The sequence below is a fragment of the Pyxicephalus adspersus genome, chromosome 5, assembly GCF_032062135.1.
Source record: "Pyxicephalus adspersus chromosome 5, UCB_Pads_2.0, whole genome shotgun sequence".
Classification (NCBI taxonomy): Eukaryota; Metazoa; Chordata; class Amphibia; order Anura; family Pyxicephalidae; genus Pyxicephalus; species Pyxicephalus adspersus.
The window spans coordinates 139397118-139541296 of record NC_092862.1 but is presented as its reverse complement, the minus strand read 5'-3'; the positions used below and the strand labels follow the sequence as shown (position 1 = coordinate 139541296).

Below are 144179 nucleotides of genomic sequence, written 5' to 3'. Positions count from 1 at the left end.
CCCCCCCTCTGACCCTGATTTGGAGGGACTGTCCCTCTTCATACCCCCATCTGCCCGATTTGGAGGTTCTGTCCCTCTTCATACCCCCATCTGCCCCTGTTTAGGAGGGACTGTCCCCCTTCATACCTCCCATCTGCCCCTGTTTTGGAGGGACTGTCCCTCTTCATACCCCCATCTACCCCTGATTTGGAGGGACTGTCCCCCTTCATACCTCCCATCTGCCCCTGTTTAGGAGGGACTGTCCCCCTTCATACCTCCCATCTGCCCGTTTTGGAGGTACTGTCCCTCTTCATACCCCCATCTACCCCTGATTTGGAGGTACTGTCCCTCTTCATACTGGATGCAGCTCCATGCTGCTTTCTTCCCCAGTAACAGATCTCAATCAGCTGCACTCTGTTGCTGCATGGTGGCTATATCATTTCTCTTCTGAGCAAAACCCAAGTCACCCAATAAAGAAATAAAATGCACAGGAAAAATAATTTTTTTTTATATTCTCTTCTGCCCTTCCTACCTCACTTTGCTTCCACTGGAAGATGTGTATGAATGGCCATAATTGATCACATGACCAATGAGACATCTGCTCAGAGTGATTGCGGTGCTGTGGCTTTGCCCTGAACATTTTCCTGATTCATCCGGCAGATTATAAAATTAAGATTATCTGGTCTGATGAAACCAAGATTGACCTTTTTAGGCCTCAGTCCTGAAGTTATGTCTGGAGGAAACCAGGCATCGCTCATTACCTGCTTGTACCATCCCAACAGTGAAGCATGGTGGTGGCAGCATTATGCTGTGGGGTGTATTTCAGCAGCGGGGACTAAGAGACTGGTCAGGGTTGAAGGAAAACTGAATGGAGCAAAGTACAGAGATACGTACAATATAAACCCCATCCACAGTGCTCAGGATCTGGACTGGACAAAATTATGCCCAGTGATAACATTGTGTAAAAGTTGCATTTGAAAAATTGATCAGACAATGGCATTTTCACTTTTCTAATTTTCATTTCATTTTCATACATTTTCACTTTTTTAATACTTATGTGTAATGAAAAGGTAATAAATAAAAAGTACATGAAACAAAACGTGCAACCAGGGGCTGTAAGGTTAAAAAGGGTGCAGGTCCTCTATCCTGCCAGCAAGGGGCGGTATAATGCTATACATTTAAGTAGCTGGCCTTGTGTGTTACCTTGCTGTTGATTTAAATCAAGATTTCCCAGCCTGTATATCTCTGAGGACCCCATAAAATAAATTTGAAGTCCCAGGGAACCCCTATATATAAAAAAGGCTCTTAGATTGGTGCCCAGTGGATGCCCCCCTACAGTGGTGGTTAAAAGATCACAGAAACCCTGGTAAGAATGGCTGCACTAAAATATGATAAAATGAGAACTCATAAGCGGTAGGTGTGGGGTTCTTCAATTGTTATCGCAGGTTCATTGCTATTTTTTTTTTATTTTTTAGTGTATTTGGTCCAACTGATTTATATTAGTAAGCTCAGCCATTTGTGCATATTTCAAGGGGTAAGTACTGATTTATCTCTAGCTCACCCTAGGGGTAAGTGCTTACCCAACCCAAACTAACCCAAGGGGTAAGTGCTTACCCAATCCCAGCTAACCCAAATGGTAACTGGTTACCCAACCCTAGCTAACCCTAGGGGTAAGTGCTTACCCAACCCTAGCCAAACCAAATGGTAAGTGGTTATCCAACCCTAGCTAACCCAAGGGGTAAGTTCTTACTCAACCTTAATTAACACAAGGGATAAGTGCCTACCCAACCCCAACTAACCCAAGGGGTACGTTCTTACTCAACCCTAGCTAACCCAAGGGGTAAGTTCTTACTCAACCTTAATTAACACAAGGGATAAGTGCCTACCCAACCCCAACTAACCCAAGGGGTAAATTCTTACTCAACCCTAACTAACCCAAGGGGTAAGTGCTTACTGAACTTCAGATAAACCTAGGGGTAGGTGCTTACTGAACCCTAGCTAACTCTAGGGGTAAATGCTTACTCAATCCTTGTAACCCTAAGGGTAAGTGATCAGTTAACACTAGTTTAACCCTATGGGTAAGTACATATTCAGCCCTAGCTAACTCCGGGAGTGTTACCACAACCATAGCTAAGGTATTGGTAAAGGAGGTAAATTCTTACTGGACCCTTGCTAACCATAGGGGTAGTTGTCTACTTAATTCTAGCTAACCCTAGGGATAAGTGCTTACTCAACCCAAGCTAACCCAAGGGGTAAATGTCTACTCAACCGTAGCTAACCCTTGAGGTAGGTGCTTACCCAACGTTGACCGTAGCTAACCACAGGGGTAAGTTCTCACTGGACCAAAGCTAATCTTACTCAATCTATGTAAGCCAAGGGGTAAGTGCTTACCCAACCCTAGCTAACCATTGGGGTAAGTGGTTACCCAACCCTAGCTAACCATAGGAGTTAGTGCTTACTGAGCCCTTGATAACCTAGCGGTAACCCTTCTGAATAAGTGCCTAATCAATCTATGTAACCCTGGGGATAAGTGCTTGCTTAGCCCTGAGTATTTTGCATGGATGAGTTTTAATGGAGTTCAAACAATTACAAAGCTCCATCATGTCATACATTTGGGGCAACTAAATACCAGATAAGATTATTCCTGTACATTGCTTCTCAGAGAAGTATTGAAGATATTCTACAGTACAAATCTCACGTCTTTATAGCTCCTGTAGTCTTCAGGACAATAATGAAGCAAATAAAGGGTACTGCATGTATTACAGGTGAACTGCAGACCACCTTAATATATATTAAAATATAGGGCTCTATTTAAAATAAACGGATCCTCACATTCTCCTTAATTATTCCTTGGTGGGAATCCTCCTCATCCATGTGTTTCAATGAAAGTATTTGAGGGAATGTGAGATTCCTTCTTTTATAATTCGAGCCTATAGTGTATCCCAGCTCCTCCTATTACATTCAATATTATCTAAAATAAACTAAAAAGTCAATCAGGTATAGAAGCCCCTCCCCTTCCGTCTTTACTGCCACAGCAGTGAAAACTGAACAGGAAGCCCAGAGCCTCCTGGGATTCATACATCACATATCCCATGATGCTTTGCATACCTTTCTGTGCGTGCCCATGTGACTAGAGCAAGCAGAGAGGGGTCACTTTTTGGCATCTTCAGCTGTGTGTGTATTTTGAGCTTCAGCTTTTTAAACACTTTTTATCAGAGAAGTTTAGGTGGATTTATACTAAGAAACTATGAAAGGTGCAGTGCATGCGTGGAGACATAACACCTGGAACGGACGCTGATTATTCATGCAGCGTGGAGATAGAAGTTTGTGGTGTATATGCAGCTTTCAGTGGATTTTACAGACAACACTTTTAATGTGAGATTTAAATAGTAAGGCAGAAAAAAGATGGGGGTACCTGCGATGGAACAGGAACAGGTAAATATAAACTTTTTGAGACGGTTCCATCATAATATGAAATAACAGATTTTATGCACTGATTTGTATACTCAGGAAAGTCTGAAAAAACACCATGGGTTTTTTTTTTTAAAGCAGTGAATCCGACTTCTAGTGGAGAGACTTCCATGTTCATGTGTTTTATGAGTTGATTCTCTGCCAGGGAATATTTCAGTGAATCTCAGAATCAAAGATTTATAAAAAAAACCCCATGTGAATGACGTGTCATCTAGAAAAAAAAAAACATACAAATATAGACGTTTTTAATCTGTGGGTAAATTAGTAACCAGGTCTATATTGTGTGTACTGAGGGAGGTCGTACAAAGTACACGGACTTTATCAGCTACCGTATGAATGGGTGGATTCGAATTAGAATTTTTTTAAATTAGTAACACCAAATTACACAAATCAGGAAAAATATTAAACTCACTGACAGGTGAAATTATAACTGTGATAATCTGGTTACAATGTCACCTGTCAGTGGGTGAATCTATTATGCAGCAAGTGATTAGATTCATTAGATTGTGAGCCCCCTTGAGGGACAGCTAGTCATATGACTATCAACTTTGTACAGCTTTCTACTATGGGAGGAAGGCAAGCTACGGGAGGCAGTGCAACTTAAAGGATTTGCTTGTAAGGTTTTGGTTCTGAATAGACCAAGATGCTCTCAGAGGTCCCGTGGAGTCCAGAGCCTGATAGGTCAGAGCAGTTTAGGCTGCACAAGGGGGCCCTACGCAATTGTTATGGCTGATCAGGGTGTATTAAGGTGTAAGACTGGGTATAGTCATTGGAAAGTATAAAAGACTGCACGATACATGAATGAGTGCTGTACATACAGCTGTTCTGCTCTATGGAGAGGGGATATTGATGGAGCCACACCCCACTCTCCCCTTCACTTTCATTACGAACGTTCCTCATCTGTGGATCCGCGGTCATCAAGTGCTTTACACACACCAGATTCTGGTACAATATCAGCCCTGATGCAATTCTTTTACCTAAGCAAACATTTTTTTTTCTATAGTTTCTAGCAAGTAAGCATTTTAGATTTTTAAATAATAACATACACCAAGGCCCCTAAAGCCATTTTTTTTCCTTTTGTTTTTGCTCTCCAATCACATTTTAAGAGGAACGAAATTCAGCATTTTGTAAGTGAAGGCAGCCATTTTGGTAAAAGCGGGGCTTTGCTTCCTCATGTCAGACCCTCCGGCCAGGAGAACAGAAGCAGCACAGTCATGCCATCACCAAGTCATATGAGACCAGCAGTCAGAGAGATCATCATACACAGATATACAGCTATGAGGCTACAGGACAGGAGTGCCCAGGCACCTTCATCTCCTCCATGTGAAAATGGTGTACTGTTTTAAGGGTATATTTATAAAGCAGTAATCCTGACATTCACTATAGGTGAATCTTCCTTATATATTTATTTTAAATGACAATGATCAATTCACTACCAATAAATGTTTGGTGAAAGTCACATTCACTGCTTTAATATTAAGTCACTTTTCTATAACCCCAACCATCTTCACTTCTTAGCACCGGTGTAGCATTACTTAGGGACCTTTTATATTTCTTTTCAGAATTTCAGGGAACAAATTTTGCTGATGAACTGTTCTGAGTACCTGAAAACTATTAATGCAGACATTGAGGCCTCGGCTCTCAGGTTGTGATCATATACTGTATATACATATATATATAACATACATATGGTTGACAGATGTTGTATGCGCACCCTTCAGTAATGTTACAGCTCTGCCCGAATGCATTCCTGGTATTTCACAAAAGATTCACCCTTTGTATTGAAAAGGTCATCCTGGAGCCACAGTCATGGAACTTTACCAAGGCTGAAATTCAGTCATCAGATGCTCCATGTTCTTCGGGGGGTAGGAGGGGCTCCTTCGGCATGACATGATTGTTTCAGTATTCACTGAATATTAATATTACACGGTATTGATATAGTGCCAACACATTACATAGTGCTGTACAAAGTCCCCAGTCATGTCAACTAGCTGTCCCTCAAAGGGGCTCACAATCTCCTTACCATAGTCATATGTCTTTATAACAGTCTAAGATCAATTTTAAGGGGAAGCCAATTAACCTAACTGCATGTTTATGAATTGTGGGAGGAAACCCACACAAACATGGGGAGAACCTGCAGACTCCATGCAGATATTGTCCTAGCGCTACAAAAGCCAGAGTGCTAACCTTTGAGCCCTGGTGCTGCCCCTACTAAAGACAGAGCTATACCTATAATTCGTAAATAAAAAATAGATTGCAGGCTCCTGTTTACTTGGTAAGATCACAGATTTATACATTTCATATATCATTCATGAAGTCATTTGTGGATGAGCAGAGTCTATCTGCATGTTATTAGAATTAGGCTGCGTACACAACATTTGTAACTGGAAACAATCTTTCATAATGGACAAACAAGTGATATACACACAGTGCCTATTCTGTTCTATGAAGATTGTAGATTGAAGATTCTATGAAGATCTCTATTGACTTGTATAGCAGTCCTTCATGGATCCATCATGACCAATCTCTGAACGATGTTGAGTTAAGATTGACCATTTGCTTCAGGCAATATTCATATGACCTGTGTACAAAGCTTTACCTAGTGATATCTAATGATATGCAGATTGATCTGAAGGTTGCCAATCTTACTAGATCACCCCAGGCCATCCAACTGCTGAAATATCAGTAACCTCTGTTCTAGGAACACCATTTCTTGCATTCTGTACGTGTGCAGGCCAGACTTCTCCAATTCTTTGTTTCCAAACCAGAGAAGTTAGAAAGCAGCAGCACCCTTGACATCCTGTGTAAACTTTATCATAATCTGATCTAAGATTACATGAGGCTTTGCACTGGTTGAGATCTGGGAACCGGCTGATCATAACACAAGCACTGCATTGTGGAAGGAAGGGCAAATATATGTGCTCTCTCCAGAAGAATCAGCTACAGTGAGGGAAAGAGGTATTTGATTCCCTACTGATTTTGTACGTTTGCCCTCTGACAAAGAAATGACCAGTCTATATTCGTAATGGTAGGTTTATTGTAGGTGTGAGAGACAGAATAACAACAAAAGAACCCTCAAAAACCCAGGGTTCAAAAGTCAGAGCTTGATGTGCATTGTAATGAGTGAAATAAGTATTTGATCCCTTCGCAAAAGATGACAATACTTGGTGGCAAACCCTTTGTTGGCTATCACATAGGTCGGACGTTTCTTGTAGTTGGCCACCAGGTTTTCACACATCTCAGGAGGGATTTTGTCCCACTCCTCTTTGCAGATCCTCTCCTAATCAGTAAGGTTTCGAGGCTGATGTTTGGCAACTCGAACCTTCAGCTCCCTCCACAGATTTTCCATTGGATTAAGGTCTGGAGACTGGCTAGGCCACTCCAGGAACTTCATGTGCTTCTTCTTGAGCCACTCCTTTGTTGCCTTGACCGTGTGTTTTGGGTCATTGTCATGCTGGAATACACATCCACGATTCCTTTTAAATGCCCTGGCTGAGGGAAGGACGTGCTCCCCCAAGACTTGATGGTACATAATAATGTGTCCACCTCCATGTTTGCCGATGGGGATGATGTTCTTAGGGTCATAGGCAGTATTCCTCCTCCTCCAAACACAGGGAATTGAGTTGGTGCCAAAGAGCTCAATTTTAGTCCTATTTGACCACAACACTTTCACCCAGTTCTCCTCTGAATCATCAGAAGTTCATTGGCAAACTGCAGACGGGCTTGTACATGTGCTGTCTTGAGCAGGGGGAACTTGCGTGCTCTGAAAGATTTCAGGCCCTCACGGTGCAGTGTGTTACCAATTGTTTTCTTGGTGACTATGATCCCAGCTGCCCTGAGATCATTGACAATTTCCCCTCGTGTAGTTCTGGGCTGCTTTGTCACCATTCTCATGATCATTGCAACTCCAGGAGGGGAGATCTTGCATGGAGCCCCAGACCGAGGGAGATTGAGTTATTTTGTGTTTCTTCCATTTGCGAATTAGCTCGCCAACTGTTGTCACCATCACACCAAGCTGCTTGGCGATAGTCTTGTAGCCCAGTCCAACCTTATGTAGGTCTATAATCTTGTTCCTGACATCCTTGAACAGCTCTTTGGTCTTGGCCATGGTGGCTAGTTTGCAATTTGATTTCTTCTGGGGACAGGTGTCATTTATACAGGCACTGTAACAAGCTTGGATTAGGAGCACTTCCTTACAGAGGGTGCTCCTAATCTCATCTTGTTACCTGCATACAGTGAAGACACCTGGGAGCCTGAAATCTTGCTGGTTGATAAGGGATCAAATACTTGTTTCACTCTGACTTTTGAGTACTGGGTTTTTGAGGGTTCTTTTGTCATTTTGTCTCTCACGCCTACAATAAACCTACCATTACAATTATAGGTTAGTCATTTCTTTGTCAGAGGACAAACGTACAAACTCAGCTGAGGATCAAATACTTCTTTCCCTCATTGTATTTCACATCCCTCTGGAGGGCAAATGGAGCTGCAAAAGGTTGGAAGGGCAAGTGGGACATGTGTGCAGTTGTATAGGCTCATCTTTTATACTAAAATCTCTTACCTTGATTTTACTGCACACTGTGAGCTTTCATGCTCACCATAGGAAGCTGCAGCAACTCAAAACAGTCAGCCTCATTTCTTTGCTGTAGGGCATCAAGTATCATCTATAACCAATTTCTTTCCACCCTGACTGTTCCTGGCTCATCCCTTTCCATTCAGTGGATTCCAGTTATTTGATCATGGAAGCTCAGCATCACATGTGGGTGCTACCACAGGCTTCCGTTTTCAGGAAGCTCCCTGCCAGCCACAATCAGCCTGCAATGCATAAAAGAAGCACAGAAACAAAATGATGGTGTCATTGGGTCTAACTATGTAATGGAAAAAGCAATGTGTTAAATTTCCACAGTTGTCCCTGTGTTTGTGTGGGATTCATCTGGGTACTCCAGTTTCCTTCCACATGCCCCTCTCCATTAAGACCTACCGATACTCGCCTCTCCAGTGATCTGCGCTTCTCCATTTGCTACCTCAGCTGATGCAAAATCCCAGGTGCTTCCAGCCATGGGAGAGAACCCAACTGTCTGGGTCAATCTGCTGGGTGTTGTTGCACAGGGAAAAAAAAGAGGGTAAGAATGCACTGGTATATCATAAAAACATAACCTGTAATTACACAAAGGAATTTTTGTTGAGGACAGAAGACAAACGTTTCCTTATCACAACGCAACCCTTGGCAACACCTTCCGGCATTAGTTATACATTCATATTAATAATCACACAGACAGAGATAGAAAAACAAGGTGAATAGATAAACTTTACTCTGGTAGAATTTAAATAAGGCAATTCAGGAACAAGAAAACACCTCTAGGTAACAGAAATCACATGGAGTCGACCACCACAAGGCCACACCGGGCTGAGCTGTGCTCACATACACTTTGTTCACATTGTATAGAATTCTATGGCATTACTTACAGGGAAATTGCAAGGTATTTCAAAGTGAAGCTTTATTCATAACCCTCTCTACAACATGCACCTTTCCTTTGCTCCCAAACTTTTATTTTGATTGCCTGGAGCTAAAGGAAATAGCCAGTATGAAGGAGCATGTATGGTACTTTTATTTCATGCAGTATTCTCCCTAGACTCTTTTAGCTGGGCGTACCACTCGGCACTTTTCTGTGACCACCCCGCTGTTTATGGGTTGTTAGAATACAGGGGCTGCAACCTGCCTACAATTTCTTACCACCCGGCTTAAAAAAATCTCCTGGTTGAACAGTCATGTGACAGACCTGGGCCAATAAATGTTGGCACAGGAAATTTGTACCTTACACGGGGCTTAGTAAAAGAAAGGATACGTCCGCATGGAGTGTTAAAGTAAACCTGTGCTTTGCCTACTCTAAGCAAACAGCTTCAACTAACTGCTTCCCGATCCAAACTGTCCTCCTCACCGGCAGCTGTAACGCAGGTTATTGTTTCACAACCACGGCCACATACTGCAGTCAACGTCTGGCCCTATGGAAGGGTGACCATTGGAGACGTTGGAGAAACATCTGATTGTCTTGCTAATACAGTGGCTTCAGTACATTCTAATTCACTCATCTGGAGAACTCATGTCAATCAGGAGTTCTACATTTACTGATCAGCATTTTTGTCCCAGATTAGTGACTTTAAGCAGTGTTTCTCAACCAGGGTTCCTCCACATGTTGCTGGGGTTTCTTGAGCAATTTGTTATCAATGATGTTTTGGGTGGGATTCTTCCCAATGGCTACCATGATAATTTACTGTGAGCTTTTGATCTAGTAAACATAGGTGTTCCTGGAGGACCTGAAAATTGTTTCTAGGGTTCCCTTATGTTAAAAAGGTTAAAAAACACCAACACAGTATGGAAGTCAGGGACAGTCAGTCAATGAGTATTTTTAGGGGTAGTTTAACATCAGCTTCAGTATTCTCCCCAGAAATTTATTTAAGTAGGTGTAGGCTTGTGGTGTATATATGGCACATAAAGAATAATTATTCCAGACAAATCTAAAATACTAAAATAAAAAATGCCCACCCTCTATCCTGTCTTAGGCTCGAGTGAGTGGCAAGTTGCCAGCCACAAAGAGCCACTTGAGATTGTTCGATCCCAAGGCAGGTCTGAGCCTTCCTTAGATAAAAATGCCCCTGCATCAGTCAGTAGGAATAATAAAAGAATCCCCCCATACCAGTGCAGTAATGACAGTAATACTGACATCAGTATAGACTGGTAACTTACCTCCATGTCCCATGTAAGACTGGGTACACAGATGCAATAATTGTGGTTCGAAGGGATCTTTCACGATCCTTTCCAACGACAAAAGACTGCATGATTCATTAACAAGTGTTGTACATACAGCGCCGTTCTGCTCTATGGGGAGGGGAGGGGGAGAACCAGGGAGCGGCACCCCACTGTGCTCTCTCCTTTTCACTATGATTATTCCTCGCCGTGGATCCGCCAGGACAGAAGACGAGCACTGGACACATGCCAAATTTTCGTCCCACTAAAGTCACAGCAACAGAGATTCACCAGAGTGCCATAACTCCCTCTTTTATGCAACAGCATTTTAGCTTAAGATTGCCTAACCTTAAGATTGGCTGCCTCCTTGGGCAGGCAGGGGATGGGTTTTGTGTTTTCCTATACCCGGAAGCACTGAGGCAGCAGCAAAGGTAAATATGGGCAGCAGAGGGTGCTTTAGATCAGGCAAGGGTTAAAACAAATCTGTGCAAATAATAACATATATGATGTAGTCTGCCACCAGCATCAACACAAAAGGATTCTATTACCAGTCGATGCTGTAAGCACTCCGTCAGCTTGGTCTGCAATAGAAAGTAAAAATATAAACATTTCCACTGGCAGGATCAACAGGTAATAAACCACTCTGCTTGTTAGTGTTTATTATTATTAGTGACAGACTGCACCATATGTACCATGTTAAATTTCACCCAGAGTTCCACGTCAATGTATTCATTTGTATTATAGCTTCATAAAAAAACAGACAATAGGCAATTTTATATATTACCCATTATGTCAGATGCCTCTCTGAAACCTGATATGTCTTCATATTCAACGATTCATTCAAAAACAATTTCATATCGGAATATTTTGTACAGGTTATGTACAAGAACATGATTGTCACCTAAAAAGTTTCTTTTGTTTAACCACTTCGTATGATCACCAAAATGGATCTCAGAAATGTCCACAACTGGATAAAAAAAAAAGTTCTGGAAGGTGAAGACTAAGGAACGTGTCATGTGGTAAGGCCAATCAGAAAACGACTTGGTTTAGCCAAGTACAGGAAGTTATTGGCATTGGTTGGTCGGGATGCCGGTCTTCCAGGATAAACCTCAGTGCACTTTTACTTCCCCGTAAAGGATTTTTGTCCATTATTCTGTCTTCACTTCCTTTGCGGGTGCTTCTTTCACATTCGGTTCAGGTGGACTCTGAGCGTCGGGGTCGTAGCGGTGTTTGTACCCATAGGGACGGAGATGATGCACCAGATATTCCAGCTGGTACATTGTTGTGGCATCCACATAGTGAAAGGAGACTGCCAAGTCTGAGCAGCAGCCAGGACCCTGAAATGGGAAACAAAGGACTGGTGAGTGCATTATAATTCCATTGACTTACTGAATACATAAACCCAATGCAGCTTGGCTTGATCAGCGAAAGCACTAAACCCACTCGCAGGTGAAGGTAATAATTAATAGTATTCAGTGTTCTCCCCGCCCGCCTTTTAGCCGGGCGCACCACCCACAACTTTTCAGTAACCACCTGGCTGTTTTTGGGTGGCTACAGCTTCTTCCCACCCAGCGTAAAAAAATTTCTGAGTTGAGCACTACAGTGAATAAGAAATCCATGAGCCAGCAGTTGGAAATATTCAGTGTTCTGGACACATTTTGAGTTTTTATACATTTGTTAGTGTGAGAACTGTTTGTATTCTTTTTTATATTCATTTAGCAGCAGCTTTGGGCACTCGATAGGTAATACAGTTGGCACTTCTGCTGGGATGAAATACACCGATCACCCAAAACTACTGGGAACCACTGGGAAAGATGGGAATAGGAAAAAAAAACTTTTTTTTGTACAAATTCTGATCCCAATTAATAAAGTTTGATATGAATAGTTATGAAACGTTGCAACGTGAAAACAAAACAAAAAAGAAACAAGGAGGTGAGACGCTAAAAATGCAAACAGTAAAATAATGCTACCCTGGTGAGGATGAGAAAATGTTCCACATGTGCTACATTTGGTCTTGAGATATTAAATTGCAGATCCTGAGCAGGTTTGCCATGGGAGGCTCTGGACCTATATCTTGTAGTCCACCTCTCCCCAACAAACCATTTAAAAGCAGAAGGGGTTGCATTTCTATCCTCCAACATTTTGTAAGAAGGCCATTCAGCCCAGTGCAAGGGCCCCATCACCAGGACTTCATCCTAATTAATGTCACCCTTGGTTAGGCTCTGCAGGTGGAAGATAGGGGTAAAGTAAATATATTTTCTAACTTTTATTCCTTAAAGAACATTTTTCCCCTTGAATATCTAGTGACTCACAAAGGAACAGAGGCCCTAATCTAATGAGCGGACTAAATTATTTGGATGACAATGCTGCTGCTAAGATTTTAATACAGAATGAACAGAATTGTCACCATTACAGATAATGGAAAAATAACAAATTTACTGGCAGGATCAATCAGTAATAAACTTATGTTACAAAGTGGACCAGTTGAATTTAGCACCAAAGGTTCTAAGCAAGACTGTGACCATTGAACACAAATACTTTCGGCACCAAAGTCCAATATTTTGAGAGTTTTGCTAGGGCCAGCGTTATACAGTATTCCCCCCCAGAAATATTTTTTAAGCTGGGTGGGAAGAAGCCGTAGGCGGGTGGCAGCCCGTATTGTTACCCAAGTTCCAGGTGGTACGCCGAAGTAACAGGGGCTGGGGAGAACACAGGTATAGTGTAAATGCCCCTTTGATCCAGTTTTACCAATATTGTACTTTTCCTACCCCCAGTCTGCAGCCACAGTGATGAAAGAAATCTGCATGGATATGTTAGGTACTTTCTATGCCAGGCGAGGTTCACTTTAATCAAGTGGCACTCTTACAAAGTCCTATAAAGCACAGTGTGTGGGCAGCTTTAGAGGTCCAAGCGAGGAAGGGGTTGTTTGCCAGAAAAAAAAGATTTATACTTTTATTAAAATGGTGATCAAATGAAAATAAATCAACACACTGCCACTTTACTAGGTGATCGCTAGATTTATAAGGGGGGATTATAGTTAATCAGAAAGCATTGGCAACTTTAAAAACAGAGAATGTCATAAACGACAATTGCAGTGCAGTGTGCCCAAGTGACCCATCATTAGGACTACATATGTAAATATTGACTTAAGGTTAGCATTTGTATTGAATCCACAGGGATCTATGGCTTGTACTCTGAATCAATACAGGGTCTATAGTATGGCTAAGAGTCCCTGTTCAGGGAACTGGGTGGGTGTTTATTCTTCTTTGTCCAATATCATTTCCAACTTGCAGCAGAAAACTGATATTGGCACAGTCCTGGTATTCATACCAGTTATGTACAATATGTTACCCTTCCACCTCCTCCATCCAATACAGCTCTGTGTGCAGGAATATATCCAGGCCAAGTTTCACTCTGGCAGTTGCAATGAGTGAATGTGGTGATGAATTACTGAGGTGGGCCCGGGTATATTGTCAGCTGTATCTGCCCTTCATTCTGGATACATAACAGAAGATGTGCAAAGTGCCAAGAAAAGAACCGGCCAGACAGGTTTGCTGCATGTGCCACACGGGAGGCCTCCATTAACCTCTTTATTATTAAACATAATGAGATTTATTATTAATTGCAAGGAGAAAATGTGATCTACATTGGGGCCAAGACGGTAACCTTGAAGCCGGATTCTTTATTGAGCACCTTCTTTGTTTGCAGGTTTTCCCCTTGTTTGCGTGGGTTTCCTCCGGGTACTCCGGTTTCCTCCCACATTCCAAAAACATGCAGTTAGGTCGATTGGCTCCCCCCCATTATTGACCATAGATTGTAATAATTACATATGACCATGGTAGGGACATTAGATTGTGAGCTCTTTTGAGGGACAGTTAGTGATATAACTTTGGACTTTGAACAGCGCTGTGTAATTTGTTTGTACTATATAAATACTTTGTAATAATAATTAGTAATGTGTATTTACACAGAAAAGAAATATGGCACCAAATCCAACAACTCCTAACACTCAGCAGCTTCTGGTCCAGAGAAACGCAAACTACTCTTTCACATAGGAAGATAAAAACCTTCTGTCCTTCTCAGGGCAAAGAAGTTCATTTTCTTTTGCTTTTTATTCTTCTTATTATTAAATAGGATTTATATAGCACCAACATATTACACAGCACTGTACATTAAATAGGTTTTATTATGTATTAGTCTGTACAGTTTATAACTTATAACTAGTTACAGGAAAACCAACCCCACCTCCTTGGCAGTGCCGTTTGGTCCGGTCACTATCGATAGGGGGGTGGTCACAAGCTTTGCTGGGCCATTGGGTGGGCACTTGCAGGTCATTGATGGGTCATGGGTACCTAAGTCACGCATCCTAGGAGGTTCCTGGCTGCACCTTCTGTGCATGCCTGATGTCGGGCATGCGCAGAAAGGGTTATTTCCTTCACTGAGGGAAAAGAGATGCCGATCTTACACATGTGCAGTGAGATCGGTTATCCTTTTTCAGCGGGCCATGTCACCCGATCTCGCATCTGTGCAGTGCCGTAAATCAGAAGGCAGAAGATGGCGAGAAGCTTTCTCCACACCAGGACAAAGAAGAATTCCAGAATGGTGCAGAACCCGATCGAGGAAAAGTCCATCACGATCAAGGGATCTGCGGAATTAACGGTAAGGGTATTTTTTTTATTTTTCAGTTTAGGTGCACTTTAATAACTCAACTGACACATGGTAAGGTTTGGCTGGGAGTGGGCGACAAAATTGTTAAAGCCTGAAATATGCTTGCAAAGCACACAGGGCTATACTGGCAGGATCAACAGAAAAGGGGTTGGGAATGGAATAGGAACAAAACACAAACTAATTAGGGTTTCCTACATTTCACAGATCAGGAAGCTGGCTGACAAGTTGGAAGAGCACAAGCGTGACCTCACTAGCCAATCACAGGCTTCGGTAGTCCATGACCAAGCTGTATTGTTTAAAATACAGTAAAGAAAATTGAGGTCAGATGCGGACACTGCTGTCTGACATGAATCTGGAGTAAAAAGAACTTGCTTAATGATATTTTGGTAGATGACGCTAATCACAGTTGCATATTTTAGCAAAGGAATCCGGTTGTCTTTAGTTTACTTATGTTAATTATTACATTTTTGGCCCAAACTGAACACACCCAATGAATAAATTAGCATTATCATACAATGGAATGCTCAAAGTTGGACCCATTATTCTATGTGCGGCTTTGGATTAAACATAGTTTGGTCGTTAGTACTGTCACAGCCTTGAACCAATGACATTACACCGGCTGGTTCCCATTACAGTTCCTTGTAATAAGTAGGTCTGGCGTTCAAGGCTTTCCCATTGCAGACAGTGGGACAGCACCCAGCAATCTTTATAGTTTCCAACAGATGTGATGATCTCTTGGTACAGGTAGTCCCCAGGTTAAGGACATCCTACATACAGACAACTCCTAGATACAAACATGGCTTCCACAGAGGCTGGAGGGGGCAGTTTGCATGACTTGCAGACGAAATCTTTTGCTAAACACAGCTGAGACTGAGCTCTTTAATGACCAAGACAAACAGCTGTTTCCTTTTGCATATTAAAGCACAGCTTGCTCCAGAAGTTAATGAATGACTAGGCCCCATAAAGTTTTTTTTTCTTTGTTTGTGAATAACTAACAGTGAGGAATTTAGACAGTAACTGACACCGTGCTGCCTAATAATATGTTGAGAGAAACATCTGTCCTAATTGCATTTATTAAAATAATGAACTTGTTCCGACTTGCATACAAATTCAACTTAAGAACAAACTTACAGTCCCTATCTCGTATGTAACCCGGGGATTACCTGTAATGGTGTGTGTAAAGTCCCTGCTGTGATATCACAAAGATTAAGGCTACGTACATACATCAGAATATTCTCCTCCGATAATCGCCTCAGGGCTGATATTGGACGAGAATCTGGCGTGTACTATAGAGCAGAATGGTGCTGTATGTACAGTGCTTGGTAATGCATCGCACAGTCTTTTGTCGTCGGAAAGGATGGTAAAAGACTATTGCACGTGTGTGCTCAGCCTTACATGGGACACGGAGATAAGTTACCAGTCTATACTGATGTCAGTGAGTATTACTGTCATCAGTGCACTGGTATGGGGGGATTCTTTAATTACTCCTACTGACTGATGCAGGGGCATCTTTATCTAAGAAAGGCTCAGACCTGCCTTGGGTTCGAACAATCTCAAGTGGCTCCCTGTACCTGGCACCTTGCCACCCACTTGGTCACTCACACAATAGTGTCTAGAGATCTGACAGTGGGCAGCAGTGAGTGTTATTGCAATGTTCACTGCTGCCCCCATTCATTCTCTATGGGGCTGCTGTAGGTAGAAGCCATCTCCAAAAACCTCTCCCAGGAGGGATCAGTAACACACCGCAACCCCCCATTGCCATCTGAACACTTTAACCTTAAGCGGATCTAAACTCAAAAACAGATACACTTCCAGAAGTGACGCTGGGTGATCCAGCAAACCTGGAATGGATGTTAAAAGTAATTTGCTATTTGTTAGCAAATGTTTTCAATCCTGGACCAGATCCTTTCCAGGTTTGCTGGATCACCTAGCTTCACTGCTAAAAGTGAATCCTCTCTAGCCTTGGAGACCTTTAATAAATCAGGCCCAATATTTCCAGCTTGAGAAACTAGGAAATAATTTTCCTGTGTGGGGTGTCCAGGGGTGCAGAATACTTCTGGACAGTTGCTGTGGTTTATTGTACTATGGGAAGAGCCATAGCAGCTTTTAGGCTATTTGACCCATCTGACCAGGTAAATACTTGTAATAGATGAGGAGTGGAGTCCAGATAGCTTTTCAATACACTGGCCAACAGAAAGAAAAATATATGCTATATCCTTACTTTTAGGTGAGCTTATTGGTTAAAATCACCCCATAGTAATAAGGCCCATTAAATTCTTATTGCTTGGAGACCTCCATGACCTATTTACAGTAAAGTATCAGGAGGGCCACTGTATAAAAGACGCTTTTACAGAGCAGACCAGTGTTCTCCCCAGCACCTTTTAGCTGGGCGCACCACTCGGCATTATTCAGTAACTACCTGGCTGTTTTTGGGTGGTTACTGATAAGTTGGGCCACCATACAGGGGCTGCCACTCACCTACAATTTCTCCCCAACCAGCTTAAAGAAAATTCTATTTTGACTCATGCAGACATTAGGTGTATCCCTGCATAATACACCCTGACTGCACAGGTGTAATATGATTGACTGAACGGCTTTCTTTAGTATTATCTTACAGCCATCTCAAGGAACTATACTCCCCTAATGAAAGTGGTTTGTACGTAAGCAGTGTTTTTTTATTCCCTACATCTAAAATAGGACTGAAGAACAGAAAATCTCTCTTGGTGTTACACTGTACAGTTTCTTGCACAGTTCATTTACTATTCACCAAGCTGAACGATGGACCGGAGCCAACACAGCACTCTGAAAGACAAAGCCTAGCTAGGTGAGCTTGATTTCACATTCCATTGAGATTAGTTCTGGCTACTTGAAGGCGAATTTTAGATACGGAAGACCTGTGTGTAGCAGACAAGCCATAAATAAGCTGCAAATCACTTCAATAAGTCTACAATTAAAGTACAAGCTGGGGCACGTACTGTTAGTTATTCTTCTAAGACATCACAAGATTCTCTGATGAACAATTATTACATTAGAAAACCCAATTGAAGATCTAAATCAACGTTTTTGTTGAGGGAAAACATTATGGGGTTCCCATGAAACAGAACAAAGAAATGAACATACTGAGGAATAGTATCCTGTTGGTATTAGTGCAATCACATTACACTTGCACAGCGTTCTCCCCGGCCAACACTAACCACCCACCTACAACTTCTTCCCACCAAGCAGTGTTCTCCCCAGGCCCTTTTAGCTAGGCGGACCACCCAGCACTTTTCGGCAACCACTAGGCTGTTTTTGGGTGGTTACTGATGAGTTGGGTCAACATTCAGGGGCTTCCACCTGCCTAGAATTTCTTCCCACCCAGCTTACAAAAATTTCTGGGTTGAGCACTGCCACCAAGCTAAAAAAATTTCTGGGAAGAACACTATTGCAGTCTCCATACTACAGCGTCCTGGTTGCTGTTGTTGGCTCCCATAATAAGAAGGCTCTGCATGCATAGCTTTCTCATTAAATGCCTAAATTAAAAGGAGCTGCTTTGCAGAGTGGCAGCAGCCAGGAATCTTTTTAGTTGCAGTGCTAAGTGATGATTTGATGACTGTATAAACAGACTAATTTAGAGTCTACATTGAATTTGCTCCTGTCAGAAATGCTCTCTCTTCATTACAAGGTAATACGAATGCCAAAGCAACTTCAAGAAGCCTAGGAGGTGTCAAACATGGGTCAGATGAACTTCAGAATCATCTCAAACCATTCTGTCATGATAAAACATCCTGCAGAAACAACCTACTATTAGGCTGGGTACAGACGTGCAATAATTGTTGTTGGAAAGGATCTTTCACAATCGTTTCCAACGACAAAAGACTGAACGATGCATAAACGAGCGCTGTGCATACAGCACCGTTCTGCTCTAAGCAGAAGGGAGGGCGGGCTGCACTTTCATTACGATCATTCGTCGTTCATGGATTTGCCAGGACTGACCACGAGCGCTGTACACAAGCCAGATTCTTGTCCGATATCAGCCCCGAGGTGATTATCAAACAAGAATCATCTGACATGTGTACGTAGCCATACCTCCAGGCTACTGTCTCTGCCAGTACACAAATCAGAGCAGTGGAAGAGTGGTGGGATGGAGAAGCTGAAGAAATCATCAACACATTCACAGAGGCACAGAGACATAAAAGAGACTGGATCTGGATTGTAATATTATTATTTTGCATGGTCACTTTCAAATCTTTCATCTTCTTCAGGATATTCGACACTCTGCTTATTAAAGCGGTCCTATCCCCAAAATGTTTACTTTATAAAAGGCAACCGGTGGTCTGCAGATCTAGTCAGGAGAAGAACCCCACTGGGGGGGCGCACCCGCCAGAGCACCAGACCACCTCCCTCGTATGGATCGCTGGCTCAGGGCGGGTTCTGCCAGCATGACGTCACTCTGGGGGAAGTTTCTTCCCCTTTGAGTGACACACGGCTCTCTGCGAATGCAGGGTCTGGAGCCTGTACATTTAGTGGCCCATGAGTTCCAAAAGGTTGGCGACCATTGGGCTAGACAACTCCTATGTAAAGTAAAAGTACAAAAAAAAAAAAAAAATAAAGCTAAAGCGCCTCCCCTTTTGTCTTGATCGCCACATTAATCAAGACTAAATGGGAGCACAGGGCCTCCTGGGATACCTATCTCTGGCCCCTTTTAGCTGGGCGCACCACCCAGCACTTTTCAGTTACTACCTGGCTGTTTTTGACACCCTCCCTACTTCCCACCATTCCATATCGCCCCTGCTATTGTGTGCTACTTTCCCCACCTCCTAGATTGTAAAATCTTCGGGGCTACTCCTTTGTCACCGCCTGTGTCTGTCATTTGAAACCCCTATTTAATGTACAGCACTGCATCATATGTTGGTGCTATATAAATCCTGTTTAACAATAATAATAATATTCTACTAAACTTGAAATTTGACTTATGTGAGAAATAACACCTACCAGGGCTGTGTCTCAGGGTGCTTCCTTCTATTTACAAACATAATCGGCGAGTTAACTGAACAGCAATGTGGGTAAATCTTGAGCACATTGGTTTCTTTGGAGACACGGACACATGTGGTTGTTTCTAGGTAGGTTGTAAAGTACCTCAGATTAATAAAGATAGAAAAGATAAATAATATCAGGGACTGACCTCTATGGCAGGGTAATAATTGTAATTCCAGTACCAAAAAGTCCTTGGCAAGTAGCCCTGGATAAGATGATGTTCTGGAACAAACGGGTGAAAGGTCTCCTTCCCGCTGGTGTCTCTGGAATCTCCTGCTTTGACATGAATGTTCTCCATACATTTCCCAAGTGCCAAATCTTCCACTGATGAGCTGTGAGTACATTTTTCTTCCTTGAAAGCATTAACAAACCTTTTTAAAGCTTCTTTACTGAGCACATACCCAGCCCCGCCGCTCATATATCCCTGTTTCACATAGGGCTTAAACCTCCTTCCAAAGTAAATGGGATCATCTGGTTTATGCTTTGACAAAAGCCAACGCAAGTTGTCCACAACGACATAAGTGTCATCGTCTGCTTTCATGAACCAGTCAGCCTCATCCAGATGGTGGTCATGAACGTACTGGAAGGCCTTGATGGTCTTCCAATAAAGTTGGTCTCTGCCCTCTTTTGTGTCCAGCCCCACCGTGGGGAAGTCTTTATTTTCTTCTGAGCTCATGTACAAGACTTTATTACACCTCTGGGCCCAGGTAGCCTTAACATGTTTGGTCTTCTTGTCCAGGTTTTGAGGTCCAGTCATAACCCAGCACAGGATTCTCACCTTCTTGTATAAGTCTTCAGATATGTGGACATCTTCATCTAAAAATGAATGAGAAGGCATTAAACTACAAAAGGCAAAAAAGTAAAAATAATACTCCCCTAGCTGCTCTCTTTGCTCCTCCAATGATCTACTAATGACTTCCTTACTAATAACCTCATCACACGCACGGCTCTGAGACTTCTAGAGCTGCTCCGAGTCTCTGGAATTAGGCTTGCTCTTACTCTCTGCTCATTTAAAAGAGCCTTAAACCCATCTTTTCAATTTTGCCTACCCGTCTTCTGTCTCCGACCCCCTTACTACTTCCACCACTACATATCTCCACTCACATTGTGTGTTACTTCTTAAGATTGTAAGCTCTTCGGGGCAGGGTCCTCTCCTCCTCCTGTGTCACTGTCTGCATCTGTCGGTCATTTGCAACCCCTAATGTACTGCACTGCGTAATATGTTGGCGCTATATAAATCCTGTTTAATAATATTAATACAGTATATACAAATTTCTCTACAATATCTACACCCTAGACTTTTAAATCTAAAATAATTAAAATTGAATTCACTAAAGCTTAGCAGACCATAGCAGTGGGCTGCATTAGTTTTCACTTTTAGGCTAAGTACAGTTTCTGCCTGTTCAGAATGTTTCCTCTTGCTTATAAAAGAAATCCGGTGTCCTTGTAAATCAGTGTGTACTGAACTTAAAGTTAAAAATAGAGGAAAAGAAATTGAATGCAGCCACATCATCCAAGGGTTGCTAAGGTTCAACAGTGTTCTCCCCAGCCCCATTTAGCTGGGCACACCGCCTGGCAGTTTTCACCCCCCTAGCAGTAATCTCGGGTGTGACTCGGGGTGGATTTTACCTGCAAACAGCGGCAATCCCAAGTCACATTCGGGATAGCTTTAACCTAAAAAAAAAAAAAAAAAAAAAAAAAAACCCAATTACCTTGCTCCGTTGATGTCCCCCGTCGTCCTGCCGATCCCCGCAAGTCCTAGGGACACGTCTCTCTTCTTCGATCTTCAGCTGTGCAAATGCAGCTTTTATATATATATATATATATGCTACTGTACACTTACATTACATGTTTAACTATTTTTTGAACACATTTTTGTGTTTTTTATTTAAAGTTCATTATTAAATGCAGTGTTCTCCCCAGAAATTTTTTCAGCCAGGTGGGGGGAAACTAGCCGAGTGGTAAAAAAAAGTAGGCAGGGCTAGACACAGCAAATTTGGAGTTATTTATGCCATAGGTATCCAGTAACCCCTGCTATTGTGTCAGTGTTCTACCTGCCCGCTATACTTTGTTCCAACTTTCTAATGCCTGGCTTGTTAGAATGTACAAGTTTTTCCATTTGTTTGTATTATGCCCCAACAGTCCAGTGCTGTGTATTTTAGTCCAACTCCCTAGAGTTCCATGTTTTAATAGTGTAATCCCTTGTAGTAGTGTATTATTGTCATCAATGCGGCTTAACAAATTAAGCTTAGTTCATATTAGCAGTAAAAAAAAATGCCCCTCCTGAGTGACTACTTGGCAACTGCTAGGCACCTGGGATTGGTAACAGGCAGTAAATGCTGGGCTCCTGGGATTGGTAACAGGCAGTAACCTGGGATTGGTAACAGGCAGTAAATGCTGGGCTCCTGGGATTGGTAACAGGCAGTAAGTGCTGGACACCTGGGATTGGTAACAGGCGGCAAGTGCTGGGCTTTTCGGGCCTAGCAGTTTTTCAAGCAGCAGTGGTTCCTGGTGAGAGGAAAGTGGGGGGTAAACGCAGCAAATGCAACCTTACTGCCAATGTGAATTCAGCCTACCTTCAGATGTCACCTCCTAGCGCTATAGCTTGGTAACACAAAGAGCATCATGCATGTGACCGCAGATGGGGCAGGACAGCCAGTGCCCTCCTCTCATCACTTTTAGAGTTTTTCATGTTCTAATGATGCCATTGTGATAAAACTTTAGGGAGTGTTATCCACAGATGTCCCCCACATATTTTCAGTTTCCTACACCTCCCTATTCCAGAAAAGTTCCAGCGTTACAAGTGGGCAGTAATGTGTAACAGGGCAGTGCGTTTGCCATAGTAATGAACTTTTAGTGTGGGGGGGGTTATCGAAAAGTGTCCCCCTCGCATCTACATTTTCGGCTTTGTACACTCCACTATTCTAGGGAAATTGGGGTTCAAAGAAAAGAGCCGACAGGGTAACACAGTATGACAGGTATAGATTTGTGAGAGAAGTAAAAATTTAGGGGCCATCCCCATTGCTCCTTTCTATGTAAGTGGCCCCGGGGGTCCCCAATTTGCATTTTTAATTTAGGAGTCCAAGGCGCACTTGCTTTTAACAATGCAAACCCAATGTTGTATTTTTACAAGATTTTATAATTCTGATCCCCATATCATGTAATTTGTAAAAGCTGGGGTGCTGAAATTGTGATTGTTATTGTGCTAACTAAAAGTGTTCCCTATGCACCCTGAAAATTTCAATTCATTATGATATTCAATTTATGGGAAATGAAGGGTTATACACAGAGAGCTGTAAGGCTGAGGAATGTGACATGCAGCATTTACACACACTGCTCTGATGATGTCATTACACACGCCCACTGGGCGGAGACATTGTTTACACGATGTGGGGTTTTTTTTTCCAAAAGACTCGGCACAGCTATGAGAGGGGGAGGGACAGCCTGTGTCCCAATTCCTTCAAAGCTGTGCTCTCCTCACTCCGCCGGGCACCAATCAGCTCTTATCAGCAAAGTGCGCAGAGCGGGCTGGGGAGAACTATGAAATATATTAAATATTTGGGTCGCAATACAAAGCCGCCACCACCCAACTACAGCTTCTTTCCACGCAGCTTAAAAAAACATTTTAATGTTGTTCCTATGTTTGGATACATTTTACTTAGAAATGTTTTTCACTTGTCTGGTTGCGCAGAATTAGAAACACCTTTGCAAGTAAAATAGAAAACATTTAGGTACTTCAATGTTAATCCTGCAGCTGCTCAACCTTCATCGAGCCAGTTAAACTGGACTGGAATGTCACTGCCCAACTTTTATCAACGTCAAGAAAGAAAAGGTATCTGATCCAAACCACAGCACAAATACACACCTTGCTGTACAGAAGGAAGCTTAAAAAAAATAAAAAGCTTAATTTACGTGACAATTTGTGCAATTGATTTGATTACAATCAGCTCTCGAATTAGTCAGCCATTAGAAGCTTTTAATCCGGCATTGGTTGCAGGCTTGGCTATGAATCCAGAGTGCTTCCCCCAGACATTTCTTTAAGCTGGATGGGAAGAAGCTGTAGGCAGATGCTGGTCCCTGTATTGTGATTCAGCTTTCTAGTAACCATACAATAGCAGTAGTGCTGGGTGGTGCGCCCAGCTAAAAGGGCCTGGGGAAAACACTGGAGGCGGGGGTCCCATTGGCTCCCCACAAAAGATGGTGGCACTTGCTTTAGGCATAAGAAAAGGCTATAAGGCAGCACAGTGGCTCAGCGGTTAGCACTCTGGTCTTTGCAGCGCTAGGTCCCAGGTTCAAATCTCACCCAGGACACTATCTGCATGGAGTTTGCAGGTTCTCCCCGTGTGCGTGTGGGCTTCCCCGCACATTCCAAAAACATGCAGTTAGGCTAACTGGCTTCCTCCAAAAATTGACCTTGAGACTATGGTAGGGACATTAGATTGTGAGCCCCTTTGAGGGACAACTCGTCACATGACTATGGACTTTGTACAGCGTTGTGTATTATGTTGGTGCCATATAAATACTGTGTAATAATATTAATTTTGACTGCCCTATATTCAATAGGAATATTTCTAGAAGGACGGTGACACCACGGCAAGCAATTTGGAAGTCACATGAGGCACTTTATATATTTTTATATCTCTCTAAAACATCTGACAATACCACAGCTCATCTCTAAACCAAAAATAGAAGGAAAGGCCGTGTGCACAAAACACAAAGGTAAACCTGACACTGCCATTGTTAGGTGACAGATGTGTCCTGAATAAACAAAGTGCAGCAATACATTGTCAAACATCGAGCACATTCACTTCATGACACAACATTTACACACAGCTGCAGAATTTGATATTCTAGGTCTCTGATGAGCCAATCCACCTACAACTTGGACCAAACCAACAAAAGTGTGACGAGTATAATACAGGACCCCCCGTCTACAATAAAATTCTGACAAGAAAATGAATTCTTTTTTACACACACATATATATATATATATATATATATATATATTATACACATTTATATATACATTTCAATGTTCCCGGATGCAGAGATTTGGGAGGAATTCCACTCCTATGACTGGTGCCCCCGGAACAATTGTCCCTACTGGTATTATTCTGGATTTGCTGGATCACCTAGGTTCTCCCCTGATAGTCTATCTTCTCTCGGGGAGCTTTACCCTCCTGGGCGGTTGATTTCTGTCCAGTTTTATATGTCTAAAAGCGGTACATTGTTTTTTCATGAAAATGTTACATTATAATTTTACATTATAAACAATTTTACAGTATAATAAAAAAGTATATTAAAATTTGAAACACAAATTCATGTCAAAATAATAAATTAAAAAAAAATATATTAATAATCAATTTTTCCAAGTCTCCCCATTCAAGTCTAGTGCTAAATGGCCGAGAAACGGAAAACCCTAGCCAACCTTAAAGCACTAGAGGTGAACGGGGAGCCTTGTCCTCATTTAACCCCTAGTGCCTGGGAATCCCGGACTGTCAGGAGGAGTCCCATGGCTGTGCTAAAGCCCCGTCCTATTTTTATACATATTTTAACCCTTTAAGGGAATGAGTAAAGGGGTTTTATGTACCCCTGTATACATTCCCCAGGGTGGGGTGGTGGAGATCTGGGAGTCTCCTTATTAAAGGGGGCTTTCAGATTCCAAAGTCCTGCTACAAACGCTAATAAGAGCCCCCATTGTGTTCACTGGAAGTTTTCAGAAAAACCTAAAAAACGCTTGTAAAGGGCTTCATTGAGTTCAACTGGGCGTTTTCAAGCATTTTCCCTGTGTTTTAATTTTGTAAACGTTGCAAGCAACGTTTAAGATAAAGCTCATAAACGTGCCTGAAGGAAACGTCCTGGTGTAGATTAGCCTTTTGGAATGCATGGCGACTTCAAACGAGGGCTTTAAAAGCCTCAGGTTAAACACTGGGGAAACAGTCCGTGTAGACTAAGCCTTAGACATATAAATTCAGTGTATTGCATTCAATACAAAATATTTTGTAACGATGGCTGTACGCGCTGACAACACCGCAAACTCCCAGGGAATGTCAGCACACTCGTCGGGGGACAGATCGAGAAAGAAGACGTGGCCAGGGGATGGCAGGAGAAGACGCCGGGGGACCAGGCAAGTGTTTGTTTCAACTTAAGTGCTTTCAGCTTGTGTTTTTTATCCCGAGTCACATTTGGGGTCACCGCTGAGGAGTTTAATAGTCCTGGCCCAATATCTAGGGGTATGGATAAACTTTCAATACATAAAAAGAGGACAGGTATGGTTTATAACATTCTCAGAGTTTGTTCAAAGTTCATTTAAAAAAAGAGTTGTTGCTGACACACACTGCACATTCTTATCGGTAACACATGAAGGAAAATACTACGGACGTATCACCTTGACACCAGGGAAGGGAAAGGTGGAGGTACGCAGCTGGGGATAATAAAAAGTGCCAGTCCTTTGCTGGAATACTCATCAGAGAATTAATGACTGGCTGGCCTTCTTGAGAGGTATTGGTTAACTAGCTGTCATGCTCAAGCAATATTAGTGACTTGTTGTGTGCTTTGCTAGATATTAATGACTAGTTGCTATTCTATTAGTGACTGGACAGCCCTTCTTCTGTGGTAATACTGACTAGCTGTCCCTCCTGTGAGATAATTAATATTATTATTATTATTAACAGGATTTATATAGCGATAGCATGTGGGGGGAGATCAGTGGTCAGTAGGGTGTCAGGAAAGAGATCACTGGTCAAGAAGGAGATTAGTGATCAGTAGGGAGTCAGGAGGAACATTATTGGTCTGCAGGATACTGGGGGGATTAGTGGTAAGTAGGGTGTCAAGGGTAGATAAGAGGTCAGTATAGTATCAGAAAGAGGATCAGTGGTCAGTAGGGTGTCGGGAGGGAGATTGGTGGACAACAGGGTGTCAGGGTGTGAGATCAGTGGTCAGTATGGTGTCAGGAGAGAGGTTGGTGGTCAGTATGGTGTCAGGAGAGAGGTTGGTGGTCAGTATGGTGTCAGTAAGGAGACCAGTGGTCAGTATGGTTGTCAAAGGAAGTTTGGTAGTCAGTATAGTGTCAGGGGAAGCTCAGTGGTCAGTACCACATCAGGAGGGAGATCAGGGGTCAGTACAGTGTCAGGAGAAGGGCGGTGGTCAGTACAGTGTCAGGAGAAGGGCGGTGGTCAGTACGGTGTCAGGGGAAGCTCAGTGGTCAGTACAGTGTCAGGGGAAGCTCAGTGGTCAGTATCAGTTTTCCCCCCCTCAGGGTTACCATGGTGCTGCTGGCTGTCCCGGTTGAAGTCCATGATGTGACCGGGCAGCGGCTCTCCGTCGTGCTGGTGGTCGGCGTGGCCTCCGTGCGGGTCGTTGTGAAGGATGACCGGCGCCGTGTCCTCCCGCTCTTGCAGGACGATGCTGAAGATGACATAACAGAAGATGAAGCCGATGGCCAGGCCGAAGGAAAAGGTGGCCAGGCTGATGACGGACTTGTTGGGAGCCATGACGGCGCTCCAGACTTTCCTGTCACATCGCCGACTGACCGGACAGCTCCGCCGCCTAAACCCCGCCCCTCCCCCCACCAAGGGGTTAACTCTCAGGTATCAAGCCGCTGCCCTGCCATCTACGTCATCACGCCCACATCTGTGTACGTCACGTCAGAGGGGCCGGTCACGTGATGGTGTCATGTTCCCTCAGTGGACTCGGGGACTCCCAGCATGCTTTGCTCTGTTTCTTGGCTCATATAGAAAATGTAAACAATGTAAACATGGTTGGGGAAGCAGAGAAACACTTCAAGGGGCAGCCAGGAGCACTGAAATGATAAAATATTCAATACAAAAGTGAAAATAATATTTTATAGGAAAACATTAACTAATATGGCTGTATTTAATATTATTATTTTTATTAATATTAATAAACAGGATTTATATAGCACCAACATATTACGCAGCACTGCACACTGCATAGGGTCCGGATCCTGCAGGACAGTCCCAGGATTTTTCTTTTACACATGGCGACTGTGTCTTCAAATGTATTAAATAAATGAAGTAAATTAAAATTTGAAAATAGTTCTGCCATTGGACACAATTTCAGGGAGTGCAAATAACATTACCGCCATTGAGAGGGGTTCCTAACATTCACCGTCAATTAGGGGGGCTTTATTTTTGCTCCCTTTCAAACCCAATGTTGGGGGTTATAATTACTTCCACTCACACAAGTAATGGCGGGGGGGGGTAATATTGCTTTCAGTGACCCATTACTGGGGGGTTTGATGTTATCATTTACCCCTCACAGGGGGTTATTTTTTATCATCACTGAACTATTGCTAGGGAATAATATTGCAATGACTGACCCATCGCTGGGGGTAACTATTGCCGACACTGACCCACTGATTGGAATTATTATTGTCATCAATGACCTATTGCTGGTTCATTGCTGGGGAGTTAAAATTGTTATCACTGACACATTTCAGGATATTTTTGCCACCATTGACCCATTACTGGGGGTTATTATTGCAATCATTAACCCATTCAGGGGGTTTAATAATGGTTTCACTGAATAATTTCTGGGGTTTATTTTTGCAAACATAAACTTATTTCTGGGGGCTATTATTGCCATCACTGACCTATCGCTTGGGGTTTTTGTTGCCATCACTGACCCATCGCTGGGGGTTGATATTGCCATTAGTGACCCATCACTGGGGATTACTGGTACCATCACTGACTCATCGCTAGGGATTATTATTGCCGTCGCTGGCCCATCGTCGGGGGTTATTATTGTCATCACTGGCCTATCACTGGGGGTTATTATTGCCGTCACTGGCCAATCGCTGGGGGTTATTGTTGCCGTCACTGGCCCATTGCTGGGGGTTGTTATTGCCATCATTGACCCATCGCTGGGGGTTATTATTGCCGTCACTGGCCCAACGCTGGAGGTTATTATTGTCATCACTGGCCCATCCCTGGGGCTTATTTTTGCCATCACTGACCCATCGCTGGGGGTCATTATTACCATCACTGACCCATCGCTGGGGGTCATTATTGCCATCACTGACCCATTGCTGGGGTATATTTTTATTGCCTCCACTAAGCGATTTCTGGGGGTAATATTGCTGTCATGACATAGTTTCTTTGTGGTATATCTCTGCTCTCACTAAGAGTTCCGGATGCTGCTTGTATTCGACATTTAAAGGTGTTTTGGAGGACATGGGCACTGTGGTTCCTCAAGCTGGTTGCACCTCACTACTATGTTGTGCAGTGTTGTAGGGGGCCACAGAGCCAATGAGTGATATGGGGGCCAATAAATTGACAGTACTTATTGCAGGATTTCATTTATATAAACCTATAACAGAATGCTTTTTTTTAACATATAAAAGCTGTATATAGAAGGCCCTCACTTATGAGAGACTGAATGTCTCTCACCTACTTAAAGGTGGAGAATATTATTCAAGCTTTTATTAAAGCTCTGTGGACCATACATCAACAAATACTTTTTTTTAATAATTCATTTTTTTAATTTGTTTTCCCTTTGGGTCTCTACTCACCTTTTTCAGCCTCTTTGTAGCCATTTTCTGTCCACATTCACTCAAGCAACTAACAATGATTTCTGATAGCATGGTGACAATATTGGCTCATGTGGCCCGGTGACAACACGGAGCACAGTTTGGAGAAGAGAATTAGAGTGTTGTTACCCTATAACAGGATTAGCCTGAACAGCTAGTTTCATGTCAAGAGCACAAAGTAATATTTTAGTGACTGATTTTTGAAAATACACGAATGTGTTCCAAGTTTATAAGCGATAATGTATTACTATTATTATCCAGTATTTATATAGTGTGGACATATTACGCAGTGCTTTACAAATTCCATAGTGATGTCACTAGCATTCCTTCAAAGGGGCTCTATATCTTGTGCCCACCATAGTCATATGTCTTTAATACAGTCTAAGGCAGCGGTCAGCAACTTGGTGGTCCACGGGAAAATTTAGGGGGTCTGTGGCTCTGGTTGGTACACCCCCAGACGGGGTCAGGAAAAGTACCCCGCTAGGGGGACGCACCGGCCAGAGCTGCGGACCATGTCCCCTGTACAGTTCCTAGGCTCAGGGACACCAGGTATTTCTATAGCACCAGCATACCATGCAGCACTTTTTAGCAGTCCATAGTGAAATCATTCACTGCCCTTCAAAGGAGCTAAGGCTTCCCCCTCGCACTCGCCTCATTGGGCCTGATTCATCAATGAAATGCACGTAGCCACGCACCGGGTCAGCAACCTGTATTAGCGCGAGTCGGGCCCGAGTTCTAGTAAACTCGCCTGCCGGTTTCCTGCAAAGATCTCGAATACGCCAATTAAGGCGATTAATTTTCAGCTACGCGATTCAGAAGGAGATGTTAACCTCAATGATGAGTTGATAGCAATTGATTAGCGCACACCTGCGCCCTGTTCTGTGCGCATCTCCAGTCCATTCTACAGGTCAGTTTGAATCTTTAATGCTTGATGTTTTTTTTTTTTTGTAAGTGTTACTTTTTATGTTACATTCTACTCAATCACAGTCTTGCTTCATTTATAGTTACATTTGTTGCACTTCTTGTTACTTTTTCTTTTGGTTGCAACACTGCAAACTAATTTCTATCAAGCTGGATATATACTAAGTGGCACTTTCTAATATGTCATCACACAATAGTATGAGTGTAAAAAAATATGTGAACAAACATTTGTGACCTCATAAAAATTTCGTTCCAGTTTGACTTTAGAGAAATCAAACATTTTAGTAAAGGATTATAGGCAAACATGTTATAATACATGTATTAAGGAACATTTAGTGATTTCACTTGTGTGTGTATGTCAAAATACATTTAAATGTATACAAATACATGCATTTTAATTAGTACTATTTTAACTGGACTGGTTTGTGTGTGTGTGTGTTAGCTTCATCTGTTGCTGCAATGATTTTGTGCCTGGTTTGTAATGCCAGTTTCGGTAGTTTAGCAATTCTTCAGCAATGTTTTATCATTTTTTTCCACAAGTATTGAGTACAAATGTCTGCATGGTTTCCACACCAAACTCCTACTTTACCCCCTTCGTTGCCTTTGTCACATATTGGTATTTAAATGTATTGTGCATATTCCTTTTCTGAATTAATTGTCATGATTTTGTTTCTTTTTTTGTTTGTTTGTTTTAATAGCCTGACATTTGCACTCATGATTTGTTGATTTGCCCCCACACAACTCCTCTGATCACTAGTGGTAGTGTTGCTGTCCAAACTGGTTGTGAATTAGTTGTCCAGCTGAGTTGCATACTCATTCTAACACACCTGATGGTGATGGAAGGAGGTCCAGGTCCAGGTCCAGGTTGCCAAGCACAACATCAAAGCACATTGATTGCCAAGCTCACAAGCAGGGTCAGATGTTGTGTTGTTTACCTTAATGCTCATAAATACTGGAGTGTATGCATTATTTAGGTGTTTACATAAAACAAATAGTACTAGTATATCAAAGTTCCAACGTCAAATCCAACATTTTCTAGCTTTTCCATCCCTTCAGGGTGTTTTTGCAGATTTGAATGGCATTTTAGATCTTGGCCCACTATATATATTTGACTTACTCACCTCAGCTTGGTGTGTATAAATATATATATATATATACATATACATATATATTTATAAGAAGCAAACAAGAACGTGTGTGTGTGCTTGTGACTTTTGTGGGAAAATCGAGTCCGATGGCAAAGCCGAGGCTTCGCCCACGGAAAGTCGCAAGATTTACCCCCAGGCCGCTCCTCCGATCAGGCATCGTAAACGTTTAGATAGGCTCCTATGTAGAGGAGCTGAACTCTGTTAACTCTTGCCCAACAGGAAAGAAATAAGTCTCCATCTAGGAGTCCGGTGTTCCTGGATAGAGAAACTCTATCCAGGAACACCTACTACAGGGCGTCAACAGCAATCAGGGGAGCGGAGCAGCTCCACTCCCTTGATTGCTGTTGCAGTCTTGGACTATGTGTTCCTGGATAGAGTGCCCAGCACTAGAGGTTAAATGGGGAGAAGTCTCCCTATTCAAAACCTCTAGTGCTCTCTGAGTGATTCGTCACTAGGGCAGAACACAAGCAGAGTCAGGGTCACAGGCAATGGGTCAGGCCAGGCAGCATACAATCAATAGGTCAGGAACAGGCAATGGCCAGCAGAAGTAAATGAACCCACTACATAAACCAGCAGCAAGTTAGCTTAGCTTAACACTACAACAGGCACTACCGTAGTATATAGGAGCAGAAAGGCTATAAAGCCCTAGCAGCCAATGGCAGCGCAGAATTTAGCCAGGGACCAATCTGATGGTAAAATCCACTTTAGCTGTTTGTAATATCCTAAGAGTGTGCAGGGGATGCCGAGATAGTACATCTCAGGCTGCACGGCTAAAGGGATGCAGATGATGCTCTTTTTCTTTTTTTCTCTTTGCTGCTGCTGATGTACGATGTAGGTGTACTGAGCCTGCTTTGTAGGGTATAACATCTGAGCCCGCAACTGCTGGAGAGAATTAACTTGTGCAGACCAGTCACAGGATAGGTAAGGTAAAGTTGGTCCTCTTTAGACTTAAATTGAACATTTGCAATCTTTGAGCGTGAGCTTCATAATATATATAACTTTTTCTAGTCAAAATTAAACATAACCATACTTATCAGGTGAGGTTATTTAACGTTTTTAACAAATGTGCATATAGTGAAGATTGCCAATTATGACTATATTCCAATTGTATTTGAGGGCTTCATAGCTATCTAAGCGTTAGGTCTAAATTTTTATTTGCTTAGAAGTCAAACTTTGAAGGCCTTCTTTAGTATACTTTCATAAATCTTTAGTATACTTTCATAACCATTCGTTTGAACATATGCCCATTGGAATGTCCAGCTTTTATTTTTTGTCATTTTATTTAACCACAATCTTTGGAGTTTGAGAAATATGAGAAAATGAGAAAATGACGTTCTTTGGTAGATCTTTAGTTGTGACAAAAAAAATATGCTAATAGATGCATATTTTTTGGGGCATGGAAGGCAAAAAAATATGCTGAGACGCAAAAAAAATTCCTCTAGCACCTGCTAAAAGAGCAAGAGAAAGCGATTGCAACCCAGGATAGCTAACCATAAGCTGCACCAATAACTGCACAGTAATGTACTGCAAGTGGGTGCTTAGGGCATATTCAGACTAGCAGTATTTTTCTTCTGTATTTACCACTCTTGGGCATCTACTTTCAAACAAAGTGCTCAGAATTGGTAACAGGCTGTCACTACTATGCTTTTTCAGTGTAAAAAAAAAAACCTAGCAGAGGAGTTCCCTTTTTTTCCACTTTTTTTTAATTGAAAACATTTGTAAGAACCACCTGTAAATATTTGCACACATTTTAGGCATTTGCAAGTGGCACCATTTCAAGTGTTTGGAGGTGGCAGGGGCAGAAAACTGCCTCTGGACATGGATGTAGCAACCAAAAAATGCACAACAACTCTACCGCCACCTACTATATATCAAAAAAAGGATAATGAATGGACCCATTTGATCCAGTGTTAACCTTGTTTGTGATAAAGATGCTTTAAAACATAAGTGAAAAAAGTCTGAATATGCCCATACTATGAAGTTCAATAACTTTGTCGGTTTTTATTCTGGTCTGGAATTTTTACATTAGGGCAAGTCTAGAATAGAAAGTTAAAGATGATTTGAAAAAGCAAAAGCCTATCTATCTATCTATCTATCTATCTATCTATCTATCTATCTATCTATCTATCTATCTATCTACCTTGAACCTTGAATGGATTCTCCAAAGTAATTTGATATTTGCTAGCAAATGTTTTAAATCCTGGATCAGATCCACTTCAAGTTTTCTGGATCACCCAGCTTCACTGTTGAAAATGTATCCTGTCCAGCCTTGGAATCTTTAATAAATTAGGCATTTTCTCTCACTCTGTCCACAAGTTTTTTTTTTACATATGTAACCACTCTTTGAATGGAAATGCTGTTCAAATACAAGCCCTGTGCTCTGTGTGGACAGATTCGTGTTTGCACGACCATGTTACACGCTGACACAGCCCTAGTGACCCTTGGAGACATAGGCACTCGGTGTGTACAGATTCACACACACAGAATAAGCAGTATACTATATGCCTTAGGCCTTGTGTATATAGATTTTCCTTTGATCAGGCCAAGTGGAAGACAAGTGAATGTACAGAGGGGTCTGTGGTAGCTCTCTGGCTTCAGAAACATACTATTATAGTTTCCAAACTATTGACACTTTATCACTTTTGCATGTTGCATTAGCAGAGGTGTAAAAGTAAAACTTGTTCCACAACTGAAAATTATGAGCAGATGGGATTTTAAATGCACAGGATGTCCCTTCTGTGGTGGGATCTGACCATGCACAGTTTATTGTAGGATGTCAGGAACTCGCATCAATACGACCTGGCTAATCAAGCCGAAGATCTGACACTCAGAAGAAGGCTGAGTGAAAATGATCACACCTACAATGGAGCAAGGACAGGTGAATAAAGAACTTGTTTGGTCATTTTTTTTTATTTAAAAGGTTCAGTTCAGATGTGCGTTGCAATAAAGCAGCACATTAATTTGGAAGAAATGCTATTCTATCAATTAGGGGCTTGGAGAAGGTGGGGGCCCTCTGCAACTACCCCACCGTAATGAGAGAGTAAAGTACATCAGTGTGGTGGTCAATTGGAAGAATTCCTCTTACATTGCTGGCCATTGGGAGGAATGTCACCCTTACAGATAGCCAAAAAGATCAGAAAAAGGAACTCCCAGCAACCTCTGGAGGAACACTGGGTGAGAAACACTAATATAGAATGTATATGTAAACCCAATCACTAAATCTCATTTAATGTTCATGACATTTTAAAAATTATTTTGCAATGTTTCTTTAATTTGGCAGCTTTTACTTTCATAAAATATTACCTAGAGATGCTGTCTTTCAACTGTGTCACTGCATTGTCAACCTGATACAAGGGCTTTTGATTGAGACTAAAAATGGCCTTTTCTTTGACAACTGATACTGTATATACAGTGTACCAAATATATTTATTGTACATCGCTGAACAATATGTTGGTGCTAAATAAATCCCGTTTTTTAACAAAAAAAACTTTTTAAAAAACTTTTATCATACATGTTTGTAAACTGATTATTTTAAATATTTGATATTTCTTTCAGCAAGGATTAATATAAAAAAAGTAAAAAAAAAAGAGAGACCAAACTATATAACTACTACAAGCCAACGTAAGGAAAGAGAAAGCACTAAAAATCCCCAGAGAGCAGCACAGTGCCCAAGAGCCGATTGAGGTCTCAGGGTCACAGCTTGGGCACCAGGGGCAAAGACCTCTGCAGATATTTGATACCTAATGGGGTCAAACTTCAAAAATATAGGTATGGACACATGGGCCTGATTTATTAAAGCTCTCCAAGACTGAAGAAGATAGACTTTCATGGATGAACCTGGGTGACACAGCAAACCTGGAATGGTCTTCTTAAAAATAATTTGCTTTTTGTTGGAAAATGTTTTCAATCCTGGACTTGATCTATTCAAGGATCACCCAAGTTCCCCCATGATAGTCTATCGTTTCCAGTCAAGGAGAGATTTATTAAATCCACTGAGCCATGGAAAGCAATAAGATTGCAGAAGGCACTGGGGTCACCAAAAGCACAGTATCATTGGGGGTCAGCTGTAAGCATGGGGCACAAGCTCCAAAAGATCACAACAACTTGTCCATTCACTGAAAAGTAAGGTTTGAAGTACAGGTACTTGATTAGGTCTGGGCAATGTAACTCCCGCTCATGCACATTGAAGTTACATTCTCTCTGTGTGACTTCTAGGTGCTTCCCTGGATATATAGCAAGGCAATACTGCTACCTCTCTTCCTGCATGGCCATTGCCAACCTCTTATATAGGAGTACTGACAGCCTTACTAGGTTGATTGGCAGCATTTTAGCTCCTTGCACCCCTACTGTTCTGTCAATTGGGGTCTTGGAGAAGGTGGGGGCCCTCTGCAATGGCCCTACCCTAGACGGCCCTGATAATGTGCATACATGTACAGTACACCAGCAACCATAGCCTCAACTTTACAACATTACCACGGCTAAGACTTCCTGGCTTTTTAGCAACCCCCTTCATTTATCCGAATAAAGCAAGCTCTGTGTTTATCATCAAATACATTAGGGTAATTAAAAACTGGAAACTCTTCAAGTTCTACAATAGTACAAAAGGTTTATGGAGAACAAAGAAGAGTTACATGCAGCTATGTAATAACAAATATGCATCAACCTCAAACACATCACAGTGACCTAAATGAGTAAGAAATTATTATTTCTATTAAGTAAATCTTAAAATTGCTGGATAACATTTAGTTTGGTAAAATGATTTATACCATATTTTGCCCTGTTTTTTTACTTTTATAAAATAGTGGATAGGGAGTTTATTTCCTTTTTGCACATCGGTGCTGTTGATTTCCTTCAAATACCTGCAGCTACCTACAGGGCCTGATTTAATAAAGCTCTCCAAGGCTGCAGAGGATACACTTTCATCAGTGAAGCTGGGTGATCCAGCAAACCTGGAATGAATCTGGTCCAGGACTCAAAACATTTGCTAGCAAACGGCAAATGACTTTTAAGAAATCCATTTCAGGTTTGCTGGATCATTCAGCTTCACTGCTAAAAGTGTATTCTATACAGCCTTGGAGAGCTTTAATAAATCAGGCCCACAGTCTATTTGCAGGTCATTTTACTAGACTGACTATCTATGCATATATATGCAATGTGTGCTGCTTCAATGGAAAATTAGTTAAACTCTGCATATGAATGAACTGATGAACACCATATCCCAAATAAATTTATGCATAGCGATAAGAAGTAAAAGAAAGGAACTTTAAAGCTGTCCCATATCAAATTAATTAAACAATTAAAAGTCAAACACCTTTATTTTCACATAATATAGACATATTTTAGAGGTTTATCTGCTTTTTTTATTATGTAACAATAAAGATGTTTATCTTTGAAATTATTTATTGATTATTTGCCAAAAGGTTTTTGAAGGATACTTTAAGGTTCCACACCATTACATTTAATTGTCAAGCATATATTTATTTGGAGTATGGCATTCACCAGGTCATATATACACACAGCCTAATTCAACGGAATTAAAAGCAGCACACATTGCATAAATCTGCTCATCTATTATCTATAGTATTATACATAGATGTTCAGGGGATACTGAAGTGTGTGCATGTGGACAGTAAGTAGCTGAATAGGTTGAAAGCAAACAAACACAGCAAAGTGCAAAATAGTGGAATATTTTATTTATTAAAATTTTATTTAACAAAAACATGGCAATTTATCGTATAGGTCATTTTAACAAACTAAATAATTTTCTAATTGATTGTTATAGCCACTTTTTGCCTCCATAAGGGGTGAATATGACAGAGTGGCATTGGAGCCCTATTGGGAGACAAGGAAAATGCATTGTGGAGTTGGAGAGAGTGCGGAGAAGGGCAACTAAATTAATAAAAGGAATGGAGGAGCTCAGCTATGAGGAGAGATTAGCTGAACTGAATCTATTCCCCCTTGAGAAGAGATGTATAAGGGGGGATATGATCACCCTGTATAAATATAAAAACAGTCCATATAGATAGTCCAATTTTTCACTTTGAGATCATTACAAAGAACAAGGGGGCGCTCTTTGCGTCTGGAGGAAAAGAAGTTTAATCTTCAGGAAAGGAAGGGATTCTTCACTGTAAGGTTCCCTGAATTGGGTCCACCAAGAAGTAATTTTAGCAAGTTCTATAGATGGTTTAAGAAAAAGCTGGATGATTTCTAGAAGCACAGAATATACCTGGGAATTAAAGCTTTAAGGTAAAGATAACAGAGACTGCTGATCCAGGAACATACGATTGCCTCACGGGATCAGGATGGAATATACTTCACTGTTGGAGAAAATTGAACCATGTTTTAAAAGGGTTTTGTTTGCCTTCCTCTGAATCAACTATAGGGTTTTATCTGGCATATGTTTCCATAGTGGTTGAACTTGATGGACTTGGTTTTTTAGCCTAACAACGTAATTATGCATAGTCATTCTATAACTGGAAGTGCCTAAATGAGGGTGCTCTATCTCTTTGTATCTTTATTTTTTATATATATAAAAAACTCTTAAACAATATTTCTAGGACCAAGGTTGTTTACAGACCAATCTAGGTGCCAATATGTACAAACTGTGATTGGCAAGTCGGGGTAGAGTTAAGCCCTGTAAAATGTAATTTAGTGATACAACATACTGTAGAAATAAACAAACACTAACGACCACTGTTGTTTTTCCATCCCCCTTCTAAATAAAACAAAACAAGCTACCCTATAATTACTGAGTGTCAGTACAATGCTATTGATTTATCATGTTTCCTGATATACAGATGAACATCTTTGTATTATTACACATCATTTATATAGCGCCAACATATTCAGCAGAGCTGTACAAAGTCCATAGTCATGTCACTAACAAAGGAACTCACAATCTAATGTCCCTCCATAGTCATATGTCATAATACAGTCTAATGTCAATTTTAACGGAAAGCCAGTTAACCAAACTGCATGTTTTTGGAATGTGGGAGGAAACCAGAGTACCCGGAGGAAACTCCTGCAATTACAGTTAGAACCTACAAACTCCATGCAGATAGTATTCTAGCCCAGATTTGAACCTGGGACCTAGCGCTGCAAAGGCCAGAACACAATAATGAAAATAGGAACTAGTAACAATAGTAACTTATCATTAATACGTATTTTCAGTTATGTTACATTAGTAACTCGAATGAAAACATTGCAGCCACACCAGAAAGAAATAATATCATTCATGAATGTGCACAAGCAGAATAGCCTGAAGATATGTCACACACATAGTTCTCTCACCTAGGCGGCGGCACTAAACACAATGTTCACTGTACAAACATTTGTGGTTTTGTGATCAAACGTTCTAAACAATGGTAATATTGTCTGAACATCCTGTTTCTATGTACGTTGTAATTCTGTCTAAATTTTTCATCTTTTATAAAGCTGTTTGTGGGAGTCAAACACTACAGCTCTGTGAATTTCCAATTATTGGTGAATTATTTTCTTCTACTCTGCTGTGAAATGGACTGAACGCAATAAAGTCTTAAGGCCAAATGCAAATTCATTTACTAAGGTATGGACTAGTTTACACAAACTTATAAATTCAGCCACATTGTCTTTTGTCCTAGTGGTTGGCAGGCAGAGGGGTTTGTTCAGGCCGTAGGTGGAATAGACAAATGACTATTGAATGCTAGCTTCCTAAAATTCAGGATATACTGCAATGTCTGTCACCACCTGCCACACCTTTCCCTAGGGAATGATATATAAGGCTCCTGATTGCTCTGCTTCTTGACCAACATTTGAATTTGAAAATCTATTCCATGTTTGCTGGATCACCCAGCTTTACCGATGAAAGTGTATTCTCTCCAGCTTTGGAGAACTCAGGGCCGTTGTTGTGAACTAGCCCAATGTGGACTGAGATCACCCAGACCACCCATGTACCCATACAACAGTCAATGCATACACAAATGAAATCATCTGCTTGTCAGAGCAATCATTGCTGAATGACTGAATTAAAATCAACCACATGATGAAGGTGCTTTTAGGAAGCAAAAAAATGAATGATCAAACATGATCTGAACACTCTTGAGGCTTCTTTCTTTCTTTCCTTCTTTCGTTTCTCTCTCTCTATTTCCTTCTTTCTTTCTTTTTTCTCTTTCATTCTTTCTTTTCTTTCTTTCCTCTCTTTCCTTCTTTCTTTCTTTTTTCTCTCTCTCTCTTTCCTTCTTTCTTTTCTTTTCTCTCTCTCTTTCCTTCTTTCATTCCTCTCTTTCCTTCTTTCTTTCTTTTTCTCTCTCTCTTTCCTTTATTCTTTCTTTTCTCTCTCTCTCTCTTTCCTTCTTTCATTCCTCTCTTTCCTTCTTTCTTTTCTTTCCTTTCTCTCTCTCTCTCTCTCTCTTTCCTTCTTTTTTTTTTATTTCTTTCCTCTCTTTCCTTTTTTTCTTTTGTTTTATCTTGTTTTGTTAAAATCTTGATTTACTATTTAATATTATCTTGTCCCCGAAAATCTGAAGAGTAATTTGCCAGCTGTGTAAATGACATGATTACTCACACCTCCAAAGAGAACACGTCTCTGAGTGTTCTGCCAAGCCTTCTGGATCACACCCAAAACAATTAGTTCGTTTGTTACGTGGCAACATAGGGACAGTGTGACGGATTGTGAGCAGACGGAAGGATGTACTGTAGTTCTTTGTAAAGCTGACAATATATTGGTCAATATTTTAAAAAAAATTCCTTGGATTTAATGTGTTCTAAGTATAATTTTTTTCACCCAAGTGTTACACATAATTTACAAATTTCACATTGGTTTCATTTGTGTTGCCTTCCTTTTTTTTCTAGTCTGAGTTTAATGCTTTAATTTGAGGTCACCTGGTTGTAATGAGTTCCTTATTCTCATTTCTTGTTGTGTCTCTACCCAGCTCAGTGTAGGATGTATATGGGAGGCGAACTCTCATGGAATTTTGTCATTTTGGCTTAGCTAATCAAGATGGCCAAAGATTTGAAACCCAGAAGAAGACCAGGTATGGATGGCAGGACCTAGGACGGAGCCAGGATGGGTGAGTGTTATTTAAAAAAAATGGGATTTTTAATGTTTGGTTCTGCTTTAAGGCCAATCCAAATTATGCGGCTTTGAAAATGTGACCCATAGATTTGAATGGGCTGCCTATGGCATGTTTGTATATGAACCATTGTCCATACATTATTGTTTCACATTAAAAAGTATGCTAAATGTGGTGCCATGTATTGCAGTGCAGTGCACCCTTATATGAAGGTGTACTGGGTTCCATTCTCTGTGAATGTGTGTTACTAGCATTGCAATGCATGGTAAGGTGTCTGATGCTGCACTGCAAAGATGTAAACCCAAAGGTACAAAATAAAACTTCTTTTTCCTTTCTATAACTATTTACCAAATCATGTGGCAGGCACTTGCAACCGGATTATGTGTGGGAAGAAAATGTCATGTTACTTCCGTGATGGTACACAGGAATATCTACTTAAAATGGAATTTCCACGTCATTTTTACATCAGCTTGCTGTGTACTCACACCCATTCACAGAATTATCTATTGAATACTCCCAGAATGGAGTGACTAATAATATCTGTAACAATATACTGTGCAACAAGTACTTTCCCTGTTGTAGGAAAACTGCTCCATCCATTGTCAATATTTGTACAAGAAATACATTGATGTTAAACCAAAGTAAAAAGATTGCAACATCCAGATCCTGTATCTACAGTCATGTGAAAAAGTAAGAACCCCATGGAAGTTGTTGACTTTTGCAATATAATTTAACAAGCAAACAATTTATCATTATTCCAACGGTGCCAAGGAAAGTTTCCCTTTTCTATTCCTTATTCAACAAAAATATTAAAAGATGTACTGTGAAAAAAGTAAGTACACCCAGAAGTTGCCATTGTTCTGTTTAACAAAAATGTTAACACTTCTTGAAATTTTGTATGAATTAACATTATTATTTGAAATTTCACTGATTCAATTTTTGATCACCCTTCTGTGGAACATTAGTACAGTCGCAAGTTTGTTTCTACATACTCTGCCCATTTTAAACCCCCTCTTTCACAACATTTCATTGGGATTGAAATCATGGTTTGACATAAGCTAGTTCTGGACTGGGCAGCATGGTGACTCAGTGGTTAGGACTCTGGCCCTTGCAGCGCTAGGTCCCAGGTTCAAATCTCGGCCAGGACAATACCTGCATGGAGTTTGCAGGTTCTCCCAATGGCTGCGTGGGTTTCCTCCCACATTCCAAAAACATGCAGTTAGGTTAGTTGGCCTCCTCTCAAAATTCTCTTTAGACGATATTATAGACATATTACTATGGTAAGGACATTAGATTGTAAGCCCTTTGAGGGGCCGCTAGTGATATGACTATAGACTTTACATAGCAATGCAATCTCAGTGCATAACGCTCCAGACAGGGGGCAAGCTATTAAAAGGTTTTTTTTTTTAAAAAAAAGGGTTCAAAAGTACAATTGAAAAAATGGCAGTATGAGTTTTAATATATCATGCATAAATTGATTGTAACAACTATTATAACAATATACTTTGAGATTTCAAACAAAAATACATAGAAACTGGTTTGTAATTGTGTTTTCACTGAAACAGTTGGTTGAATAGCGTTCTAGAGGGTCTGACGCGTTTCACAATATCTTCTTACTCATAGGAGGAACTTATATCCCAGGGACGCCGGCCCCACATGCACAGCAGGGAGGGAGAGTTCCCAGTAATCTCTTCCCTTCCTGGATTAGTCTTCTTAAGAGTCCCATTTTGAGTCTAGCCATTGTGGACTTGAACCTTGCAGCTGATAGAAGTCTATTGCCAGAAGCCCTTTTTTTAATTCAGTCTGAAACCAGGCCCAGGAATTATTTTACCGATGTCCATCGGGGATTATTGACTTGGCCCGCTCCTACAATCAACACAGTTTTAATACCTTCCATTATTTGGATCCAGTACCACCACAATGGCTGCTCCACTGTAAAAGGATCTGATTACATACCAGGATTGCTTATCTTCTCCCCTTTCTTTTTGTCTTTACCCATGGTTGAACTATTGAGCTCTTAGATACATGATCCCCCTATGCCCCTGATGAAGCAGATATTACAAAACGCGTTGGAACCTCTAGGACGCTATTCTCATCATTGTACCAGTGGACACTCAATTACAAACCAATTCCTATGTATTTTATTATGACATTTTTTCAATTGTACTTTTTGAACCAAAAAAACTCCTGTTTCTTGCTGTGCAAAAAGACTAATTTACACATCAGGTTGTTTGTTTGTTTGTTAACTACTATACATTGGAAAACCGACTGGAGACATTTTTTTTAGATTTGGATAAAGTACTCATTGGTTATGACCCCCATTAGGTTTTTGTTGCTGTTTACATCCTTATTAGAGAGATTCATTCTACCTCTTTATGTACTTATTGTTTGGCTGCATTCCACTCCCTGGGGACAAGCAAATTTATTTACGCCTAGCGGGGTGCAAATTGTTGAAAACTTTGAGGTAAACCTATTTGCTTGGATCTCTGCCATAATTTCCATGGGTCTGATTTATTAAAGCTCTCCAAGGCTGGGGATGCGGGGGTGTGAAGATACTCAGGGGTTTACACTTTAAATATGTGTCAGTTCAGCTATTGCTTTTATCTTACCCTGTCAAACCCAATAGCAAATGTATGTGGATCTGACCAAGACACATAAAGGAATTCAGGCTTCCAGATCCATTCTGCCGGAAAATTAGGTCAGGTAATAATACTGGATGAGAAGACCTGCCTTACAGAGTTGAAATTTATCCCAAAGGCATTCAGTGGAGTTGAAGTCAGGGCTCCGTGCAGGACATTGGAGTTCTTCCACACCAAACTCATTCAACCTTGTCGTTTTATAGAGCTGTCTTTATAGACGGGGCCCATTCATGCTGGACAAGAACCTTCCCCAGCCTGTTACCACCAGGGTAGAACTGCCTAAATGCCTTTGTATGCCACTAGTATTAGCAGTACATTTCACGGGATCTACAGTACCTGATCTAATCATTTGGGGGGCTTTCCACATACATTATTATTATACAGTATTAATATAGCACCATCATATTACACAGCGCTGTACAAAGTCAATAGTCGTGTCACTAACTGTCACTTAAAGGAGCTCACAATCTAATGTCCCTACCATAGTCATTTGTCATTAATGTCATCTAAGGACTATTTTTGAGGGGAAGCCATTTAACTTTACCGCATGTTTTTGGGATGTGGGAGGAAACCGGAGTACCCGGAGGAAACCCACATGGACATGGGGAGAACCTGCAAACTCCATGCAGATAGCATTCTGGCCGAGATTCCAACCTGGGACCTAGCGCTGCAAAGGCAAGAGTGCTACCTCTGAGCCACCATGCTGCCATACATATTGCTATATAGGAAGCTGTGATGGTCAGGTGTCCACCAACCTTTGGCTCATGTAGAAGTGGAGCTAATGATACTTTTTGCTAGTTTCTTTAAATTATATCAAGCTTGTAAATATTTGTTTTTTTTTTTCTTCCAAAAACTGCGGCACCCCACGACTGTCACCCTGCTAGCTGCTCAGTCATTCATGCTGCAGCTTTAGTTTCTATAGAATAATCGTCTGCATATTTGATTAACCCTCCTAGCAGTATTCCCGAGTTTGATTCGGGGTGGATTTAATTTGCAAAAAGTGGTAATCCCGAGTCACACTTGGGGTTGCTAAAAACAATAAAAAACCTCACTTACCTTGTTCCTTTGGTGTCTGCCGATGAGAGGCGTCCTGCTCGTCCGTTCAGGTCCTCCTGCAGCATGCTCTTCCTCCGATCTTCTCCTGGCGTTTTCTGGGGTTTCCTGGTGATGTCTGAGCAGCGAGAAATTCAAAAAATTTTGTATTGGGTTCAATACAAAATAACTGTATTAAGTCGAATACATTGAAATCTTTATATTATATATATATAATATATGCTAATGTACAGTTATATTACAGGTTTCTGTATTTTTATGCACCCTTTTTTTAACAGATTTTTGTGTTTTTTTGTATATTAAAAGTTTATTATTACATTAAATGTATTAAATATTGGACATATTTCGGTTATGCCTTAGGCCTACAATATAAAATAAATTTCCATGCAAAAATTGCAACGCTTTTTGCATAGAAATACTGACATTAATAGAATGCTAGGGGGGTTAAGAGGAAGTTTTGTGACTCAAGGAAGACCCTTTATGTGTCTGTGATTTAATTGTATGTGCCTGGCCTGATAATTGTATAAGGCAAAGGGAAAGAGAAGAAAAAGACAGGCTTTTTTTAGGCACTTAGAATCATAAAAATTGTTGAAATGTAATAACTAATTATTAGGGACAAATAGTCTCAACTATACAAAGTTCTCCTGTGCTAGACGTTTCACTAAGACAGTTTGATTAGAGATAATAAATCATGAAGTCTGTGGTCATTTTGTACAAATTTAGGCAGTTATAATGCGGACAGTAGAAAGAACTTGGTCCCGACGCGTTTTCGACCAATAAGGGCTTCCTCAGGGCATTTAGGAGTTCGATATGTTTCATCTGCCGGTTTAGGATTTAAGGGACCAGTGTTATGATAGGGACTAGGTTGAGAGCAGCCAGATAGTTGTATAGGTAAACTTTTCATATGCTGCCTGCAAGCAGAAACAGTCTGCTAGCAATGTTCTGGTAGTATACAGCAGGGTAGTAAGGGTGGCAATGTTGGAGACTAAAAAACCATACGAGTGTGAGTGGAGAACTCAGAATCTCCTTGATCTCCTCCTAGTCCAAAATCTAAGCTATGAAGCTGATATAGTTATGTGTTGGTGTATTTCTCCATGTTGTGATTTCCTCCGGGGAGTAGCCATATGTGGCGTGCTCCTTATCACTATTTAGTACTGCGAGTGATATCTCTTATTCTTCTCTGTGAATAGTACCAGTAGTGATTCAAGCAATTTCTGCATTGCATTTTATTTCTACTTTCTCCTTCCCTCGTCTGCATATTTGACAGATGGTGGCAGTGGGTGTCCCCGCTTAGTGCCCCCCCTATCCAATCTCTATGGGGCTTCTGCCAGGAGAAGCTGTTTGTAGTGTTTTCAGTGTGTAAAATGCCTTAAAACTCTTTTATGTAATGTAAAAATTTTTTTTTTTTGTGCAACACTTAAATAAATTAAAAAGGGTGCAGCATGGCCCCCAATTCTCTAGGCCTGGGTGATCGAGAATGAATAGGAGCACAACGCCTTCCAGATACCTACGTCAGGCATTCCTGAAGGCTCTTGGGTGCTCTTTCTGTGCATGCCTGAGCATCTCAGGCATGCTCAGAAGGAGCCTTTTCGTCCAAACAGAAACATTTGCTGATCTCACGCATGCGTAGTGACATCAAATTTTTTTTTTCATCCTAGGTCACCCGATCTCGCGCCTGGGTTGGGTAATGTAGGATGAAGAACCCGGAAGAAGAACGGAAGATGGCAGTGCCCGGAGTGCTGGCTCCGGGATGACACGGGACCAATGACACGGTTCAGTCCTTCAGATTTTAAAGCTTCTGAACCCTGTAATTTTATGTAGGTGAGATGTACCTTTTTTGAGGAAAGTTGCGGATCCCTTGCTCAGCAGAAATGAAATGCAAACGGGTAAACAGTGTTTTAGGCTTTCGATCTGCTGTAACAATAGTCAGTGAAATGTTGGAGTAATCTTCTACACTTGCTTCTCACCATCTTATTTGTAATTTGTGTTGCGGGACAGTGCAACAACTTTGCAGGTTAAAGGTTCGGCGACAAACATGTCTATTGTTGTACTTCTTATAGTGATTGGTATCTCTATGGTGCATTAATAGAAATTGTTCTAATTTCTTCTTTGACTTGTTTATGTGTGTCTATGGGAAAGCAGTGTTGTCTTCTTAGGGATGGGTGCTCCCGTGGGCTTTGTTGCAGCCAACGTTTAGACATGAAGTGCACCAACACATTCAGCCATCTCGGGGGTCCCAATGAATGACTGAACTCCAGCTTCATTGCTGTCAGGAGTTATAAAACATGTAGGGGCTGCACATTCTCAAAGCAGCTGATGGTAACTCCAGGGCCATACATTATTATTATTATTATTATTATTATTACTATTAAACAGAATTTATATAGCGCCAACATATTACTCAGCACTGTACATTAAATAGGGGTTGCAAATGACAGATGAAAACACAGTGACACAGGAGGAGAGGACCCTGCCCAGAAGAGCTTACAATCTAAGCATAATACACAGACTTGAAGCACATCAAAAGTACTTTTGAAATTTACTTTTTTTCAAAACTAGGCATCCCCAAAAAAAAACAGAACTAAATAGGAAAGGATATGTGGAGGAAAGTTTAATATCGCAGCTGATGTTCCTTCTGCTATAAAATACATTTACTTGCTTGTTCATAACATTCTTCTCAATGTACACTAAGCAGCACATGCCCAGCTCAGTGTACAATGCATGCACATAGATGCTGGAAATGAATGAATTCCCATGAGCATGCACAGGAGATGTAACATTCTGACACGACCAATTCAAGATGGCAGAAGATCCAGAACCAAGAAGAGGACCAGGCAAAGATTGCTTTATCTGTGATGGGGCAAGGACAGGTGAGTGTAATTAAAAAATGACCAGGCAGGTATTATTATAATGGACCTGCCTGCTTGCAATTTTTTAATGAATTGTCTTTGGTGAAAATTTAGTGACTGTACAGCTGCCCTCTGTAATCATTCAGTGATCTGCCCTGCAAAGGTCCATTGCTGTTTCCTATAGAGGAGGACACCGCTTTGCACTTCCGCCACCACCTAGAAAGAACAGGACTGTCTTTTCCTACTGGAGATTACCATTGATTATTTATATTGCAACATTTGGTACAAGTGTGTACATAGCTTCAGGTCACATCCCCTCCTATTGTGCGATACTTCCCCCACCTCTTATATTATAAGCTCGTCAAGGCAGGGTCCTCTCCTTCTCCTGTGTCACTGTCTGTATCTGTCATTTTCAACCCCTTTTTAATGTACAGCGCTGTGTAATATGCTGGTGCTATAAAAAAAAAATCCTGTTTATTATTATTATTATTATTATTATTATTATTAATACTACTAATAATAACAGTAATAATATTATTATTATTATTAATATTAATAATAATAATAATAATAATAATAATAATAATAAAACAAATAATAATAATCTTACATTAACTGACACACAGACAACATGGTATGTTAAATCTTTTTACAAAACTCTATCAGACATATTCTGCAGAATCCTTGCGCAGCTCAGAATTATGTGATGCTTTGTCGCCCCCTTGTGTTTGAAAAGCTCCATGCACTTAGACTTTGAGAGTAGCAATTTCATTAGACCAGACAGTTCAGTTACCTAATTTATTAATAATATTATGTACATATTTAATGTACTATATGTACAATAAATAGGGGTTGCAAATGACAGACGAATACAGACAGTGACACAAGAGGAGGAGAGGACCCTGCCCCGAAGAGCTTACAATCTATGAATTGGGGGAAGTAACACACAATAGGAGGGGAGATAACTTAATTACATTGAAGTGGTATAGTTCAATTTTATTTTATCTCATATATGAAAGCATAGTTTATTGTTTGTGTTCTTCTTTTAAAAAAATCCACACTAAACTAACACTGCAAACATTTCAAGTTTCTAAGCCATCAGTGTGATGTATGGAGTCCATGGCTTCTATAGAATGGGAGATGACATAGGAAAGCAGATTTAGGCATTCAGAGTTCTCTAAGTGTAAAGCTTTCATACAAGTTATTCACATTCCATTACATATCCTAAAAGAGGACTGCTTCCTATTTTAGGAGACATGCAAATCATTTTATGGCAGTCTTGGGAACAGATACAATTTAAACATTTTTCCTATATATTCAATAAATTTATGTTGTTTTTTTCAGTGTTTTTTGGGAGATAAATGTGCATACTGTTAAAGAGACTCATAAAGCAAAAGTAATAGTATTCACCTCTCTATACATAAAGCAATTGTGACCTTAGAAATAGTGACCGGCTGTTCATTGGCTAAACTGGAAAGAAGGTTTCCCCCACCTTGTCTAGAATAATAAGTTTTGCATGTATAGATAGATGCCTTGTTGGTTATACTTTGTTCTAATTTTATTCTACAGAACCAAGCCATCATATAATGCTTTGCTGATATACAAAGGGTAAATCTCCAACATATACACATGATTGCATTACTTGCAAGAAAAACATCAATTCTACATTAAAAGCAGACACAAAATAAATAGATCCAAACTCAAAGGGCTCTATTTCCAAAAATAATCTCCCAGTCATTTCTCTTAAAATTCACTGATGGTGAATCCTATGGTCATTCTTTTCTACAGGTCTCCTATTAAAACAATGACTCGTTCTGCCACCTAGTGGCCAGTTTTTAAAAGTGCACAGCTGTCACAATAAGAAATGAAAAGGAAAGAAAGGAATTTTATGAGTGAACTAAAAAAGGAAAAATGTATAAAGCTCCAAAAATTTAAAATGTGTTATTTTAGAGGGAAGATTTAGTTTGTAATTTTCCCCTGTGCACTTCCTATGTCTTCTAAAGATCTAAAGACCTTAGAGATCATCTAAGGTACTGCTGCTTCTAAATGCGAAATTTGGAATGAGATTTAGGGATCCGTTTATAAAAAAAGAAGCGAATATGACATTCACTGAAACATTCCCTGATAGAGAATCTTTTAGGTGCATGTGTTCTATTGATAGTAATTGATTCTCCACCAGGAAATATCAGATTCACTGCTTTCTAAATTGGTGATGACACTATTGTGTTGCTTACTGTTCTCCTTGCTGGAGAGGAAGCTGTACCTTAAGAGCTGCAGTGCAAGGATCTCCCTGCTCCTGTTTTTTTAAAATGTATATTTTTATTAAAGGTTACAAACATTTACAAGTATACAACAATACAGAATCACATGGGAAAAAAAAGAAAGGAAAAAGAAGAAAAGAGAAGAACAGGCAGAAGTCCAAGATCTCACTAGGGAAACAACTAGTCCAGCAAACTATATTTAAGGTTCAGATGAGCAACTATATAGATCCGGTAGCTGTTGCTTGATCCCATGAGGCCCAAATTCCCTCAAATTTCTCCAGTTTGTTATTGAGCCTAGCAGATAGATGTTCCATCAGCCGAATATCCCCACACGTGTCCTCAATTCCGCAGCAGAGGGCGGAGTGGGTGATTTCCAATGCACCGAGATTGGGGATCTGGCCACTGTAAAGCTACGTACACACTTCCAATTATTATCGTTGGTAAACGAACGACGAACGATCCTGCACGATATCTGCGAACGATCGTATAGCACCGATCCTGTACATACAGATAACGACACGATCGTTCGCAGATATTGTACACACGATAGATGCGATCGTTTGAACGATACAGGAAGTGACGTGCACCACAGGAAGTGAGCGAACGTTCGTTCACCGCGCATGCTCAGACCATGGACGATCAATGAACGACCGTACACACGATAGATGGTCAACGATCGTCGTCCAATCCGATCCGCCGGTCCGGTCGTTCATTTCCAACGACTATCCTCGTTCATCGGCGTCGTTGGTTACTTTTTTTACGAACGATTTTTGCCCAATCGATCGTTCGTCGTTCGTTCGTCGTTCATTTCCAACGATAAAAATTGGAAGTGTGTACGCAGCTTAAGAATATGCGTCAAAAGATCTTTCCTTGGTTTAGAAAGTTCAGTAATGGTGACATTCAGCAAATGGGTCACTGGATCTAAACTAATAGAGGTTTCCAGTATTTTAGTGAGCCAGTCCAGCAAGGCACTATATAACACTTCCATGTGAAATAAATATGGAGTGAAGCCTGTCTGGGGTTTAATACCAATGCGAAAATTTTTTATATACATTTTCCCTATACAACGTGCATACCGAACTCCTCTGAGCTTTACCCCAAATAACCTTCCACAGCTCTGGAGGGAGTTCCCTGCCCAGAATGGTCTCCCATTTAGTCATATAAGCATGCTTGACTAAAGGCATGGCAGGTTTAGTAGTCAATATCTAGTAAATCTCTGAGATCAGCCCTCTGCGAGATGGACCACCTGCGCATTCACGTTCAAACAACGTGGGGAAAAAAAAGATAAAATCTCTAGTAAGAGTTTGGGTGAAATTTCGGATTTGAAAGCAGCTGTATATGGCCGATGAAGGTAGTAAGTTCAAATTTGAATTGTAGATCCGCAAAGAGCAATAACTTCCTGGTAACTGGATTAGAAATATGTCCAAAACAGAAAATCTGTGAATCCCCTGTGAATCCTCCTGTTATAATTTTGCTTGATCTTCCGATGGTTTCTTGAAATCTATTTGCCAAAGTTTTGCGGAATCATCTGCAGTTTGAGGAAATTTTTGCAAGAATGCCAGAGGCATTCTCACTCATCCTTAGTAGACACCTTTCACAAGCTTTTTTGAAAAATGGTATAATAATATACTGTCAATCATCGTTGCCCCACTGTATGAGATGATGGTTTCCAACCAAGATTCACTTACCTTTTACCCAAAATTCTCACATTCTCATGTTGGATTCAATAAAAAAAACAATACCTTGAATCTTGGGTGGAAACATTTATAAATAGTGTATTAAGAGAAAGGGGCTGTTCACTCATCAAAGTGATTTTAACTTTTCAAGGGATAATTCACTTTGCCTAGTGAATGTTCCAAGGAGTTCCAAAATCAAAATCCAAACAATGATTGGATAGGTGAAGTCTGCAGAGCTTCATCTCATTAACTAAGCTAAGTGAAACATCCCATACAAGGGACTAATTCACTTTTTCTATGGGAAGAGCCCATATTCGTTTAGTAAATCAACTCAAGTGAAATAACGAGAGACAGGAGAAATATGTGAATTGCATCCCCCTCAAATAAATCTTATGTTTCGCCCTTTTGATGACCCTTCAATTCCAGAGAAATACGTCTCGGCGTGTTCCCACAGTGTAGGTATGTGATTGAGTCCCAACATTTCCTTTTGTACAGCCGCACCACCCTGAGAGCTTCACTGTTACCGCGTTGCTGCAGGATCATCCATGGGACATTAGGGGATTTTTTTGGATCTATATAATTCCAGTTTTAGTTGTGATGACCACATGTGGTTTCCAATTTCCTTATTTCACTTTATTGTATACAGGTAGTCCCTGGGTTAAGATCATCTGACATAAGGACGACTCCTAGATACGAACAGGAGATTCCCTGCTCGCTTGTGTGCAGAACAGAGGCTTGAAGGGGGGAGGGGGCTGTTTGCATGACTTGCAGAAATCTTTTGCTAAACACAGCTGAGGTTGTTGGTGATCTTAGGAGCTGTGCTGATCTGTAACCTCTTGTAACTTTTCAATGACCCTGACAAACTAATGAATGTCTGGGCTCTATTAAGTTTTTCTTGGCTTGGTTTGTGATTAGCTCACAGTGAGAATTTTATGCAGTAACTGACACCACACTGCCTAACAATATATTGAGACAAACATCTGTCCTAATTGCAGTTATTAAAATAATGTACCTGTTCTGACTTACATACAAATTCAACTTAAGAACAAGCCTACAGTCCCTATCTCATATATAACCCAGGGACTACCTGTACTAAAAAATAGTGAGACCCCTTTAAATTAGAAGTTTCACACATAGGAATGGAAGTAGAATCACAGTGCCCTGTTTGCATTATCCCATTTTTTCTCAACCAGGGTTCCTCCAGAGGTTGCTGGGGGTTCCTGGTGCAATGAGCAGTTTGTACCTCTCAGGTCAGTTTAGGTGACCCGAATGGCCTTTTTGGTTATCTGTAAGGGTGACATTCTTCCCAATGGCCAGCAATGTAAGCTAAACTACGTTTTTTTAAGAGAACCTGTACTGAGGACACCAGGGGCTTTAGCACTTCTCTGGAACAAGCAGCAGCATGGAGTTTTGGTAATCTCCATGTTTGTTCGGGGTCAGTGACAACCAATCAGGGGTAAAAACCTCTAAGCCAATGCTAGGTGGGAGGGAGCTCTAAGCCAATGCTAGGTGCTAAATACTTTAGGAAGGGGATTGTACACACCCCAGAAAATTGCAAACATCTACAGGTCTCCCCGCTTACTAGTGTTGGTGTTGGAATTCGGGTTGTCCCTATATTCAACACGAAAATGGTGGTTCGAATTCGGGCAGACCCGACCCGAAAAACACAGAATTCGACTTTGCGAATTTGTGTTTAAAAATATGTTTAAGTGAACTCCAGATGAACTCTCAATGGAGTTTCTCCATTGAGAGTTCATTTGAGTTCAGTTCCCACAGTCACCCGGTTTTACTTATCATTGATAAGTACAGCCCCGGGAGCGTGGGAACTTGCGGTCACAGCTCATAGGAAGAACAGAGTGCTTTCAATCAGCTGTGACTGCAGATGAACTCTCAATTTAGAAACTGCTTTGAGAGTTCATCTGCAGTTCCACTGTGATCCCGGGGCATTAGAGGTTTTAGGGGGGGTTTTAGGGAGGATTCCCAGGGCTGCAAGGGAATCCTCCTGTTTGCGATCCCCGGGCTCTAGAGGTTAATTAACTTCTAGTGCCCCGGGATCGCAGTGGAACTGCAGATGAACTCTCAATGGAGTTTCTCCATTGAGAGTTCATCTGAGTTCAGTTCCCACGGTCACCAGGCTGTACTTATCATTGATAAGTACAGTAGTAGTAGTATAAGTATCATTGATAAGTACACCCCGGGTAGCGTGGAAATTTGCGGTCACAGCTGATAAGAGGCACACGAGTGCTTTCAATCAGCTGTGACTGCAGATGAACTCTCAATAGAGTTTCTCCATCGAGATTTCATCTGCAGTTTAGTTCCCATGGTCACCGGGCTGATAAGTACAGCCCTGTGACCGTGGGAACTTTGCGGACAGAAAGATTCTTTATCCAAGGACACATACTACATTTACACTAGGGCTGAAAAAGCAATCTGGGTAGCGGAGCTCCCCTGATTGCTTTTGCAGTTCTACAAAAAAAAAATAATCCCCCCCCCCCCCACAAAAGACTTTAATGGTGTTCGAATTTGGCGTCCGATCACCCAAAAAATATCGGGCTATTTGATCAAATAGCTGCCAAATTGAACACAGCTGTTCGACCAACACTACCGCTCACCATTAAGGAAGCCATTAGTGATCCGGCATGCTGAAATGCATACTATTGTATAACAATGCAGAGTGAAGGGGGTCCCTATGCTCGCCCTCCCCATTTTCCATAGAACATATCAGGCTGCTTGGCAATGCCATTTGCAATGATGGACAGGAGATCCCAGTGTTGGGGTATCTAGGACTTAGAAAAAGTCAGGGGCGCTCCACTTATAACTTATGTATTAATTTTAGGTGAATTTTGGTAAAATTTGCAATAGTCCCATCAAATTGTTTGCATTGTTGTAGCAATTTACTGAATTTGAGTCGGTTACATTTAACCCCATTCTTTTTTTCTATTTAAAGAGTTAAACCTCAGAGCAGTAAGCGTAATAAAAGCAAAGCGGATGGACAGACACAAATAAATCATATTTCTGCATTGTATGCCAGGACCAGGCTACTGATGAAACACCAGCTTGAAATTTCATGAGACCAGTTCAGGCTGGCTGCAACTGCAAATTTGTAATCTCTTCTCTGATTGGTTGGTGTGATCAAATGATTTCCATCTGCCCCGCCTACCTTAGTTACTGTTACTAGGGAAGGAAGCTTTGTATGGTCTGCAGACCAATGCTGCTTCCTGATTGGTTGTCTGCACAAAAACAATCCTTGTGTTTTGTCTACATTGTTACTTTGTATTCTTTTGTATTTGTTGGAGCTGGGAGATGGATTTTACATAAAATTACATTGTTTAAATATTATTATGAAAATTTCACTAGTTCTTTTTATAATTCAGTGTAATTCACTTACATTTTATTTTAATACATTACTCTTTATTTTTGAAAATACTTCCCAAGTGCCCTGAATAATAATAATATAAATTATAATAATAAAAAACTGTAACTATGTTTATTAAAAAGTAGCTCTTAACATCCATTCCACTGGATTTGGCTTTCCCTATTGTCATCAGTCTGCTGCAGGTAGGAGGAAGCTTTTCCTCAATCTCTTTTTTTTAAATTATTATTAATATTAGTAAAAAACAGGATTTAAATAGCGCCAACATATTACACAGCGCTGTACATTAATTTGTCACCCTGTCTCTCCTTATCTCTCATATGAGATTTGGGTTTGCTGATACTATAGGTTAGTAGTGAAATCCCTGGTAATTATGGAGTTTGCTAATTGAGATAAAAAGTTGGCTGGTTTAGAAATATGGAACAACCTATAATGCATCACATAGCTTTCAGTATATTTTGCATAGCTGTTTGATGAACTTTTATAATGATCAGATGAATAAATGAGCACTGTACACATAGCTCTGTTCTGTTCTATGTAGAAGGTGTGGGGATGAACGAGCGTCACTGCGCTTTGCTTTCCTCCATAGGAGTGCACAGCAGTCGTCCCTGATTGGTCGTCCATCAATCCACCGCGGTGGATTAATGAATGACATAGGGGGACTGCCATTTTTTCCAAGATGAGCATGACTATTCATCTTGGGTGACTATTATCTGGCGTGTGAATGTGCCTCTCGCATTTTGGTCAGCCAATATTTTAAAATAGGAGAACGGAGCCCTGAGATTGTCGTTAAATGATAGAGAGAGCCATCACTGGCATTGGCACATGTCTGCCAGCTTCCCATGCCTATTGTTTGACAATAGCCAATAGACAATAGCTCTTATGGCCCTACAGATGACCAGAATTAAATTTCAAGATTCACCCTCTGAAAACTTTATTAGGGTTCACTGCAAGCAAGATCCATACAACTGTTCACCATTTCATTCACCGATTGGCTTTAACAAATCAAATGCTGGCTATCTCCATCACACGATCAGATTCTGATTATTATTAATAAACATAATATTATTATTAATAAACATTATATAGCGCCAACATATTATGCAGCGCAGTACATTAAATAGGGGTTGCAAATGACAGACGAATACAGATAGTGACATAGGAGGAGGAGAGGACTCTGCCCCGAAGAGCTTACAATCTAGGAGGATTTTCCAATCATTATATACAATCCTGATATTTTGTATTCTTTCTATTTATCAGGGATCACTGTTTTCTGTATAGGGATGAAATAATCCTGCAGCTGCTCTACATGTCAGCCTTCCACATTTCTATTACTGAGAAGTGAAAGTGTCAGAATAAAAAGCCAATAAGAACTGGAGATTCCTCTGTCCAATCATCAGCTGCATCAGCCACTCAATGGGAGAGATTCTTACAATGTGTATCAGGAATATTTGCATAGCATATCCTGCAGACTTTACTGAGTGCCAGCACCGAGAGCAACGTGCAGCTGCCTGATCACCGCTACAGAATACAGAACTGGTAACCCAAAATGATTTATTGATTTATTGAATTGCTGAGTTCTTCTTTAGCCTTTGTTATGCTTGCCATAGTGTGCTGCTGTCATATAGAAAGGTCTGGGAACAATATGTGACATACTGCAACATGTATCAGTATGGTAACTTTGTAACTGCTGGTACAGGACTATAAAGCCCAGCATGCCCATGGTCTTTTATTGCAGGAATCCCTGCCGCATAAAAGGCTGGTATTTGTAGATCAAATAGCTGGAGATTTACAGGCAGAGAATTATGCAATAATGTGGAAATAACCTGATGATGACGAATCACAAACAGGAAAGCTGATATGGAAGGTGTTGGGTAAAAAATCTGCAAGCATATTGCAAATTTTTTGTTCTCTGCTGGCTTTTTGCAAAATTTGTTGATCAGGATGGAAAAAGGTGAAATATCTTCTTCTGAAGCCATATGAGCCAATTATTTATAAAGTGTGCAGTGTTAGTGATTGGTCTCAATGCTACAATATTATTGAATAATTTGCTTTCAGCATTGCCATTCCAAAGGATTATAAATGGGGTCACTTGGGGTGCAGCTCAATGGGCTGTTACTATAGAAGTGGCTTTATTGGGTACCACCCTGGACTCGCTAGGTTCCTAAGAAGAAATCTCAGCAAGGACATCAGTTGCAAGGAGTTTGTATGATCTTCCTAGGTTTCTATGGGTTGCCTTTGGGCCCCCTTGTATTGGCTTCCACCCGACACATCATTGATCTATGATATATATTATATATATGATATATATTATATCTATATTAATGATATATGGGTGTGCTAGGGAAATTAGATTGTGAGTTCCTTTAAGAGCGAGGGACGTGACAATGGACTCCATATGGCCAGGCCTTTATAAAAAATAGTAAACGCAGACAGGTGTGGGGGGCATGCAATAAAGTATCATCGCAAATAGGGATGGGGGGAGCAATGTAGTAGGGCATACAGATAAAACTTTTCAAAAGGGTATCCCTGATTTTATCATTTTATAGCTGACTCATGAGGTTGAAGAGTCTAAGGCACCATACACATGCTCAGTTATTGATCTTTCATGATTATTTCCAGCAAAAAAAAGAGTGACAGATGAACGAATGAGTGCTGTACACAGACAGCCATTTTGTTCTATGGAGAGGGGAGAGAACAAGCGAGCAGTACCCCACTGCGCTCTCCTCGGTCCACTTCTATTGCGGTCCGTTAGGAGTGATCCATGATTGATGTCAGGTAACCGCTGTACACGTGTCAGATTCTCGACCAAGCCCAACCATTCATATCGGACGAGAATCATCTGACGTGTGTACATAGCCTATGTCAAGACTGCAGATGCTTGCATGATTCCCACCAACACCTGAGCACCTCCATTCTAGTGCTTTGTGTGGGGCTGAATACAAGGACCAGGGTTTCTATTAGAAGATCAATACATAGGACAAGTGGGGTTGGGTGACCCTGAATAGCTTGGGAGCTCCAAAATTAGATTACTCCATTGTCTACATTTGTTGACTAGTCAAGATGAGCACGAGCACCAATAATTGGTGCTTCCATCTGGCTGAGCATCAAGCAAACAGCTTGCCTACCAGCACAGTGATGTTATGATCTCACATTTCTATATTGCAGTTTAGCAATATAGTTTTGTCCCTGACCTCCCCCCACCATTGATTGGATCTACAAGTTGCACATAATTGAGGTCAACATTAGTGTTTGAATTCGGGTTGTCCTTATATTCGTTGGCTGTTCGAATTCGCATAGACCCGACCGGAAAAACACGGGATTCGACGGCGCAAATTCGTGTGTAAAAAAAAAATTAATGTTAAAGTAATTTATTGAATGTGTGTGATTTGTGTAACTAACTTTTATTTTTTTACAGGTTATCCCACAATGTCAGTGTGGGATCCCCGGGCACTAGAGGTTAAATGAGGACAAGTCTCCCCAGTCGTCACCTCTAGTGCTCTGTGTTTGGCTGAGGAAAGGTAAACCCTGATTACAGCTTAAGCATCATCAGGATTTTCCTTTCCCCAGTCAATCACAGAGCACTAGAGGTGAAAGAATGGGGAGACTTATCCCCATTTAGCCTCTAGTGCCGGGGATCTTCTCAATGAATGCGGCCTTGGCCGCATTCTTTGAGAACAGTGTGCGATCCCTGGCACTAGAGGTTAAATGGGGACATTTCTCCCCATTCAAAACCTCCAGTGCTCTCTGGCTGAAGAAGGCTTTTCTCCAGCCAATCAGGGAGCATTATTCCTATTCCTGGATAGAGTTTCTTTATCCAGAAACACAGGACTCCTGTGTTCTTGGATAGAGTAAACTCTATCCAAGAACATATACAACTAGTAAAGAGCCACAAGAGCAATCAGGGGAGCGGAGCTGTCAGCTCCGCTCCCCTGATTGCTCTTGCAGTTCTTCACAGTCCCGAAAAATAACCCAAATTTTCCCACCATTGACTTTAATGGTGTTCGAATTCGACATTCGATCACCCGAACAATATCCCCCTATTCGATCGAATAGCTGCCGAATCGAATAGTGAGATATTCGACCAACACCAGTCAACATTCTGCATTTGCCTCCGGTAAGTACTGTACATTCACACTTTTCAATAACAACACTGTAAAAAGAAATGAGCTCTGATTGGCTCAAAGTGGTGCCATTGCCCTTTCCAGTTTAGTAATTTCAGGAAACTTTCAGATATCTGTATATAAACTTGTTGACCCTCCCACACCAAAACCATGATCATTGCTTCAATCTCTGCAGATATAACATCTTCTGCTCCTCTGGGAATTCTTTCTGCAAGATTTTGGAGTGTGTTTGTGGGAATTTGTGTCCATTCACCCAATTGATCATTTATTTGGTCCGGTACTGATATTGGATGAGATGACCCGGCTTGCAGTGTTTCAGTTCAGCCCAAAGTTGTTCAACTGCTTCTGCTTCAAATGTTTGTCAATGGAGGTTGCAGAGTTTTGTGCTTGACTGAAACACTGGAACACAATCACTTGGAAGGTTATCTACAAGTGTTTGGCCATACATCATACATGTAGTGTCTTTGAATGTCTATATCCCCGGAATAAATTGAGTTATTTTAATATCTGTCTAGAATTCAGTTTAGAATTAACCCAATTATTTCTGTCTGACTGCACGTAGTCTGCTCCATGTTGCAGCCAAGTGTCTGTTTCATGCCAAGTGCTCCCAGACACTGAGTGTAATGGCAATAAAAATTGGCCAGCACCATTCGGGTCATGTCAGGCAAGCTTGTTCATTACCATAACCTTACTAACTGCTAAGATAGTTTGGAGTGCTGGGACTCATATTAAAGCAAAACTAAATGTAAAAAAGAATTGCATTCAGGCAGGTTCATTATAAAATATAACATATTAAAATATCTATAAGTTAAACACCTAAATGCAATTACCTATCCCCGATTAGTCGCAGGTGCAGTCACCCGCTTCTTCTTTTCTTCCTGATTTCCCAATCTTTGGCCATCCTAATTGGTTGGTGTGGCTTTGAACTAGTGCTGGTTGTAAGTTCTTATAGACTCTGACTCAGATTGGAGCTATTCTGACTTTGGATAATAATTCAGATTGTTTGCAATCCTATTCAGATCCTACATTACTGAACTTGTGATTGACAACAGTTGTCATCCTGGCAGCCCGATTGGCTGGGTTTTTCCTGGGCCCTATTACCATTCCCTATAGCATAGCAAATCTTTGTTTTGCAGCCATCTTTAAACGAAACCTCCAGAACCAAGTCTACAATGGCTGCTCTCATATGATATCTATCACAACAGGTTCCTGTTAAACAAAACCCACCAGACAATTTCCTGACCCTGCTGAGGAAGTGAAGGCGCCACATGAATCAATTCTATTCTGCTTTCTATTAAACGGAATTTGTTAATATGTGCAGATGGAGAAACAAGGTGCTGCTAATGTTCTGCAGACAAAGTTATTACAGGATAATCTTTATATTATCTTTTATACAGTATCAGATTGGTGGAATGCCAGAGGACAGTGAGATAAAAGTCAGTTGCCTTCATTTGCCAACAAGGTGAAAAAGCCAGCAAAGTGCCATTGTCTGTGATAGCCAATCAGATTGCAGCTCTTTGAGAAGAATGGAAAATATAACACTGGGTGCTACTGGCATGATGGCAGGAACATTCCAAAAGGCCCTTATGTTCCCCGAGGTCTGCACAGCTGCCAATTGGCAAATATTCCCTGATAAGAAGCAAAGGGCAGATATCCGCCCCTGATAGGTGAGGTGACCTGGACCTGGATGATGTTTAAACAAAGATGGCATCATCCTTCTGGATAGAAAGGTAGATAAAGACATATATGGGTATGCTACAGTTACACAAATACTTGCAAAAAAAAAAAATGATTTATTAAAGCTCCCCAAACCTGGAGAGGATACACTTTCATCAGTGAAGTTGGGTGATCCAGAAAACCTGGAATAGATCTGGTCCAGAATTCTAAACATTTGCTAGCACAAAGTTTTGCCAGGTTTGCTGGATCACCCAGCTTCACTGATGAAAGTGTATCTTCTCCAGCTTTGGAGAGCTTTCATAAATCACAACCATTGACTTTAGAAATAGTCACCACAAAGAGGATGTAGAAAGCACACACAGAAAATGTAGTCACTGAAAAGGCACCGACATTATTAACTATATAGCGCTTATCTACACCTATGTGTTTTATGTCATGCCTGTGCATATACACTGGGTATCCATTGCCGACATATTTGTTGGAAGTTCCAGTATTTAAGGGCTACCATGCATTAGAGGGCATGTTGATGGTAATGGCAGCCTTTTAAAATGCATTGCATGGAAAGGTGTAAAGTGTCCAAAACACGCTACAAAGCCCTGGTCACAAGCAGGCAGATGCTCAAGTCTTGTAGTTTTCATTTACGGAAGAATTATTTTTTAAATATTTACCCCCAGGCCCAATAAAGGCAATGCAGTAAAGCGGTCTTACACCTCCCAGGAACTCACCTTCCCATCATCTGTTCCTTATATGATTAGCAAGTTTTTATACGCATGGATTTACAAAAATTGTGTGCTATAAATATGAATTAACTGCTGCATTTAGGGATCCTGCAGATTCTATGTTTGGTTGCAGTGCTGTAGCCAATGTTCATTTTTATACAATTTTCTATATTCCACAAAAAAAAGAAGTGTTTTTGGGGACTTTTCAAGCACTTCAATTCAACACATTAATTATCCATAAAACCAATATATCACTTTACCATCCATGCATTGTGATGTTATACAATCATCAAAACACCTAATTCTGTCTGCCGCGTTTCGCAGCTACATTTTCTGTTTGATCAGAAGAACTCCTAATGAGAAATCGCTATGAACAATTATAATGATTTAATTAGATTCTTTCGATACATGATCAACAGTGTCCGTTTGCACTTACATGGTACTATGTACATGAACTGGTATTATAATTATTTTATAATTAAGTTATAATATAATTGTTTATAGCTATGATGAAATTTCTCATCAAGAGTTCATGATCAAGCAGAAAATATAGCTGCGAAACGCATCAAAAACAGATGAGTGAATTACCAGGAAACCAAATATAAACTGCTCACATGTTGTTATAGGACACCTGTAAAGATGGCAAAAATATTTCCTCAGGCAGACATAACCTGTTGGCGGTGTCATGCTACACCAGGTACACTGCTCCATATTTTTTGAGAATACCCAGTCCTTACCAAATTTTGGAATTAAGTAGCTGACACGATATTTAAACTCACTGCTGTTAATATCTAGGGAAAACCGGAGCTAGCACTGTTGCACGTGTTGGATTTCACCCAAAAATAATATAAACCTATTTTATATTTTCACCCAAAAACTTTGCAAAGGCATGTACAGGTAGTCCCTGGGTTAAATACAAGATAGGGACTGTAGGTTTGTTCTTAAGTTGAATTTGTATGTAAGACGGAACAGGTACATTATTTTAATAAATGCAATTAGGACAGATGTTTGTCTCATCATATTATTAGGCAGTGTGGTGTCAGTTACTGTATAAAATCCTCACTATGGGATATTTATTAATTTCTGGACAGGCTGTGCTTTGATATGTAAAAAAAAAAAAAAACAACTGCAGAGTTTGTCTTGGTCATTAAAGAGTTACAAGATGTTACAGGTCAGCTCAGCCCTTAGGATCACCTACAACCTCAGCTGTGTTTAGCAAAAGACTACTTCTGCAAGTCATGCAAACCGCCCCCTCCTCCATTAAGCCTCCGTCCTGCACACAAGCAAGCAGGGAAGCCCTGTTCGTATCTAGGAGACGTCCGTATGTCCCTAACTCAGGGACTACCTGTATACCAGTTTACTGGAAAACAGATACCCCATCGACTGTTGGCCAATGGCTATACCATGTGGCAGACATCTATGCTATGGAAGAAATGATGACCGGAGATTGAAACCCATAGAAATTCACACAAACATGGTTTTATTGGATACCGTTTAGTACTACCACAGAATACAATTTGATTCCATTACAATGGGCCACCCCAGCCCATGAGGAACTGGCCACTCAGAGCCACTCAATGAGGACATAGCCCAACTACGAGTGAAATCAATACATAGCCCCGATACTCCATGCCCCCCTCTTTCTCACAAGTCTTACCCCACCAACTTGACTTATTTCATATACCTTCCTACTGCTCCATTCTTCTCTACTCTGTCTTTCCTACTCTACAATTAAACTATTTTTCAAAAATTGAGTTGAGACATTTCACATGGAAACAAAGTGTTCTCAGAATGCTTTTATTATTATTATACCAATGAACATTATGAGAACTTTGTTGCCTGCTGTTAATATTCCTTTTTTTCTGTGCTGTATTTATAATGAAGATATGCCTCATTAAAAATTATTAATTAAAAAAACAAAATAAAAACAGATGGGTGTTTTGATGATTGTATATAAAATCACAATGCACACACATCAAAGTGATATTTTTTCTGTTAATAAAATTTGTTTTTATGGATTTTTATGTTGAATTGAGGTGCTGAAAAAGTCCCAAAAACAATTCTTCCCTTTGTTTGGCTAACCCCCTGCTGACTCCTGGAATGATTCATTCTAACCTTTTACATATATTCACTGCCTCCCACCAGGTAGAATATTTCAGCTGCTGAAGGCACAGTCTGTCCTAAAACACGCTGGACAAATAATTCCTATCTTTCACATGCATGTTATCCCCATGATTCATCCGGTTCCTAAAAGTAAAATGCATTTGTCAGTTATAACCCTCTGTTTTTTTTTTTAATTATAATCTTTATTACATTTTTTAAGCTTTTGTTACAGAAAGACAAAACAAAAAAAAAGTATATGCCAACATACAATATGTTGAGTATTTGAAGTGATGATAAATTTGTGACTTTTCATTTATATCTAGCACTTTGTCAATAAATGTATGCCAAACCTTGTTAGTTCTTTATCTTCTGATCTTTCTGCCTCAAACTTTTCTATATCAAAAACTTTTTTAAGAACAATAATTCCATTCTGCATAGTAGGTATTATTGGTTGAATCCAATCTGTTTTTATTTACTTGTCTAGCCGCCAACAAACATATTGTGATCCAACCTTTATATTGCACTCGTAAATCCGGGGGAAATAGATTGTCTTAGGATCCAAACAGGCATAAGGAAGGATACAATGGGATTCTTTGTAGTATGATTTATAAATTCCAGGATTTTATTCCAGTATTCCAGTATAAATGGACAATTCCATAGACAATGGTATTACTATAGTCAATAGTAGAATCACAAACCCTAAAGACTTTGTAAGCTCGATCCATCAATTTAAATTGGTTTTCTATCCAAATTTCATTGATCACATACTTCCGTACTGAAAGATAACCCTGTAGTATGTGATCAACCAAATCTGGCACTGGAAATTCCTTTTATAACCCTCCTTTTATTATATTGCATGCACAATGTTTCCATACAAGCTGCTTGTAAAATTTGCTTAAAAAAAATTCCATTTAGATATATTTCAAACCACAGATAAAAATGTAATGTATTGTAGCCTTCTAGTATTTAAGCTTCTTCATCTAAGTTGCAATATATTCAATTTTTGCTTATGGGTTATTATTATTACACAGTATGTATATAGCGCCGACATAAAATTCATGAGAATGCCCTATACCAGGGGTGTCAAATTCAAATACACAGGGGGCCAAAATTAAAAACCAAGACCAAATCAGGGGCCAAACTTGAAATTTATTGAAAAAATTGAGGAAGTTTACTACTTCATCCATAACTAACAAAAACAAACCCCTCTACAAACACTTTAGGGGTGAAAAGACTAATTTCTATCTATCTATGCAGACTGTGTGTTGTTCATCCTCTCACTTCGCAAGTTTGTCTGACACTAAATATTACACTAAGCAGTCTCTAATGGATTGAAATAAGCACAATGCCCCTGGTAGTCAGGCACCATGTGATCATTGCCTAGGCTTTGTGTCACATGAAGGGTGTACAAGAATAATGTCTATGTATTGCATGTATTGAAAAGGATGATGGGAGGTGGTAACGTGGGTGGGCCAGATGTAGTTCATTTAGGAATTCATTGGGGGGCCAAAAAAAAGACATTGAGGGCCAGATTTGGCCCGCAGGCCAGAGATTGACACCCCTGCCATATACCATGAGTATATTGGACAACATCCTAATTTCATCAAAAGTAAATTTTTTTTTAAATATTTATGATTTATCTGCAGAAATAACGAATCCAGAATGTGTGGGATTTGGGCTCTTTTTGGCAGTGATGAGTGCCTCTCTGTACAGTGCCTCAGTGCCATGAAAATTGCACACCGAGGACCGGATGCATTCCGTTTTGAAAATGTTAATGGTTTCACCAACTGCTGTTTTGGCTTCCACCGGCTGGCTATCGTAGATCAGCTGTACGGCATGCAGCCTCTGCGAGTGAAGAAGTTTCCTTATCTGTGGTTGTGTTACAATGGGGAAATATACAACTACAAACAGGTATTGGTTTTGTGTGGTTGGGGACATGCTGAGGCTATATTACTATTATTATTATTATTAATAAACAGTATTTGTATAGCTCCTACATATGAACCAGCACTGTACATTAAATAGGGGTTGTAATGACAGACAGATACAGACAGTGACACAGGAGGAGGAGAGGACCCTGCCCCGAAGAGCTTACAATCTAAGAGGTTGGGGAAGTATCACGCAATAGGAGGGGGTCACATACCAATTTCAATAAAGATCCAAACCAAAATGTATATTTTGTTGTGTATGGGCATGAATGTTCAAATCACTGCTGGGGTTATCATGGCTTTCAGAGAGTTTTACCCTTCTGACTATCTATCATATATCTATTTGTCTATTGATCAATTACTTATCGATCATATTGGGGAGAAGAGTATGAAAATTAGAACCTGTTCACATGGAGGGTAAAATTGTGATGTGGTTACTGCTTTCCGGAGCCCCAAATCAACCAGTAAGCATTCTATGGCATTTGCTCCTGATTGTTCAAAGCAGTCAACAAAAGATATTTATCACATGGAAACCCCAATATTAGCATTTGTTTAGCATTGAAAAGGAAATAGAAAGCTTTTGGAAATTGAAGTTCAATTTTTTTTGTCTTCTGAAGCGCTTTAAAACCACCTTTCAATCACTTAAAAAGCGTTTCTTCAATGCTCAACAAGTCTTTGGAAAGTATTCCCCTGTGGTTGATAGTAAAACTGACCGTGAGATGCTTCGAAGCTGGAGCTAAAAAGAATGCAAAAGAATTGTTCATCTGGAATTAGTTGTCAGATTTATCTGAACAATGAGTCTGATTTATTAAAACTCTCCAAGACTGATAGATCATCATAAGAGAATCGGGTGATTCAAAAAACCTAGAATGCATCTGGTCCAGGATTGAAAATATTTGCCAACTGATAGCAAAAGGTTTTTTAAATTACAGGTTTGCTGGTACTCACCAAGGTTCTTCCATGATAGAATATCTTCTCCAGTCTTGGAGAGCTATAATAAATCCGGACCTATGGGCCTGATTTATGAAAGCTCCTCAAACCTTTGCTGGATCACCCAGCTTCACTGATGTAAGTGTGCAGCCTGGGAAAGCTTTAATAAGGGCCATATATGGGTCCTGATTTATGTTAGATAATGCGTTTTACCGTTTTATTTTTGATGATCTCTCTGTGTTGTTCCTTCAGTTGGGGAAGCATCTCGGATTTGAGTACCAGACAATGGTGGACGGAGAGGTAATTCTCCATCTTTACAATAAATTTGGAATTGAGCAAACTGCCGCCTTATTGGATGGAGTCTTTGCCTTCATCCTCCTGGATACAGCCAATAGGAGGGTCTATCTGGGTCGGGACTCCTATGGCGTCAGACCGCTCTTCAAACTTCTCACCGATGACGGCTTTCTGGGAGTTTGCTCTGAAGCCAAGGGTGTGTATAATGAGTGGAATTGCTGGTAACTGAGATGGTGAAGCCTGGCATCAGATCAAAATGGGAAAATAAAAAAAAAATTACTCATGCAATTAATTTATGTCAACTTTTTAGGGTTGGTTTCCCATTGTCAGTCATAATTATTTCATCTCCTGAGAGTCTAACCCCCAGCAAGATATATTAACCAATCCACTGTTACTCCCTACCTCCCAACTGCCGGAGTCATCCCTGAATAAATTCTGGTGTCGGATAGTGTCAGAGCTTTTATGGGTGATGATTTCAATCCCCCATGACGTGTTTGGGCCTAGATATAGGCCACTCAGACCCAGGGCTGTCATCATAAATGTTATGGGCCCCCTTTCCTCATGTCTAAAATTTCCAGCATTGCAAAAGTCAAGGCTGGTACAGAAGTGCCCCTTGTCCCCCACCTCCCACCTGGTGGCAATCTCGCTCAGGCCCACTCATTTTGGGGAAGTCACCAGATTTCTCCATACATAGAAGTGCATGGAGGCAGAAATGGACCACCCATGGGCGTGTGAAACATTAGAATAGACTATAGTTTTTCACTAAATGGGAAAATGACACTTTCTATTTAAAGGGAAAATTTCAATGATCAATTTTATAGGTTGTTCATAAGTTTTAGGTATTTTTTTCCACATTTTTACTATTTTTTTTTACAAATAAACCACTAGACGATCGGGAGTACCAGCCACTGTGTACAACAGCCTTTCTCAAACTTTTTATCCCTAAGGAACCCTTGGAATAATTTCCAGGTCTTAGGGAACCCCCACTACAACCAGTTTATTTGGGGGTTGGTGGGTAAAAAGCATCCTAAATTGGTGGTCAGTGGAAAGATTGCCCCCTACAATGATGGATAGATGAGCACCAAGATAGACAGCTGAAATCATTATTGGATTGTGTATCTGGCTCTACCAAGTGGTGTTGGCTCCAGAACTGTGCACATATCAATAAATTGTTGGTCCATCAGCCACAGTTTGCAGAACCACTAGCAACCTCTTGAGGAACCCTGGGGTTTCACAGAACCCTGGATGACAATGGCTGGCATATCATTTTTACAGCTTGTAGCCCATAGTTTTAAATGGGTACTGAACTCAAAAAATTTTGAATTTCAGGTTAAACAGCAACACTAGGCCTTAATAATGTTTCATCAGATTTCCCCTGATGCATGGTGATAAACCAGGGAAATGATTAATATCAGGAAGATATTTATTATTTACCTTACCATGCACATTTCTGACCAGTTTAATAGAAAATAGCCTAAAAACACAAATGAGATAATAACTTATTTGAACCCATTTGGCCCTTTTTGCACAGCTATAGCTTTATGTATTGCAAAATATCCCAAATCCTAATTGGTGAATGTCACTTTATTCGCACAGAATAAATGTACATGCAGTTTTGCTAAATACATATTCATGCAAATTTAACAACCTTTTTATTCCTTTAAGAGTTTTAACACATTTTTCTCCATACTAGGTCTTATAAACTTGAAGCACTCTATGACCTCCTGTCCACAAGTAGACCCGTTTCTTCCCGGCCACTGTGAAGTCTTTGATTTAAAACCCAATGGGAAGGTTGCTTCGGTTGAGTTGATAAAGTTTCGTAATTTCAAGGATGAACCTCAGCATGCCGCCTATGACACCCTGGGGAAACTACAAGCAGGTGAGAAGGTTGTCTTAATACATAGCTATGCCTTGTCCCTTGTTGCTGGGTCACGTTTTTAGTTTGTACCCTCTATTCAGTAAGATATAGCATGTAATCTCTTTTTGGCAACTTGATACAGTCTTTCACATTCTTTCCAAATGCTCCCCAGGCCTTTTCGAAGAGATTTTGGTTTTTAGTCAACATTTTTTGTATTGTTATTTGCATTATATAAAATAAAGCATACACACATCCAAAAAATTTTATTTCGTTTTGGATAGAGTATAGAGCAACCTTTCCCATTTGGGGCTCCATGGAGCTTTAAGGATTTTCCAATGGTTGCTGGGGGTACCTTGATCAATGAGTTACTTATCCACTCTTCAGTTAAGTAACCTCTGACTATTTGTAAGACTTTACATATACCAAAAATGTAAGGAGAGTTCTTTCATTAAATTTATATACTGTAAACTAAAGATGGTGTAGGCAAACCTTTTGGCTCAGGGGCCACAATGATTTTAAAATTTGACAGACAGACCGGCCCAATATCAGATAGATGGAGAGTATTTGTATGAACTGATATAAATTACAGGTAAAAGCCTAACAGTAACAAAAAATGACATTCAATTTCAGTGAAAACAATGTTGTTTGTTGTTGGTCACCCATTTTTTGCCAAAATTTTGAAGTGCCAGATTAAAGAGTCAAATGGGCCATCTATGACCCGCGGGCTGTAGTTCACCCACACCTGCTATGAATATAGTATTCATTAGCGGGCAATCCCAATGTTAAAAAGTTTGAGAAAGGTTGATAAGAAAGTACAAATACCATTTCTATTCCTATTAAATGAATTCACCTTTTCTCTTTTTGACAAACTTCACAGAGACAGAAAGTGATGGTAAATCTAAAACATACTAGTTGTTATTAGAACAGGATGGAAGGGGAAATCTTTTATTGGGGGTTATGATTCTACAAAGATCCCAATTTGTAGAATTTATTAGCTTCCTGTTGTGATACAGCAGAAAAATCCCCCCAATAAGACCAATAGCATAAGACTTCCAAAGAACTTTTAACCTTTTTCCAAATGGAAATATTGACATGTTCAAACTAAGGGTTTTTGCTAATGGTTTTAAGCAGTTTTACAGCTCAAAACCACTTGCAAACTAAAAATAGTATTGGACTGAATGGTTGCAAATTTTTTCCTATACCCAAAAAGCAGTAGGAGGCGGTGCTTCTGCCAAACACTTATAATCCCATGTGCAAGGATTTTAAATTGTTTCCAGCAGCTTTTACAATTGGTTTCAATACAAAAAAAAGTGGTTTGTGCATTGTGACCTGAAGCTTATTGCCGAGGCATTGCGTACAGAAATAACTGACCCTTCTGATGACAGATACTTACAACATTTACAATCTGCTCCTAAGGGCTCATTGGGTTATCTATCATTGTTCCATATGACCATAATCATTACATTAGAACATTTCTTTCAGGCCTCCCTTCATGGTCAATAAAATGTAATAGAGAAATTTGTTGTCTTTACGTTGTTCCTTTTGCTTGAACCTGATGAGAGTCCTTGTACTTGTATATTTTTCCAAGAGGGATCGACTTTATAGTAATTTAAAAGACTTTTGCTTTCTGCTAAGTCGTTAAAACTTGTTAAAGGAGGATTGGTAAACATATTGAAATCAAGGTCCTAATGAGAAGTAGAACCATCATTGTTGTTTTCCGAACAGCTTAGTACTGGAAAGTTGGCATACTGGTCTGGAAATGTGTGCACAGGTAGTCCCTGGGTTAAGAAAATCTGACATACGGACAACTCTTAGATACGAACAGGGCTTCCCTGCTCCCTTGTGTGCAGGACGAAACTTGAACGGGGGAGGGGCGGTTTGCATGACTTGCAGAAGTAATTTTTGCTAAACACAGCTGAGGTTGTTGGTGATCATAGGGGGGTGAGCTCTTTCTGCAGCCCCTTGTAACTCTTTAATGACCAAGATAAACTCTGCAGCTGTTTCTTTTTTCATATCAAAGCACAACTTGCTCCAGAAGTTAATGAATGTTTAGGCTCCATAAAGTTTTTTTTTTTTTTGCTGCTGGTGATTAAGTCACTGAGGATTTTATACAGTAACTGACACCATAATGCCTAATAATATTTTGAGACAAACATCTGTCCTAATTGTATTTATTAAAATAATGTTCCTGTTCCAACTTACATACAAATTCAACTTAAGAACAAACCTACAGTCCTTATCTCGTATGTAACCCGAGACTACCTGTAGTGGGACCCAACATTATGATAGGTAAAACCTTCAATTCTTTAAATAAGACCTGACCTGTGCCCCAAAAGGCCTGTGGGGTCCATACAGCTATTAGTTTCTGCATTACTGACTTGTTATTCCTTGTGTCCTTTTGGGGAGACAGCCATCATGGCAGAGCCGCGGGCTTGGCTTTTTGTCGGAGCTTTCTCTTTAGAACTGTTGATATGAAATCTGATGAATTAGGAGCTGCAAGGGAGTAGGAGGAAGCACAAATCCCCAAATTGATGAAGCATGGAGATCCTTGCACTGCAGATCTTCAGGTACAGCTTCCTCACCAGCAGCACAGTAGTGACACCACCAATCTGCTACCAATTCTCCTAAAACCAAAATTCAAAGGCTTCAATGCTTTGGATAGCCTCTCTTACTGCAAATATAGAGCTCAGGTCTTAGGCTTTAGACACATGGCTTCCTAGGCTCAGAAAGAACGCTCTATTTTTCAAAAGGATTTAGACAAATATTATTTCAATTGACTATTTCTTTTTACTTAGTTAGTAATCTTTAATAAACTCTGTCCAAATCTTTCCTTAATTGCATCTGTGCCCGTACTATGAACATTAAACTATTTACATATTCTTCACAAGCCATTACAGAGTTTTCAAACAGGGCACAGACCTGTCTAGCTGCTGGCACTTTGAAATAATTCAGTCCCAAAGATGACAACAAAAATGTGTTTTAGTCCATTTCCAGAAGCTTAGACCCACCTGCTGGTAGTATACACTAAAAGCCTAGTAATCTGCCAACATTCTGGTCCAATAGAAGTAATAGGAATTTATTGTGATTCTATATAATAAAAGGAAGGTATATATGGCAGGCCTATCCCTAAAAATTATATAGAGAAGAAATAAACTCCAAAGTAAGTAAAAAAGAGAGTTTTTAGGGCCACAGTATAGTACAAAGTTATCATTTTACTTGCTATTCGTCAATACAAAAGAAGAACATCCAGTGTGACATTACATCATAAGAGCCGTGGATATGGATTATTCTTGCCCATGAGTAAAGCTGATAAGAGTCTTGGGTCCCGACACGTGTCGTATGTATAGGCTTCTTCAGGGGAGTTTGTAAATGGAATACATCATGTAAAACAGTCATATAAGGGATACTATGGAGTGAGGAGGTATTGGGGTTCTCCACAAGTATCCAATTGTAGGAATGTCCACTTGGGATAGTACAGAAAAAACAAAAAAGAAAAGAGCAAACAGGCTTTTTAGGCAAAAAAAGTGAACAAACCTTTACTATAAACTGAAAAAGGTTATAGGAGGAGGAAAATCATTCCAAAAAAGTAGGTAGTTGTGTGAGAATTCCTGTGGTGCAAATCAGGGGGTATTTGTAGTTAACTGGGGAAAATCCCAAGGGATCAATTCGCCCATAAAGAGTCAACTTTAAAGGAGCAAGAGTGTTAAGTTTCCTGTAGTTCACTTAAAGGGGAAAAGCTCCATTGGGCATCCCGGATCTATCCTCAGTAAAGGCAGAGTGGCAGCGTTTACTACAAATACCCTTTTGATTGACATCCATGCATCAAGCAATTTGGATATCTGCCTAAACTTTTCTTGCGTCGGGGATGAAGGCTTCTGAGGGACATATTGAATTTGGGTTTTGTAATGTTTTCAGGAAGCTATCCATAACAATTTTTGCATATCCTAACACCAGCCATAATTTTCCTGCATTGCATAGAGTAACCAAAGACCCAGTAAATTCATTATTGGGTCTATAATAAGGTATGTAATCATGGGATTATTATTAAAAATGTCATTAGTAAGAGGAGGAAAGTAAGAAAAATATTAGCAGAATAAACCAATTAATGATCTTGTTCCTGTACCAGTTGACAAGAGCGCCATCATTGGACAGAGGATGGTGGTTGGTGATCAGTAAACTCAGAAGCCAATAACAAAGTGATACGTAATCATAAGTTGTACAGAAGAGGTTCACTTTAATGATAAATGGTAATAATCTTACAAAACATAAAAATGTTTTATTTTAGGAATGGATCGGGAAACAGTGAAGAGAAACATTTGTCTTCTGTTTGAAAACGCAGTCAGGAAGCGTTTAATGGCGCACCGAAGAATCGGCTGCCTTTTGTCAGGTACATTATTTTTTATATAGAGATAATAAATTTCCCTCTATTTTAGGCTGCTGACTTAGTTTGTATTCTTAGAAAAGTTCATTTGTATGTTGCGGACATTTATCTTGTGAAGTTGGAGTTATCAGGAAAGATTTGACTTCATTTATAATAGTTTCATAATGTATTCAGATTTCTGGTGACTTTAATATTATTAACTTTTTTGCTTCAATAAATGGCCTTCTGGTTTGGGCATAAATATTATGTATTGATTAAAACAGGATAATATTACACATGAAACTCAACAGTGGAAGGAAACTATATTTGCTTCCGAACCATTGAAAACGGCTCTAGAATGATAATGGTGAATTAAATCATCCTTTAGCTTTTCATAGCTCTTCAGTGAGTTCCAGATTTATTGGGATTGATATATTAAAGGCAAATAGCAAACATATACATATAGTTTACATGGCAAAGCTACTTATTTAGGGGATATTTGACTTAGAGAGCCTCTGCAAGGTTGTAGGGGTTACACTTTCATCAGTGAAGCTGGGTGATCCAGCAAACCTGGAATGAATCTGGTCCAGGATTCAAAACATTTGCCAGCAATTTACATTGAAGAAATCCATTCCAGGTTTGCTGGATCACCCAGCTTCACTGATGAAAGTGTATCCCCTACAACCTAAGAGAGCTTTCATAAATCAGGGAATGAAATAAGCTCTTCTGACTTTAACTATTCAATAATGTGCAGGCAAACATCTTCTTTGTATATGATTATGTATTGTTTTAAAAAGTACGTTTTAACATTATCCCAAAAGAAATAGCTCTCTCAGAGTGATAATTGACTTAAGAATTTAGGAAACAACCTAAATTTCCGTAATAAATCAACCCTATTGTCTTCCCTGACTATTTAATGATAGAAAATAGAATAGAATGATGAAAAATTAGAATGACACTTGAAGAGGTAGACATCACCTTTTGTTCCACCGAAGCCTAAAGAAAAGTGAATAGAATATATCAAAGATGTTTTACAAAAAGCACAATGCACATGTGTTAACCCAAATTCATTTGTCTGCATGTTTCTTAGGTGGTCTGGACTCCAGTTTGGTTGCAGCGACTCTGCGTAAACTAATGAAGGAGAATAACCTGCCTTATCCTCTGCAAACCTTTGCTATTGGCATGGAGGACAGCCCAGATTTACAGGCAGCCAGAAAGGTAAAGTTGTATCAGTGTACCCCTATTTGACATGAAAACTCAAAAACTTTGGGTTTAGTGCACCTGTTCCAGGATGGAGAGGAGATGCAGAAAAATTACTGCAGGAAGTGAGTGCAGAAAAGGCATGCAGTGAATATGACAGCGGGCTACGAGGGGGTGCTGAGAAGTTCCTGGCTTTGCCCTCTTCCAGATGACATAGAAAAATGAGTGTGGGGGCATATGACAGCCTAATAGCTTAGTATGTAACTGTGCAAATATCAGGTCTTTGCGATTCTTAAAACTGTTTTTTCTTTTAGTGTCAACCTATGATGGCAGAGGCACAAGCAAGTTTCACGTTGTTGGAGTTACGGGCCATCATGATGTTTTTGTTTCTCCAGGGAAAGGAAGGACACTTCACCCCCAGGTTTTGTGACATCTCAGTGTGAATGTTCTTTGCTGGCCTTCCCTGGAGAAACAAAAACTTCATGACGACCCGTAACTCCAACGACGTGAAACTTGCTTGTCCCTCTGCCATCACAGCTTCCCACTAAAAGAAAAAACAGTTTTAAGAATCGCAAAGACCTGATATTTGCACAGTTACATACTAAGATATTAGGCTGTCATATGCCCCAACACTCATTTTTCTATTTCATCTGGAAGGTGGCTAAGCCAGGAACTTTCCAGCACCCCCTCCTATATGTGCAGGAGATGAGTGCAGAGGGTATAGCAGTGGGCAGTATGTGCAGGAAAGGAGTGGAGAGATTAGAGCAGTGGGTAGTATGTGAAGGAGAGAAGTGCAGAGAGTATGACATTGGTCAGTATGTGCAGGAAAGAAATTGAAGAATATGATTGCTGGCAGTGTGTGCAAAAGAGCAAAGGGCATGACAATGGGCAATGTGTAAGTAGGATACCAGTAAGTGCAGAGAGTAAGGCAGTGGTCAGTATGTGCAGGAGGTGAGAGCAGACAGTATATTGGGGTAGGAATATGCAAAGAAGGAAGGTATGAAAGGGGGAAATACAGGGTGTAGAGGATATAATTGGTGCACGAAAGGATAAGCCAGAGGAAAACATGTGCACAAGAGGAATATGTAGGGTATGCAGTTCCCAAAACTGCTGATGCACTGCTCAGTATCTCCAGTTTTTAGGCTGGGAAGGTGTTTGGAATAACTCCCATCATGAATTGTTCTAATAATTGTGTTTTTTAGCATAAAAAAAATGATACAAACTCTTGACAAAAAAGATGGCTATTCTAATCCCTAATAGAATACATAGCTAGGATAAAACTTGGATTTCTTATTGAAGAATTGAAAGTTGGTGAAGGAAGACAGATCACTGGTCTTGTGGACATGAATGGCAATTATGTTTTATAAATGTACTGACCCTTTTTTTTTTTTAACAAGACAAACAGAATAATTAGCAAGCAAATTGAAATGAATTTCAAATTGCTGCACTGCTTATCACCACAAGGTGGCAGTACTCCCCCAGGCAGTGTAGGCTGGTTACATGCAACATATAGCACAGATGGAACTTTTACAGCAAGTCAAAATCATTGAATTGGATGTCATACATATCATCCCCATATATCTTCAAGAAAAGGTTTTTCTAAACAACTGTATTTTAAATGGACCTTAAGCTTTTCTTAGGAAAATAAAATACCAGTAAACTTTTTGCAAAACACTTACCTTTATCTGCTCTGTAGATACTGAGCTTTTACTTATTTATATATACTTTAAATAAACTTAGTAGAATATATATAGAATATAGAACGCTGGATTATCTAGGTTCCGCAATGATAGTCTATCTTCCCTAGTCTTGGAGAGTTTTAAAATATGGACCATCCTGGTAATTGGGGAAATCTCCTGTCCCTGTCTTCCTACAATTACATAATAATTACATTGTTTAAATAATATTTATAAATGAGTGTATTTAAATTTTAATACATGCCTCTTTCTTTTAGAAAATATCTCCTAAGTGCCTTGATTAATATTAATATTATTAATATTAGAAATAATAATAATAATATTATGAAGAATAAAAACTGTAGCAATTCTAATTAAAAAGCAGCCCTTAGAATCCATTCCAGTGACTTTGCCTTTACCTAATGTCATCAGTCTGCTGCAGGCAGGAGGAAGTTTTTCCTCGATTCCCCTTTATTATTATTAAGAGTATTCATATAGCGCCCACATCGTACGCAGTGTTGTACAAAAATAGGTGTTGCAAATGACAGATAGATACAGACAGTGACACAGGAGGAGGAGAGGACCCTGACCTGAGGAGCTTACAATCACTTCTATTTGTCTCCACCCACTATTTCAGGTAGCCAATCACATAGGAAGCGAGCACCATGAGGTCATGTTTGATGCAGAAGAGGGGATCCAGGCGGTGGAAGAGGTCATCTTCTCTCTGGAAACCTATGACATCACAACAGTACGAGCCTCCGTCGGTAAGATTTGCAGGACTTTGAAATCCTGAAGGTTTGCAGGTTTCCTTCATCCAATTAGATATCCAAAATCAGGCTGCTCTGACCCAGGAGAATGCGAGGAACAATACAACTCCCTGTAATTCCCAGCATTGTCTGACATAACCACATTCATTCTCATATGAGCATTAATGGGCGCAGCACTTTGAATAGGAGAATCCTCAGATTCAATTACTGTGCTGGGGCTACGGTACAATGCGGCTTCATTGGTATATTTAGGAATCAGGGTTTTTTTTTTTTTTTTTACTGTCAGACTATAAATTATTTGCCAAAGAAAAACCAACATGAACATATTTATGGGCTGTTACAAATCATAGAGAGCAACAAAAGAAGTAATATAAATTATAGGCAATTCTTCCGTGCACTTCTGTATATGTACTCACCGGCCACTTTATTAGGAACACCTTGCTAGGACTGGGTTGGACCCCCTTTAATACAAAATGATCATAATTCTTCATGGCTTAGATTGAACAGGGTGCTGGAAACTTTCCCCAGGGATTTTGGTTCATATTGACATGATAACATCGTGTAGTTGCTGCAGATTTGTTGACTGCACATCCAAGATGGAAATTGTACATTCCATGGCATCGCTTGTGGATGGAAATCTGGTGACTGTGAAGGCCATTTGAGTACAGAGGATGCATTTTCATGTTCAAGGAACCAGATGATTTGAGCTTTGTGACAATATGTGTCCCATCAGAAGATAGGGACACTGCAAACATAAAGGGATGGACATGGGCTTAATTTACCCTTACTAGCGGTAACCCCGAGTGTTACTCGGGGTAGAAAAAAGTTGCTAAAAGCAGTAACCCCAAGGCACACTCGGGGTATGTAAACCTATGGGAAGGTAATAGTAAATACAGCGCTTACCCGCGTCGTCCATCACTGTGATCTGCATCTTCTTTCTTCTTCCTCTGGCTTCTGCATCCGATGAGTCACCGGGGGAATTCCCGGTGGCGTTGGTGCGTGTGTACGTTGCCGGCGGGGCGGAAAATTCAAAATCCATTTGTATTACATTCAAGACAAAATAACTGTATTGAATGCAAAACATTGGATTTATATATGTAAAATCAGTACATTGTTTTCAAGAACATTTATTTTACAGCATATATAATATTATGAGTTTAATATGTATTTTTTTTTTAATTTAAAAAAAAATAAAAAAAAAATTTTTTTTTTAAATATATAGATTTTTTAATTTATTCAATGTATTATTTTTACTTGATTTTATATTTCAAACTTTATTATACTCATACTATTTTATTATACTGTAAAATAAATTTTCATGAAAAACAATGTACCGCTTTTAGACATATAAAACCGGAAAGAAATGAACCGCTAGGGAGGGTAATAAAGCTCACCATAGACTATCATGAGTAAACTTAGGCGATCCAACAAAACAGGAATGGATTTTGTCAAGGATGGAAAACATTTTCCAAATATTAGGAATTTATTTTAACAAATTCATTCCAGGTTTGCTGGATCACACAGGTTCTTCCATGACAGTCTTTCTTATCCAGTCCCAGAGAGCTTTAAAAATCCAACCTGTTGTGGACAATGCAAGACAAAAATAAAAACATGCTGTAAAACGCATGCCGCCAATGCCTCTAGTGAAGACTCCTGATCACCTGTGAGGACTTAACCATGCTGCTCCTATTAATCCATTTAAACTTAGCTTTAGGGTGTGAAATTGTGCGATTGGCAGCTCGCAGGTGCAGATCAAACTGCAGCTATGTGCCCAGGAGCGGCAAACCAAACCGCAGGTAACCAGACTTGCATGCAGCTGCAGAAGTGGTGCAGGTTTTCAGACAACAACCCAACTTGATGCTTTTATTATTAATATTTATGTAGCACCAACATATTGCACAGCGCTGTACAAAGTCCATAGTCATGTCACTAGCTGTCATTCAAAGGAGCTCACAGTCTAATGTCCCTACCATAGTCACATGTCTTTAATATGGACTAAGGTCAGTTTGGGAGGAATCCAATTAACCTAATTGCATGTTTTTGGAATATGGGAGAAAACCCACTGGGAGAACCTGCAAACTCCATGCAGATAGTGTAGGGGCCAATATTCAAACCTGGGACTGAGCGCTGCAAAGGCCAGAGTGCTAACCACTGAGCCACCATGCTGCCAGATTTTGGGAACCGTGCCGTGGTCTGTTGCATTACATTTCAAAAAATAGATCCCAACCTCTCCCATTCACTTGAAATATGTGGCGACTGCGGTTGGGTCGGTAGCACTATACTGCAGCTCACCGCTGATCTGAAATGGCCATCAGTATCCTGTACCCAGTGATCAAACTGCAACATTGGGACCAACTGGGAGGTCTAATAGATAGATCTAATAGATATTTGTGAACATAATAATTGTGAAATCTCTAACATCATCAAGTATATGCTGACCCAGGATAATACATAGAGACAGACAGACCCTGAATTTTGCAGAGGAAGGCAATGTTGGAGAAAACTTTATATTCTCTGTATGATCTCTGTAATACCCGAAGCGTTACACTTCCAAATCACTAAGCATACATCTACTTTGTATAAATACATAAATCTGATGCTTACTTCTAATCTAATATTCAAATGATTTCAATAGGTGAATTGGTCATAGAATAGTTATGAAATTACCCAACACAGTACCCTGGTCAGGAAAGGGTTAGCAATGGAAAACCCTATTGTGTATTAATGTCCTGGACAAATCCTTCCACCGATTTCCTTTGTGGCTTCTTGATTAGAATCAATTATAAATCTCTATTATATAACATAATGGAAACTTTTCATTATGAAATAATAAATCATTCATTCATAGACTGGAAGGCGTCCAATCACTTGGGAATGCAGCTTCATCTACTTCATCCTATGTTATGAACCCACAGACATGTGCGGGCAAATCCTGTGCAAGAATTGTGTTCTTGCCAAACTTCATTTATAACCCCCAATTTCTGTAATTTCATCTCTCCGTTTTCCAGAATCAGTTTGCATTAAAGATTTTGTTTATTATGGGTTTTTTACTAAGCTTTTATTGGGCTTTTATTGGGACTCTGCCTTGCACCTAAATCTGCCCTTTTCCCAAATGAACACCATGACCCTAGGGGTTAATATATAACAATTTCAAGTATCTTCAGGCTGGTCTTGTGATGCACACAAGACTAGCCTGAGTCTTCTTCCTTATCGATTTCGGCAATGAGAGATTCTTAGTGATGCAGGGTATCTGAAGGGTAGGTCAATGATGCCCTCCATTCACAGAATGTCCTTATTCTCCCAGGTTGAATGGCGCCCAGTGTCATTTAATCCCGAAGACTGAGGACATCTAATGGAAGAAAGGAATACATGCAGGGGACAGTACCAGTGTGGAGGTTATCATTGCAGCCAGAGCTGCTTTTTTATTTTGTCCTCCCATATGATTATAAAAATAAAATTCAATAAAATACAAAATAAAATAAAATACAAAAATACAATAAAAATAAAAAACTTTAAAAAAGTTCCACAGAACTTCATCTTCTATACTTTATATTTACTAGTTAAAGATCCAATGACAAGTATGCAGTCAGTAAAATGATAAATTTAACCTTCACACTCCTTCTGGGAGGGAGACTTGCTAAATATGTGAGGATAAGGATGACAGCCCGAAACTCTGAACCTTTAAAACATCCTTGCCAGATCCTAGGCTGCTTTTTAGACTAGTAGTGATCTATCACAGTACTGGAGATGTAACTTCAGTTATCAAGCTATTCTCCAATCTCAATTCTCCCCTGAGGAAGCCTAAGGGCGAAACGCGTCGGGACTTGAGACTCCATTGAAATTTATGATGAGAATATACTTGAAACCTGTGAACTGTATATAAGTGATCACATATAAATCTTCTTTTGTGTGACAACCTATTTGATTTGTGTAAAATATAGAAGTATACTATACATCAGGGGTCGGCAAACTTTCATGGCCAATAGGCCATTTCAGGGGTGGGTAGGAGCACATTAGGTCGGACTCTGAGTCCCGACCTAATGGCTCCGCTCACTACCAGGGAACGCCCCCTGAAGTGAAATCCCTCTCCTCCGTATGCATTGCCGAGGAGAGAGATTTACATTCAGGGAGGCTTCCCTATTTACCGCGGCCGCAGAAGTATCAACGCCGGCTGCGGTAAATAGAGGAGCAACAGCAAGGAGGCAGCACTGGAGCTCCATTGGTTCTAGCTCCGGTAGTTCCTAAGACTCCCTGGCAGATCTGGACAGTAACCTGCGGCTCGGGCTCCGGCCGGCATTAGGCCGGATCAGCCAGGGGGCGTTAGGCCAGAACGAACTACCTGCTATACAATATTAAAATAATAACATTTACCTTCTAACTTGCCTCCAAAAGCCTGCCTATCCTTTCACCCTACAAAATTACTGAATAACACAGGCTAGGCTATCTAGAATACCACTAAGGATAAAAGAAATTACCCTAACTTGTTACTCACCCCTTCGCCTACACTGTACATAATGTTGTTTTAACACACATTACACTATGAGAACATGGGAATTACACAACATTGCCATGGGAAATTGTATACAGCCATTGGTTGAGTTCAAATACAAGATGCAAAGCTGCATGAAATGAGCTGCACTAAGATGCAAGGATGAAAAAAGTGAGTTTTTATTCAAAAATAACATTAAAGATTCTATCAAATTTTTTAATATTCATGTTTCTTTTTATAATATATCCTGACAGCGATCCTATATTTTCCAAACAGTTCTGACCTTTTGCATGGATGCAGCAACCCTCAAGGGCTCGAGTATGATTTACACCTGTGCAACATTTAGAATCGCAGAGCCCTGTCAACTCATTCATGTAGAATTCACTGCCCCAAACCACAAGAGTGAATAATAATGCAGGAAATGGGTATTAATGGTGGTGGAATTATGTTCCTTGATGCTCACCTTGTAATACCAACAAATATTGATAGAGAGCGCTGCTGCCCTCTGCCCATTATGAGAAAATGGGGATCGGTCATATAACCGTAACTTCTAACTGTGGTTTGAGGCATTGTAAGATACGTTTTCTGTAGTTGCAAGCCATATTTGAAAAGAGAAGACTATGGTGGCATTATAAATGGCGGGGTTATAGTGGACTGGGTGCTTTATTTTCCTTTGAATTATTTTTTTTAGAAAATTTTGAAACAAGGAACTTACAAATGTGGGCGCTATATTTTAATTGATGTTTGGAGTTCTTAAGTATTGCAAGTATTATGTAACACATATTATCTGTTTTTATTGCAGGAATGTATCTGGTCTCCAAGTATATTCGGAAGAAAACAGACAGCGTGGTTATATTTTCTGGCGAAGGTTCTGACGAGCTCACCCAGGGATACATCTACTTCCACAAGGTTAATACATTTCCTTTTTTCTCAGCTGAATTCTGATTCTTGTGGGAAGATGATGAATGCATTTACGGAATTTCTGTAATTGTTCCCGACCGGAAAACATTGCGACCCAGAGACGGGCCACTAATGTACTTGTGAGGGTCAGTCTCATTCCAAGAGAAAACAAAACCCGGATGGCAAAACCTTAATCAGCCTTGTTTATGTAGAATGTGCATTTTAAGTAGCAGAATCAGCAAAAGACGATTAGATTCAGATATACAATATGAAATTGTAATATCTTAGCTGCAAAATTCAATTACCTCTATACTACATCACAAGGGCCATGCAACAGCTCAGTGATAAAAACTTTACAAGAGAAAAAAGGGAAATACATTTCAGTGGAAATACTGAACAGAAATGAAAAAAATCATTATAGTGATTTATCACTTTCCATTTTGCAAAAATCATTCTTCAAATTTGCTTTTTATGTCAGTGTCTATTGGGTTTCATCTTCCTGATGTTTTTCTTGCTTGGCAATAATTGCAGCTTTTAAAGGTACCCAGTGCTAGGGAAATAAAGAGCTAAGTTCTCATTTCTGTAAATCCTGAACCCATCAGGAATTCTGACTTTACTCTTGTAAAGTTGAAGATGAGCTGAGAGTGATATAACTACATTGCATTATTTTAATTCATATGCAGAATCAATTGGCAGTCTTCTCATACAGCTGCTAGGTCACTGGGCTGGTGGCTTTCCCTTACAGATTTTAGGTTATCTTGAAGTTTAGATGGTGCTCACACTGGGCTAGTGGTCTTCCCTTACAGTTTTTAGGTCATATTGACGTTTAGATGGCATGCACACTGGGTTGGTGGTCTTCCTTTACAAGTTGTAGGCCATCTAGATGTTTAGATGATGCTCACACTCAGCTAGTGGTCTTCCCTTACAGTTTTTAGGTCATACTGACGTTTAGATGGCATGCACACTGGGTTGGTGGTCTTTCTTTACAACTTGTAGGCCATCTAGATGTTTAGATGATGCTCACACTGGGCTAGTGGTCTTCCCTTACAGTTTTTAGGTCATATTGAAGTTTAGATGGCATGCACACTGGGTTGGTGGTCTTCCTTTACAACTTGTAGGCCATCTAGATGTTTAGATGATGCTCACACAAAGCTGGTGGTCTTCCCTTGGTGTTTTTAGGTTGAAGTTTAAGTGGTGCTCACACTGGGCTGGTAGTCTTCCCTTGCAACTTTTAGGCCATCTTATAGTTTAGATGGTGCTGACACTAGGCTGGTGGTCTTCCTATAAAGCTGCCAGGTCTTTTTGAGATTTAGATGAAACTTACACTTGGATGGTGAGCTTCCAGGTCACCATGAAATTTACATGGAGCTCATACTGGGCAGTCTTCAATTACATCTGGTAGGTTTTTCTGCCTTCCTGAAATACAGATGAATTGACAACTGGGCTTGTGGTCATCTCATATACCTAGTAGGTCTTTGTAAAATTTTAAATTGAGTTCACTTTAGGCTGGTGGCTTTTTCATACAACTGGTATGAGTTTGAAATGGAGGTCCATCAGATAAGTTGATCTTTCCAACCAGCTTCTATATAGTTCAGGGATGTAAATAAAACATACACTGGGTGGTCATCTTCCCATATAGCTGGTAGGTTTTCCTGAGATCTAGACAGAACAACAACTGGGTTGGTGCGCTACCCATTTTAACTGCAGGTCATTCTAAGATTTAGATGGATCTCATACTCTTTCAATGAGCTAGTAGGTTACATTGAGATTCAGATGAAGCTCCCAATGGATGATGGTCCTCCCATACAACTGTTTGATGTTCCTCAAATTTAGGTTTCATATTGGGGGGATCTTTACACTGGGTAGTGGTTTTCCATGGAGCTGTCCCCTAAATTTTTATGATGCTCAGATAAGGTTGGTGGTTTTACATGCAGTAGGCTGGGTATTTCAACAAAGTAATGCACAACAATGGTTATCCCATAGGCACCGTCTACAGAAGAGGCAGCAGAGGACAGTGAGCGCTTGTTACGGGAACTCTATTTGTTTGATGTTCTACGTGCTGACCGGACAACAGCTGCACATGGGTTAGTAAGTTGTCATGAAAAGTCATCCAGACTGGCAGAATACAATCAGATCAGTATTGTTATGTAGATCACATAAACATGGCATAAACTATATTTACCTATTGTATTGACTTTTGTTCCATTTGTGACCTCCAGCCTAGAACTCAGAGTGCCTTTCCTGGATCATAGATTTACAGCCTACTATTTGTCTCTGCCTCCTGAACTCCGAAAGCCTAAGGTAACCAAATACTTAAACTCATGTTTTTTATGACAGAATTGTGTCCAGTTGGGACCAGAACCTGATCTTCCATTGGATACTGATAGGCACATTGTCTAAAACTTTTGAAAATGTTTAGAATGTATAAAAGAGATTAAAATACTGAATATATAAATATTATTTTGGTATTAAGATCAACACACAAATACAACAAAACTCCAGGAGATGTCACTCCATGGCTGATGATTCCCACCACCTAGCACATGTGCCAAAGTCCATCACCTAAATTCACCCAAAAACCAAGGGGCAACTACAATTGCCTTTATGAAAGCAAAAATAAAACGAAAATCCACTTTTCTTTGGGGTTGGGCTTTAACTGGATCAAAGTATTTTCTCTTTGTCTTTACAGAATGGAATAGAAAAATACCTTCTTAGAGAAGCCTTCGAGGACTCAAATCTCATTCCTAAAGACATCCTGTGGCGACCAAAAGAAGCCTTCAGTGACGGACTGACATCCATCAAGAAGTCCTGGTTTAATATCCTGCAGGATCACATAGAACATCAGGTACTGCTATCACAATATTCACATGAAGCTGAGCCCTGGAATTAACAAATATTATCTAAATACCAGATATAAAACCCTATAGACATAGTTGATCCAGAGGAAGGCAAAAAAATCCCTGGTAAAATTTGCATCATCAGGGGAAAAAAAAAGTTCCTTTCTGATCCCGTAAGGCAATCAGATGTTCCATGGATCAACAATGTCTGTTATCTTTTTATTAAACCCTTAATCCCCAGTTATATTCTGTGCTTCTAGAAATCATCCAGATTTTTCCTAAAGCAATCTATAGTAGTTGCTGTAACTTCTTCCTGAGGGAGCCGATTCCACATTTTCACAGACCTTACAGTGAAGAATCCCTTCCTTATCCGGAGATTAAACTTCTTTTCCTCTAGACGCAAAGAGCGCCCCCCTGTGCTTTGTAATGATCTTACAGTGAATAATTGGGAAGAGAGTTCTCTATATGGACCATTTATATATTTATACAGGGTGATCATATCCTTATACGTCTCTTCTCAGGGGAGAATAGATTCAGTTCAGCTAATCTCTCCTCATAGCGGAGCTCCTCCATTCCTTTTATTAGTTTAGTTGCCCTTCTCTGCACTCTCTCCAATTCCACAATGTCCTTTTTGTAAACTGGTGCCCAAAACTGGACTGCATATTCCAGATGTGGTGTGACCAATGCTTTGTACAGGGGCAGGATAATGTCTCCATCTCTGCAGTCTATTCCTCTTTTAATACAAGAAAATATTTTGCTAGCTTCAATTAAAACAGAAGTGAACCCTGGGGATTCTCACCTGTCCCTGTTCTGTCATGGGTGCCGCCATCTTCCTTTCCTCATCCTGATCCAGCTTGTGGGAGCTCATTCGGTCCTGACGACCAGGAGCCAGGATTGCTGACTATCCCTAGCAAAAAACAGCTCAACTAATTTTGACAAATGGACTGGTAAGAATACAAATTTCAGAAGGGCCTGTCCCTGTCTGCAATAAACACCTACATGATGCCAAATGTTTAAAGTGGAACTTTAGTCCTACTTTAATAAATCTGGACAATCAAGGCACTAATATCTGCCCTAAAATCTGATTGCTTTTACAAAAGTGGCAAAGACCGCTTTCCACGTAACAAAACCCAGCTCTGACCACAAGGAGGAGACGTTGCACTGATTTTTGTGCCGCGTTAGTAGGTCAGACTCGGCAGTAAATAAACTTTCTGCCATTATGGAAGTTACAGTAATTTGCAGCCTGAACATCACGGATACAATGACTCAGAGCTGCGTGTCTGTCACTGTAAGATGTCCAGAAAATAAGCCCTTAAATTTGTTTTTTTTTCAGAAAAGGTCGCCTGGTGGTGTCCTTGCAGATGATTGTGATACATTACACAAAGAGATGACAATTTCACATTTTGTCATTTTATCCACTCTGCTCCATCAGTTCATCATTATCATGCAGAGTCCTGCCTAGATATGTAAGGAAGTTTATGTTTCATGCTTAGGTCATCATCAAGAAAAATGTCTCTGCTGGAACAATCCGTCCAGCATGTGGGATTCACCAACCCTGGCTGAACAACAAGTCACAGCATGCCAGTTACAGCCTACACATATATACTTGTCCACTTTGATAAATCAATTTCAATTGGATCTGGAGGCAAATATGGTAAAGCATTCTTCATTATGTGTTTGTTAAAGCCCAACTGAACCTAAAATCAGCTAAATACAATCCAGATGTATGGAAATGTATCGAAAACAAGGTTCTTAATTATTAAGTAGCAATCTGTAGAGAACATATTTGTTACAATGAGCCTGATTTATTAGCTCTCAAGGCTGGAGAGGATACACTTTCATCAGTGAAGCTGGGTCATGCAGCAAACCTGGAATGAATTTCTCAAAAGTCATTTGCTATTTGTTAACTTATGTTTTCAATCCTGGACCAGATCCATTTCTGGTTTGCTGGATCACCCAAATTCACTGATGATAGTGTATCTTCTCCAGCCTTGGAGAGCTTTAATAAATCAGGGTCAATGTATCTCCCAATGGAGACAGCGAGGTGACCAACAGACACAGGAACTATTGCTGTGTCCTAACATAGTCATCACTATGAATTGTTATAGTGATCACCGGATCAGGAGCCAGGTAACAAGGCAATGTTAGGACAGCTTCATCTTGGGTACATGCACACACTTTTGCTCCCAGCCTTACAGAGGCATTAAAAATTAATGATGGGTCAGAAATTCCTATATCCTAATTCAGTGTTTCCCAACTTTTTTTTTAACCTGAAGGAACCCTTAAAATAATTTTCAGGGAACCCCTACTATAATTACAATATCCACAGCTCACAGTACAATACTGACAGGGTCAGTGGGAAGAATTCCTCTTACATTGCTGGCCATTGGGAAGAATGTCACCCAAAAAATATTGTTGGTGTCACTTAGTCTGACCTGAGAGGTACTAATTCCTCATTGCTCAAGGAACCTCTGGAGGAACCCTGGTTTATTAACATTGTCCTAACGCATTGGCCGTTTCATTAGTTGTTTCATGGCCGCGATATCTTGCACTGATTTTCCACTTTATTTCTCTGTTCTGCAGCTGAGTTTAAGGCTAAGAGATTCCCAGATGGCTCCTGGCAGCTAGCACCTTATAGCAGATACACACAGTATTTATATAGCGCCAACATATTACGCAGCACTGTACAAAGTCCATAGTCATGTCACTAGCTGTCCTTCAAAGCTCACAATCTAATGTCCCTACCATAGTCATATGTCATTAATACAGTCTAAGGTCAATTTTAGGGGGAAGCCAATTAACCAAACTGCAAGTGTCCTGGCTAAGATTCAAACCTGGGACCCAGCGCTGCAAAGGCCAGAGTGCCCACCTCCGAGGTGCTGTGCTGCCCTACACTTTATAAGCCATACATCAACCCCAACCGCTATGTCAGTTCCTAATTATTCAGGGCTTTAATAGCAGGGAGAACTCAACAGCTCACTGCTGCCCCCAATCATACCCTAAGTAGCATTGCAACTGCACAGCTCGGGGTATGAAGAAGCAGAAACCACACTGCAACCTCCCTGCCCAACTAAATGTATCCCAACACGTTAGAGTGGGGCAAATTAGCAATCTTTGGGCAATTTTGATGGCACCCTCTGCTGGTGGTTCACTTCTATGCCCAGGTCTATAAAGCTTTGTGCACTGCAATCTTATAATTTGACAAACCATTATTAAATCTTCAGCCTTTCAACACAACTTTTATTTTCACAAATCTCCAGGGGAAACAGTGAATACCCAATTCTATTAAAAATCAATTAGGTTGTCTGAAAGTTAGAATTTATTTTAAACAGATTGAAAGTTTAAATGTAAAAATTGAAGTTATGTTTTAGTATGATAAATGATATTGTGTGTCGTTTATCATTACAAAGGAAAGATTAAAATAATAATTAGTAGAAATGTCTGAAATCTTTCTTTGTTATTCCACAATGCTCTATCTAGTAGAAATCAGGCTGACAGTGGGAGGGGCTGCGCTGTGAGCCAATCAGGCTTTGGCATTGCAATATATTGTCAGTCTAACACTGCAGTGCAGAGGGTGTATATATATATATATATATATATATATATATATATACATAAAAAAAAATATATATATATATATATATATTTAATTGCAGCATAAGAGCATATGTGCGGGGTCATGGCGGGCAGAAAGGGGCCTAATACAGTGTAAATGAGCTTTATGAGAATCTCTAAAGTGTTGAGAATTCACTTTATGGGTTTTATGTTGATCATTTACCCCATCCATGAATAGAATGGGGTAAATGATCACTACATTTAAAAAAGGTGTAAGCTATATTTTAAAAGTGGGGATCAGGGTCTTCATTGTGGCTGTGGCTTTAGAAATCCTCCCCATCTTATCTAAAAAGTTTGTTTGCAATTGTGTTATGTTTTTTGGTCTTTAGAAAAATTCAATACCTATAGAAATCTCCATGGGGGTCTGACACTCCCTGCTGAATCAGACACAGAACTATCCAATCAGTAGGGAGAATACACCTTGTTAAGTGCAGCGTTATACGACTAGTTTTGCAGGGAGGGTATCAGATCTCTGCAGAGAGACCACAGTTTCCACATACAAAGTAAGGGAGCCTTTTCTAAAGCAGTTAGCAGATTTATTACGACAGTGGGAGCTTTAAAGATATATATATATTTAAATAGCTTGGGGGTATATTTATAATTTATTTGCCTGTTGACTTTTCATTGGCCGCATTTTTTTCATTGATACAGCATTTACTATTGTGACTGCTCTTCTTGAGATTGACCACTAGGTGGCAGAATTAGTTCCCATATTATTATGCATTGAAGAGAGCACTGCAGGGGGATCCAAATGGCACTAAACAAAAAAGCGGCCAGATTGACGGGGGCAGAATTTATAAATTCTGCTTTGCATATCTTTTGTGATGCTCAAAGAATGTATTTAGCTAATTTAAACTAAAAGTTCATTTGAGATTAATGGCCAACACAAAGGGCTGCTTATTTGTTCTTGGAGAAAGAACAAAGCCCCAGGTGGGCATTACCTGTGTGTTAATATTAAAGTCAGGAGGTAGGCAGTGGCATAGATCATCCTGAGGTTCTAAATGTTGCTGTCACGCTCCCATTCTGCATAGCACAGCAGATGATCATAATATAACTCCAATTCCCTTCTTCCAAAGAACATTTAATTCCCCTGTTTTTATTCATCTAAATCTTTCACTGACCACATCATTTATAAATCATTTCACAAATGTATGTTCCACTTTAAGCATTCTAGCCATATTTCTTCTGGAAGCCAATTAATTCTCCTCTTGGCCAGGTTGTTCCCGTAGGATTGGCCCATCATGATTACCGTGCGAGCATTCTGGGGAAAACGAGGTCATTCTCATTGTTTGCTGAATTCTTTATCTACAGGTCGATGACATTATGCTGGAAAAGGCTTCTGAAATTTATTCCTTTAATCCACCCAAGACAAAAGAAGGCTACTTCTACCGGCAGATCTTCGAGAAGTATTACCCGGGGCGTGGCAACTGGCTGACCCATTACTGGATGCCCCGTTGGATTCACGCCACCGACCCCTCCGCCCGCACTCTCACGCATTACAAGTCGGCTATCAATGCCTAAACTCTATTCTTCTTCCGAGATAAAGAAATAATTAGTTTGACTCCCTTCACCGAACATTTGTGTTTTAGAGTACGGCGAGCGCCAACGATGGCATGCAGACCGGTGGAATAAAAGATGGACCTAAGGCCCTTGTTTGTATTCAATCCCATTTTATTCTGACTTTCAATAAATTGATGTTTACCACCAACCACCTGATTGACAGATTCTGGTATCGCAGACAATTTTGCAGCTTCTGTCTAGAGGTTTCCTGAATATAAACTGTTCAGCTTTTTGTAAAATTGTGGCGGATTATTCTTATCTTTAACAAATAAAATAAAAAAAAAATAAAATACAATGAGGTTGACTTACTAAAGGAATTTAGGCTGTTTACATAGCAAAGTGAATCATCACTGATTCGTTGTTGACATTATACTCAATTATAAACAGTGTGAATCAACTTTTACTCACGATACATTTTTCCAATTGAGGTAGACACTAGGGATGAGCGAGTGAATTCGGCCGTTCTCGCTTACTGAAATTGTAAGTGAGAATGGCTGCTGTAAGTTTGCTGATCGAGCTCATATTAAAAAAAAAAAAAAAAAAAAAAACAAAAAAGATTGAGAGCTGTGCTGATCAATGAATGCAGCCGTGGCTGCATTCATTGATCAGCTCATTGTGCGATCCCCGGCACTAGAAGTTAAATGGGGACAAGTCTCCCCATTCAAAACCTCTAGTGCTCTCTGATTTCCTGAGGACTTTTGAATGGGGAGACTTGTCCCCATTTAACCTCTAGTGCCGCGGATCGCACACAGGATTCCCAGGGCTGCATGAACGTGAAACGCATCGGGTGAGACCTTAATTACACTATTTGACAAAACTATGGCTGAAATGGCATAGACATTTTATACTCAATGCGTTGTGTAAATATATTTTAGTGGATAAAATAAAGTATTTTAAGTAACGTTAGAATTCCCCTTGCCTTAAAAAGCCACTGTTTTTCTTTCCTTCTGTGTATCAATTGCCCACATTTATGGATGTTTTACCCCTTTTCATGTTGGGAGAATCCGGCAGCTTTATCTTTGTAACAGTTCTTATGTCTGCTAAGTGTCTATTATGTCTGCTAAGTAGTGGCATGACTGAGTTTTTTTTGGGGTAAGAACATGTTCTGTTATTTAGTTTGGGGGATGGAGGGGGTAGGGATATTACAGCCCACCGTTTTAGGGAACTGGCACACCAAGATGCTATCTCAGTATGCACAGAATTACTCTTCAGCTAAGAAAATTGCTACTTGCCTACGGAATGGATCTTTGCCTCTGAAAATGCCCCTTTCCTGGGACTACTACAACAGATAATAGCTTTTTGTCTTAAAGAAAGGCCCCTTGCCCCATGTAATGGCCATTTGTCTCATAGAATGGCTCCTCGACATACAGAATTGTGCCTTCATTAAAAAAATGGGCCTTTGCCACTTGGAATGGACTTTTATTGCATTAAAGAGCTTTTGCTTTAAAAAGGCCTCTTGCCCCATGTAATGGCCCATTACCTCACAGTAAGCCACTTGGCTCCAAGAATGGAACGCTCCTTCCTAACAAAATATCTCCTTGCAGAATGGCACTTTTTCTTAACCAAATGACCCCTTGACATACAGAGTGGTTAATTGACATAACAAATGGTTCTTGCCCCAAAAAATTGACCCATGCTTCACAGAATGGACCATATAGAATGGCCATTAGCCTTAAGAAAGGCCCCATATAATGGCCCATTTCTTACCAGTAGGCCACTTGGGTCTCAGAACTCTATTCTTTTATATACAATGTTTCCTTGACCTATAAAATTGTTCCTTGCCCCATACCTCACAGTAAACCCCTTGCCTTTCAGAATGTCCTGTACACCCCTAGATTAACCCTTTTCCTAACACACTGGGACAAAAGATATAATAAAGCTCTCCACGACTGGAGAACATCGACTATCATGGGTAAATCTGGGTAACCCAGCAAACCTAAAATGGATTTCTTAAAATCATTTGATTTGCCAAATGTTTCTTCCATGATAATCTATCTTCACCCATTTTAGAGAGCTTTAATAAACCGGGGCCATTGTCTGAACCCTGGGGTTTTTATCTACATTCTAAAAGCACAATTTACTGCTTGCTTCAGTCAGGAAATCATTTGGAAAAGAAAATGTATCATCCCATTATCTTGTCACATGTCAGCCATTTAGACCTTGAGGTGAAATATTCCCTTGTGGGATTTCTCCATTTACCTTGAATATATCACTGCAAACTAATGAGTATATTCCTGATTTCCTGTGACGCTTGCACTGTGCTTTCAATAACACATTACCTGCTTAGAAATATAGCCATTTTCTCATATGAGTGTATCTAGACGTCCATGTGGTACGGTGACCCCAGAAACGTTGATGCATGGCTCTATTAATGATGGATATAAATTTGCTAAATACGCAGATAGCATTTGCAGTCTTGAAGAGGAGATCCAACATTTCCGAGCAATGAGAGGGATAAAAATATTGCTGATGACCTAATACATTCGTCATCCTGATATCTCATGCCGGGGTTACTTGTTATTGAACGTATGCCTCCAACATGGAGTACCTGAGGCAGAAACCATCAATAAATATTACATATAATATATCAGATTTCCAAATCCAGATGTTCAGTACACTGGCCCACTGCAGAGAGAAACACATGAAACGTGAATATGAATATTTGCTCTACTTCACCATTCCTCAGGGGTGGTCCTACTAGAAGAAGAATCCTTGGCACCAATGAAATGTAGTGTTACTCTATGACTGTACTGAAGCAAGAATGAAGAAAGAAGAAGTCAGCAACTACAGCCTCCATCGTACTTAATGAGTTATTAACACATCAACAATGAGGGATAGGTTAGAAGTCTACGATGTTAAGCGATACTGTTTTTGCAAGTTAAATCCTTCGCTTGGAACTAACATACTAAAGAAAAAATGGTCAACCAAAGAAGCTGGACCTCTTTTTAGCTTGTCCAAATTTGGGATCTCAACGTGCCCTCACTTAGTTTCACGCATGATTGTCCCCACAGGTATTTAAAGAAGGGCATAGGAGGGATTTAATTAAACTAAACTAATTAAACCCATATTTTAGGAACAGGAGGAAGGAATACAATATTAAAGTATAAAACACATGATTTATTTTTATTTTGACTTTTGCAATGCTTTAACAATTACTACAGCTTAACAAATAATAATTTTACACCTTATCGGTATCTTTGTTTGTATCAGTCATTTGCAACCCCTATTTAATGTACAGTGCTGTGTAATATGTTGGCGCTATATTATTATTGTTTATTAATAATAATAATAATAATAATAGTAATAATAATAATATTATATTATCAGAGAACTCTGGAAGTTCTTCCTGCAGTTGGCGGAGCTCTGAACCAGGGAACACATTTGCATTGTTGCCGCAGCAATTTGAAAAACCAAGCCAATAATCCACAGCAGATCCATGCTAGAGACCCTCATCAGTCCCTCTGTCTCTTGTGAGAGGGTTTGTAAAGTTTCCATCTCAGACTGAAGTGCACTTTTAATTACTCTCAGAGTACTTGAAATTCCACTCCTCTGCCTGCAACTTTATAATACCCGGAAAGGACGCAATACAAAGAAAGTGGATTAAATCATCTGATGGAATGAGGGAGAATAAGAAGATTCATTTATCGGAGATTGAATAGAAACCTTTTCAGGTTTACAGGAACAAAGTGACACGGTAACAAAGACACCTGACAGCGGGGCCCAATCTGCTCTTAATGATTGCTACTTATCTAACGTGGGGGCAATTTACCATCAAATTGTACTATGCGTGCTCAGTTAATGATGCGAGTGACAGGTCGGAGGATTCAATGGGAATCTCAATGGTGCGTTGAGAAGTAGCTGGTTAAGTAATATAGATCTGTGGCTAACAAAGATATTTATATAAGATATAAGTTGTACATTTAGATTGTTAGCTCTTGGGGGTATTTAGGCTTTGAAAATTTCAGTTTATTTAATATGATACTTTAATTTACTTTACAAGTCTGCATGAAATAATCCAGACAGAGGAACTGTATTTACTTCCTAATAGATTGTATGAATGATTCCCGTACAGTTCAGGAACAACAACAGATAACAGCAAAACACAGGTGTGGCTTTATTTGTTAAACATTTTATAAAAGATCCTCAGGGGTGTGGCCTAGTGTTGCAGGTGTGGTGTGGGAACATGAGTCATTGCTTTAATCTGTACAAAGGTCTTATAAGAAGATGACACGTAAACACAAAGCAGATGCAGAGGAAAAGGAAGAGCAGAGTGCCAGGACCAGATTTACCTTCTGTGCCTCTTTTGTGGAATTTAGGATGAATTGCTCCACAGCGGCAGAGGGTGTTTTAATGCTAATTTACTGCTTGCTATGACTATGCAAATATCGGTATGTCCATAACGTTACAATCGTTTTGCTTTAATTGCCCTTTTTCTATTGGCTCTCAGTTTTACTTTCCCCTTGTGGTATGATTATGGCAATACATGTAGATTTCATCCCTGCACATACAAGAAAATTGATCTTCCAAAAATGCAATCAGCTCCTAAGTTCAGTTGTGGGCTGACACACAGTTTTATTGCTGTGCCTTTGGGGCCCCCGTAATATTTTTCTAGGGCCCCATTTTTCTGCAACCATCTCTGAATGGCAGTGAACTGCTTTGGGGTCAAAGGCTCCACTTTATGGATTAAATCATTGATCCGTGGCAAACTTCTGACCACCATGTGCGGTGAATTGTGATTTGCAGTTGATGATGCGTTCATCAAACAGCTTCTGTCCAGTAACTGCACTGCCAATCTACAATATGCCGCTTGCTACACCCGCTCTCATTACTTGTTTATCATCCTAAAACTCACAGACACCTTGTAGGCAGCAATACTGACAGGAAGATTATTATTTAAAGCTGCAGAGGAGTCAAAATAAAAATAGCTGATGGAAAAATAGGAATAAGAGGGAGTACAAAGGATACAATGTTCTGAGATATTGATACATTTGTTTACCAGAAGTTCTTTCTGCCTAAAGTCGAACTTTTATTAAAATAAAAATATTCCACTTACCTTTACTTCTGCATAGCCCTTGGTCCCTCCACATGTGGCCTCGATTTTCCCCGCACCATCCTAAATTCTTTCTTTGTCTCAGTGCGGAGGAAGCATCGGGCACCATTACTGTCCACTTACTTCTTCTGCCCATGTCACCTGATCTTGCACTTCAGAGGGGGAAAGCCCCTTCTGCGCATGTCTGAGATCGAGCATGCGCAGAGGAAACAGCCCAAAGCCTCCTGGGATACGTGATGTAAGGATCTCAGGAGGCTCTGTCTTCCCATTTAATGTTTACCGCCACAGCGGTACAAACAGTAGAGGAGGGGCCTCCCCTTTTTTTTTTAGAAAACAAAATCTACTCTTTTTAATTATTATTTTTATTGTTATTATTAATAAAATAATTTCCTCGAACTTCTGATGGTTCTGTGAAATTTTGGCAAACTGGTTTTGCGAAACCATTGGAAGATCGAGGAGGATTCATTGAGGATTCACAGGATTCCCTGGGAATCCTCCTGTTTGTAATCCCCGGGGCACTAGAGGTTATTTAACCTCTAGTGCCCCAAGATCGAAGTGGAATCTCAGAGCTGCAATCGTTCTTGCAGCCCTGGGAATCCTGTTTGCGATCCCTGGCACTAGAGGTTAAATGGGGACAAGTATCCCCATTTAAAACCTCTAGTGCTCCCTGATTGGCTGGGGAAAGCTTTCCTGTCAATCAGGGGCACTAGAGGATTTGAATGGGGAAACTTGTTCCCCTTTAATCTCTAGTGCTGGGGATCCCACACTGAGCTGATCAATGAATGCAGCCGGCGCTGCATTCATTGATCATCGCAGCCCGCAACCTTTTTTTTTTTTTTTTTAAATTCGAGCTCGATCGGCTAATTTACACCGGCCATTCTTGCTTACAGTTTGGTAAGCGAGAATGGGTGAATTCGCCGCAAGATCGAGTTTTAAAAACTCGCTCGCTCATCCCTACCACTGACTGTCACCAGCTGTCAAATGTGCAGCAGCCGGTTGTTCAAGACAAGACACGGGCGAGGCGCCAGCCATTGGAAAACTTGAACCCAAAAGCAGAACTGCGCCTATTGTATTGGAAACATTTACAATCACAGTGATTGCAGCTTCAGAGATCAGATTTGTTCAAAGCGGTTTTAAATATGTAAACGCATCCATGCCCATCCTCTGGGCACAGGTGCTCTATAAAGGTGAACGTGCTATAAAGGGTTTAAGCTTGCCAGAATAAGTTGCTGCTACAATAAAAACAATAAATCTGTGTATTTAGCCGCACTATTCCTGGCATTACGCATTACAATATTACAATAATAAAAGACCAATAAAGCTACAAAGCCTAAATAAAATATGTGTAACATTTACTGCAAGGAAACATTAATATTGGATACATCTGGCACAACTTAGCACCAGCTAATGCAGAGTGGAATAAATTCAGTTGCTTCCTCTGGTTTATTCTCCTTTTTTGCATTTTAGTGCTGCCTATTATCTTACATTTTTGGAAATCCAGCGAGCTGTTTACCGGCTTCTATTAGATGTTTTCTGTAAACCAACACATGAAGTTGTAAATGTGAACATAAAACATTGGTGAGTTTACAGATATATGGGAAAAATGACAATATAATGATAATAATACAAAAAAATCTCAGACTAAAGAAGTGAAATAAAAGCAAAAAAAAATCCATTCTAAATTTGAAAATTTTAGAAAGTATAAAATCATTTCAAACAATTAAATGCACACTCTTTAGAACTATAATACCTACCCCCACCTACAAATATATATTCTAAATATAAATGGATACTAAATATCGGAGTTTCTCAACCAGGGTTCCTCCAAAGGTTGCTGGGGGTTCAATGAGCAGTTTGTACCTCTCAGGTCAGTGTAAGTTGGCTATCTGTAAGGATGACATTCTTCCCAATAGCCGGTAATGTAGGAGGAATTCTTCCCACTGACCACCACACTAATATATTGTGATCTGTGGCTTTAACCACCTGAGCGTTACACTGATTTCTAGATTTCTGTTCCAAAAGCGTCACAGGTTTTCATGAAAATTTTTTTTTTAAATTGTAGACCTGTAACTTACAGAAATATGTCCGAATAGGGTTCTAGTAGATATCATGAATATAAAAAATGTTTGAAACACACAATCATGTAAAAAAAAAAAATACTTTTAATAAAATTAAAGGAAAAACACAAAAATCAGCTTAAACAAGAACACATAAATAAATGAAAAATACTGAAAATGCGATAATTCGGTATAATGTATAGTAATATATTTTTCTAAAACACCTCCCTAGTGTCCGTCACATACCTATAGACAAAACCACATAAATATATTTTCTATTATTTTGTATTGGATTGGATACAGGACTTTGTATTAAATCCAATACAAAAAATTTGAATTTTCCGCTACGACCCTCATCGACGGGCGCACGCACGCGCATCATCAGGAATCGCCGAGGGACGCGTACGCAAATGCCGGGTATTCTAATTCTTTCCAAACTTCCATGCAAAAAGTGTTACATTTTTTGCATGGAAATTTATTTTGGATTGTAGGCTCTAATTCACCGAATTACCGCATAACTCACCAAAATATGTCCAAAATTTTATAAATTTAATAATTAAATTTTTTTTTTATAAAACATAAAACACAAAAAAAAAAAATCTTAAAAAAAAACTAAAAAAAGTTAAAAAAAAAAAGTGTAAAATGTAATGTACAGTAGCTTATATAATATATATATAATACAATTATATATATATTATATAAGGATTTCTTTGTATTGAACTCAATACAGCTTTTTTGTATTGAGTTCAATACAAAGGAACTCAATGCAAAATTTTGAATTTGCCGCCCCGCCTCCCTCCCGCGCCGACGCACGCAGCGACGTCACCGGGAAACCCCGGTGATCGTCTCTGCACTCGCCGGCTGGACACCGAAGAGGACAGACGTGTCCGGAGGAGCGGAGGGAGAAGGTGAGCATTTTTTTTTTTTTTTTTGTCCAGCGATCGACGCTGGACAGTGACAGGCACAGGGATAGGGACAGGGAGAGGAGGGAGAGGAAGCCGGCTGGCTTAGAAAAGAAAGCCAGCTGGCTTTCTCCTCTAAGCCGGCCGGCTTTTTCTTTTAAGGAGAGGGACACCCGACGCTGGAGGACGACGCTGGAACATGGACCCGACGCTGGAACACGGAACCGACGCTGGATTAGCACAGCGGGACCAGGTAAGTGGGGATTTTAGTGTAGGCGAAAAAATACGGGGTTAACCAAAAGAGCAAAAATATTTAGTGCGAGAAATTACGGGCTTAGCGGTTAGGGGGTTAATAATTATAGAAGGGGATCCCCGAAGACATGAAAGGTATTTCAAAGGTTCCTCCAAGATTGAGAAAGGCTGCTATTATAAAGACAATACATAAAATGCCAGCCTGCAATAAAAGGCTGGCCAAGAACTAATATCAAGAAGAATCAACTTCTAACCAATATGCTGTGCAAATCCTTTAAATGCAAAAAAAAATAAATAAATAAACAATACTCATATTTTACTGGAGTAAATATACCTCCAGTATATTAACTGGAGGTGTGGACTCCTTAGCAAAAAACAGCTTAGAATATTGCTCAGTCCATTCTTTTCAAAGTCTTGATTTAAAAGAATCCATCAACTTCTAAAGATTGCTCCAAATGTGTTTGGAATATCAGCAAGTATTGGGTGGTGCCTACAGAGCCTTACATTCAAAGCTTCGAATAAAAGAGTCTGAAGGCAAACAGTTTCTGCTCTGTGATTTTGTTTAAGAATCTTATGTGATTGAATATATAATTGTACTGTAAAGTGTAAAAATGTAAAAAGAGAAATCCAAAGGTTACAAAAAATTATAGAAAATTGAAAAGTTGTCACATAGGCACATTAAGTGATAAGGATAAGGACAATTTAGACAGAGGAGATTTTTAAGACATCCATAGTATAAAAACATAAAGCTTATTAATTACATTTAAAAACATAGGGTAAATGACCATATATTTACAAATAACAGCTATGTCAACTATGTCCATTGAGTTTTATATCTGGGATATGTTTATTTCCCTAGTGGTGGAACTTGATGGACTTATGTCTTTTTTCAACCTGACTAAATATTATTATTATTATTATTAATAAACAGGATTTATATAGCGCCAACATATTACGCAGCGCTGTACATTAAATAGATGTAACAAAACTTCAAAATACCTCTTACCCATGAAATAGTCGCACAGGGTACATAATGCACGTGATGGCTTTTTTTCACTCTATTTAAATGTAGGTATATCTTCTTCTGTTCTTCTTCTTCTGCACCCTCTGACAGTTTTTTTGGCTCTTGCGTGCTCTATCCAGAGACAAAAAGAGACACTCTTTTATTGGTATTACCTTTTCATTTTCCAAAGGAAGGAAGCTCTGTGAAACGCGTCAAAAATGGAAAATCCTGAAACAGACACCTTTGTTCCATTATGCAGTTGTAACAACTCGATTTCTAGGTGGAAACTATTTCAATGGTTAAGTTGTATGCACCTTTGCACCGCTAGGTCCCAGGTTTGAATCTTGGCCAGGGCACTATCTGCATGGAGTTTGCAGGTTCTCCCTGTGTCTGCGTGGGTTTCCTCTTGTACTCCGGTTTTGTTCCCAAAATATGCAGTTAGGTTAATTGGCTTCCCTCCAAAAATGACCTTAGACTGTGTAACTGACATATGACCATGGTAGGGACATTAGATTGTGAGCTCTTATGATGGTGCTATATAAATACTGTGTAATAATAATAATTTGGGCACTTACCTTATATTGGTTGATGTACAAATTGCTTTTAAAATTTTCAGATACAATTTATAAGCTTTAGGTTTTTATACTATGGACGCCTTAAAAATCTTCTCTGTCTAAAATGTTCTTATCCTTATCACTAAATGTAAAAATTTACTCCAAACCATTTTAAAGTAAAACTAATTTTTGTATATAATTATTCCATCTCTAAGCCTTAATATTTGTTTACCATTTCACAGTTTAATCACTGTATATAAAGATATTTAGATTCATCCTCATTCTCAATAAATGGTTGCTGAAATAAAATGAATGAGTTGCTTGATGAGTTATTGCCATATTATTATGCTGAATGTTGATGATTATGGTTTGGAGTAATAATATTAAAAAACAATAATATTAAAGTAAGGCAGTAAGGCAGAATTGCCTAATAAAAGGCTATTTAGGATTTAATTATAAAAAGCAGCTTTTGCTGTATTACTTACCTTTAATCCACATGTCATACTTTTTTCACCACTAGATTAACCACTTCAATTTCACCACTTCAATTAACTGCCTCTGAGCCCAGGTTGCTTTGGAACCATCCACAGTTTATGATTGGATAGTATAGGAGAAGCGGCACAGTGCAGTGATGTACATAGCCAACAGTGAGCCACTGTGCAGAACTGAATTGGGGCCCATTTCCCTACCCCAATACCAGTCACTCCAGTGCACAACTGCCCCAACTCTTATACAGACTCCCCTACTGCACCACCATTCCTCTCTGTGCCGTCAGTATGGTTCCCTGGTGCACTTCATTGACTCAGTGGGTCTGATTTAATAAAGCTCCCCAAGGCTGGAAAGAATACACTTTCAACAGTGAACCTGGGTGATCCAGGAAACCTGGAATAGATTCATTTGTTAGCAAATGTTATCAATCATAGACCAGACCCATTCCAGGTTTGCTGGATCAACCTGGTTTATTGATGAAAGTGTATCTTCTCCAGCCTTGGAGAACTTTAATAAACCAGGCCCAGTGAGTTGGAATGAGACACAAAGGGATAGGTGGGGAAGTACCATGGCTGCTGTAGTGGCCCTTGTTGGCTGAAGGGGGTCCGGGGTCCTTGTGCAGCGGCACACTTTGCACTTCCCTATATACAGCCCTGGCACAGTGATAAATTTACCTTTCTGTCATTATGCTTTCCTATTTTCCATAAACTAATAGGTTGGTGGCATTTATGACTGTGATCTCCCTATCATCCTTCAGTCTTTCTGCACGGGGACTACAACAGGCTCATACAGGATCAAATTCAGGTACTTCTTGTAATGAAAAGAATTTATTGCCGTAATAACAATTTCAGAGTTGCATTATGTTATATTCTTTTATATACCATGAGTTCAGCTCTAACCAACATTAAAAAAACAAATTCCTATGAAACTCCTTATAAATCATTTGTTAAACCAATTAGTTTTATTAGCTTCTTCTTTCCCTTCTTCCCTTAGCTAACCATGCAGAAATAGGATTTTTTTTTCCATTCATTTCTTCATTAAATATACATACTATACACCTAATATCAAGAGTGTGATACATTTATAGAAAATACAAAATCCACTGTCAAAATACACTGTCACTGTCCATGAGCGATACATTTTATTAATTCCCAGATGGGGAAACAAATCTTGGCTATAATAATGCAAATGAAAACCTGGCTTTGTATCCCGTTCCTCATTAGTACTTAAGCTGGGGTTGCTCCAGCAATTAAATCTGTTTGAGATCTAAAGATTTACCTGCTTGTTGACTAAATCTTATTAGGAGCAAATGAAGAACTGCTAATTAGTGGTTAAGCTTTGCAGTAACAAAGAGATTTCATCATCAGTGTAGTCCTATGTCAAGTTGTTTATAAATGACCCTTATAGGTCAATAGAGAATCCAGAAGAAGGTTTCTTGTATTTCAGGAGCTTTTCTATTCACTTCTCCATTGCTCTCTGTGTTCCTTCCCTCCATTTGACCCTTCTTAAAGTGACAGTCCCCTGCTGCATGGTTCACTTTATAATTCTGCCCCTGTATTACTCGTGAGTCTTGTAGTAATTGGGGGATGTGGCCGCAATGCAGGGCTTTGGGCACCAACACTTCCGGAAGTGTTGAATGTTAAAAAGTTTTACAAAGTCGTGCCGTGGTTCCACCCTTTGCCCATAGTCCTTGCTCAGTTCTTTATTGAAGTAGAGGTCTGGGAACTAAACCATGGTGTGCTGGGGGACAAAGCCATGCAACACTCCTAAAAATCAATGAATGCCAAAAAGAATGACCATGGCTGCAATGGAAGTAAGGTACGAAAGGTGGGGCTCATGAGTGGGAACAGGAGTGCAGAAACTCTTTATCTGTATTTTTTTAAACTTGATAGGGTAGTTTAAAAACTAATACTCAAACCACATTCCATTCACTATTACATGGACATAAAGAGGGTAACCTCATAGCTGGCAAAAGTATTCTACACTTCTGGATGTATCAGATGCCGGTGTTCACATCCATGCACTGTGGTTACATTCTCCAACCCCTGTATCACTATGGGAAGTAAGAATTGAACTGTAAGCTGTTCCATGTGGCAGGAAATTCGGGCATCTGCCACTCCCATGAGGATCCAATGTTAAGGAGACTGATGCAGGCTGCAATTCTGGAATGGATGGAACTCGGAGAGCACAGAGGAGTGAGTTTAAAAGTTCTTCTTTTGCAGGAAATGTTCTTTTGGATTCTTTCTAACACACCAGGGTCAATTTAACCAATATGAGTTGGACTAGGGCTATGCTAGCATGGAAATCGCTTTGCCAATTGGAAATCAAACTACTAATTACCAATTCTTCTTTTGCAACACATTTAAAGTGAGACTGTAAAAAATAACACTTACCTTTTTAGGTGGAAAACCTTCAATTCCTCTATGATCTTAGTCCAGTAGGTCCCGTGCCGTCCCATCTTCCTTCTACTTCCTGGTGCAGATTGGACACTGGCCCCCCATCTTTACAGGTTCTTTCTTCTTACATCATCCAATCATGCATTGCCCAAGCAGGAGATAAGGTGACATTTCTTCTGTAAATGTAAAAAAAAATATGCTGGTTTCAATGTGAGAAATCGGCACTTTTTTATTAATAATACACATTAATATTATAGCGCCAACATAGTACGCAGCGCTTTACAGTCCATAATCATGTCACTAGCACATGACTTGCACATTTTTATTATTACATTTCAGGAAAACTCCTTCTGTGCTGCCCACAGCCTCCTGGGATTCATAACATAGGATCTGTAAATATTCATAGAGGGGGACATTGGTACACTTTGGCATTTTTGCCTCGGGTGGCATAGGACCATTGTTCCTTTTTTGTTTGCTATAACAAAATATAAAAATCCTCGTAATGGGTACAGTAACTGTACAGAGCTGTGAATTCAGTGAAATGATCTCTCCAATAAAGTCCCCAAGCGATGAGACAATCTGTCAGGTGGTGGAACTCTCCAAAATCTACAAACACTGAAATCTCTGTTTTAGATGGGCAGACTAAGAAAGCACAATGTAGTTTCAGTATGATAGAAAATCTCTCTCTAATGGGTTTTAATGTCCCTTGGATGTTCATTTACTTTTCAGAGAATCTCTCATTTGTTTTTGTTCGGAAGGAAAAGAAGAGTTTTGCAGTAAAAGCTTTCCAGAATCCATTTTAGCAGTAATTTATCACATTGAATCCTCCAGAGACCTTTACAACAAGTAGAAGGAAGAACCGTGACTGTAAGATGAAGATGTACAAGGCAGAGAGAAGACATGGTCACTGAGCGGTGGGGGCTCCGTGCTGTCCTGGGCACAGCCATGGCATGCATACCATTCCAACCCACATAAATATATATAAGTGATGGCATTTATTGATAACTTTGGACAATGGGCCTGATTTATTAAAGCTTTCCAAGGCTGTAGAGCATTTACTTTTATCAGTGAAGCTGGGTGATTCAGCAAACCTGGAATTAATTTGATAAAAGTATTTTTCCATTTGTTTGCAAATGTGTTTAATTCTGGACCAGATCCATTCCAGGTTTGATGGATTACCTAGCTTCACTGATGAAAGTGTATCCTTTTCAGCCTTGAAAACTTTAATACATCAGACCCAATGTTTTCATTGCTGTCCATTACTTCTCGTCTCATTGACAGCTCACTCTCCATTTCTTATATAAGTATCACTAATTTTCTCTTTGTAATTCTGCAGCTTTCATTAAACTAATGCCAGGTGACCCAACAATGAAGGTCAAGCACATCAGATGGCACTCCTGAATTGTCACCTTTGTTGCAAGGTGACTACGAGAAGTTATTTCAAGACACAATAGCCATGCATGTTCTGCTGTGGTCACCATCTGGAATCCCGCACTTAGAAATGCCATATGGCTTTTACTGATGTGAATGTAGACATAATGGGCTGCAAAGGGAGTGCACAGGATTAGCAACTCCAAGGCACAACAAAGGTTAAAAAAAAACACTCACATACATTTTATATATCATTAGTTTAGTTAAGGTTTACAACCACTTAAAATGTTGCTTTCCAATATATCTCAGCCTAAAGCCTAATACAAAAGAGCAGATTCACTGACAATTATGACTGATTGGTCTGATCAATATTCCAATTGGAAATCTATTGACAGTAAATCCCAAAACACAGCAGACACATGTACAAGATTCTGCCGGGATAGAAATAATATGATTAATCAATATTCACTGACTTGATTATTCATGCAGCTGCCTGTGTGTATTAATGCTATTAAAAAGTTATTTATTGTATTTAGCTAACATATTACACAGCGCTGTACATTAAATAGGGGTTGCAAATGACAGACAGATGCAAACAATGACACAGGAGGAGGAGAGGACCCTGCCACAAAGAGCTTACAATCTAAGAGCTCTAAAATGCAGAATAGGAAAGAGATGTACAGACCACTTCTATATCTGGGACCATCATCATTTCAGGCTCTATGGACCACAACAATGGACCCCACCTAGGGTTTATTGCTGGCTATATTCCAATCATGCTCCTTCAATGGTTACATAATTCCCCAGGATTCATTATAAATTCCAGGCTAATCACTTAAACTGGTGTTTTGTGACCTTTTTAACATGAAGGAACCCCCAAATTAACTTTCAGGTCTTGGGGAACCCCGGCTATAATTTAGTATATTAGTGTGATGGTCAGTGGGACGAATTCCTCTTACATTACCGGCCATTGGGAAGAATGTCACCCATACAGATAGCCAAAAAAGTTTAACTGACTTAAGAGGCACAAATTGCTCATTGCACAAGGACCCCCTTTGGAGGGACCCTGGTTGAGAAACACTGACTTAGAGTCTCCAATTCAAACTACAAGTTTGTCAAGTAGGAGAATCTCATTTTTGACAGTTTGTCAAGCGTTTCATTATATAATAGTTTCCATTTATGTCAATAGTTGTGATGACTAATCCATCTCCTCCTGGGGTAACACTCATCTTATGCTCCAATCTCCCACTTGAGTGTCATCTATGATTGTGGCAAACCCAGTCCCGCTGCCAGCCGTTGACAAATCTCTCTCACCTATACCCTGTGATTAACATAAACAGGTCGTGACTTGTGACTATGATCCAATTCATCAGTATTGTTTTTTTACTTTTTATGACCAAACTGGGATGACAAAGCGCTAACGCATTTTGTGTCACCAGTGCACCGCACAAAATGATGTCACCGTAGAAAAATTGCAAGTTGTAACAGGGGGTCATCTACTGGGGTGGGTAAGGGTCATTATTACGTCTGTATACAGAAAACACAAGGGGTAGGTTAAAAAAAAAAATCTTTTGGGAAAGCCTCCAAGTCTAATTGAATATTGATAAGGGAATATTAGACGTCACACTGTCCCCCATATGGTGAATGGAGTTGGTTGGAATTAGGTAATTAGGTTTGAAGCACGAACGTTTCCTTAGTCCTGCCCATCCTCTCCTTATATATAGTTGAGCTCTTGGGAGTGCAGTGAACACACAAGCTGAACAGACCGAGCTGCCAGTGATCTTCCCACTCAAGTACAGTAAGTGATCACACCTTGCTTTTGGATTTTTAGTTTTAGAATGAATCTATTATATGTGACTAAGAAACCTAAATGTATGCAAGGTTTGCACTTTAATCGCTTTTTTATTTTATCACTTTACTCCTTTTGCTGTGACTAACATAGTGCAACATTCTAATAAATTATAAAATGCTATGTACTGCAAAACAACTAGTTCCATAATATATGCATGTTCTTATTTTCTTCTTATTTATCTATTTATGAGTTTGATTGACATTTCCTGCTGATTGTCAAACTTTAACATGTCAACACCAGCTGCTTTTACATTTCGCTGCTTTATAACATATCCTTGGTGCTATGTGTACTTTTTTTTATGTGTTACTTGTGTATTATTTTTATTGCTGCTGCTGCTGATTGACACCTCCTGTCTTGTTTTTTGCAGAAGCTGCCTCTTCTGATTCTGAAGCTGCTTCGCAGAAATCATCAATTCTCATATTCAGCTGTCACCCCTTATATTTGTATCAGAAGATTCCAGGGGGTTCTTTGGTGAAAGCATGAAGATCCTCATAGCCTTTGCTGTTATTATGTTGGTTTCAGCGCAAGTGTTTGCGGCAGAAATAGGACTAAATGATGAGCCGGAGTGGTACAGCGACCAGATCCAGGTGAGAGGAATGATTTGATGAAATTAGAGAAGTTAGGATAAAACTTTATCACTCACTGCTTCTTTCCTTACTATTCTGTACTGCCATGTATGAATGAATGGAATGATAGATTATAGGAGCTAGCTACCAGGACAGAGAGAGGGATGGAGAGAAAGGGAAGGGAAGAGTAAAAGATAGATAGAGAATGATAGATAGATATAGATTAATATACAAATAGGTAAATGATATCCGCTACCTAGAGAAAAAGAGAGAGAGAAACAAAGAAGATAGACAGATAGAGGGATAGATAGATAGATAGATAGATAGATAGATAGATAGATAGATAGATAGATAGAGGGATAGATAGATAGATAGATAGATAATAGATAGATAGATAGATAGATAGATAGATAGATAGACAGATACTGAAACAGATAAAATGAAATAAGATTCTGTAAAACTAAGACCTAAAACCTTATCAGCAAGGGGTAAATTGTTATATTCTGCAGAGATATAAAATGTATCTATTTTTGATTTTCTTTTGTAATAATATGAATCTATATAATATATGATAGTATATAAAATCTATAGATAAAGAATGAATAACAGATAAGTATAGAATAATACATAAGTGATAGGCTTTAGCTAGATTGAGAGGGAGAGAAAGAAAGAAAAAAAAAAAAGTAAAATATATAAAATGATGATGAATAGATAAGGAATAGAGATTTTTAGATAGATAAATGACAGGTACTAACAAGAAAGAGAGGGGGAGGAAGAGAGAGAAGGAAAGAAAAAGTAAGGAGGAGTGAAATTTTGATAGAAAGGTATTGAATGATAAATATAGAAAAATAGACAAATACACAATAGGCTCTAGCTGGAAAGAAAGAAATAGTGAAAGATAAATAGATAAATATAAAATATTAGATAATTGGTATTTTTAATATTATTAATAATAAACAGTAATATTTTTAGCGCCAACATATTAAGCAGTGCTGTACAATAAATAGGAATTGCAGATGACAGACAGATACACACAGTGACACAGGAGGATGAGAGCACCCTGCCCAGAAGAGCTTACAATCTAGGAGGTGGGGAAGTCTCACACAATAGGAGAGGATATGGAATGGTGGGTGTGTAGTGAGATTTTAGGAAGAAGAAAGAAGAAGACATATAGATAAGAAGATAGATTTATAATATTCGATAGATAAATGACAGGCACTAAATGGGGAAAGAAAGAATGAAAAATAGAGATAGATAGATAGAGGGATAGATAGATAGATAGATGGATAGATAGATAGATAGATAGATAGATAGATAGATAGATAGATATATATATATATATATATATATATATATATATATATATATATAGAAGCTGAATAGGTCAGTCTGGTCTATACCCTTTGGCCAGATGCTGCAAATATGTAATAAATATAAGTGATATATTGTTTTCTTTAAATGGATTGTTGTTCCGCCAATGCAGCATAGAAGCTATATAATTTTAGAAACTACTACATATATTTTGTGAATATTAGCATAATTTTTCTTTCTTTCTTTCTTTCTTTCTTTTTTTCTTTCTCCTATAACCTATCCTTCTTCTATTGATGTATCACATTTTGGGGTTGATATATAACAATATAACATAGTAGGTTTATGAACAATATGCAGGGAGTGAAGACTTAATAGACCAATAGAAGTTATGAATGAAACACGCAGATTCATTTTCCAAACTCCTTTACTGTTTAGGAAATTTCTTTTTAAATATAACTTTGGAGGTAATCAGGTTTTCAGATACTCCTTTATTTACATAAATCAATTCATTTCAGAGTCTTTAATTACTAAATATCTGATGTGAATAATCCCTTAGTGACAAAAATTTGAAATCAATGTGTTGCATAAATAAGGCGTTTGTCCCCCTGGGGTCATCACATGCCGCTAACAAGGACTGGAGAAAAGAAAATGGGACTGAAGATGGCATTTTAGACTTCTGGTTAGTTTTACACACAAAAAGAAATTGTAATATTGGTTTGTGTAGAAGAAAATGAACGTAGCGAGATGTGATTTGGAAACATCTCGCTACGTTCTACACAACTAGAATATACAAATGCTACATAGACAGTGTTCATGGGGGAAAAATACTAAGGACCCAATGGTGCAAGCCATTAGAGCCAGATATTTAATTGTAGGACGGCCCTGCTACACATAATTGTATATTTGATGTCAGCATTGGCCATATTATGTCTATTGAAAGATTAATATTATTTATGGAACAGCCTGAACTTCAAATAGAGAGCTAGAGGGCTTGTCCTTTCACAACAGTTTTTGAAGTATGGTCCTATTTTTAAAGCAGTGAATATGACATTCACCAAACACTCTCTGGTGGAAAGTCAATCACTGCCATTAAAAAAACATTGATCTGGAATATCCTCTACAAAAGAAAAATTGGTGAATGCCAGATTCACTGCTTTAAAAATTTTAAAAAAAAACCCACCCTTATTATAGCCCCCTTCTTTCGAATTCCCTTTTATTTCCAATCATGATAATAGGATCTGTACACCCAATGCCGGCACAGACATGAGATGGTGTACTTTAATATGATCTCTGAAGGTTTCAAGCTCTCCATTCTTAAGAACTAACGTCTTATTTTCTTATCTATCCATGCAGGAATGCACATTACAATGGGACTGGCCTCATGCACAATAACACACTATATATGTGCATTTTAAAGAATTCCTAATTATACCCCAATGCCCCAATTACACCCCAAATACAGTGTGCTATGGTTTACAAGTACAATACACTACATTACACACATGGATATGATCCGTGCATTGTGGGGGTGCTGCATTACCAAAAATTGCACGCAAGCTTTTTTTCTACATCAAACATGAATGAGCTGCCTAATGCATTGAAACTTAACTGCATGCTGGTGCAGATCTATTCAAACTATTTTTACCCATTTAAAATTATATTAATAATTACCATTTGCATGGCTGGTCATTTAGTGAGAACACTTTAGGAGTGAAATGATTCCTTTGCTAAATAAAACAGCTTAATTCACATTAGTATAAAGTTTTCATGTTCTTTCTAAATGTATAAAGTAATATAATATTTCTACAGAGGAGAATTTCACTTAGTGCCTAATCTGCTATCCATGGTCCTGAAACCCATTGCCAGTAACAGAGTTGGCAATGCAATGTTCATCCTACAGGGAATAAATTCATGTCCATATAAACCATGCATAGAATGAGATGTAATTAGAGGCTTCTTCGTTATAATAGAGAACACTATTCCAATATTTGCTTAGAATTACCATAGCACCAGAACACTTTAGGTGTCAATATTCACTGACCTCAAGCCAGCTAATATTCATTGCTTTGTTAATCCTGCAGAGAACTCAGTCCAGGAGGATTATAGTCATTAAAGGGCAAGGCGTTCCGGATACTTATCTCAGATCTTTTATCACAGCTTGATGATTCAGCTCTAGGGAGTCAGTTCAGAAATAGGATATTATAAGTGTGTGTGAGAACCCATAGTATATGGAAACCAATGATGAAACAATGAATATAATATAATAGTCTGCTCACTTAGCAAAGTGGGATTTCCCCTTGCAAAGAAATGTTCACTTAGCTTGGTGAATGATGAAGATGAACTCCGCTGGCTTCTTCCATCCAATCATGTGCAAATCTATTTTGAAATTTCCCTACACATCATGTGATATTCATGTGTGGGCACAATACAATTTGCTATATTCGTTTATCAACATAACCCAGTGTGTCCAAAATATGTTCAAAATCAACACCGCCTTTAAATCATTAATTCAGCAATGTACGGAAGAGGTTATTAATTGACAAGTTGCATGTTAACATCTAGTACAAGCAAGAGCTTAGTAAAAAATAATATTTCAAGCATTTTTTATACTAGAATGTATTATTTTATTTGCTATTTTCATTGTTAAGCAAAGATAAATCATGCTTTTGGTCCTTTAATGTACCTTGGGGGTAAACATTTGTCTTTTTTTACGGTTTTAAATATTGTACAATAGTCTTGGCTAATGGTCCACAGGTCACACTGAGGATTGATGATCTTAATGAGGCCATAAACTAATTATATTATTGGTCATAAAGGTTTATTTTGTAGTTGGAGAGCAATGAAGCAATTTGGATAACCTTTGGTTTGTCCAAAATACACTTCAATGTATGATCAGCTAATCTATGGTCTATGGGGAACACATTTGCTGCAGAACTCTTTTTAGCAGAAATAACCTAATAGAGTTATTTTATGTATTCCCTTTTGAGATGAAACACATTACCCTGAGAAACTTATTAACCAAAGCTGACACTTTTTTAAAAGAGCAAGAAAGATGTTTTCTATTTACTACAAGCTATACTGGTGAGGAGCGTTGATAGATGGCTGTCTGACTTGTGAAATTTGGGTGATAGTCTTGTGAACCTATGACCTGTAAAATATTCATGACTTCATGTATTTTTGAGAAGTCCCAAAGGAGAACACTAATCTGAATTGAATGGCTGCCAATTTGTAAAATTCAGTACATTGGTTGGTTTGGGGTGTTGGGGGTAATCCATACAGAATACCTATTTTATCAATTTTCTTAACCAAACACTTTTGAATAGCTCGGACTGACAACTTTGCATGTAGGAAGACTGATTTAGGTCAATGGTGAATGAGAAGAATTGGTGACTTCTTGACTATACCAGTGATTTGGCAGGGTTGATAATGGACAGTGTGAATAAATATAACCTAAACTTTATTGATTTGTCTTTATGGTCAGGACTTATCTTTACTTGGCAATGCCAATGTCTCCCACAGCACCAATGGTGCCTATCCCACAGCTTTGCATACACCAGAACTGAATATTAGACACAGTTTTCATATATTTTGTATTTATGATGATTAGCTGTGAGATATAAATATAAATTATACCCAATTTGTTCATTTGGACAAGGCACGTTCACACCACTAGACACATTAAAATGCAGATAAATGCAGCAATGCACTGAAGATTTTTATTGCAGTTCATTTTTATTCATTGTCAGTTGCACATTAAGGAACATCTACAGTGTCTTGCAAAGCACCTGCACAATAACACAAAATGCAAATTCTGTATGCATTGTTATGTTCTGCATTTTGCATTTTGAAACACGAGATCCTTTCGTCTACTGAGATGTATTAACCTATAATTAAAGAATGGGCTGCCTAAAGAAAAAGATTGTGGTTTAAACTGCCCTTCAAAGGGGATCAGCACCTAAGCTGGTGTGTAACTTATAGCAGACTATACATTTACTATGGGACCCAGAAAGGCAGGGGGCCAAGAGCTGTCTGGCTATACAATAAATCATTCAAGTAGCAGTATTAATTGGTTGAATGAATGAATCTATTGTTGGAGAACCTCTAGGTGCTGGAAAAGCAACTAGAATTCTGTACCGTGAAATTATCATACCATAGGCAAAAAATGTTGACACACCCCAGACCATTAGGAAGAAGAAGAAGAGATGGGGGGTAAGGTTTGAAGTGGGACATTTCCTCCAATTGAGGGAAATTCGGGAGATATGAAATTACCTTTAACTTGGATATAAGAAAGGTGAGGGTACCCTTAATAATGTTGCTTTGGAACTTTATTATATGGAACAGTCTTTCCTTACCTTTTTAACCCCTTAAAAACTTTTAGGTCTTCAAGGAACCCCTACTATAGCTAATATATCACAGCTCACAGTACATTAGTGTGGTGATCGGTGGGAAGAATGCTTCTTACATTGCTAGCCAATGGGAAGAAAATTACCCTTACAGATAGCAAGCTTATTGGTGAGAGAGGTAAAAATACTCATTGTTCAAGGACCCCTAGCAACCTCTGGAGGAAACACGGAACCCTGGTTGAGAAACACTGATATAGAGTTCAGGTTCTGGACGGCACCAATGCTTTAGTGCGCAGACAAGTGATGTAAAAATGACTTGTCTGCTACTTCATTGTGTAACCAGCCAAATAAAGGTGCTGATGGGATGTGTATCAAAGCAGGCTTCCATATTGAAATCAGCACCATCAGGGTCTGGAGGGTCCAGACTCTCCAATGACAACCTTTTATGAAATTCACAAGGTTGTTGTTTGAAGGTCTGGACATAGAAGGTTAAAAGATTGGGGAGGGGGTCATCACATTCCAAAAAGCCTCTAAGAAGGTCCAGCCTGATTACATTTTGGGCCATAGAGCTGGTAGCTTGGGTGCCAATGGGTTTGGTATTTTAGCCACCAATTTCCAAGTGTATATTGGGTAGAACATCCTCACACTCAGACCTCAGATGTGGCAGCTAAAATTTAGAACCAGACAAGAAGGAAGAGCAGAGGCTAGCATGGCTTTCTGACTATAACATGAACTACTGGTTCCCAACATTTCCAGTCCTGGTGCATTTTGGCCAGGATAATTAGCAGTAATAGAACCACTATGGCCCTGATTTATTAAAGTTCTTCAAGGCTGGAGAGGAAACACTTTCATCAGTGAGACTGGGTGATACAGCACACTTGGAATGGATCTGGTCCAGGATTAAAAACATTTGCTAAAAAAAAGCTAATGACTTTTAGGAAATCCATTCCAGATTTGCTGTATTATCCAGCTTCACTGATGAAAGTGTATTCTCTCCAGCCCTGGAGTACTTTAATAAATCAGGGCGTATGCCTTTAAATTCATTAGCGCTCCCCAATCTTGCATGCTCACAATGGCTTTTTATACAATATGTTTTAATGAAAAGGTTGTAAGCGTGAAATCTATGTATCTATTTTTGCATGCCACAGCCCTTTTATCACGGCAGCTGTTTATGCGTGCAATATTACGCTCATTATAATAAGCTATTTGTCCGTAAAATGCTGAGTGCCTTATCTGCAGTATGGCTGCTCAGGGACATGGTCTTCCATCTGTATTTACTCGGATTCATTTAGTCATCCCAATGAATTTCGTTTTTCTGATATGCAGCACAGTTTTGGTATAGCGGGTGAAGGAACAAGGTGACTTTTTTTTCCATATGTTACGTCAGGGCAGCCAGGGGTGGCGGATCGGGAGGATTTCATTTGTTTGTATTTCATCTCTCTAATCAAATGAAAGATTCTAATTTCTTTATGGAAGAGAAACGAGACTTGGATGTTCAGATGCCAGAGACATTCTTGTCTACATGCTCAGATATTCACATTGTGCACCTTTGGAGGATCACTAGAGCAGATGGAAACCCCAATTGGATTATATTTTAGATTTCTCTTTGCACTGTGATTTGTCTTTAATTTTTTTTAACATTACCAATTGCAATGCTTTTCTTTCTCCTCCAGCCATTTTCAGCCCCTTTTTGTCTACATTCACTTACTCACACTAGTATTAGTTATACATTACTCTGGATCAGCTTTCTAATTGTGACTATTGTGGACCCTGTTGGACTAATATAATGCCGTTGGTAGTCCACCAGGAGTTCATGTGATAATGAAGGTGCACAATTAGAAGTTAGGGACAGAGTGTTTAAAAAAGGAGCTGAGTTCATGAGAGAACTCCTAATTCTGCTTCTAAAGCTCTGCAGATGAAAGCATTTATTGGTCCTCCAGGGCAAAAGACGCATGGAGAAGGTGCACCTTTTGGAATTAGGTTGCATGTGTCCTGCTTCTCTGTGATAGTACATTGGCCTAGCCAATCTCTAGGTCTGAGCACAGTCACATGACCAAAGTAATGACATTCCTGCTCCAATTGGGTGCCATAACAGACAATGTGGGTTCTAACTCCAGAGAGTCAGGGAACTGAGAGGGAGCACTGGTAAAGGGAACCCCTATTGGTGTTCGGGGATGCCCTTTCCACAGTATTTTTTTGCTGTTTTCCATTTACAACTTTTCCTTTTAATAAATCGTAGCCAGGACCAGCATTGTGGATCCAAATGGACGATTTCCTAGTACTCCCACATTTTTCAGGGCCTCTAGAACCCTGCCTCCAAGTTTGTCAAAAAAATAATGCAGCATCACAACAGCACCTTGATATCCTACAGCAATGCCCTCCATAGTGTAAAAATACTCCCAAATGTCTTACAGTAAAATCTTTCAAAAGGTCTTTACATTTGAAATATGAAAGGTAGATCACATGGACGTATAGACTTTGGTGTATTATGAACTCTATAAGCCATGATGGAGAACATTCAGCATTCAGCAAAGTAGGCCCCAGTTTGATTCTTATCTAAATCCAGCCTTGATTGTAACAAGTGTCCCAGTTTAGCTATTATGCTGCTTGTTTAGATTGGCTCCAGCTCCTCGATCCAGCAAAACTGCCTGTAATGTTCTAGTTGAAGTCTTTCCATTTGAGAACTAGCTAACTGAGCTCTTGGAGAGAAGTCTTCTAAACTCCCTCCCCTTCAGTTCTGTAGGGTGTGCCGACTATATGTGACCTGCCCCTGCGGAACCTTCCTCCGCGCACTGCTGGAAGAAGATCCTAAAGCTTTTGGATGGTCCTTGAGGCATTTTTAGTGACTTTCACATTAACAATTTTGCTTTATTATTATATTTCTTATCATTTTAAATCCACACACTCAGACTTTAGCCCAGTGTTTCTCAACCAGTAATCAGTGGAAATATACTGTTTCTCCAGAGGTTTCCAGGGGTTCCTTGAGCAATGAGCACTTTGTGACTCTCAGGTCCCCTTTTTTTAATAATTGTAATTTTTATTGCGTTTTCATATAATAAACAACATAACAACATATAAAAAAGCAAGGTGCAGTTAGAAAACCAAGAAACATACAATAAAACGGTAACAATATAATAAAACCCAGAGTAGGTAGCATATAAATAACTCCAACAAGATTACAGCATACAGAGCTTCCACGAGAGACTTATTCTATACACCACATCCTGTGCAATCTACAATTCCAATAATATCTTGAATTAGACAAAAAATTTCTTGGTTCTCCCAGGTCAGCTTAAGTGATTCCAAAACTTTTTTGGCTATCTGTAAGGGTGACCTTCTTCCCAATGGCTACCACATTATCTACTGTGATCTTTGGTTATAGTAAATATAAAAGGGGTTCCCTGAAGACCTGAATGTTATTTCAAGGGGTTCCGCCATGTTAAAAAAACCTATTAGCCACTAGGGATAGGACAGATTAGGAACTACAATAATTCTGGTTAACTGCTCTTGAATTAAAATGAAACATTAGTTTTTCTTTTTGCACCTAAATATTGAAAAGACCAGCACTGGGCACAGATCCCCGGCATTGTCCCCAGCAGACTTACCACTTGTTTAGTGCTTCCTATCTTTAGAATTATATAATGCCCAGCTTCATCCAACCTACTTCTTATGAGCCCACTGCTTGGTGGTGCTTTATTATGGCCCAACTGGAGATCACAGTCCAGGAACAGAGGCTCCCCTACTTTGGAGGAGGAAGAAAGACTTGTGAGGACACCTCACCTCATGAATATACTGATAATGATGATAATTAAGCTTGTTTTATTCTATAAAGTAAGAAAAATATAAAAAAAAAGAATTTATACATTTCTTAAAAACAGAGATTGAGTTTCTTACAAATACCTGTTGCTTTGTTGAGCATAAAAGTGCCCCGTGACTTTTTTCTCTTATGTGAATAATGAAAATTACCAGTGGCATTTGCCCCTCTGAATTCCAGGCACGCTTCACTGACCCTAACCTCACCTATTTTAGCATGCTAACAGCTACAGAAATCTCTGCCAAAGTTTTTCCTCCTCCTAATTACTTTAAATAATCAATACAACTCAATTACCGACCTCCTCCTGAAATGCTCCTCATTCCCCCTAAACCCCCCTCATGATATATTGCAGAATTTTATACAATGATATACAGCCTCTGGCTCATGTCAGGAGTCACCTTGGAAGAATGGCTGCAATTAAGTTAAAAGAGTCATCTTATTCAGCAAGGAACTCTTTGTCATGGCTCAAATACACCGGCGGGATTCGATATGGTACAGCAACTTAATTTTGCTAATTGCCTGAAAAAAGAGGCTGATCGATAGAGGAAGGCTGTGAGCAGAAATTATTTGTAGGTACACTAATAAATCTGTTTTATTTGCAATTTTGCTTATGGTACAATTAAGGGGTTGGTAATGTAAAACAATATTATTATATTCATTTATTTAATGTTGGCACATTCCAAAACCATTTACATTGTCCAAAGACCCAGTTAGTTGATTATCTAAATGGAGTTCTAGTTTATTGCTTCTTCTGCAATGTATTGTAGCTGTAGCTGGTTTTTGTGTCCTTTAGGATCCTGGGAGGAAACCTACATTGCCACATTGGAGAATGCAAACTAAACTGCAGAGTGCTGGGATTGCATGAATGCACCAATGCCTTTGAAAATATGCTGGCAAATTAACGGTTATAGGTAGAACGGACTGGTTAGGTTTCTAACCTCATTAGCCTGGGGGAAACCAATCTACATATTCTACACCGTGGACTGTGGACACAACACTTTTTATAGATCCAGTCATTGTTTAAAAAAAAAACCTAAACGGCACATTTCTGTGGAAAAGATCAGTCAACACAAAATGGATATTTCAATGTTTGGTTGGTGATGTGGAAAACACCCAACGTTTTCTTCTATCTCTCAGGAACAGTGTTGGTGAGATTCCCATTGGGCGAGGGTCCTTTATGCCCATTATGAGGGGTTCCTGCTATCCCTGTACAAGTCCCAGGTTGTCACACTTGTTGTGCCCAATATTAGGGTTTCCACTATCCAGACTGATTGGTGGTTGTCAATTTTGGGTAGACTCAATTTCATATCGCCCATAAGCACAGTAGGCACAAGTTTACCAGATGGTTCATACTAGCAGTAGAGTTACATTGCAGTTACTGTAATAAAGGTGCCTAGAATCCACCTCCAAACTATTGATTAGTGCGCAAGAACCTTGTAAAGTTCTTGAAAAAAGCTGATGTGTTTGGTAATAGATTTGAATGCTGTTGTTCTGCACAGTAGGAAGAATATAGGAGGGGGTCTCATTAAAGAATTATGGTCCGTGTCCTATCCTACCAGCTCCTTCAAAACCCTTCTAAAATGTTCATCTGGCATAAAAGAAAGAAAGGTATAGGCATTGCCATTCAAGCCTATACATATACAAAAAACAAAATAAGACAAATAAATCAATAAAGGAGGGAGATCTGAAAACACATCAGAATTGGAAGGGGCAAGAAAGACAGGAAAGGGTGAGAAAGTCACCAACTGGCCGGACCACCTGGAACAAACACCATTAAAGAACATCACCAGTTATTATTATTATCCAGTATTTATATTACACCAACATGTTATGCAGGGCTGTACAAAGTCCAATGTCATATCACTAACTGTCCCTCAAAGAGGCTCACAATCTAATGTCCCTACCATATGTCAATAACCTACCTACCATATTTCATATGTTAATAACACAGTCTACAGTCATTTTTTTGGGGTAAAGCCTAAGCAGCTAACTGCATGTTTTTGGAATATGGGAGAAAACCCACACAAACACAGGGGAAACCTGCAAACTCCATGCAGATAGTACCCTGGCTGGGATTCAAACCTGGGACCCAGCACTGCAAAGGTCAGAGTGCTAATCCCTAAACCATAGTGTTGCCTATGTTCTCTGTTAAGGTTGATTAAGGGATAACCAAGAAAGCCATATATACGTAAATCAGTATTTTATGATATTATTTATCATTAAAGTCATTGAGGATAGCTGCTACATTTTCAAAGACCAGAGTGCCTTGCACTCTTTGTTTAACGTCTAGGAAATTTAATGAAGGGGGTTTCCAGGCATGAGCTATGGTCTGCTTGGTAGCTCTGAATATATGCAATATAATGATTCTCACAGTTTTAATAACATTGAGAATTGGTTTCTGCAGAAGTGCATTTCTAGTATCTTTCAGTAGAGTTTTGAGAAGAACTAGATTAATTAAATTATAAACCCTAATCCTAAATCTATCATTTTTGAATCCCATTCCTAGGTTGTCAACGCTGCTTCTCCATAGTACAGTGAGTTAGCGTTGTCACCCTTGGAAAGGAAGTGTGTCAATAACAGGATTCCCAGGTCAGAATATAATATTATAGATACGATTTGAAATATATTTTTGTTTGTAAAATAGATAAGAATTAGGAAAGACAACAGTAGGACCACACAAGACAGAACGGGAGTGTTATCATATATTTTAGGATGAGATTGTTTCCCCTCTTAATAAGCCGGTATAATGAGCTATGTCTTAGTAATAACCCCCTAACAATATTACTCAGCCCTTGTCCTCACCCCTTGGCCTCATTTAGGTTCCATTCACAGGGCACATCTTAAATAAAGAATTACCTGAGGCTTCATTCTAGTTCTGAATTTAATTTGAGTTAATGAATCCTGGGCAGATTAGGCAGTGAAGGGTGATCTGCGCTGCACTGATTTATTTTAAGCTTCTGTAACAGGCTGAGTGCAATCACTGCGAGGATGGATCTGATTGACCAAATATAATGCAAATTACCAAAATGAAAGGGAAAGATTGATGTCAGTGTACACAAGTCATTCAGAAATTGTTTTAGGTATCAGTCCGGTTTTGTGGGATTTTGGAGAGTTGAAACCCCTCTTTATGATAGAAATAGGACCATTCACACCATGATACGTATTAACATTAGACACTGGAATTTATCCCTCTTAAATTCATCCTGGGTTCAATTAATGTGTTTGCATTGTTCAGGTCATTAATAAAATATACAACGGGCATCATTCTTATTGGCTGGTAGTTGTTAGAGAAGGCCAATCAATGGGAAATCGGCTTTCTGTGTTCATTAACAATGGGCTCATAGCTGATATTTAACTTGGCTGCTGCAAAGAGGGCAACATTCCCATTGACTGGTGGTTTCCAACTTTAGGCAGTGCCAAATATATTTTCAGTGATCAATGAGGTTACCAGCAAATCTTTGCCCTTGTAGGTTGTGGATTTCAGAGTCAGAAAATAATTCTGTATATATAAATATCCATGACTGTCTGTGACCCTGGAAGACTGGAGTTAAACAGACCTTTCCTTCTCCAGCCTTGGCCTGCACCTTTCATTCATTGGATTGCAGTTCTTGTAATCTTGGAGGCTCAGCATCCCATTTAAGTGTTACATAGGGCTTTGTGCATGCAAATATCTGTGCCTTGAGATAGAGCGCCCAGACTTACATCCACTAAAGGCATTTTATTATTTGCATACCTCCCCCTGAAGCCATCAAACTAATTACATCAGGGCTATGAGCTTTTGAGTTTTGTGAAAGCATGGTGTTTGTGATGTTTTGCAGAAGCTACAGTTTGTACTTCACCCAGTTGGCCCTTTGCATTGCCCATTGCATGGATAAGCATAGATACACAGTTATTAAATAGATCCTAGCAGAATAAACTTTAACTTTTATATTTTTCGTTTGTATATATGCCAGGTCCTTAGACTATTATTTAGATTCTTGCACAAAAATAGCAAAGACTGGTTCTCTTCAAAGACCATAATCCTTTAGTAAAGTACTACATAATGTGATATAGATTATAAAAACTAGAGCTAAAAGCAAAGTTTCTCTTTGCAGGAATTATTATCACCACCCAAACTGTTACTGTGTATTATTTATCTCAATTTCTGCCTTAAATTATACTTCCAGAACACTTCCCTTGCTGGGCTTTCTGTATAATGTGTTTAATGTATGTAATGTGAAAAGTGCTGATGGTGTAAATATTACTTCATCACCATTATGTGTAATGCCATTTTGTATTACAGTCATATAATATATATGGCATGTGAAGGGATTGATCATTACTGCATACTGTTTACTGAGAGTGAAGAATGCTTCCGCTCATTAGATATGTTATTCTTGTAGGAGGCAGATGTTTGGAGGCGATACTTTGCAACCATAGTCTTATCTAAAGTAATATTGAATTAATTATTAATAATAAAGCATAACTCCTGCCAATACTTTTTTTTTAGGTCAATCATTAAAGTGCTCATTAATGAATATTGCAAATATTAAAGTTGAAGTCTGCTAGTTTTTAAAACATAAATGGCTCTGGCCCTTCAACTGTATAATTGGGGTGATGCAGAGAATTGCTTAGTTTATTCCTCTCTCCTGAAATTGACTTTTCCCCATATTCCAGAATGGATGCCCAGTCCCCACATCTGCTCCTCTTCACCTGTGGTTTGGCCACTTTATACTTCACTAGTCTTGCATTGCACGTCTCCACCCAAATTTCAGCACTGGAATATATCAGAGAAAAGTGGTCGCTGCTGTGGCCTGGGGGCTATGGGGCAAGGGATAACTAATATTCCTTTAAGTTACCCCACCCAGACCAAATGAGCATATAGCCCTAAAAAGGGGGCATAAAAGGGCATAAACAAAAGTTTCTTTAAAGGTTGGCCAAGTATGCATCCAAGTAAAAGTTGAATTCTTATACATTAGTTGTTGGGTAAAAAGTGCTTACACTTATTCGACTGAGCTTTTTCTCAAAGACTCAATTCTCCATTGCTATATCTTATCTACTTAGTGTGCTGCTATTGTGAAACTAGTATGCAGTCAAAGAAGTGTTAAAAGTGTGAACAGCAAAAAAGGTTAAGGGGGGGATGACCTTGAAATCCAGATAATCAATGGCAGCTTCCATATGTCTATCCTAAAAAGTTTTCTATAACTTTAACAATAGGGCCAGGAGCTGGTGAAGTCTAGACCCATCTTTGGGCCATCCCCCACTCCCATATACCAAAAGAACTAAATACAGGTTTAACATAGCACTCCCTCCCCAACAAGCACTCCACATGGCTAACTCTAGCTGTATTCACAAAAGCCTAAGCTTCTCCAAGGAGTCAATATTCTAACAGGTGTACATCTAACAGGTGTACATAAGTCTTCCTTCAACTCACTCTTGTCAGTAAGTGAAAGTAGCACAATGCTTTTGTTAAAGACCTAAGAAATCAGTAATATATTGGTTTTTTTTACAGCACTGTGTCCTTACCATATCTTTACTATGATCTAGCCTTAGGTTAAGTTCTTGTCCAGGTTCGTGTCCAAGTTATCTCTATCTTCATGAAGTTAGTTGCCTTTGCTTTTGGTGGATTGGGTTTCTATTCGTCATTCTTTTTTCTCTATCAATCTAAGGCAAAGTAGTAGTTAAGTCATCTTCTACTCAAATTGACCTTTGATTAGACTTAAACTCATCCAGGACTAAAGTGAATGTTTCCACGTTCGCTATATTCTCTACTTTCTTCCTTTTTTTGGCAGAATATCTCAGTTATGACATGTTAAAATCACCATAACAATATCATCATAGTAAAACACAATTATATATATTTTTTTGGTTCATTTTAGGAGGATCTTCCTGTCTTTGAAAATTTTCTTCAGAGGATCGCAAGGAAACCCAGTCCAGACAGATTCTACGGTTTAATGGGAAAGAGGAACAATGGTAAGCTTGCAATGTACTTTATTTATTTATTTAAAGTGTTCCTGGCCTAATGAGAAATTTGAGAACTGGCCTTCTGAAAATGTTCACTTGACAATGTGTAGACAGCATGATGCAAATAAAGGAACGTCAGATCAAGTCAAATCAGATGTACACGTCCAGCTTATAATTAGATTTTATTTAGTTTTTAGCAGCTGTAGACCAGCAAGTATTGTCTGCTAAGCTCTCTAGCTTGCTAGCATTTAGTCCCAAGGACCCCCATAGTCTTCAACAATTCAACTTACACGCTTATCTGTTCTATGTATTGTGAAGGTATTATTCCTTTTCCACTAGAATGTATACAAGCAGAAGAAATTTCCTGCAAGCCAAATACTAATATGACAAGGGTCATTTATTGCATTCTAATGCACAAATTTGTTTAAAGTTATCACCTATATATAGACAGAGCATTGCTGAAATCTATTACCAGGGGATAAATTATCAGGGGATGGCACTGCCAACCTCTGGGTTCATGCAAACAAATGTTACACAATCACCTTGTTCCCTGCTCTTCTTCTTACTCATCAGTTTGTCAAGTATGGCACGAGTCAATAAATAATGTTTTCATGTATACAGTCCATGTGGAAAGAGTCCTGTTTTCCGGTTGGGTCTGCATGGACTGTCTACAAATCCAGGCCTGTGTGAAAATAAGACGGCATCATTTACCCCCACTTTGCCTCTACCTGCCTATAACATGACCAAATTCCTGCCAATCATTTTTGAATAATTCATCAACTGCCAAATCAGGGACTGCTTTAGAAAATTTTCTATATCAACTTGTGTTGCCTAAGAAGGCGAAAGCAACAAATTCACCTATTGGTATCCTCCCCACACGTCCGTACTGTTTCATTCTTTCTCTAGGAGCAAAAAAAACTATCCCTTTGTAAGGTGCAAGTTGCTCAAGTACAAGCCTGCACAGGTACTTTTTCCCCCCTATCGTGTGATATGGGTACACTATCATCAGGCATTAGATGTCCTTTAATGGGAAGGGTAATGATCTGTATGCTCCTCCAAAGGGGACATTCTGGGAATTTTGTTCAAAATCAGAGCAGTGAAAGAGCAAAAGGAAATTTAAGCACATTCTGATTTTAGGGCAGCGATCAAGAGAACCTGTTTCTTTGTGTTGCATTGGTTTCCTTTTATAGAATACAATGTGTTACCTTACAAAATGCATGTTGTTGGGTATTATAGGGAAGCGGTTTGTGGAAACAACTGGTCCATTTTTTTACTGTAGATTGAACTTTCCAAAAACAGCTTTGTAATATTTTTCTACATGTCTGGTTTCTTTTAGGATTTGGACAGATGTCCCGCAAAAGTAAGTAAAATTGTGAAATATTTAGGACCCCCAACTTTCTGTGTTCCGTTCCCTAAATTGTGTTACATATTTTCTGTCTCACTCTCCTCTGTCTCCATTTACCTGCTTTCAGTGTGTATCATTTCCCATTTCATTCCTGATCCTTTTTTACTGACCAGATCTAAAGAAAGTATATACAGTCCTATAATTAAAAAGCATAAACATTCACCACCAGAATATTGAGTTCAGGTGTTTCCAGCCAGTGGAGAGGCAGTTTGTGCTCCCCTGGCACAAAGCCAGATCTATAAAGGTTTAATGGTTTAAAGGAACTTAAGTGGCCTGCACAGAGCCCCGATCGTAAGCTTGTTGGACACTGAATGGTGACCGGGAGCCACTCTTCATCTACAACGTCAGTAACTGACCTCACAAATGCTCTTTTGACTGTATAAAGGCACACAATCCCACAGATACATATAAATTCAGAAGAGCATAGGTTAACAAAGAGAAAGGTGGAACGGGATTTCCAAAAAGCTTAAATTGGTGAAATGGGACCCCATTTTAAAATCATCAAGGGTCTCCTTGTCTTTCATTTTTTTTTAATCCTCTTGCAGTATAGAGTACAAATAGCTTTTGAAAGCAACCATAAAGAGATTACTAAACTATAAAGCAAACAATTACCATTGTCCCTGGGCACGGGCTGCAATAATGTTGCTGCAAGTTTCTTCAGTTTAAGATTGCCTATGAGATGGAAACACCAGGAGGCTTTCTTAAAGCTTTGAACCTCTTTTCCTTCTGGACTCAGAATAATCTTATATTATGTTATGTCAAATGTTACATCTTTGTTCCTAGTAGAATGTTTGTTTATATTACAACATGTAGCCATAAGTAAAACTTCTCCATTGCTGGGAAAAGCGGTTTCATTTATCGCTGAAAACAAAATTTTATGTCTATGGGCTTTGTTTTTCTGCTTTTATTATGTGTTGGGAATGCATATCAAATGCAAAATCCCCATTATTTTAGATGAGAATTACACATGGTAGAGGCTGCATTACCTGCATTGCATTGTGTTGCATTTCTTTTGATGCAGCATGTCTTATTAAGATGCTTTTAAACTGCAAGGTAGGGCAGGTCAAACACAGCCATTACTTACCTTTCAAACATCATTACCTAAACATTCAACATGACTTGCATTTCAATAGCAACCATTGGAAAACAATGCTCATTATAAGCCCTTAAAATTATTGGAAGATATTATTTGGTAATTATATAAAGTAAAGCCAAGTAAAGTAAAGTAAATTTACACCATACATAGAAATTGCATTGGCTGCCCACTTTTGTCTTTTGCTCTGCTTGTAGGATTCGGTCAGATATCTCGCAAACGTAAGTCAGAACTTATATTGTGTAGCGTATGGAAAAAAATCAGTGATCATTTGTGATTCATTAATAGAAAAAGACATACCAATCAAATGCATGTAAAAGGGAAAGTATAGTATACATTCAGTGAGCAGATATTTTAAATTATTCATGCAATGGCTGGCTTAAAGAAAGTTTCCATACGACTTTTACTTTATTTTTTTATAATCGTGCTCTTACCAATTTGTGTTATTGAATACGATATTTGAAATAATGATGATTTCTACATTAGCCCGTAAAGGGAGCTTTATGTAGTTCAGTGCTCTCCAAGACTTGGGAAGATAGACTATCATGGGAGAACCTGGGGATACAGCAAACCTTGAACAGATTTTGTCAAAATAATTTTCTATTCATGGCCAAATGTTTTCAATCTTAGACCCAATTCATATAATTTAATGTGAGATCAAAAGCATAGAAATAAAAAAAAATAAAAAACTATACCTTCCCTTTATGGTATTAACAGCAAATCAGCAAATTAACATATATAAAAGACAAATCTGATTTTTCTCCTTTTGTGTAAATATGCATAGAGTTCATACGAATAATGTAGCCCATTCATCCATATATTCCAAATGTCTTAAATGTTGCAGATGTGTAAAGTTTACTATGTATTGTATTTCCTTGTGTCCTGTCTATTGCACTTAATGAGGTTAAAGCCATCTTTTTAGCACTAAGATACTTAGTAATAGACATAAAACATAAATTTCAATGAAAAAAAACAGCTGTCCCAGTGAGAATATCCACAAATAAGACATGTATAAAAAGCTGGGCCTAGGTTCAAAACCTTTGTCCAAGCACCAATTGTCAGATAACCTTACATTTTGATGTAGCAGAAACATAAAATGGAAAGTTGCCCATTATGGTGGAATGCCATCCAAGAAATACTCATCTTCCAAGTACTGTAGTGCCATGAAAATGCACCCATGCCATATTTTGGCAATTTCACACAAAATCCCCAATCAAGCAATTTCTTCAATATCATTTCTCTTCTAATTACCGGCAATTCAATGCTGGCCTCTACTGAAATTACTAAACCACTTTCCCTTTGTAGACTCCCAACCTATGGCAGTAGCTACATGGAATGTTCTTCATCAAAGGTTATTTATTATTATTCAAAAGGTTATTTAATATCAAAGGTCCTCAGATCATCCATAGGTCATTGTGGTCAACTGTTAATCATGTATACATATGTCAGCATATGTACCGGTATTCACTTTCATGGCATTTCAGGAAGAATGAGGACATTGCTTCCTCTGACCTCCTAGGAAGTTACATATGAGAGTTCAAATCAAGAAAGCAGCATGATCTCTTTTTCCAAATGACATTCTTATCTGATGTTATAGATCACTGTACAATGCGTCTCTGCAGCTCCTATTAATGTTCCTGAATCATATAATCCAATATTTTACTGCAAGATTGAACAGTCCTCCACCAGGCTAAACCACACTGCTGGTGAGATTTGCATTTTATCTCTTAAGCCTCTTTTTTAGTAGCCATTGCTTGGCATAGTCGGTGTGCTATTGTGCCAGGGACCTCCCAATCCTGGCAGAAAGCAGCTATTTAGTGGTAGTATGATGAAAAATTATAATGGAAACCCAGTTATTAATGGTGAGAGGATCAATTGGCCAAACCAGGATGAGACACTGCAGACCAATAGTCAACCTTGGTGAAGTAATCCATTCATTTGTGAACTGGCTAATATTTAGGGGAAGTCAATGATCCATTCCCATTAGTAAGTAGGCTGAACCCAATGGGGAATTTTGCTTTTCCTTACTGACAATCTCTTTTATCTCCCAGCATCTTGAACCTTGTCAGTTAGCAAAAGCGTTATCTGCACTGGATTCTGGTCACTGTTATTTGGATTGTAGGCATCCCAACTGAACCAGTACTGGTCCACTGAACAATGGATGAAATACAAGTGTCTGTACTTGCTGAAATTGACTTGTTACCATTGAAGGACTGGGGGGAGGATGAATTTGCCCCCATGGCCAGTGCTTATATGATGTGCTAGGATAGTGTGGGCTCAGTGGAAATACTCGACTATTAAAACGTTGACCAGAGCAAGATTTGCAGTCAGTGATGTGTTGGGCACCTTAGTCTTGTTCAGATTGCTGTGTAATTGGAAGTCTTCCAGTACTATGCACTTGTGAGAAGTCATGTGGCCCAATGACGAGAGCTGCAAATAAAGCTAAAGATTTGAAAAAACATGCCACAATAAAATATGTGATTAGGAAGACATACCCATTGCCAAGAGCATTTAAAACTGGCAGACTTTTCATGGTACACTATACTTGCCCACTGATCTGTTGCTTCCATGGAAGGGTTTGGCCAAATCTTACCAGTCTCCTGCTTGTCACTAACAATATGTCATCCAGCTGCTGTGCTTCTTATATTTATTAGAAGCTGCCTATGCCCTGGAAAAAATGCATATGCTTGTGGTGCCCAACCATGGTGTAGTGAGGTGGCTTTTCCATATACACAAAGTACAAAAGGTTACATCACCTAGGCCCATAGTACATCAACCATTTACCACTCCACTAACAGGTTAAATAGTTATACTCAAAATCTAACTTATTGTATTTTTAATACAGACTCCATGTGACAAGAATGTGTGATTTCACAAATCACAGATAAGTTTCATGTTATACCCCCATAGGAACTCCGCGCCTTGTGTATCTTCATTTGTCTGTTATTCCCAGTCTGCTATAATCAGCCTCCCGCCCTGAGAAACGGAGTATTGTGTGATTATATTCAAATCTGTAATGCTTAGACTTTTTTAATTGTTTAGTATTAAGGTGTCCACATGCAATGCTAATTACTGTGTTATCACAGCACTTTGATATTTGATATCACTTTGAAAACCTGATTACCATCAGTATAAAATCTGTATGACTATAGTCTATATGTCGCTTTAGATATCTAGGTGAAGAATTTTCCAAGTTGTGGGCAAATTTGGTTTGCAGCTATGGTGTTTGGGTTCATATACCACCAAGAACACTATCTTTGCATGTTTGCATGAGTTCTTTCCTCTGCAGTAAAAATCATGCATTCCGCAATGCAGAGTAAGCAAAAAATTAAAAACCCCAAAGAGCTTCCAGGAGATACAGGAAAAAGAGATTTCTCCTGCTAAAAACCTCTACCCCTTGGTGACTTTTTGTGTTTATTTCTGCTCTATGGAAAGTCTTTTGACCATGTATAAACTTAGTGTGACCACACATGAACATGACTGTAGAGCCAACATGTTTAAATATAGACAGAATAGGGACTTATTAAAACATAGATAAATGCACGCCATGAAGAAAACCATACCATTCTTACCATAGTTACCCAAGCACAAATGTGTACAGTTTATACCCAGTTTTATCAGCTTTATAACATCTGTTGGGTTGATGAAGGAAACCAAAACCCATGCAAACACAGAGCCCCAGAACCAAAACCCATGCAAGTCATCGGAATGGCCAAGAGTCATGTAGGTAATTCCAATACTCAACACTAACCCAAAACAGGATTGGTTACTTTGACTCTTTTGTCATATGGTGATATTAGACAATATATGGGAGGATAAGGGGCTCCCCACTAATATGAAATTGCTGTATTAGCTTAGCATGATGCAGGGACTGACACCATCAATGCGACTGATTGCACCTTGGCAAAAGCTCCATCATGAGAACAAAAGTTTTTCTTGGTCAAACAACCAATGGTGACCAGTGGGCTCATTAACCTTTACCAAGGGTGCCCATTCAATATTGACCAGATAGAATTTTTAAAGTCAAAGTACTAGATATCTTTACTGACATAAAACATCTGGAAAGCTGCATGTTAAGCTGTGGGTTCACGCCTCCAACTATCCCGGGTTAAAATTTGGACAGTTTTTGACTTTTTTACTAATCTTTTTTCATCATCTTTCCACTTGCACTGTATTTAGGGCTGCATATATTTTCCAAGGTTAGGTTTCTACCTACATAGTAGACAGGCATTAAGCTTTGTCACCTTGTAACAGTAAATGCCTAAAAAGTACACCATGATCTGCAGCAATTATTTTACCTAAAAGTTGCAGATTTCCAAAAATAAAGTTAATTACATTTTAAAATTAGATGAACTTGTCAAAGCAAAATCAAGATTTTAGTGATTGGGTTTATGGATAAATTTTAAAATAATATTTGTGTTTGGACACCTTTTTTGCTAATATTAAAATCATAATGCTTCTTTGGACTATAAACCTAATGATGAAGCACAATCTATAGAAAACTTATATGGGCACTGAAAAAAATGTAAAAATACAAAATTCATTATAAGGTAGTTGACAATTCCAATATTATACATGATCACTTTACTGACCTGAATGAAAACCCCAAACCTCAAATGTATATTTTTTCAGGGTATAAATCAGATTCCTTTTATGGACTTATGGGCAAAAGATCTTTATTTTCTGGTAGGTATTTATTTTATCTTTAGGAGAAATTATTTTCAATGTTGCAGATTTTCACTGAAATAATTATTATTTTTTTTACGTATACTGTAAATGTTGAAGAAAAGAGAATTGCAATTTATTATAGTTTGTTATATATAAGGGCTTTTAAATATTTCCTCAGATATTTCAGAGTTATATTGAGTCCAAGGTTTTGTGTAAAGGATAGGAGAAAGTATGCCTAAAGCAGGGGTGTCAAACTCAAATACACAGTGGGCCAATATTAAAAACTTAGACAAAGTCCCTGGCCAAACTTGAAACTGAAATAGCACCGCTACTACAATTCCCTTGGTCTATAAAACAATCCAATGCAGGGCCACACATAGGCAGAGAAGCCGCTGGTCTATAGATGCAAGTGATGCTGGAAATTGTAGTAGCGGCAATATTTCAATGAAGCGGCGGGCTATCTGCAATTCATTTTTAGGATTCCTTTTGGGGCCAAAAAAAGGACGTTGTCAGGCAGATTTGGCCCGCGGGCCAAAGTTTGGCACCCTTGCCTAAAGGGTCAGTCCATCCTAAAAAGTTGTTATGGGGTGGAGCCTGGTTGGGTAAATTGGCCCCTGGCTTTTTAAATGTCTTGTGTCATCAAACAGTGAGATCCCCCTGCCATAATTCTTGTTTTTCTTTTCCAGTAGGGGGTTTTGAGTGGCCCTGTCTAACTTTGTGTGTTCAGGTTTCTACTAAAACATTCTCAAACAAAAAAATATACAAAGAAAATCCAACTGGGAGACTAGGAAACCTTCATAATGTAGATGGGAACATTTGGCTTGGAGTTCTAACTGAAACATGTAGGGACTCGGTTTTGATCAACTCATTCAGATGCCTAAATATCAGTCTTGGGTCAACTGGTCCATTAAATTATCACTGCACAATCAACTCTCTAAGAGAATCTTGTGCTAATTTTGTTTTCTGCCAACTAAACCAATGAGTTTCCTAAACACAAATCGATCAGATGTTCCAGGCATTGCACATGTGCAAGAATGTGTGAATGTGCAACATTCTGCCCTTCCTATCACTTTTGGAGAGAAAGGCAGAAAGCAATCAGTTGAAAGTGCAAATTTCTTTGTACTCATGATGCTACATTTTGATACAAGTAAAATCTACCAACAAGTTTGATAAGTTTACAGCCAATCATCGAGAGAAAGATTAGTTGGAGACAGTTCTTTTTACCTCTTTAAATTTCATTGTTTTATGGAATCAGATGTAAAATATTTGCTCATTTGTACCCAGCCTAAGGCTTATGTTTGACATATTGGCCATCATTTCTACCAAGAAAGGATCAACAATTTTACTCCCATGTCTTCATTTTTAATTAATTATTATTTAAAAGAGAAATAACCCTTCCATATTGTTTCTACGTTCTGCAACTGTTACATTGGGCACCATTGCCAACTGCTAACCACCCACCTATCAGAAACTCAAACACATGAGCTTGGCGGTGATGGTTACACATCAGCTGGCAAAACCGGTCCTCCATCATGCATGTGAACATAGCCTAAAGTGTTACTGATATAGATCATAGGCTCATCATCAGTAGAATAGTCAACTTTAATATATTTTATTGGGTATAGTTAACAGGAAAAATCTCCCAAGACATTCTTAAATAAGTAATTGCTGAATGATGAATTTTCTTTCTCCAATTCCAATCTTTGAATTAGAATAAAGGAAATGAATCACTAATAGATTTTGCTACGCAATAAAATTGCATCACTGTGCAATCATGGAGAACGAATCCTCAGGATGCCTACTGCAAATTTTTTTTTGTATTCTAAAACCTATAACCATTAAAATATTATTAATCAATGATTAAAATATTAAAATATGGGATGTGGCATGGGAAAACCTTAGGGCAGTGTTTCGCAACTAGAGTTCCTTCAGAGGTTGAGAGGGGTTGCTTGAGAAATGTGCATTTGTGCCTCTCAGGTCAGTTTAACTGATACTAATGTTTTTTTTTTTAACTTTCTGTAATAGTGAGATTCTTCCCAATGGCCGGCAATGTAAGAGGCATTCTTCCCACTGACCATCACGCTAATGTACTGTAAGCTGTGGATATAGGGATTATCGCAGGGGTTCCCTGAAGACCTAAAAGTTATTTCAAGGGTTCCGCCATGTTAGAAAGGTTGAGGAACACTGCATTAGGGCATCACTGCAAATTTTATTTGCATCATGCAACAGTGATCTCAGCATGGCTAATTAAAAGGGCATTCTTGGCTCGATAAGGGCCTCAGGCCCCCGAAACTACCAAAAGGGGTCATCTAAAGAGCATGTCAAGCATCACGTAATAATTAACGCAGTCTGATGCTTTTATGCTTTTTTTTCTTGCCGTTAAGTGCATACAGCTTGCACATTACTGATCAAAACCTGTTTAATTAATGACCCCATGGGAAGTAGTTTTTTTTAAAGCTTCAACTCAAACGATGACAAATTGCTCAACGACTTCGGGGGACGTTGCTGCTGACGAGCCAGTTAATACTGCAAAGTTCGGATGTTTGATGTCGAGTTTTACTGCTTATTGCTGGGGGGTAAATTGCATAAGACATTAAGGGAAAAAAAAACAAGACTATGTCAGGAGTTGGAAGAATCCCAACACTTACAAACATAATCTGGCATAATGCCCATCCATTTTTTTTCTAGGTTAATGTGTTTATCATTGTAACAAGGATAATACATGGCAAAACTGTCTTTGCTTGGACATGTTACTTCTTATTAAAGTAAATAAAATAGGAAAGTGATTACATACACATGCATTGTAAATATGTATAGATCTATATATTTATGCTATTATATATTATATATTAGGCGATGGTGGGAAGGAGTTAGAGCTTTTATCAGCTTTTCTAAAGTCTCTTCCACCAAAAGGTACTACCTGCTGGTAAATTATAGATTTTAAGGTTTAATTCCACTTTAGAATCTAACTCTGCTCTTAGCCCCCTGCTAACCTTATCGACTGCCCTCCTTTTAAAGGCCACCCACAGCGTTCTTTTTTTTTCTTTAATACGTATTGCTTTTAGATGCCTCTATGTCCTAAACCAGTCATGTAAAATGTTGGGTCCTCTCCCTCTAGTCTTCTTTTCCCACCTTGGGTGGTCCTCCGTTGATGTGAAGATGTCACCTACCGTTTCAATACACTATGAATGAAGGGCAAAGCTATTACACCCATTTAATGAAACTAATAGAAACCGAGTCACAAAAATATATAGAAGTACAATTTTTTTTATGAAGGCTTCTTTTTTTTACACATTTTGGTAAACACAGACTGCTACCATCCAGCTGTTCCCATTTTTCCAAAAATATACTGTGACAATAAAAGTAATCCTATCACAGGTAGTAAGGTCTCATTCACACCTAAACTTTGCTTAAAAATGTGTTGCATGTTAGAGACATTGGGGCCATTGTTCAAATTTCAAAAATCAATACTTTAAAATTGAATCATGTTGCATGTTTTTGCAACAAATCTCATGGCAGGCATCCAGTTCTGTTATTCAGAGTCTGATGCTATCTTCCCAGTTGCCATTTTCCAATATAGATTTATATTACATTACCAATTTTACTAATAGCAGTTGCCAATACAACAACTGTTCTTTTTTTTTTAAATTTTATTTATATTAAACCTGGCGGTACCAAAATGATATTACACCCACAAAAATTATAAATTTGGCGTTTACATTCATTTTATTGAATTGCAGTGGCATGCTTGAACGTAGACATGAGGAGGAGAGAAAGTCTACTGAACATATGTTAGAACAAGATTCTCTTTCTGAAGTTTTTGATCCATTTTTAATCCTTTTGTTGTTTCTGAAAGCAGTCAAGGAACAGCAGCACAGGGCAGGTCTTCTTTAATCCATCTCTTGGGTCTCATGGATGTCAGTTACTATATTTTTCCCTTTCCCTTTTTTGTTTTAGAAATACATCATCTTGAAGATAAAAACCTCAGAATGTATTTCATCTCATTTGTATTTAATGCCAGTTCTCATTCTTTAGTGTTTTACAGTGACCAGTGAAAAATGTGATTTAAGCAAACCCAAAAGTGCTGCAAACACTTAAGAAAGAAATGAAAAAATGATTAGAGATGATACGAAGAAGATATTTAAATCTTTTAAATTTGCCTCCTCGGAGGAGATCACTCCATTCATTCACCTCCCAACCTCTAATCAACCACAATAGAATATAAAACCCGCCAACAGGAGAAAACGTTCTAATATTTCCAGGTGTTAGTCCTCCTTTTTTGACAATACAAACAATTTTTTATAAATGATCACATACATCAATGGGACTTTAAGGCATTTTATAAAAAAATAAATAAAACCATATGTATGTTTTCCTGGAAGACCCGGTAATTTGTCCCGTGTGGTAAAGTCCCACCAACAGATAATAAAACAACAAATACATATAATCATAATAATAATATATAAAGACCAATAGAAATATCGAAGAACCAATCTCAGATTTCCTGTAAATGTGTGAGATTGGGACCACCATTCACCTAGCCACTCAATAATTGGCTTGTAAAGCATGGAGGAGAGGCAAAGCCATGTATCCTTTTTACAGGTAAAAAAAGATTTACATATAACTTTAGCTGCCTATATTTCTGGATCTGATGTTGGTTCTGCAGTTTTGCATTAGGTGCTCGGTTTACTTTGAATTCCAATTTTTTAAATTCTTTTTTAAAAAAGCAAGGGAAGGTTGGAGCTTTTTTTGGGATTGTATTGCCATCTGTTCCCATGTTAGAGAACAGTTAGAACTTCTTTGCTTTACAGTCCAAATGACAAACATTTTTGCTAGAGCTGAGCTTTAAGTCAAGGTCCAATATTCTTTAAAACGGTGACTAGTTATTTCATTACTTACCAAAATTGCTTGTGGTTAAAAATTTAGCAATAATGACCACTTGTTTTAGAGCCTAAAGTACCAATCACAAGCATGACTTGATGAGTTGTAAGACCTTTCTTGAAGGAAAGGAGAGAAGCCTTTATGGATCTTGTAAGAGCGTTGACTTTTCTAAAGTCAAAATTTGCACAGAAACATTAGGGTGTTGTTGCTGCGGATCCAAATAACAGAGGAACATAGGGAACGTAAGTTTCTTCTGCCCATGGTGGCTTTCGTATATTAGAATCTGTTACTTTGCCATGTATGGGCTTAATACTCTAATTCTTTTCTAATCCCAATTGTTAATGGTTCTCTTTAGGTATTACTTTTTAATAGAACACTGCTTTTGTTTTTGATCATTTTGTTGATTAAGCTTGCTGTATTTATGAATTTTTGATATAATTTCAATTTTTTCCCAATAGGATCAGCAGAAAGAAACACGATACATAACTACGAAAGAAGACGCAAGTGAGATTCCCTCCCCGGTTGGTTTGGCCAGGCTTCATTCACTGAGAAGGCAGATGAAGTGTAATATACTATATCCAGTGTAAAATGAATATCTATTTATTTTAAGATTGATTGTTTTAGCTTGTATATTCAATAAATTTATTATTTTTAATAGTGTGGCAATGATACTTGTTACATATGTGTGCTGTGTTCTCTGATTATGTACAAGAGGTGAATTTTATGGGCAGGGCTATTGTAGACTAATAAGCCAATATCCCCTTAGTGTTCTGTGGGGGTAGAGTTCCTGTAGACTGCCATTGTGAGGTGAGATGGGACGGTATTCAATCTGGAAGTAGGTTGGCACAGGTTGTCTATCCCTTAAAGAAACAGTCCATCCAAAGGTTTTTTGGGTTGAATAAATTGAGATGGGGTAATTAGTCTGACTTCCTTCATGTCCCCAGACCTGTTACCCAATGATCTAAATGCCCCCCCCCCCCCCCCAAAAAAATATTAACTAAGTTCTCTTGTAGCCATGTGCTGTGTGTTCTACCAATATTTAAAAAACTAATTCTGGGTACACAAGCTTGTTGGCTGCAGAAACATAGTGAAGAACATTGTAAGAACAGGGGTATGGTGGATCAGATTAAAACTCTTGCCTTCTTACACCTAACTTGATTTATTGTGAACCTTGCTTTGCCTATGCCTCCTCCCTGGAAGCTCACACTTTCCTTTCATTCCATGCCACTTTTTTCAGTTTTCTTGAACAAAATAAAGCTATTTAAGCTAAAAGTTGTCCTATTTAGAGCTTACAAGGGGTGAAGGACTCTCTCTCATGTGACAACATTAGACCAATCACCAAGCACCAGTGCTGTCACATGACAGGAAAAGGAGTGAGTCACATGCTCCCTCAAACCCGTACCAGTACTTCAATGAGTGAGCCAAGGGATGTTGAGCATATGCTGCTAAGGACAACATCATTAAAGCCAACATTGTACTGAAATATTTTTCTATAAAACATTTGGGAGGAAGTCTCCTTTCAGTAAACCGGCCACCTTGTAGGAGCACATTTTGTGGCTTGACGCAAAAGTTTGCTGTTTACCACAAAGTGGCTCTTCTCCTTCTGGGATACCCAATGAAATAAGCCATTTCCATGATTGTCAGTGAGTGACAGAAATGCAGTTGTTGTTTTAATGTTAACACATGAAAAAAATATGTTGTATCTTTGTTATTTGGAATAAATTGGTATCATTGCAGCATGTTTATTTTCTCAATTTTCTTTTGTTTTTGTTTTTTGTTCCTGAACGTGAATCCAAAGTCTTCATTTCATAGTACAGATGTTTTTCTGATAGTGGCACTTTGAATAAAAAAAGAGATTTTGCAACATTTCCTTTTGTTTGCTGCTTGTTAATTTTGTGGTGGTTGATGGGAGGTTAGGTGGTGAATGGATGGAGTGGGTTGGGTGTTAAATGGATGGAGTAGGTTGGGTGATGAATGGATGGAGTGGTTTGGGTGTTAAATGGTTGGAGTAGGTTGGGTGGTGAATGGATGGAGCGGGTTGGGTGGTTAATGGATGGAGTGGGTTGGGTGGTTAATGGATGGAGTTGGTTGGGTGGTGAATGGATGAAGTGGGTTGGATGGTGAATGGATGTAGGGGGTTGCGTGGTGAATGAATGGAGGGGGTTGGATGGTGAATGGATGGAGTGGGTGGGGTGGTTAATGGATAAAGGAGGTTGGGTGGTGAATGGGTGGAGTGGGTTGGGTGGTAAATTGATGGAGTTTGTTGGGTGGTGAATGGATGGAGTGGGTTGAATGGTGAATGGATGGAGTGGGTTGGGTGGTGAATGAATGGATGGGGTTGGATGGTGAATGGATGAAGTGGGTGGGGTGGTTAATGGATTGAGTAGGTTGGGTGGTGAATGGATGGAGTGGGTTGAATGGTGAATGGATGGAGGGGGTTGGGTGGTGAATGAATGGAGGGGGTTGGATGGTGAATTGATGAAGTGAGTGGGGTGGTTAATGGATTGAGTGGGTTGGGTGGTAAACGGATGGAGTGGGTTGGGTGGTGAGTGGATGGAGTGGGTCAGGTGGGGCTCTGATGGAGTAGGTTGGGAGGGGAATGGATGGAGTGAGCATCTCCCAGGAGGCAAAGTATAAAACAATCTAAGATAAAGCATATTTAAAGCCTAATGTTTACATTTTCATTGTGGAAGGGCTAAAAATCTTGTCAAGTTTTCATTTCTTTTTGTGTTCCCATTGCCCCTCTACTCATCCTAGTTATCATTGTCACCAATACAGGATGTCGGGGGAAATCCAATATTCTAGACTATGACCAAAACAGGAATAGAAGAGAAATTTTTCAATGAGGAATGCATTTTAAACTGTAATCCAAAGCTTCTCAACATTTCACCAAGTGCTTCAAACAAGTGTAAGGTCAAACAAATGGATATTTGAGGTTTTGGTAGATGTTGGAGAGTTTAACCACCTAGTAGTTGCCCATACCTAAAGTGGGTTTCTGCAGGGGTAAGAACATAGTTTAAAGTGTAAGGTCAGCCTAAAATGATATCTAAATTAATAATAGATTGTGTACAATTGGCTAACATTTTCTTAAGCATGTCATGGGCTTCTGTGGTGAGATCTCTATGGTTTACTTACAAGAATTCTACACCTGTTGTGGCTCCTACAAGGAGATGCCACTCCATCTGTTGTTGTGGGAACTTCACTAGAAGGGTGGGATCACCCAAAACTGCAAAGTAGTTGGGGACAGAAAAGACCAAAACTGAAACAGAAACAGATTTCTTTAACAGAAACAAGGCAAGGTTTACAAATATGTGGTGCAGAACTATGCAAATGTTGTATAAGCATTGTTGCCATTTATTCTGAACAGAACCTCCATGCATGTTGAAGGCTGGACTGGGTTACAGCACTCCACAATGCATGGCACAGTCAATGGACTAGTAAATAATAGAAAAAGCAGATTCAATCAAATGAGTAGCGCAGTGCACAAAGCATGATACTATGGCAGCGCACATTTATGTGAACCCAGCTTCAAGCATCCAGTAGGTTATTAACCAAATTGGGCTTTGAACATTTACAATTACACACGCAGCTCAGTAATCATTTTTTGTATACTGGAGTTTATTTTGAAATTACTTTATTGCTACCTTAATATTTAACATGCTTGTTGCATGAGAGTCCCATAGTCATATTACACCTTTGTAGATCCTGCACAAGCAGTCACCCATCTTTCCAACACAGTCACATAGACAATGCATTGTTTGGAGTCAGAAAGACCCAACTGGTAGAGTTGCACTGACAGTTGCACTACAGGATAATGCAAGAGGGAGATCCCCCGTCTCTAATTGGGAAATATGCCTCCCATGTACAGTACATGTAATATTACCAATTATACAAAAAAAGGAGTTCAAGCTGAACATGTCAGGTGTACCAAGGCAGCTTGGTAATGATCGGCCATGTGCCTTTGATCTGTGGATATGGTCCATACACAGGCCACAGGTGAAGCTTTTAAGGAAAAAAGCATTGGTGCATCTGGACCAAGGATAACCAGGACTAATCAGACTAAAGATCTTAAGAGACAGAAACAACATATAATTTAAGATTGTGGCTAAACAGGTGAGGAATCTTTAGTCTTGGAGACAAATACAACTAAGTGACCCTTTCATGGTAGCTAAAAATTTCTTGAGCTCATAGCAAAGTGACCTATAATAGTATGCTGTGATCATAGGGTAGGTAGACGCTTGGTTTCTTTGTGTGCTCTCTTTTAAGCCAGTCCAGTAACAATGAGATATGTTGGAGGTGGTAATAACAAGAAAGGGATCATAAGGTTGTAATTTATTCCCAGAAAAGGAAACAACCTTATGACCATTATGATGGTTGAGCACTCTATGCTATCCTAATTTCCATTGGGTTGTCTGTTGGGCCTTAGGTATGCCTGGCACTAAATATTTAAAGTGTTCCTATAGACCTACAAAGTCTTCTTTACACCTACAAGCCCAATCTCAAGATGCTGAAGGGAAAAAGATCCCTGAGGGAAAAAAGTGAATTACTCTATACTAACTTCCATCAATGGTGCCAAAGCAAGAGTAACGTCAGTGTGTTTTGGAGATATCCCAAAGAATGCTAAGTAGCCTAAACCCCCTGCCAGAAAAATACCCAAATGATACTGTAGTCAGCAGATGGAACATGGAGGCTGGGGGAAAGGTAAGAATATTGTCTTTCTTCTTTTGCAAGAGATTTATACGACAGAGAAGGCTCTTAGAAATTGCTAGACTATGCTTGGAGTACGGGATCTGCTTTATTAATAGGGTGGGGTTACCCATCATTGAAATCTTCATTAATGAGGTGACTGAAGGATAATATTTATCTGTTATTCTACTAATGTTTCCCTACAGGTTTGTATATAAATTACCTTGTAGCAATGGAGAATGGGAACATTGTCATTAAGCAGATCTTTTCAATGCAAAATCTGCTTTGATATCAATGCGGGTTTGCTGTAAATTGACACATTTATATACCTTAGAATGATTCAGACTTCAGGCTCTTTTGGTCACTATACAAATTTGGAGTTTTTAGGCATTGGCAGCATTCAGTACTATGGAAATTTGGACAAGCACCTTATACCAATTTATTTTGGAGTCACACTGGGAGGATTTTACAAAAATTGCAACATATATATATATATATAAGTTTGACATAGTTATGAAACAATAAAATTACCTTTTCAACCTTTTTAACATGGGGATCCCTTGAAATAACTTTCAGGTCTTCGTGGAACCTCTTCTATAATTAATATACCCACAGCTCACAGTATATTAGTGTGGTGGTCTGTAGGAAGAATTCCTCTTACATTGCTGGCCATTGGGAAGAATGTCACCCTTACAGATAGCCAAAAATATCATTGGTGTCACTTAAACTGAGAGGCACAAATTGGTTATGATTCAAGGAACCCTCAGCAACCTCTGGAGGAATCTTGGTTGAGAAACATTGAGTTAAAAGGCCATTTTTTAAATTTTGTATATGTAGTTTTCATTTAGTGATCATGCCATGAAGACCAATATTCACGCACTCCTATTATTTGGTGACAGCTCTGTTCTTATATTCCAACTGTTCTTTTGCCTTTGTCAACTTCTAAAGGAGACTAAAAGTAACTGTTTTAACACACATTGACCAGACATGATGGTCACCATCAGGAAACCCACCCTAAGTATTAGTTGCTATAATTTATGGGGACTGCAAAGAGGTTCAGCTAAAAAATATTTACATCAACTTAAAAGTCCAACAGTTGTAATCAGCTAAATATGTTCCTGGCTCATCAAAAACCGAAAGCATGCAAAGTCTTGAGACCTCCACGGTTTTCATCTTCCAGGTTCACATTATTTTGCTGCTGTAGGGCTGGTAGAGGCAGAACACAGCACAGACAACCAAATTCTTTAGCAAATTTGCAAGCAATAACCAAGTGGCCAAAAATTACATATTGCTTTTGGAAACTGTGCAGCATTGTACTGCAGCCATGTGCAGTCATATGCAGCTGTGTGCTTCCCCTCGCTCTTGTTCACATCAATGGGAAAGGTTGTGACCGCAGTTAAGCCACAGAATGCTGAATAGAATAGTCTTTACAGTTTGCTTTCTGTAGAAAGCAGCCACAGCCTGAGTAGAAAAGCTTGTCCCCTGCCAGCATACTGAACAGAAGGACCCCTGCTAATCAAATATGGAAACTGTGGTCTTTTCAGCTGGTGGCCTCTTCTACGTCAGAACTAAAACATTACAATCAGAAAGGACCATGATCTTTACTGTTTAATGAGCTTTATGTCTGAATCTTCAAGGCAAATTTATGGTCTGACTCCAGAGTTATAGGTTTCAGTCTCACAATTTTCAGAAAGGTCATTTTGCACATTTTGCAGAATGCTCAGGCTTTTCTACTTAAGCTGTGGCTCCTTTAAGAAACAAACAAACATAAGACTGCACAGTTTTCGCTTTGCTGCACCTGAAAAGTATTTACCTAATTTCAATAAAAAGTTTATATTTTCAGTTCATCTTGTGATTATTACTTATTGAGTTAGCCTGGAGTTCTGTTTTAACTGTTACTGACAAATGAAGCAGAACTGAATCACACAGGAAGTGTGCAGGGAACTAAAAACCTGATAAACCGGACAATATATAATGACTACAATACAGAGTTTTTACTTCTTCAAAGGACTTTTATAAATCATTCAGTAGGAGTTTAATTAGAGAAAACAAAGAATAAGAAGCAGAATTGTATCTTTACCTAATGAAGCGGAAGATGGTGACTGGCCAAATCATTCCTTAGAAGGAACACAAAATAACAATTGCAAAACAGAAAATGGATACAGAAATAGAGCAATAGAGATGATGCATGCAGCAGAATTTTGTATACAAATAAAGAACCAGCAGCATAAATATCTTTAATATATTCGGCGTCTTTAACATAACAAGTGTAATTGTCTGCAGACTTCTGTTTTGCTCAGCGTGAACAAGAAGCTGCTGATTCCAAACAGTACAGCCAGAATTTTTAAAAGTACAGCTATGGCCTCTCATTAAAACATATGTGCTGCAGAACTTATTTAAAAGTCCATTGATAGTCAACTTGCAAAGTCTCACAAATACTTATATTATCTGGGGTCTGCTCTTCCTGAGATGAAGTGACAACCGTGCTGCACTGCTCCTGATTTCAGAGTTCTATAATTCCTATATTCACAGCTCACAGTATATTAGTGTGGTGGTCAGTGGGAAGAATTCCTCTTACATTGCTGGCCATTGGGAAGAATGTCACCCTTACAGATAGCCAAAAACATCATTGCTGTCACTTAAACTGAGAGGCACAAATCGCTCAAAGAACCCCCAGCAACCCTGTCTTTCAAAATAAACTCTACTGCACACAGGAGTCCAACTTTTTACTGTTGGTAGATCATTTTGGTCATTTTAAAAGTAGCTCCCAAGCCAAAAAAGTATGGGCACCCCTGCTCTGGAGGACCCCTGGTTGAGAAACTCATTGGGAAGAATGTCACCATTGCAGATAATGGCGTCACTTGCCATATTATTGTAGAAGGGACAGTGGATAAACTTGTCATCCTGACCGCAATGTTTTGCAGGCTCTGACATCTTCACCCGGTCCTTTTTCAGGTTCCTGAATCATTGGTCATCTTGGCCTGGCCAGAATAACAATTCTTATTCATATTACACAGTATTTATATAGCACCAACATATTATGCAGCGCTGTACAAATGCCAGAGTGCTAACCACTGAGCCACCATGCTGCACAGTAGTCAATTCATTCCTGATGGTGGGGTAAGCTTGGTATTCTGGAATCATTTCATTTTATAGTTCATTTCAGTTCAATTTATATTATAAAATTGTGAGCAAGCAGGTAAGTTTATTTAATTGAGATGCATCACCTGTCCCTTCTGCAATAAACAGCCTGCCTGCTCACATTCTTTTATTTTTACAGAATTCCTCTTTCATCCACTACTAATTTTGTATTTTAAAAAGGCAAAAGATGTAATATAAATTCATCCATGAAAAGTGTTAGACTTTTATAGTCTATAGATATATTGCAACAGATTCATGACTTCCTATGTCAAGTTTTTTTTATTAAATGGAACCTTTGAATTTTATCCAAACACTACAAGGAAGGTTGGATGTGCCCTCCAATCTGCACCGACAGCCAGAAATCTAATCATAGCAGTCTCTCTATACATTGCTGGATATAAAATGAACCCATTTGTTTGTTCCTTTTATTATGATATAAAGAAATAAATATAACACAATGCTGTGTATGAGCAATAGAATGAGCAGGGCATGAAGATGCAGTGCAGCACGTCAGCTCCGCTTTGCCTTGGACTGCTCATCCACAGTTGTCAGCTCGCTTTTGCTTTAATGCCATGATGGATTATAATGTATTCCATGCACAATGGGTCATTCATTATGAGCATATTGAGTATCTGTCTGCACTGAATTTTGTAATTAACTTCTTAAACAAACAATTATTTTCTGTTGGAAGGAGCAAGATAATGACAGCGGTACACGACCAAAGCTGAACAGTTTAATCTCCCAACAAATGCCGATTTTGAATACCTTCTTTGAGAATTACAGATTTATATAGCTCGCTGTTGGGCATCATTTTTGGACAAATTAGCATTGAACTTTGTAAAAAAGGGAAAATGTTAACAGATTCTGAAAAGTCAGTTTAGGAAAAGAATGGGATCGTATGCTGAGAGAATATGGGGAACATAATTACTGACGCAATAATTAACTGCAATAATTAAAAACTTGTTTTTGCCTTTTTTCACTTTTTGTTGCATCTCAGCCTTTTCTTTTCTTACACTCAAGTGATAGCTACATGGCATTTCTCTGGGTGGGTTTCCAACCACAAACCATAGCTATATCATGTATGCCACCTGTAGTTTCCCTTGGAGGTTTGTAATAAAGGGTGACAATTCAGAAGCACATGAACAAGGACCTACATGGCTGGATCACCAGGAACTATTTTAATAAAACCTTTTGAAAATATTGAAAATGTCTTTTAAATATATATTATCATGCCAGTTTTGGAGATTGTAGGGATTAGATTCACATTTACTAGGGATGTAAAATTTGGTGGAGATTTAAAACCATCCCTCACTGAGCTCTGTAGCTGCATGCGCTGTGAAGTCATTCATCCTCAAAGATCACAGAAGAGGCTCTGTTAACTTAATTCCATTTCTGCCAGCTCACAGTACCTGCTGTTTATTTTCATCAGAAGACTGTTAGGATGCCAAAGGAGACCTTCCTGGTTAGGCTGCAGTCAGGTAAAAGTTGATTTGGGCAAAGTTACCCTTACAATGAGTCTGCCCCGCACTATAAAGGATTTTCTAGGAGGATCAAAAATCAACATATGCTCCCAGAGTTTTGTTTTCGGAACATACATACATTTTTATATATCCATAGCCTCAGCACAGGTGTTTTTTTTTTAGTGGAGAAGGGTTATAGCAGGGGTCGGCAAAGTTTTATGGGCACTAGACCATTTATGGGGTGGACGGGAGCACACTAGGTCGGGCCCGCCTTAATGACTCTGCCTACCATCAGGTAACGCCCCCTGAAGTGAAATCCCTCTCCTCCATATGCATTGCGGAGGAGAGGGATTTACCTTCAGGGAGCTTTTTCTATTTACCGCGGCGGCATAATATCAACGTATCAACGTATCAATCTCAACGGCGGTAAATAGGGGAGCAGCTGCAAGGAGGCGGCACCGGAGCCCTGGCGGCTCCGGCTCTGGTAGTTTCTAAGGCCCCCTGGCAGACCTGGCCGACAACCCGCATTTAGCCGGATCGGCCAGGGGGTGTTAGGCTGGAACGATCTTCCAGCTAGACCGTATCTGGTCTAAAGGCCGGAGTTTGCCGACCCCTGGTTTAGCGTCATGGGAGTTTTTTTTTTTATTTTGCTGCCAGTGTTCCCATTAGAGAAATTACCTCCTTTTTTTTTTTGCTGAGCAAAAAAAGTGAATGGGTAATTACTCCCTTCAGAGGGATATTTCAGTTGATGACTGAGTAATGAATAAGATGAAGCTCTGCCGAATTCAACTATACAATCACATACAAGGAAAAAATGTTATCATTAGTTTTCTTTGCATGTGATTGGATATTCTTTGCAAAGTGAATTCTCACCACATTCACAAAGTTAGGCAAATAGTCCTTTGCAAAGTGGTAATTCACTATGAAGAGAGAACAGCCTAAAGCCTTTAGTAAAATATCCCAATATGTTCATATGGGAATTTAGCACATTTTGCAAGATTTCCTGTTGGGTCTCTGTCACAATGAGAAATTGAGTGGAAATTTCCCCAATGGTCCTCAAACTGCAAATAATAGAAGTTTTACTATTCACTACTCTATCCAAAAAAGTTTCACAATACAAATACTTTAATAATTTTAGGGGGGAAGACACAGTTCCTGCTCGGTCAAGGTCTTGAGCATTAAGCCAGCCAAATGATTCTATTTAGCATGTACCTACAAAAGTGGGGGAGTATGTTGTTATAAATGGTGGCCAATATATTGGTTTAGAAGCTGTTCAGTAGTGAATAAGGCAAAGGTGTATTCCAATCTTGGAAATAATATCTTTTAATTTTCCTTGCACTTGATTGTGTGAACATTCTCTTTCTACTCCTTTAGAAAACCAATCACATAGACTTACATCGGGAAATGGAGTAGTACAACCACTGGAAAGCAAGAAGCATAATAACTAAATATACCTATATATAACTACATATTGAACACAAAAAAAAAGGTTTTTAAAACATGAACAC

General features: G+C 39.3%; 4 protein-coding genes and 1 long non-coding RNA gene across 9 annotated transcripts in view; 3 read left to right on the top strand and 2 right to left on the bottom strand.

The window, feature by feature from the left end:
• The window catches only part of MIOS (meiosis regulator for oocyte development), a 21962-nt gene extending 13377 nt beyond the window's left edge, over positions 1-8585 (bottom strand). The window contains exons 1-2 of one of the 2 annotated variants that reach the window (XM_072412929.1): positions 8429-8585; positions 8009-8262 (exon numbers count right to left, since the gene is read on the bottom strand). The gene's annotated coding sequence lies outside the window, so the exon portion shown is untranslated. Of the gene's footprint in view, positions 1-8008 lie in introns of both variants that reach the window. The other variant, XM_072412930.1, reaches the window with a different exon arrangement.
• Positions 8586-8737: 152 nt separating this feature from the next.
• Positions 8738-27514, bottom strand: C1GALT1 (core 1 synthase, glycoprotein-N-acetylgalactosamine 3-beta-galactosyltransferase 1). Its single transcript, XM_072412931.1, has 3 exons — positions 27141-27514; positions 20025-20692; positions 8738-11529 (listed from the first exon to the last, which is right to left on the bottom strand). The coding sequence occupies exons 1-3, from the start codon at positions 27367-27369 to the stop codon at positions 11341-11343; spliced, it is 1086 nt and encodes a 361-aa protein (XP_072269032.1). The 5' UTR covers positions 27370-27514; the 3' UTR covers positions 8738-11340.
• Positions 27515-38840: 11326 nt separating this feature from the next.
• Positions 38841-46318, top strand: LOC140332192 (uncharacterized). The gene is made up of 3 exons (XR_011921054.1): positions 38841-39060; positions 40406-40543; positions 45897-46318. It is a non-coding gene; the product is annotated as an uncharacterized lncRNA (long non-coding RNA).
• A 9460-nt stretch (positions 46319-55778) lies between these two features.
• On the top strand, positions 55779-89729 carry ASNS (asparagine synthetase (glutamine-hydrolyzing)). The gene is made up of 12 exons (XM_072412927.1): positions 55779-55936; positions 64667-64931; positions 66131-66368; positions 67866-68051; positions 72316-72417; positions 73481-73608; positions 75904-76030; positions 81325-81431; positions 83406-83506; positions 83642-83723; positions 84112-84267; positions 89186-89729. Exons 2-12 carry the CDS (start codon positions 64683-64685, stop codon positions 89393-89395), a joined length of 1686 nt encoding a protein of 561 aa, XP_072269028.1. The 5' UTR covers positions 55779-55936; positions 64667-64682; the 3' UTR covers positions 89396-89729.
• Positions 89730-105194: 15465 nt separating this feature from the next.
• LOC140331691 (tachykinin-like peptide) lies at positions 105195-135252 on the top strand. Of its 4 annotated transcripts, XM_072412922.1 has the most exons (7): positions 105195-105306; positions 105728-105947; positions 121253-121346; positions 122674-122697; positions 124033-124056; positions 128468-128521; positions 133843-135252. In XM_072412922.1, exons 2-7 carry the CDS (start codon positions 105840-105842, stop codon positions 133890-133892), a joined length of 354 nt encoding a protein of 117 aa, XP_072269023.1. In that variant the 5' UTR covers positions 105195-105306; positions 105728-105839; the 3' UTR covers positions 133893-135252. The 4 variants fall into 4 exon arrangements, with proteins under 4 accessions (XP_072269023.1, XP_072269024.1, XP_072269026.1 ...); XM_072412923.1 differs by lacking the exon at positions 124033-124056 and having other exon boundaries at positions 105196-105306; XM_072412925.1 differs by lacking the exon at positions 128468-128521 and having other exon boundaries at positions 105196-105306.
• The last annotated feature ends 8927 nt before the right edge of the window (positions 135253-144179 follow it).

What these genes read in the sequence shown, in the direction of transcription:
- C1GALT1 (XM_072412931.1), bottom strand. Translation starts at nt 27,369, where the DNA reads ATGGCTCCCAACAAGTCCGTCATCAGCCTGGCCACCTTTTCCTTCGGC. An exon ending in GGACAGCCAGCAGCACCATG is followed by an intron (nt 20,693 to 27,140) that starts GTAACCCTGAGG and finishes ATTCATTTTTAG; the next exon opens with ATGAAGATGTCCACATATCT. An exon ending in ATTATTACCCTGCCATAGAG is followed by an intron (nt 11,530 to 20,024) that starts GTCAGTCCCTGA and finishes TTCCCATTTCAG; the next exon opens with GGTCCTGGCTGCTGCTCAGA.
- LOC140331691 (XM_072412922.1), top strand. Translation starts at nt 105,840, where the DNA reads ATGAAGATCCTCATAGCCTTTGCTGTTATTATGTTGGTTTCAGCGCAA. An exon ending in GGTACAGCGACCAGATCCAG is followed by an intron (nt 105,948 to 121,252) that starts GTGAGAGGAATG and finishes GGTTCATTTTAG; the next exon opens with GAGGATCTTCCTGTCTTTGA. An exon ending in CGGTCAGATATCTCGCAAAC is followed by an intron (nt 124,057 to 128,467) that starts GTAAGTCAGAAC and finishes ATATTTTTTCAG; the next exon opens with GGTATAAATCAGATTCCTTT.
- ASNS (XM_072412927.1), top strand. Translation starts at nt 64,683, where the DNA reads ATGTGTGGGATTTGGGCTCTTTTTGGCAGTGATGAGTGCCTCTCTGTA. An exon ending in AAATATACAACTACAAACAG is followed by an intron (nt 64,932 to 66,130) that starts GTATTGGTTTTG and finishes TTGTTCCTTCAG; the next exon opens with TTGGGGAAGCATCTCGGATT. An exon ending in AATCGGCTGCCTTTTGTCAG is followed by an intron (nt 72,418 to 73,480) that starts GTACATTATTTT and finishes CATGTTTCTTAG; the next exon opens with GTGGTCTGGACTCCAGTTTG.